The following is a 121896-nucleotide window of genomic DNA, read 5'->3' on the forward strand; positions in this document are numbered from 1 at the left end:
AAAAGCTGAAATAAATCATTCTCTCTACTATTATTCTGACATATCACATTCTTTAAATAAAGTTGTGATCCTAACTGGCCTAATACTTGAAGGCCTAAGACCTAGGAATTGTTACGAGGATTAAATGTCAGGAATTGTGAAAAACTGAGTTTAAGTGTATTTGGCTAAGGTGCATGTAAACTTCCCGACTTCAACTGTATCTGCTAATCAAATCTGAAATCAGAACATAAATATCTTCTGCCATTAAAATGTTTGCATTTGGGGAGCACATAGACTGATTATGCCACACAGCTCAACCCAACCAACTTAACTAACCCACTATAACAACCCCAACACTCACTAAGAAAACTACAAGAGCAACCCAACTTAATATAACTAACCCATGTCCTACCTACAATATCTAAAACATTCACTATTACTATGCAATGTACTGCTACTAGTACTTCTGGGCTACGTATTACTAATGCCTAGTCTCCCACTGAAGGTTACTATCAACTATTTATAAAACAGTCACTCCCTCTACTACACCAGAATACATTTTCAGACACTAACAAACATCTAAACTTCTTCCACAAAATGCATCATCATATTTCTCTCTCCAAATAATTGCCTAAAACACTTAGAATTTCTTATGAGTAAAATGTACTAGTCTGAGTGTAGTTATTAGTGATGAAATATGTGATCTAGCTGCCCCACACTCCAAAGTAATAAGGTTGATATAGTAGTCTATCAAAGTAATCATAATATATATTTAACTTTTACTATTTTTCACTTCTACACATAGGTAAAACGTTTTGAACTTCTTCAACTACCACAAACATACTTTTAAAGAGACGAAGCACGTCACACAACTTAACGTCATGTAAAATCTCCTTTCTAGTTGCCATCGCAGTTGATATAACGGGCTCAAATATGGATTGTGTTTGTGTGCGTTTGTGTGTGTACATGCACGCACACACGTGTGTAGTCCCATCGAGTCCAGAGGGGTTAGTGTGTTACAGTAACCCATTAAGGACGGGTACTGGAGGGTACCCTCCATCACTGTGGCCTACATTGGTCTGCCACACAAACTCTGTTAAGATATGGAACTCCCTCCATTACACCAAGGAGCTGAGAAAGCGGCCCATCCTGACACAGGGCTTCTTCTGTTTTAATCAAGGCTCAGGCAAGGGAGGAAGGTATACAGCTGGCAGATAGACTATGTTGAAGTGCCTGCTTTCCTGTCTTTATGTCTCTGTGTGTGTCCATCTGTATTTCTGCCTCATAAAAACCCGGCAGTATGTTGTTTCTGACTGTCTGTTCGGTTCTATACACCACGGGCAATAGCTCACTAAGATAAATAAATCACTACTTTTTTTCTCCCGCTGTCTATCTCTCATTAATTTCTCTCACTCGTCTCTCTTTTCTCTCCCTCTGTCCATCTCTAATTTCTCTCCCTCTGTCTCTCTCGTCTCTCTTTTCTCTCCCTCTGTCCTTCTCTCCATCTCTCTTTTCTCTCCCTCGGTCCATCTCTCCATCTCTCTTTACATCTCTATCTGATGTCTCTCCTTCCTTCACTTTAGTCTGTCCCTCTCTCTCTCTCTCTCTCTCTCTCTCTCTCTCTCTCTCTCTCTCTCTCTCTCTTCTCTCTCTTCCCTCCATCTCTCATTCCAATTAATGATTCTCCCCCCTTTAGGCATCCGGTGTTTCCATAGTAACTTCGCTCTGCAGTCGATAAAGGGATGCTGGTCGTCTAGGCAACGGCGAGCCGGGCTGGATGTTCTGTATGTGTTTGATTTGGGATTGCACGTGCACTAGCAGCAATGTTTTGTCTGAGTGAGAGTGAGAGAGAGTGTGTGTGTGTGTGTGTGTGTGTGTGTGTGTGTGTGTGTGTGTGTGTGTGTGTGTGTGTGTGTGTGTGTGTGTGTGTGTGTGTGTGTGTGTGTGTGTGTGTGTGTGTGTGTGTGTGTGTGTGTGTGAGCTAGTGAGTTTGCTTTGCACCTGCACTGGCACATGTTTTGTGAATAGACTGCGTACTAATTGTACGAGTGTGTGTACAACGTTCTGTCAGTGTTTCGATTGGGCACTGAACGGGATGCTTATCTCTCTGTTTCAGTAAAGTACGTGTTTGTGTGTGTGTTTGTACGTGTGTGTCGGATTTGGACCCTCGGGCTGCATTGAAGCTTAGCCATTCTTAATCAAAGATTGTGAGGCTCGTTAAGAGAGAGAGCGACTGTAACGAACCTAACAGCCTGGACACTGATTAAAGCACAGTTGCCTACAGTCAACCTGATACACACACACACACACACACACGCGCACTTGCACAAATACACACACATCAGAAACCTCCTCGCGTCTCTCTTTTCCTTCCCTCTTTTTTTTGTCCTCTCTCTCTTTCGCTCTCTCCGTCTCTCTCAGCGACCCTCTCATGTGAACTTTTAATCTCTTTAGTATAAAACTTCATCACATAATCAGGACAGGCAGTTTGATGATAAGGCTCACAAAATGTCCTCTTCCATACCAAATGGAAGGGTACACAGAGGATTCTTTCCGTCGACGAGTCCAAGTACATTTTCATTACAAATACTTTAACCTTGACTATTTAAATGTGGGTATTACTATACTACCACCTATAAATCGGACACGAAAAATCAAATTCAAAAATGCCAATAATGTTTTCAATTCAACTTTTCCTTTCAAAAGCAGCTCAAACATAGAACATGTAAGAATTAACTTAATAGCCATTGAATTATATCATGCATTATAGGGAAATAATGCACACTTGTAGCCGATCAGAATCTAGTATCCAATGCCATGGTATAAATATACAGTCGTGGCCAAAAGTTTTGAAAATGACACAAATATACATTTTCACAAAGTCTGCTGCCTCAGTTTGTATGATGGCAATTTGCATAAACTCCAGAATGTTATGAAGAGTGATCAGATGAATTGCAATTAATTACAAAGTCCCTATTTGACATGCAAATGAACTGAATCCCAAGAAAACATTTCCACTGCATTTCAGCCCTGCCACAAAAGGACCAGCTGACATCATGTCAGTGATTCTCTCGTTGACACAGGTGTGAGTGTTGATGAGGACAAGGCTGGAGATCACTCTGTCATGCTGATTGAGTTCGAATAACAGACTGGACGCTTCAAAAGGAGGGTGGTGCTTGGAATCATAGTTCTTCTTCTGTCAATCATGGTTACCTGCAAGGAAACACGTGCCGTCACCATTGCTTTGCACAAAAAGGGCTTCACAGGCAAGGATATTGCTGCCAGTAAGATTGCACCTAAATCAACCATTTATCGGATCATCAAGAACTTAAATTGTTCAATTGTTGTGAAGAAGGCTTCAGGGCACCCAAGAAACTCCAGCAAGCGCCAGGACCGTCTCCTAAAGTTGATTCAGCTGCGGGATCGGGGCACCACCAGTACAGAGCGTGCTCAGAAATGGCAATAGGCAGGTGTGAGTGGATCTGCATGCACAGTGAGGCGAAGACTTTTGGAGGATGGCCTGGTGTCAAGAAGGGCAGCAAAGAAGCCTGGCACCTACTACCATACCCCGTTCAAAGGCACTTCAATATTTTGTCTTGCCCATTCACCCTCTAAATGGTACAAATACAAAATCGATGTCTCAATTGTCTCAAGGCTTAAAAATCCTTCTTGAACCTGTCTCCTCCACGAAATCTACACTGATTGAAGTGGTTTTAACAAGTGACATCAATAAGGGATAATAGCTTTCACCTTGATTCACCTGGTCAGAGCAGGTAAATAATTGTGTTCACAATAGTTCCCCTCACAAACAGTAAACTAAATGCCCATGTATCGTTATACACAGGTGTAACCGATGTGAAAATGGCTAGCTAGTTAGCGGTGGTGCGCGCTAATAGCTTTTCAATCGGTGACGTCACTCACTCTGAGACCTTGAAGTAGTTGTTCCACTTGCTCTGCTTTTGTGGCGCGATGGGTAACGATGCTTCGTGGGTGTCAGTTGTTGATGCGTGCAGAGGGTCCCTGGGTCGGAGCGAGGGGGACGGACGAAAGTTATACTGTTACACCGGGAATGTCATTTTATATGTTCTCATATTTTAGGTCAGGATTGAAAGAAACAAAAAACATTTAAAAAAGGATCCAACAAAGTAACTGACCATGCACCATGGCTATGGGGCATAAACAGTTTTTCACTAGAGTTGGTCCCTGTAGATTATAATCCCAATCCTGGCCCCAGATTGAAGGGTTATGCCGTGAGACGAGGAGGAAAATCTGGCAGCAGTATAATTTCAGACGCCCCCCCCCCCCCGCACACACACACAGTAATCAGGTACACAGATGAGATGACAGGGAGCTAAGGGATTGACTTGGTGTGTGTCGCAGTATAGTACATGCCCGCATGAAATGTGTGTGTTCCCTTAAATTTGTGCGAGTGCGCATGCGTACATGTCTATGTGTGTCGGTGTGCATGTGACCACGTCAGCCTGTATGTCCATGTACTCATGTCTCTTTGTGTGTGTGTGTGTGTGTGTGTGTGTGTGTGTGTGTGTGTGTGTGTGTGTGTGTGTGTGTGTGTGTGTGTGTGTGTGTGTGTGTGTGTGTGTGTGTGTGTGCTTGTGTTTGTTTGAGATGGGGAAAATAAGGATTTTGTCTGGAAACAGGGAATATTTATGCACTGTGCTCTCCAACTAGGACAAACACTAATGCTAGATTAAACAATAAGAACAGAGTGAGCGAGTGAGAGAGAGACAGAGAGAGAGAGAGGGGGGGGGAGCGAGACAGAGAGAGAGGGAGATGGAGAGAGGGGGAGTGAGAGAGAGAGAGGGGGGGGCGAGAGAGAGAGAGATGGAGAGAGGGGGAGTGTGAGAGAGAGAGAGAGAGAGAGAGAGAGGGGGAGCGAGAGAGAGAGAGAGAGGGAGAGAGGGGGAGTGAGAGAGAGAGAGAGAGGGGGGGGAGCGAGAGAGAGAGAGAGAGAGAGATGGAGAGAGGGGGAGCGAGAGAGAGAGAGAGGGGGGGAGCGAGAGAGAGAGAGATGGAGAGAGGGGGAGTGAGAGAGAGAGAGATGGAGAGAGGGGGAGCGAGAGAGAGAGAGAGAGAGGCGGAGAGAGGGGGAGCGAGAGAGAGAGACAGAGAGAGGGGGAGTGAGAGAGAGTGAGAGAAAGAGAGCGTAGAGGGAGGGGAGAAAGGCAGTGTGTGTGTGTGTGGATTAGGGGATGTAGGAAGCTCTGCATGCAACTTGATGGCAGGCTGTAGATATTCAGACACACACACACACACACACACACACACACACACACACACACACACACACACACACATATGGAGAGATGCATACAGACGCTAGTGAAAATCTACACACCCCTTGCGCTGTCTTGTTTGAAGCACCTTCGGCAGCCATTACAGTTGTGAATCATCTTGTATAAGATTCTACCAACTTTGCACAATTCTTAGGGCAACATGTATCCATTGTTGTTGTCCAAATTGCTCAAGCTCAGTAAAATGGCTTGGGAGTCATTGATACAAACCATTGTTACAACCTTGTCTCTGATTTTCAAGCAGATTTAAGTCAGGACTGAGGCTGGATCACTCAGGAACACTCGACACCTTTTGGAAAAGCCCTTCTATGTCTTTGGCATTGAAAAGTGTGTAATTGTCCAGATGAAAAATCAAAACTCTATGCCACGGTTCGGTGTTCAGAAGACTGAGCAGGGTTTTCCTCTACTTTGTACCTGGGCTTTGCTCTTTTAATTGTTCTTTTGATCCTGACCAACTCCCCAGTCCCTGCCGACAGCAAGCAAAACCCAGAGCATGATTCTGCCACCAAAATACTTGGAAAGAATAGGATACACAAAGTGCAATCTCTAAATTTGTTTGCGCATCAGCAGTCACTCAACTAGCCCTTGTCAGCAAACATTTGGATTGGTAAGTTAGTCTAGCGGCCAGCTATCTCAATGTGTAGTAAGCATGGTCGAATTACAGCAGGGTTGGACCAGTGGAGGGGACTGAGGGGAGAACAGCTCATAATAATGGTCGGAACGGAGCAAACGGAATGGCATCAAACGCCTGGAAACCATGTTTGATGTATTTGATACCAATCCACTGATTCCGCTCCAGTCATTACCGTGAGCCCCTTATCCCCAATTAAGGTGCCACCAACCTCCTGTGGGTGGGACCCGTTGATCATCAGTTATCATATTAAAAACTGCAAACATTTGCCTCCACCCACCCTATGGCAAAATGTGTAGAATTGCAGTAAATTAGCTGTAAAACCGAAAAAAATTCTCTCTGCCCCATGGCAAAATGAGTTGAATTGCATGAAATGAGTCTTGAATGTGGGCTATGGTTACGGGTGCGAAGTCCCACGAGCCACTGCGGTCCATCATGATGAGTTCTGTTTTTTTTGTGTGGCCCCCACCCCCATCAAAGTTGCCCATCCCTGATTTAGGGTATGGAGGGATCTATTATCTCCCTCTCTCACACACACACACATTCATTATCCCCAGGCAGCCCACTTGACCTTGGGCTATACGAGTGCCCCTGATCACCTAGCGATGCCTGTTGCCTTGGCAACCCTCAGGCCAGATGAGCTGAGTGCAGACAGTGGCTCTGAGTAACAACAGGGGGGGGTTGTGTGTGTGTGTGTGTGTGTGTGTGTGTGTGTGTGTGTGTGTGTGTGTGTGTGTGTGTGTGTGTGTGTGTGTGTGTAGTCTTACTGTTGTTTACAAATATCTTCTCTGATCTGTATGAAATGCATTTCAGCACGCTAGGGACCCGTACAAGAAAAAACAAGGACTGCCTCAAAAACTCCTGGACTCTGTCCCGTGGTAATGTCAAAACGTGTTGCAATAGGAGCTTCTTTACTTGTCAGAACATGACACAAAACAGCTAATACACTAATACAGAACATGGTACAACACAGCTATTACACTAATACAGCTATAGTTACCATCCCACAAGCTATGTCAAAATGACATATGCTTGTTATGACTGCTTATAGCATCGATCATGTGATAAAATCATACCGAGGGCAGGACTCCAAGATAGAAACTGTATTGCCTCAAAACGACATACAATAATACACAATTATATTTTATTGACTACACAAACTATTGTAGCTTATAGAGTTTAGTTCAGGTGTTCAGGTGAAGTAATGTACATCCCATTAGTGGTAGAGTCTCCCTCAGAATGGTGAATATTTGATGAAGGTCTGTACTCTCATATGAAGTGTGCGTGTGTGAGTGTGAGTGTGTGTGTGTGTGTGTGTGTGTGTGTATACAGCATACATGTTACGTAATACATAGGGCGAGAGAGGATGTATCCTGTTCTTTCTCTAAGTGATTCCTACTGTGAGTCCAGATCTCTATGGTCCATTACCTGGAAGGCAGAGCTCCTACTGTGATGATGGGAGACTCGCCATTCACACAGAAAACACATGCACACAGGCGGAGGAAGATACTGTAGAGAGAACAACACAGAAGCAGAGGAACATACTGTAGAGAGAACAACACAGAGGCAGAGGAACTTACTGTAGAGAGAACAACACAGAGGCAGAGGAACATACTGTAGAGAGAACAACACAGAGGCAGAGGAACATACTGTAGAGAGAACAACACAGAGGCAGAGGAACATACTGTAGAGACACACACACAGAGGCAGAGCAACATACTGTAGAGAGAACAACACAGAGGCAGAGGAACATACTGTAGAGAGGACAACACAGAGGCAGAGGAACATACTGTAGAGACACACACACAGAAGCAGAGGAACATACTGTAGAGAGAACAACACAGAGGCAGAGGAACATACTGTAGAGAGGACAACACAGAGGCAGAGGAACATACTGTAGAGACACACACACACACGGAGGCAGAGGAACATACTGTAGAGAGAACAACACAGAGGCAGAGGAACATACTGTAGAGAGAATAACTCAGAGGCAGAGGAACATACTGTAGAGAGAACAACACAGAGGCAGAGGAACATACTGTAGAGAGAACAACACAGAGGCCGAGGAACATATTGTAGAGACACACACACAGAAGTAGAGGAACATATTGTAGAGACACACACACGGAGGCAGAGGAACATACTGTAGAGAGAACAACACAGAGGCGGAAGAACATACTGTAGAGAGAACAACACAGAGGCAGAGGAACATACTGTAGAGAGAACAACACAGAGGCAGAGGAACATACTGTAGAGACACACACACAGAGGAAGAGGAACATAGAAACACACACACATGAAAGCAATACAAGCCCACATACCATATGTTTTATTATCATTGTGGGGACATAACGTTTATTTCCATTCAAAATCCGATTTTCCCTAACCCTAACCCTAACCCTAACCCTAAACCTAACCTTAACCCTAACCTTAACCCTAACCCTAAACCTAACCTTAACCCTAACCCCTAATCCTAAACCTAACCTTAATCCTAACCACTAACCCTAAACCTAATCTTAATCTTAACCCTAACCCCTAACCCTAAACCTAACCTTAACCCTAACCCCTACCCTAACCTTAACCCTAATCCCTAACCCTAAACCTAACCTTAACCCCTAACCCTAAACCTAACCTTAACCCCTAACCCTAACATAATTGTAACCCTAACCCTATCCCCTAACCCTAATTGTAACACTAACCTAATTGTAACCCTAATCCTAACCCCTAACCCTAATTTTAACCCTAACCTAATTGTAACCCTAACCTAATTGTAACCCTAATCCTAACCCCTAACCCTAATTGTAACCCTAACCTAATTGTAACCCTAAGCCTAACCCCTAACCCTAATTGTAACCCTAACCTAATTGTAACCCTAAGCCTAACCCCTAACCCTAATTGTAACCCTAACCTAATTGTAACCCTAAGCCTAACCCATAACCCTAATTGTAACCCTAACCTAATTGTACCCTAAGCCTAACCCCTAACCCTAAACCTAACCTTAACCTTAACCCTAACCCCTAACCCTAATTGTAACCCTAACCTAATTGTAACCCTAACCTAATTGTAACCCTAACCCTAATTGTAACCCTAACCTAATTGTAACCCTAACCTAATTGTAACCCTAACCCTAATTGTAGCCCCAAGCCTAACCCCTAACCTAATTGTAACCCTAACCTAATTGTAACCCTAAGCCTAATTGTAACCCTAACCTAATTGTTACCCTAAGCCTAATTGTAACCCTAGCCTAATTGTAACCCTAACCTAATTGTAACCCTAAGCCTAATTGTAACCCTAACCTAATTGTAACCCCAACCTAATTGTAACCCTAACCTAATTGTTACCCTAACCCTAATTGTAGCCCTAAGCCTAACCACTAACCTAATTGTAGCCCTACGCCTAGCCCCTAACCTAATTGTAACCCTAACCTAATTGTAGCCCTAAGCCTAACCCCTAACCTAATTGTAACCCTAACCTAATTGTAACCCTAAGCCTAACCCCTAAGCTTAAAAAAGTATTAGTCCTTATGGGGAGCGGGAAATGCACAAACGCACACAGCATAGCCAGGTCACACTTGATACAAGTCAGTATTGGACGTCCATCCATGTCTGAGGATATCAGGAGATGATGTAGAAACCGGCCACTAGGGACAACAGTGAGCGCTGTTTCCTTCAAGTAAGTTTCTACTAGGCTTTTGTGGACAGGGATGGCGGATGTGCGTAAGCATCTGCCTCTGGTGCCAAAACAAATTTCTATCGCTGGATTCGAACATGCAAGCTTTGGCACTGGAGGCAGATGCTTACGCGCATCCAAGCGATGACGTTGAACACCGGCCGGCCACCAGGGGCAACAGTCAGACCTGTTACCTTCATAAGCACCTGCCTCCGGTGCCAACGGTTGCATGTTCAAATCCAGCAATAGAAAGTTATTTTTGAGATTTTTTGTTTTAAAACTATCCCAAACCTTAACCCCAAACATTAACTCAGAATGGTTAAGGTAAGGGTTAAGGTTTGAGATAGGCTTAAAACCAAAATATAAAAAACAACTTCCTATCACTGAATTTGAACATGCAACCTTTGGCACCGGAGGCAGGTGCTTATGAAGGTAACAGGTCTGTCTGTTGCCCCTGGTGGCCGGCCGGTGTTCAACGTTATCGCTTGGATGCTTTGGCACCAGAAAGTTGCTTTGGCACCAGAACCAGACGCTTACACCTGTCCACCATCCTCATCCACAACACCCTAGCAAAACGGAAACCTACTCGAAGGTGACAGCGCTGACTTTTTCCATTAGCGGCCGGTTTCCACGGCATCTCCTGACGTCCTTAGACGTGGATGGATGTCGGATACTGACTTGTATCACGGGTGACCTGCCTGGGTACTCTGTAAATCAGTCCCTTGATGGTTCACTGGTTCAGTATGACATCATCACACCAGACACTCCAAGCGGGGTAGGTCATGTAACACTATTGTGTAATAACGTCTATCTATAGAGTCAGTGTTCCTCATCTCCTTCTCTTCCTCCCAGCATCCAATTTCTCTGATTACCTATTCTCTCTTTCATTCTGCCTATGACCTCCCTCTCCCCTTTCGTTGATCAACAGCGGCAGAGAGAGAGCCAGAGAGAGAGAGGGGGAGCGGTGGGGGAGGTGACAGTGTTAGTGGTAGTGAAGGTGCTGGTGGTTCTGTCTAGAGGTCGGAGTGTTGCATTAGTGACAGTGTTACGTAAGGGGTCCATCAGGACCCTGTAGCTCTGATCTGTTCATTAACTAGCACAATGATTGGCTTAGGTACCAACACAAGACGTACACATAAGCCACATTAACACACACATACGTACACACACATACCCTCAACCCATAAGCCGCAGATAGAGACATACTGTACATACGCACAGACAACATGAAAGCACATACACTCACACACACACACACACACACACACACACACACACACACACACACACACACACACACACACACACACACACACACACACACACACACACACACACACACACACACACACACACACACACACACACACACACACACACCACAAGCACAGAGCCAATGGCGTATGCAGTCGACCCAGACATACAGTATACAAAAAGACAGTGGATGGCTAGTCTGAATTTCACATCCTTCTTTTTCTCAGTTTTTCCTTCTGCTTGCCGAGGAGGAAAAAGGTGATACATGCTTGAAATGGTCTGGTCTGCAGACATCATTCCCAAAAGAACAACTTCCGACTGTATGATACCAAGTTTCAGGTTGCAATACTGAGTTAAAACTAAAGACAGTCTGTCTTCCTTATTTTAGGGCACTTTCACGTGGACTTAAGACAACGTCCCTGCCGTGGAGCACTTCAAAGCGGACTAAAGGTTAGCGATTAAAAGTGTTACTCGGAGCCGATGTCCCATAAATGGTTGCTATAGCAACGGCGGGAGTGATTCATGGAGCGTGTCAGGCTGTGAAATACATTTCACACCTCAGCACGCCGTGGCCTCTCTCTGCTGTGTGTGTGTGTGTGTGTGTGTGTCTGTGTGTGTAAGAGAGAATGAGACAGAGAGAGAAAAAGAGTGAGTGAGAAGGATAAGAGAGTAAAATGTTTGAATGATACATCTGTGGGTAAGTGTATGTATACAGTATGTGTGAGTGTGTAACACTGAGTCTGTAGGCATTGTGTACTCAACCAACTTAACCAATGTTCAAGTTTAGATGAATTCCATGTCTTACTACCCCCAACCGTCTCTCTTTCTGTGCATTTAGTTCTGGCAGACGGTAAGCTGACTTACACAAAGACTGTAGAGGACTCAATACCATACCTATACACTGGGGCACGACTTTTGTTTTTACAAGTTTGGGGGACATAACTTGGCGGGGGGTATGAGGGTCTTCCCAGTTCTGGGGGCATCTAAAACTAATTTCCTGAATTTCTACACAATCCAATATGACCCATGGCCCTTCTCTCCGCCTCTATTCAGAACAACAAAAAGTAAGCAAGAATCCCCACAGTCATCAAGCTAGGCAAGAGACCCTTGTTGAACATGTGATTGATAAGACTGAACGACAGTAGATCAATGATAATTCATTAATCAATATTGTGTTGCACCTTTAACCAATAGCCTAACAAATGAACAAATTCCTTTTTGATTGTCATTGAGATCTTCTATGTCCAATTTCACCCAGACCACCCACCCAGCCAGTCTTCTGCATGCCCGACCCCCACCAGTTGAGTCAATAACTCAACTCTCTCCCTGAACACAACTTATTTCCCTATGTCTCAAGGGAATAAAAAAACACATTCACCTCCTACACATTAACACGCAAGAACAGTACATCCTCCATATCATTCATATCATAGGCCGAATAGTACTGCAAAGCTCTTTTAACTTGCACAATATACAGTGCGTTCGGAAAGTATTCAGACCCCTTCCCTTTTCCCACATTTTGTTACTTTACAGCCTTATTCTGAAATTGATAAAACAAAAAAGTTTTCCTCATCAATCTACAAACAATACCCCATAATGACGAAGTGAAAAAAGTTTTTTATATTTTTTTGCAAATGTATAAAAAAAAATAAAAAAATGAAATACCTTATTTAGATAAGTATTCAGACTTTGCTATGATACTCGAAATTGAGCTCAGGTGCATCCTGTTTCCATTGATCATCCTTGAGGTGTTTCTACAACTTGATCGGAGTCCACCTGTGGTAAAATCAATTAATTGCACATGATTTGGAAATGCACACACCTGTCTATATAAGGTCCCACAGATAACAGTAGCCTAGTGGTTAGAGCGTTGGGTCAGTAACCGAAAGGTTGCTGGATCGAATCCTCTCGCTGACAAGGTAAAAATGTGTCGTTCTGCACATGAACAAGGCAGTTTCCCGGTAGGAAGTCACTGTAAATAAGATGTTGTTCTTAGCTGACTTGCCTAGTTAAATGAAGGTTACATTTTTCTTTTTAAGATATAAAAAATACAGATCAAAAACCAAGCTATGAGGTTTAAGGAATTGTCCGTAGAGCACCAAGACAGGATTGTGTCAAGGCACAAATCTGTGGAAGGATTCCCCAAAAAATGTCTGCAGCATTGAAGGTCCCCAAGAAAACAGTGGCCTCCATCATTCTTAAATAGAAGAAGTTTGGAACCAGCGAGAAGGAATCAGAGGAATCAAAGGAATCAGAGGAGGAATCAGAGGAGAAGGTCCTTGGTCAAGGAGGTGACCAAGAACCTGATGGTCACTCTGACAGAGCTCCAGAGTTCCTCTGTGGAGATGGGAGAACCTTCCAGAAGGACAACTCTCTCTGCAGCACTCCACTATTCAGGCCTTTATGGTAGACTGGCCAGACAGAAGCCACTCCTCAGGAGAAAGGACATGACAGCCCCGTTGGAGTTTTCCAAAAGGCTCCTAAAGGACTCTTGGAACATGAGCAACAAGATTCTCTGGTCTGATAAAAACCAAGGTTGAACTCTTTGACCTGAATGCCAAGCGTCACATCTGGAGGAAACCTGGCACCATCCCTACGTTGTAGCATGGAGGTAGCACCATCATGCTGTGGGAATGTTTTTCAGCGGCAGGTACTGGGAGACCAGTCAGGATCAAGGGAAAGATGAACGGAGTAAAGTACGAAGAGGTCCTTGATGTTAACCTGCTCCAGAGCACTCAGGTCCTCAGACTGGGGCAAAAGTTCACCTTCCAACAGGACAATAACTCTAAGCACACAGCGCAGGAGTGACTTTGGGACAAGTCTCTGAATGTCCTTGAGTGGCCCAGCCAGAGCCCGGACTTGAACCTGATCGAACATCTCTGGAGAGACCTAAAAATAGCTGTGCAGCGACGCTTCCCATCCAACATGACAGAGCTTAAGAGGATCTGCAGAGAAGAAACTTCCTAAATATAGGTGCGCCAAGTAATGTCATCCACAAGAAGACTTGAGGTTGTAATCGCTGCCAAAGGTGCTTCAACAAAATACTGAGTAAAGGGTCTGAATACTAAAGTAAATGTGATATGTCTTTTCTAGTAACCTATTTCTGTGTTCATGCAAGTGACTGATTGAACCAATCCTTACTATCAGTATCTGCAATTTGGCAGTATGCCCAGAGTGTTGTTTTGAAAACAAAGGAACATCTCCATTTCAAGGTCTCAGCTTGGAGAGAAGTAGCCTTGTGAGGTATTGGTCGTCACATGCATGAAACAAAATGTTAATTATGAATTAATTATGAATAATAAATAAGCTAAATCATGCAAACATAACTTGTCTGTGTAAGTATATAAGAGAACTAACGGGACTACCCCACGGGAGCTCCTGACAGACGTGCACTATGGTGCATCAAGTTTGTTGGAACCTCTCCAATTAACTGTTAATAAAACATTGATTCATTTAAGATTGACTTTGAGTGTCCCTGTGTAGAATTTCCACAACACTCTCATCGAGGCAAGCGCGCATAGAAGTAATTTAGCTCGTCTGGTAGGCTCGTGTCACTGGGCAGCTTGCGGCATGGCTTCCCTTTGTAGTCCATAATAGTTTGCGAGCGTCGGAGCCGGTGTAGTAGGATTCAATCTTTGTCCTGTATCAACGCTCTGCCTGTTTGATGGTTCGTTGGAGGGCATAGCGGGATTCATTATAAGAGTCCTTTAAAGTCGCAGCTCTACCCTTTATCTCAGCGCGGATCTTTCCTGTAATCCATGGCTTCTGGTTGGGGTACGGTCACTGTGGGAACGACGTCGTCAATGCGCTTATTGATAAAGCCGGTGACTGAGGTGGTATACTCCTCAATGCCATTGGATGAATCCCAGAACATATTCCAGTCTGTGCTAGCAAAAGAGTACTGTAGCATAGCATCTGCATCATCTGACCAATTCCGTATTGAGTGAGTCACTGGTACTTCCTGCTTTAGTTTTTGCTTGTAATCAGGAATCAGGAGGATAGAGTTATGGTCAGATTTGCCAAATGGTGGGCGAGGAAGAGCTTTGTACGCATCTCTGTGTGTGGAGTAAAGGTGGTCTGGAGTTGTTTTTCCCTCTGGTTGCACATGTAAAATGCTGGAAGAAATGAGGGAAAACGGATTTAAGTTTCCTTGCATTAACCTGTTGAGGCTGGGGGCGCTGTTGTCACTATTTATGCTAATCGTGTAATTTTTGAAACGGCTTCCCACAAAATTCTTGATCGTACAATATGCATATTATTATTATTATTGGATAGAAAACAGTCTATAGTTTATATAGGAGTTTAAATTTTGTCTCTAAGTGGAACAGAACCCATTCTACAGCAATTTCCCTGACATGGAGTCAGATTTCAGAAATGTTGGCCCCTGATCTGGAGTCAGTTAAAAGGGCACTGTTATTGCTATGAGTATACTGACACTGCTTACGTCTTCCCCTGGATGCCTTTACGTGATGACGATTTGAATGGGGTCGATTGCGCGTTCACAGGCACTATAAATTAAAAAACCCTGTAGCTAGCAAGTCTTTTCTTGGTGCGTCATGCGCGTGGAGGACACCGACCCGCACCTGTTCCAAGCATTAGTGTTGGGAGTAATCTTTCTCCGGTCATGTTTCTACTCGATATAGGAGTTAAAAACATCATAAGGTAGTTAATTTAAAGCGTTTTATAGCAATTTATATCCGTTTAGTGCGATTTTGGGACATTTATTTCTGAAACGCTGTGAATAGCTGTGCACGCTTCCAGTTCATCCCGAACGCAGTTGGCATTTCCACATGGCAAGAGGACAGCTTTCCACCAAAAGACGATTAGACCCAAGAAAGGATCCTTTGCCCAAGATACTGATGGAAGAACAGCTCAAAGTAGGAACAATTTATTATGATAAATCGTGTTTCTGTCGAAAAATGTTAGTGGCTTAGGACGCCATGTTTTTTGACGTAGCTTCGCTTGGCGCAAACTGTATTGAAAAGTAAGGATAATTTAAAAAATGTAATTCCGCGATTGTATTAAGAATTAAATTGTCTATCAATCCCTGTCCACCCTATATTTTTTAGTCACGTTTATGAGTATTTATGTATAAGAGTAGATCACTGTCTAATATGGCGCACGGACATTTTCTCACCAGCTGGGCTACATTTCACATTGTCTAACCATGATTTTGGTGGCTAAATATGCACCTTTTTGAACAAACTGTATATGCATGTTGTAATGTGATGTTACAGGGGTGTCATCTGAAGAATTCTGAGAAGGTTAGTGAAAAAAATAATATATTTTGGCGATGTTGACGTTATCGCTCACTTTGGCTAGAATCAATGCTGGGCTGCTATGTGCTATGTGCTATGCTAATATAACGATTTATTGTGTTTTCGCTGTAAGACACTTAGAAAATCTGAAATATTGTCTGTATTCACAGGATCTGTGTCTTTCGATTAGTGTATGCTGTGTATTTTTACGAAATGTTTGATGATTAGTAAGTAGGTAAACACGTTGCTCTATGTAGTTATTCTAGTCCATTTGTGACGGTGGGTGCAATTGTAACCTATGCCATCTACCTGAAATATGCACATTGTTCTAACAAAACCTATCCCATACCATAAATATGTTATCAGACTGTCATCTGATGAGTTTTTTTCTTGGTTAGGGGCTATAAATATCTTAGTTTAGCCGAATTGGTGATAGCTACTGGTGTTGGTGGACAAATAAAAGATGGTGGATTATGCTAATGTGTTTTTAGGTAATAGATGTACATCTTTACATATTGTGTCTTCCCTGTAAAACATTTTAAAAATCGGACATGTTGGCTGGATTCACAAGATCTGTGTCTTTCATTAGCTGTATTGGACTTTAATGTGTGAAAGTTAAATATTTAAAAAAAATATTTTTTTTGAATTTCGCGGCTCTGCCTTTTCAGTGGGGGTGGGGGGGGGAGTGCCGCTAGCGGCACCCTCATCCTAGACAGGTTAAAGTCTCCGGCCACTAGGGCCGCCTCTAGATTTGCATTTTCTTGTTTGCTCAGACCTTATACAGCTCGTTGAATGTGGTCTTAGTACCAGCATCGGTTTGTGGTGGTAAATAGGCAGCTATGATAAATATAGATAAAAACTATTTAGGTAAATAGTGTGGTTTACAGCTTATCATGAGATACTCTACCTCGGAGATTTCACGCACCAGTTGTTGTTGACAAATCGACACAGACCGCCACCACTTGTCTTACCGGAGGCAGCTGTTCTGTCTTGCCGATGGACCGATGGACCCAGCCAGCTTTATGCTATCCATGTCGTCGTTTAGCCACGACTCGGTGAAACATAAGATAATACAGTTTTTAATGTCCCGTTAGTAGGATAGTCTTGAACGGAGCTCATCCAGTTTATTCACCACTGATTGCACATTGGCCAATAGGACAGATGGTAGAAGCGTGTTACCCACTCGCCAACAAATTCTTACAAGGCACCTTGACCTGCGTCCCAGGTATTCCTCATGCGAATGACGGGGATTTGGGCCTGGTCCGGTTGCTGCAGTAAATCCTTCGCGTCCTATGACGGTGCCACGTCGAAAGTCACTGAGCTTTTCAGTAAGGCCATTCTATTGCCACTGTTTGTCTATGGAGTTTGCATAGCTGTGTGCTCGATTGTATACACGTCTCAGCAACGGGTGTGGCTGAAATAGCCGAATCCATTCTTTCGAAGGGGTGTCCACATACTTTTGTATATACAGTGTATATTTTAACCATGTTGTTCGACCAGTAGTCATGAAGAGAGGGAGATGAGGAGCTGAAGCTTGTTAAGACTATTGGGACAGCATAGCTTTTTCTATATCCCCATCTTTTTCTCCCATTTAATTTCTCTGGATCCCTCCGTCTTTTTTTCCTTTGCTGGTATAGTCTATTCTGTTTTCCCCGCTCTCTTGCTGACGCCATTTTGTGAATTTCCAAGAGAGTTTCCCCTTTTTTTCCTTTTAAGATTATTTTTGCTTTTATGATGAAACATTCTCAAAGCAGACTCTAGATGAAAGTGTGCTGTGCTCCCTCTCTCCCTCCCTCTCTCCCTTGCTACCTTCCTCCCCTCCATATCACACTGGCTCACTGCTCATTAGCTTTCTGTCAGTCTTGGTTTCTATCTCCCCCTCACTCTCTCTCTCTCTTTCGTTCTCTCGTTCTCTCTCTCTCTCCGTCTCTCTCTTTTTCTCTGTCTGCAGCCTCCTCTTTGTCACACAGTATCACTCTTTGCCCTCCAACTCTCTCTCTCTCTCTCCCCTTCCATCTCTCTGTCTCTCCCTCCATCCATACTGAGTGAGTGTCAGCATGGTATGAGAGTCTTCTTTGGGGGTCTCTCACTGAGTCCCTGTGATGTGCATAATCACGTGTCTTTCAGGAATAGGTATCTTTACCTATTGCACATATACTCTTCCATCTATCCTTCCCGTCTCTTCTCATCTCCATCTTAGGCTTTGCTCTTCTCTCTATCATCCTTTACATGTTCTCCTCGACCGCTCTTGACAGCCCCCCTCTCCGTCTCTTGACATCTCTTCTCCCTTTCTCTCTTTACCAATTCTGGTGATTCTCTCCCTTCTTTGACAATGTCCACCTCTCTCTCTCCATCTTTCACTCCCTCGCTTTCTCTCTCACCCCCTCCGCTCTTAATGAGGGGTGTTTGCTTCACCATGATCAAAGCACATTCTATACACCCACACACACTCCCACCCCCATGTATACACACAATAACACACACAGCGTACACACACAGGAGTATACACACTCATTAGCCAGCTCTCACAAGTACACACACACTCACATTTGGGTTGAATTGTGACAGCTGTGGTGCTGCAGAGGGATGGTAGAGCTAGAGGCGAGAGAGAAAACAAAAAGAAAGAGACAGACAGGGAGGCATGATGTGGAGAGGAGCAGAGAAAGTGCATTGCACCTTCACTAACCCTGCTCAAATGACACACCACATACACAAGTACACCGATGAAGAAACAAATACACACAGACACACACACGACTCAGAGGGATGTAAGAAGAGTAGGGGGGGGGGGGGGTGAGAGAGGAAGTAAGTGAATGTGAAGAAGGAGAGAAGCTGAGAGAGGAGGTGAGGGAAGGAATGAAAAAGTGGAACGTGGGAAGGTGAGCGAGTAGGGAGAGCCGAGGCAGGTCAGAGGGAGCGAGAGAGAGGAGGTGAGTGAGGAAGCGAGAGAGGAAGCGATCAAATACAGGTTTATTATTCTGACTGGAGCATTCTAATCTGGGCAGGTGGAAACAGGCCCTGTGAGTGACTGAGTTCAGAGGAAGGTTGTCCGAAAGAGGAGAGAGTGACAATCCTCCCATCTGTCCTTCCAGTCCTTTCATACTCCCTTAATTTGCATGCTGTCTGAATAGACAGGCCAATGACTCAGGTCTCTGATTAAAAACAGTGTGTGTGTGTGTGTGTATGTGTGTCTGTGTGTGTACGTATGCATGCGTGTTCTAGACTTCTCTGGAAACAGCCCCCTGCTGACAACTCAGGCAGGACGGACGTCCATCAGCTGATAAGTGATGAACCTGATCCTGTGTTTCATATTCAACTATATACTACAATAGATGTCAGCTTCCTGTACACCATGAGGGTATCATTTACTCAGGACGGCCCAAGACAATTATATGCCAATAAACGTTCCACACGGTCAGGTGGTGGTGGTGGAGTGGTGCGTGTGTGTTTAGGGGGGTGGGGGGAACGGAGCAGGGGGAGGATGTGGTATCACCTGCTGTTAGACTCTGTTGTGAGATGCTGTAATGTGCGTAATCCTACACCCCTCTGGGCTGTGGACTGAGTGTACTGACGTGTGGCTACTGGCGTGTCCAAATTGTGGAACAAACTTCCCCCTAAAGTCACAACAACAAAAAAGAACACTCGCTCTTGTCTTTTCCTACTAGGAATGTACTGAGTACTGAGTTTCATCACTGTAGTTTCTAAAATTTTATTAGGGGAGGGGCCTCCCTCTTCTTTTACAGCGTTTTCTTTTGTTGTTACATCTATATTCCACAAGCATTTTACAAACTGTACATGTCACTATTATTATACATATTATTTTACAGTAGTTACGTAACAAGGATAAAGTAAATTCATATTTTGATATACATTACATCTAGATAGATAGATGTTACTTATACATTATAAATTGTGTTTTCAGTCATTACTCTTATAGAACCTGAACTTGTATACCCGCCCCTCAGCTACTCTCAGTCCATCCTACCTTGTCTAGCTTTCTCCTGTTTGGAGAAGTTCAGGGTGTTAACACTGGATACAATTTCCCCGATCTCCCCTATCTGTATTCAACATGAACAATAATACTTTTTGTTGTTGCTGTGACAGTTGTGACATTCAATGTCATGCTACTGTTGTCCACACGCTACGGACCCATGATGTGATCTGTGACCCGGTCCAAAGACGGTATCGCGTTAGCGTTATACTTGGCACATTACAGTTTTTTTACGATTGCTTACACACTAAAATGTAACTTTTCCCACAATTAGCAAAACCTTACACTCAAGGAGCAAAACACAAGGCTAGCTTTGCACAACTGTAAGTACATTGTCAGCTTCACACTATTTGCAAAACACTAAACACACTTGTATACACCAGACACAGAAGTATATCATGATGTCACTTCCTTGCAATTCCAAAGCACTGTTAAACACAGCCATCAGGTGCACAAACACATGATTGCTAAATTGTAGACACACCAATCAGGTTTAAGCACTATAAAAATGCAGCAGGTAGGTTCACCTGCCTTCAACCACAATGGAAGGAGTCAGAAGAAGAGTGAGGGTGAGAGGAGGAGTACACAGAGAAGGAGGTAGAGGAAGAGGCAGAGGCCGAGCCAGAGGTCAAGGAAGACCTGAAGCAGGAGGAGAACGTGCACAAAGAAGAAGAGGACCAAACTTATCAAATGACATTCGTGAAACACTAGTAGACCATGTTGTGAACCACGGATTGACGCTGAGGGAGGCTGGACTGAGAGTTCAGCCAAATCTTAGCAGATATACAGTGGCATCTGTCATAAGGACTTTTCGACAGGAAAACAGGTAAAAGAAGATCTGTCTACAGTTACAGTAATCAGCCGCTTATTGTATGCACCATATCAGCACTTGTGATACCCCTTCCTGTGACATTGTACAGTAAGTTACATGTATTATTCTCTACATAGGATTGAGGGTCGGGACGACAAGGAGGAAGGGGGCCCATATTCACACAAGAACAAGAGAGAAAGATAATGAACATGGTTTTGGCCAATAATGCTATCAGGCTCAGAACTACAAGCCAACATTATCGGTGACCATGCCATTTTCAATAATGTCCATCAGGTCTCTCAGTCAACACTGGCACGCATCCTGAAAAGACATCAGGTTCAAATGAAATAACTTTATTGAGTGCCTTTTGAGCGGAATTCAGAGAGGGTCAAACGGCTGCGGCATGAGTATGTGGAGGTTTGTATTGTTCACTTTAGCACTGTGATGTTGCATACTGCACACATGACTTCTTTATGCATGAATTCATATATATTGATGAGGCAGGGTTCAACCTCACAAAAGCAAGAAGGAGAGTCAGAAATATCATTGGCCACAGGGCTATAATCAATGTCCCAGGGCCACGTGGCGGTAACATCACCCTTTGCGCTGCCATTTCACAGCATGGGGTTGTCCTCCGTCATGCCAAAATGGGCCCTTACAACACACCTCACATTCTCGCATTTTTGGACCGATTGCACCACATCGTCACAGCGTCACAGCAGGTAATGAAATGCACCAGATGCAATACACGGTCATCTGGGGACAACGTGTCATTCCACCGCTCTGCTTTGGTCCAGAACTGGTTTCAACACCATCCACAGTTGACAGTACTATACCTTCCACCATACTCTCCGTTTCTAAACCCTATCAAAGAGTTTTTCTCTGCATGGCGGTGGTAGGTTTACGATCTCCAGCCCCAGGCTCAGGGACCCCTCATTCAGGCCATGGAGGACGCCTGTGACCAAGTCGACGCCGCAGCTGTGCAAGGATGGATTCGACATTCAAGACGGTTCTTCCCGCGTTGTCTTGATAATGACGATATTGCTTGTGATGTTGATAAAATTCTCTGGCCAGATCCAGCTAGGCGAAGAGATAATGTATAGTGTGTTTACTGTAGTATTTTCTGTACAATAATGTCAATTTATTTCAGATAATTTTTTCTGTTTGTTGTTGTTATTTACTGTAATTGTTACCTGTACTGGATACAGTATTTTATGTTTGTCTGTTTGCTGAGCTAACAGTGTTCTGACTACTGTAGTAGCATGAAAACTGGGACATGTTTTGTTGTGATTCTCCATGTTGACTGATTTGTGTATATGGAGAGAAATAAATGATATTTTCCTCAGTCTGCAGCATTGGTCTTGTGTAGTGTTTGTCTAGTTGCACTTTCTCTGTGTACTTCATTTACACTACTCTAATCACTGACAATTAGACTTGCTAAAAGTGTTTTAGGTTAGCAACAGCAGTGTGTAACTGGTTCAAAAAGATTGAAGTCAAATGAAATGTGTGTGTTTCGTTTGGTAACGAAATATCATTTTTATGAAGTCGTGTATAGTTTTGACAAAAGTGTTCCGTTTTGCAAATGATCTGAAGTTTTTTTTTATTTTTTTTTATTTAACCTTTATTTAACCAGGTAGGCAAATTGAGAACACGTTCTCATTTACAATTGCGACCTGGCCAAGATAAAGCAAAGCAGTTCGACACATACAACAACACATAGTTACACATGGAGTAAAAACAAACATATAGTCAATAATACAGTGAAAAAAATAAAAAAATAAGTCTACAGTATATACAATGTGAGCAAGTGAGGTGAGATAAGGGGGGTGAAGGCAAACAGATATATGTATAAATAAATAAAAATATAAAAAGGCCATGGAGGCGAAGTGAGTACAACACAGCAAGTAAAATAAAAACTAAAAAAAAAAAAAAAAAACACTGGAATGGTTGGTTTGCATTGGAAGAAAGTGCAAAGTAGAGACAGAAATAATGGGGTGCAAAGGAGCAAAATAAATTAATAAATAAATACAGTAGGTAAAGAGGTAGTTGTTTGGGCTAAATTGTAGATGGGTTATGTACAGGTGCAGTAATCTATGAGCTGCTCTGACAGCTGGTGCTTAAAGCTAGTGAGGGAGATAGGTGTTTCCAGTTTCAGAGATTTTTGTAGTTCGTTCCAGTCATTGGCAGCAGAGAACTGGAAGGAGAGGCGTCCAAAGGAAGAATTGGTTTTGGGGGTGACTAGAGAGATATACCTGCTGGAGCGCGTGCTACGGGTAGGTGCTGCTATGGTGACCAGCGAGCTGAGATAAGGGGGGACTTTACCTAGCAGGGTCTTGTAGATGACCTGGAACCAATGGGTTTGGCGACGAGTATGAAGCGAGGGCCAGCCAACGAGAGTGTACAGGTCGCAGTGGTGGGTAGTATATGGGGCTTTGGTGACAAAACGGATGGCACTGTGATAGACTGCATCCAATTTATTGAGTAGGGTTTTGGAGGCTATTTTGTAAATGACATCACCGAAGTCGAGGATTGGTAGGATGGTCAGTTTTACAAGGGTATGTTTGGCAGCATGAGTAAAGGATGCTTTGTTGCGGAATAGGAAGCCAATTCTAGATTTGACTTTGGATTGGAGATGTTTGATGTGGGTCTGGAAGGAGAGTTTACAGTCTAACCAGACACCTAGGTATTTGTAGTTGTCCACATATTCTAAGTCAGAGCCGTCCAAAGTAGTGATGTTGGACAGGCGGGCCGGAGCAGGCAGCGATCGGTTGAAGAGCATGCATTTGGTTTTACTTGTATTTAAGAGCAGTTGGAGGCCACGGAAGGAGAGTTGTATGGCATTGAAGCTCGCCTGGAGGGTTGTTAACACAGTGTCAAAAGAAGGGCCAGAAGTATACAGAATAGTGTCGTCTGCGTAGAGGTGGATCAGAGAATCACCAGCAGCAAGAGCGACATCATTGATGTAAACAGAGAAGAGAGTCGGTCCAAGAATTGAACCCTGTGGCACCCCCATAGAGACTGCCAGAGGCCCGGACAACAGACCCTCCGATTTGACACACTGAACTCTATCAGAGAAGTAGTTGGTGAACCAGGCGAGGCAATCATTAGAGAAACCAAGGCTGTCGAGTCTGCCAATGAGGATGTGGTGATTGACAGAGTCAAAAGCCTTGGCCAGGTCAATGAATACGGCTGCACAGTATTGTTTCCTATCGATGGCGGTTACGATATCGTTTATGACCTTGAGCGTGGCTGAGGTGCACCCATGACCAGCTCTGAAACCAGATTGCATAGCGGAGAAGGTGTGGTGTGATTCGAAATGGTCGATAATCTGTTTGTTGACTTGGCTTTCGAAGACCTTAGAAAGGCAGGGTAGGATAGATATAGGTCTGTAGCAGTTAGGGTCAAGGGTGTCCCCCCCTTTGAAGAGGGGGATAACCGCAGCTGCTTTCCAATCTTTGGGTATCTCAGACGACACGAAAGAGAGGTTGAAGAGGCTAGTAATAGGGGTGGCAACAATTTCAGCAGATAGTTTTAGAAAGAAAGGGTCCAGATTATCTAGCCCGGCTGATTTGTAAGGGTCCAGATTTTGCAGCTCATTAAGAACATCAGCTGACTGTATTTGGGAGAAAGAGAAATGGGGAAGGCTTGGGCGAGTAGCAGAGGGGAGGGCAGTGCTGTTGTCCCGGGTAGGGGTAGCCAGGTGGAAAGCATGGCCAGCCGTAGAAAAATGCTTATTGAAATTCTCAATTATAGTGGATTTGTCGGTGGTGACAGTGTTTCCTATCTTCAGGGCGGTTGGAAGCTGGGAGGAGGTGTTCTTATTCTCCATGGACTTTACGGTGTCCCAGAACTTTTTTGAATTTGTGTTGCAGGAAGCAAATTTCTGCTTGAAAAAGCTAGCCTTGGCTGTTCTAACTGCCTGTGTATATTGGTTTCTGGCTTCCCTGAAAAGTTGCATATCACGGGGGCTGTTCGATGCTAATGCAGAACGCCATAGGATGTTTTTCTGTTGGTTAAGGGCAGTCAGGTCAGGAGAGAACCAAGGGCTATATCTGTTCCTGGTTCTAAATTTCTTGAATGGGGCATGCTTATTCAAGATGGTGAGGAAGGCATTTTAAAAAAATGACCAGGCATCCTCTACTGACGGGATGAGATCAATATCCTTCCAGGATACCCCGGCCAGGTCAATTAGGAAGGCCTGCTCGCTGAAGTGTTTCAGGGAGCGTTTGACAGTGATGAGTGGAGGTCGTTTGACCGCTGACCCATTACGGATGCAGGCAATGAGGCAGTGATCGCTGAGATCTTGGTTAAAAACAGCAGAGGTGTATTTGAAGGGCAAGTTTGTTAGGATGATATCTATGAGGGTACCCGTGTTTACGGAATTAGGGTGGTACCTGGTAGGTTCATTAATAATTTGTGTGAGATTGAGGGCATCAAGCTTAGATTGTAGGGTGGCTGGGGTGTTGAGCATGTTCAAATTTAGGTCACCTAGCAGCACGAGCTCTGAAGATAGATGGGGGGCAATCAGTTCACATATAGTGTCCAGAGCACAGCTGGGGGCAGAGGGTGGTCTATAGCAGGCGGCAACGGTGAGAGACTTGTTTTTAGAGAGGTGGATTTTTAAAAGTAGAAGTTCAAATTGTTTGGGAACAGACCTGGATAGTATAACAGAACTCTGCAGGCAGTCTTTGCAGTAGATTGCAACACCGCCCCCTTTGGCCGTTCTATCTTGTCTGAAAATATTGTAATTGGGGATAAAAATGTCTGAATTTTTGGTGGTCTTTCTAAGCCAGGATTCAGACACGGCTAAAACATCCGGGTTGGTAGAGTGTGCTAAAGCAGTGAACAGAACAAACTTAGGGAGGAGGCTCCTAATGTTAACATGCATGAAGCCAAGGCTATTACGGTTACAGAAGTCATCAAAAGAGAGCGCCTGGGGAATAGGAGTGGAGCCAGGTACTGCAGGGCCTGGATTCACCTCTACATCACCAGAGGAACAGAGGAGAAGTAGGGTAATGGTACGGCTAAAAGCTATGAGAATTGGTCGCCTAGAGCTACCAGAGCAGAGAGTAAAAGGAAGTTTCTGGGGGCGATAAAATAGTTTAAAGGAATAATGTACAGACAAAGGTATGGTAGGATGTGAATACAGTGGAGGTAAACCTAGGTATTGAGTGATGATGAGAGAGATCTTGTCTCTAGAAACATCATTGAAACCAGGTGATGTCATCGCATATGTGGGTGGTGGAACTGCAGGGTTGGATATGGTATAGAGAGCAGGGCTAGAATCTCTACAGTGAAATAAGCCAATAAACACTAACCAGAACAGCAATGGACAAGGCATATTTACATTAAGGAGAGGCAAGCTTAATCGAGTGATAAATAAGGGTCCAGTGAGTAGAGGTTGGTTGGGGTCGTGGCGATCCAGACAGCTGGCCGGGTATATGGCTATCGGTAGCAGCATAGGATGGAGGTCTGTTTGTAGATACCTCGTGCGTTTCCGTCGGTAGGTTCCGTGTAGTGGGGTTTTGTTCAGATAGCAGCCGATAAGACAGCTAACGATTAGCGGGCCTCAGATGAGCGTTCAGGTAACGCCGGGACGGAGGTGCCGGTTGGATAAATCCCTCGGGCAGATAACGTCGGCAGTCAGTCGTGAAGGCCCGGTGGGGTTCCGTATCTGCAGCAGCAACAAAGAAGCGGGTCCGGATGGTGATGGAACTCCTCAGCTGGCTAGCTCCAGCATGATTTGAGTTAGCTCCGGGGTCGACGTAAGCCAATAGTCACACGGTATGCAGCTAGCTAGCTGCGAAATCAAGGTGCAAGTGTCCAGAGGCTGCGGTTGGAATCCGGGGAAACTGAGAGAAAAAAAGTCCCGGAATGCTCCGGTCCGAGTCGCGTTGCACAAAAGTGCCGGTAGATTATCGAGCTAGAGGAATAGCTGATGACCGCAAAAACGTGGGCAGCTGAAACACCAACGCTAGCCAGCAAACCGGCTAATTTCGGGGCAGCTACAGATTAGCTTCTGGCTAGCTATCGGAGTAGCTTCTGGATTAGCTTTCAGGCTAGCTTCTGAATTAGCCCCTGGCTATCTTCCACGATGGATTTTCAGATTGAGGTAAATAGTACTTATTGTAATTGGTGAAGCGGGTTGCAGGAAAGCTTTTGCAGGAAAGCTTTTGTAGTTGAGTTCTTGGATAATAAAATAAATAAAAGATATGTGAAGAAAAGGTGTAAATATATATATATACAGGACACGACACGACAACACGGAAAAATACGTCTGAACTGCTAAGCCACCTTGGTATGAAAAAAAAAAAAAAAAAAAAAAAAAAGTGAAGTGTCGTGCTAATTGTGTGTAGTGTTTTGACAGACCATTCCCTGTTTTCAAAAGTGTCCTTAAACAATTTTTTTAAAACTGTAAAGAGCTGATCATTCAGTCGTCACGGCGCAAAACATTATTGGACAAGTTTAGGTGCCACCTTCTCCATTTCAAAATGCTTGTCTCACATCCTCTAGTAAGTCAGGATCAAGTGTGTGTGTGTGTGAAGGGCTGGGATTGTCATAACGTCCCAGTGTAAAATACCTGCTGAATGGTGCTTCACATTGACTGGTTAGAGGGAAGTGCTTTGGTGACACTATGTGAATACAGGAGCCCACGATCTCTGACGTCCTCACCGGCAGAGGAGGAACACGGTCCTCTGTTTTAGTGCAATCACATTCCTAGGGTTGGTTGTCTGATTGCAATGTGTGTGTGTCTGCAACCTTGTAGTTGTGTGGTCTTGTGACCGAATGACCGATGGCTAGCCTTTAGCTCAGTGAGCTAACAATGTCCTTTAAAGCTAGCGTCCTTAATTGAAACAATAACAAAGCGGGCACCCCGCTTCTGTTTCAGTAAAACGCTGAGGGATGGGCCTGGAGAAATGTACACTCTCAAATACATAGACAGGACTATGGATGCAAGGACTAACCATCCATGATATCAACATTAACCATGTATTGAGGCTAAAAAGTGTTTGTTTACATTTACCTTGTCCACAAACATTGAAGTAAAACAAGCGTATATTTCAGGTGCTGATGGTGTGCGACAGTTGAACAAAGCTCATGAGGCATTTATAAGTTATATTCTTCAAGAATCAACAGGTATATGCAGTATAATTTATTTATTCGTCCCAAAATAGATGTCGCAACTAAGGATTCTAGCCTTAAGGTGTGTACCGATACTATAACGAGACGACCTGGGTTTGAGTCCAGGAATTCTATTCCATATCAAGTAACTCATGCAAGCAGTAAAGTTTGATTTAAAAAAAAAACAGATTAAAAAACACCTTATGGAACAGCGGGGACTGTGAAGCAACACAAAAATAGGCACAGGCACATGCATACACACGATAGCATACGCACTATACACACACATACACGTGGATTTTGTACTGTAGATATGTGGTAGTGGTGGAGGAGGGGCCTGAGTCTGTGAATGTATTGTAATGTTTTTAAAATTGTATAAACTGCCTTGGCCGCAGCTAATGGGGATCCATAATGAATACAATTTCAAAAACACAGACAGGAGATGAAGATATGAGGCTTTTAAATCTGTTAAACCTGTGTGTGTGTGTGTGTGTGTGTGTGTGTGTGTGTGTGTGTGTGTGTGTGTGTGTGTGTGTGTGTGTGTGTGTGTGTACAGTTCCTCGTAACTCCTTCAGCACCTGGGCAATAAGGACACATCCGAGGACACTATCCAGGGGTCCTTCTGCTCTACCAGCATGGCGTCCAAGGTGCCCTTCTCCAGGACCACGTTGTACGAGGCGTCTGGGAAGGAGAGTTGGCGCTTGTCTATCTGGTGTCAGGTCATGCCCGGGCATATGGCATCGTGCCTGGCACACATGGTGTCGACGCACACAGAGGGGTAGTCTGTTGGTTATGAAGTGGTAGCCAGCGCATGTCATTGCTCATAGAGCTGTTACCAGAACCTGGGAGAGGAGAGAGGGGAGGGGAGGAGAGCAGAGGGGAGAGGCAATTATCCGTTTCCTGATCAGTTAAGCCTAATCAATAAAACACCATGGAAACGTGAGCAGGAAGTCATGAAACACACCATCACATTGGTCTGAAGACCAGAGGAATCAATGGCATACTGTAGGTTGATTAAAAACATGCATTCAGTTAATCCATCACTTGTGATGGTAGGGATATAATCCATCTAACCATCACATGGTTTATGGTAGGAGGAAGGGATGGGAGGCAGGGAGGTGTGTGTATGTGCGTGCATGGTTTTGTGCGGCTAGTGGAAAGGGATGGGAGGCAGGAAGGATTGGGAGTAGTCTCCATCACTAGCTCTATGTTCGACAACACAACACTACTGTATTATAGAAGAGCCTAGAGGCGGCCAATGTAAGGCAGCACATGTAAGGCTATGGGGACACAGAGGAAATTCAAGGGCGTCACAGTTGAGCCAATGTAAGAGAGTGAGAGATCTCTCTAATGGTCTTTCTACTACAGCCTCTGCCAAAAACACATTACCTTAATCGAACACACACACACACACACACACACACACACACACACACACACACACACACACACACACACACACACACACACACACACACACACACACACACACACACACACACACACACCTAATGTGCTTTAAACAATTACTGGCACACACTTTACCCAAAAGATCACACGCACACTGCCCCAAAACACACACACACGCTTCCTCGAGGTCCCTTGAAGTCCCAAACTTTAAAAGAATCCCTGACGCACTGTTTCTGCACTTTTGCCGTGTCACCCTGTGTACTTAAAGAAGACGTGACATGCATGCATGCGCGTGCGCACACACACACACACACACACACAAACAAACTTTGACTGCACCATGCTGGACACACACACATCCACACACACCCAGGGGCGGTGTGGTGTGTGTGACCCTGACTGTCAGCCTTGCTGACGCAGAATCATCGACGGCTTCAATCATTACAGGCAGGCCAGGCTTCCCCGTGACGGATCATCTAAAGATCTATTCATTAACTAGGGTTAAGCCCTCCCCTCCTGGAGGTATGGAAGGGAGAGGAGGTCATCTGATCTGGTAGGTTGGTGGGTCAGACAGGGAGAGAGAGAGAGATAGAGTCTTTAAGAGAGGTAAATAGAGGGTAAAAACTGAATCTGTGTTACAGGAAGGGGAGTGGAGGTGTACTCTAACGTTAGGCCATCCTTGCTGTTCTGTTCGGACTGCAGTGAACTGAACTGCACAAAGTCTACTCTCAGTGATTAATAAACACCAGGGGGTTTGTCTGGTCTGGTGCTTAGCTGGCTCTGTAGTCTGTACAGCTACAGTACATCCTCTCCACTCCTCTCCTCTGACTCTGCTCTGGGGGAACTACCAGGCGTAGCTCAGTTTGGTTGGTGTGGCGGGAAAGAAAAGGCAAGGGCAAAGCTGAGAGCTGTTAGGAGGGGCAGGGGGTTGGGTGTGTGTGCGTGTGCTGGAGGAAGTATTGTGTGTGTGTGTGTGTGTGTGTGTGTGTGTGTGTGTGTGTGTGTGTGTGTGTGTGTGTGTGTGTGTGTGTGTGTGTGTGCCAGAGAAGGGTTTATTGCACCACTAGTTCAGGTAGCACATTGGAATCTGCAGCACCTCCATTTTAAACCTGTGGCTGATGATGCTCGTTATCACCTTACTTCTACAACCAATTCAACACTGCCTTCCAGATGGGTGTGTGTGTATGTGTGTGGTGTATGTGCAAGGTGCATGTGTCTGTGTGCGTGTGTCTGTGTGCCTGTGTGTGCATGTGTGTGCACGCGTATATGTGCGCGTGTGCGTGTAAAAGAGATATGGTGTGCGAATTTAAATTGCTGATCTCGTTATCACCCTCACACTTCAAACAACACCTATAGTATGTCACCTCATCCAGCCTAAGGTATTTATACCAGGCCCTCTTTGACTCAACCTCTGGTGTGTGGTGGTAAACATCAGGAATGCCTTCTCTCTTCTGAACACAGTTCTATCTCATTTAAGAGCAGCATACAAAGCAGGGATTGGGGTCAATTCCAGTCGATTCAGAAAGTAAACCAAAATCCAATTCTAAATGTCCCTAATTGAAAATCATTGAAGAGATTGGTAATTGAAATTACTGCCTACTTCCTGACTTGAATGGAATGGAAATGGAATTGCCACCAGCCCTTACAACCTTAAAAGTGGACAGGGTCATTAGAGAGGAAGGAAGAGGATGGGACTGGTCATGATTATTATAATGGCATTTAGTCATACTTTTGAGTGACGGATGGGGAGATGCACTAGAAAATCAAATAATGGGCGAGAGGAAAATCAGACTGAGAGAGTGAGGAAAAGTGTTTGTGTGTGTTTTGGGGCACTCTAGTGTAAGAAAGCTAAATGAACCAGGGGTTAAAGGTTAAGGGGAAAGGGGGATACCTAGTCAGTTGTACAACTGAATGCATTCAACTGAAATGTGTCTTCCTCATTTAACCCATCCCCTCTGAATCAGAGGTTAGGTTTAGGGTTAGGAGTTAGGGTTAGGTTTAGGATTAATGTTAGGTTTTTGGGTTAGGGTTAAGGTTAAGGTTAAGGTTAGTGTTAGCGTTAGGGGTTAAAGAAAATAGGATTTTGAATTGGAATCAATTGTGTGTCCCCACAAGGTTAGTTAAACACGACTGTGTGCTGTGTGTGTGTCTGTGTTCTGGAGATCAGCGTGACAAACACAGTCTAAACCCCTGATGACTCTCTCTGTGACATTTGCAACAGTGAGAGGACCAGCACATATGTTGTTCTGTCACCTTCATCCATAGTTACTGTACAGTTTGTTCATCTCAGCAGAAATGGGGGGAAAAATGACTTTCAGGCATCTGTTTGTTGATGCTTAAAATCTGTGTTATTGGTAACACTTTATTCATGATTTTTCCTAGCCACTGTGCTTCTGCCTCGGCATTGGGGTTTTAGGCTGGGTATCTGTTAAGCATTGCTGATGTAAAAAGGGCTTTATAAAAATACATTTGATTGATTGATAGCGTCGTTTAAAGTCTGAATGGTGTCTCTATAGAGCCCAGCGTGACTACGTGTGAGTGTTGATTTTTGGCAGCTATTTTAGATTTAGTTTAAAGTCTTAGTCTTTTGAATAAAAACATATTTTAGTCTTAGTCACGCTTGAGTTATTCCATCCTTCTTAGTTGTTGTTGTTGTTCTCAGTCGACTAAAACGCCGGACAAGTTTAGTTCTAACTTTAGTCACAGTCATTTTTGTTATTTTAGTCATATAGTCAATGCATTTTCTATTAAATGATTCCCATCTAACTCTAACTTCCATCGTGTGCACATTCAGTCTTGTCCAACTATACCTACTAGTATACATACCCTCCTATATCTTAGCTGGCAACATTGCTATTGTGGCATATAGTCATGACTAAGTATATACTACAACCTCTGACTACAGGTTAAACAATTTACAGTGCAGATTTTCTCCCCATCATCTGTCAGAGTGGGGTAAACAACAGTAATTCAATTTGAAAAGGGGGATATTCTGAGCTTTCCAAAAATCCCATAAATATTGCTGTACTCCTTAAATTCAGCAATAGCATTAGTAATTCCAACCCGGGAAAAAAGTTACTGCAACTCATATTTGCGGCCCGCGAGTGTGCGAGATGAAAAACGGTGCACATGCCAAAATAAAGCTTCGGATGTGATCAAAGTAAAAATGGCCAATATGAACATTATTGTTTCTACATCGAATTTAGGTTAGAGACTTTCATTCTGCCATTGAGATGATTCCAATACATCTTCTGCAAAGGCTTGAGAGCTCTATTTTTGGCTGGCGTTAAGGAGGCGCAAGGATCAAACGCACGTTAGTTGGCAATTTTGTCATGTAAAAACGGGCGCAGTGGCATTTTCCAACCCTAATGCCTATTCTGCAGTTTACCTGTCTAATATCAGTTCGCTTACGTTGAATGGAGAGGAGTGGCAAAATTTGAATGGTGTGTCCTTCAAAAAAAGGGACAATGTGACAAATTCATGCAGTGCTAATGGTAAATGGTAAGAACCCCAAAAAAGCAGGTCTTAATGGTAACACAGTTGATAATGGCATGGCTTTTGAGAGGCTATTGTGCCAGTGAATCTCATATTTAGAAACATATTGATTCATTTGATTAAAAAAACAAGCATAGCCTACCCTCCCGTTAATCAAGGACGGTTCAGCAGTCGCTCTTTTTATCCTGGCCATTAGCCAAGTAGCCTATGAATAAAGGGGTTTATAAGGTCTACTGAGAATGCTTTGAAGATTTTGCCCTCATGCTTTTTTATTATTCACAATTAACATACCTGCATGCCTCTTTTAGCTTCTTCAAGTAGGCTATCCATTTCCACGTATCTCTTGTCTGATTACCAAAGACAGCTCCAAACTATTCGATCCTCCGATAATGCCATACCAACGCCATATTTCTGTGAGGATCTGCTTCGCACATACTGTAGACAACGATACAAGAGCCTAGTATTTTGCATAGACGTGCAAATGTTATGTGTAAAGACATGCAGGCCTGCATGTGCAGTGCACACAGCGCCATGGAACGAGAGAAGAGGTTTATGAGGTCATGCTTCTGACCCCATCCTATTTAGAAATATACAGATTGTTTTTTACTAATCTGAAATGGAAAACAAGCAAACACTCCATAGGCTACCCTTACCTTAGGGCCTAGGCTACTATGATGAAGATTGATTCAACAGCAATGGGTCGTGTTTATTATAAGTAGCCTATCCATAAAAGGTGTTTAATGGTCTGTTCAGATTGCCTTGAACTGAAAATATACTGCACACATACGTGTACCTGCATACTTAATTTCGCTTGATCAAGTATCTATCCCCATCTCTAAAGAGCGCCACTCCTCCGGGTAAGAAAATATGGGCTCCTTCAATTCTATTGAAATGATTAAGTCCTATAATGCAGTATCAACAGTAAGCCTAGACTACATTCCGCTTATTGTGAACATGCCTCACACATACAATACAATTTACGGGAGTGTAACGGCTGTCCTCCTCCTCTTCAGACGAAGAGGAGGAGTAGGGATTGGACCAAAGTGCAGCGTGATATTTGGACTTAACGAAGTTTATTAAAGTACAGACGAAAACCGAACACACTTCAACAAACTACAAAATAAGAAAACGAACGATGTAGACAGACCTGAACATGGAACTTACATAAAGACACGAAGAACTCACGAACAGGAACAGACTACATCAAACGAACGAACAAACCGAAACAGTCCCGTGTGGTGCAACATACACAGACACAGAAGACAACCACCCACAAACAAACAGTGTGAACAGCCTACCTTTATATGGTTCTCAATCAGAGGAAAACGTCAAACACCTGTCCCTGATTGAGAACCATATAAGGCTAATTACAAACAACCTAAACATAGAAACACAAAACATAGAATGCCCACCCCAACTCACGTCCTGACCAACTAAACACATACAAAAATAACAGAAAACAGGTCAGGAACGTGACAGGGAGCCTGTATTTTTTATTTTCTGAGTAGTGCGATGCGTAAAGACATGTAGGATAGGCTAGGCTCATTGAAGCCAATTACAACAATGTTAACTGCCAATACTCCAAACATAGGCTATTGAGCAAACACTGGATGTTATTTTTTTTTACTGTTGCTATTACTCGTAACTGTAGCCTATGCTGTCAATAGTCTACAGAACTTGAGAGAAACACATGCAGTACTAAGCCATGGAACACATTGATTGGCCATTGAGTGACCTTGTCACACCTACAACTTGTTTATTCAGTAAAACCAGCCCTGGGTACATTGTGTACCCAAAATGCTTCCACAGCACTGCACTGTGGAATGACTCCAGATAACCTGAGTTTTACAAAGAGAAGAGGGGTAGACTAAATTGATTACATGGTCTGGGAAGTACTCTGTGGTCCTCAGGCTACCTCTAACCACCTGTAACCCCATAACACAAACCATACAAACACTACCCAATTCATGTTTATGCCATGCTTACTGTAAATTGATCTAGCTTAGGTGTTAGCTTGTAAATATTTTTGCCAATTTACCGTCACCTTGTGCAGAGCTAGGGGTTGGAAGCACGTGTTGGTGGAATCAGATTGTGTACCATCTACAACCAAATACACATGTTTACTCTGCTGAAGGTAGCTACCAGTTTAGCACTGACTACCATAGCATAGATACAATTGATTGACAGTGTGTACACCAACAAAATATAGCTATATGATTTAGCTGATTGCTTTCAGAGTTTAATATAGGACTGTAACTTTAGCTAGCTAACTTACCTAGGTAGTCCAGCTAGGCTAGCAAGCTAGCTAACGTTAGGTTACATCTAATCAAGAATCTTCTCTTTGTTGTGAAGGAAAACAATTGATGGTGTCACATAACTTCTCAGCTGTTTTTTAAATGGATTCCCCATCAGTTCAGTATGATAACCCCGCTGGCAGCATCAGGGTACATCTCTGGTATGTAGAATAGTGAAAGAGAATTCACTTTTGCACTTGTTTGTAAGTAGCACAGCCAGGCACAGAACAGAACACCACACATGCATGATGAAAAAACGGTAGTGAAAATATAATATTGTAAAAAGAAAAATCATGCCTACAGAAGTTCTGAGATTGCTGTATGTTGTTCTTTCGAAGTACACAATGCCATCATCCAAGTTTGTAGGCACGCCCCATCTACCTTAGGGGGAGGTAGCTGCAATCACTATGAATGCCGGACCTTGTGGTTCACTAAGAGCAGAAAATACACAAGAAGTCGAAACTTCCCGATTCTACCAGTGAAATGAAAATGTGCTAGTTCTAGCTTGTGGTTTGGATAAAGGTGATGTTTATGACAAAAACGTAATAGTATTTAATATAGTAAGGACTATATGCCGTGGCAGAGCCAGGATGAAATTCCCTTTTAAGATATTAAACTAGAAAAGTACTTCTTGTATTTGAAGTATATTATATACATTTGTATTATATTTAAGTATACTTCAGTATACTTGTACTATATTAAAATATAATTTGGTTACCATTGCGTTGGGATTGTTAAAATAGTGCCGTTAATGTCCGTTAGTTTCAAGTGAGTTTCAAGTGAAATTCTCGTCTCGTTACATTTTCATCAACGAAAACGAAAAAAAAATTGTAATGGTTATCGTTTGTTTTTTTCTTCAGGATATCTGGTCTCCTTATCTTCATTAGTTTTTGTCAGGAAGAATAGGTCGTTGACAAATATTTTTCGTCATAGCTATTGTTGACCAAATGAACACTGGTACAGTCAGTTGGTAGAGCATGCCGCAAGCAACGGCAGAATAGTGGGTTCCCGGGACCACCCGTACATCAAATGTATGCACGCGTGACTGTAAGTCGCTTTGGATAAAAGCATCTGCTAAATGTCAAATTTAAGTTTTGTTAAGTTCAGTTTGATAGGACTGACCTGTTATGGAAATGGCAAGAAGACTAATAAAAAAAGGCATTTTTGTACTGTTAAGTTGTTTCGATCTGAAAGGACAGGACTGCTAATAGCTACAGTTTGCCCTCTGATTTTGACATATTGCTTTACCCCTTTCTAATTCTGATTGGTCGATGTGATGGATGTGACATGTCTGTCTGTCCTAAGGGCTCTGTGGTCTCTCTTCATGCCCAGGTTTGGTGCTCCTTAGGACTCATCTAGGCCCCCCTCCTCAGGTCCCACATCTCCACGTCACAGACCACGCATCGTTTCCAAAGGGTTCTCCCTGCTGACTCTGCATACGTGTGTGTGTGAGCGTGCACTTGTGCGTGTTTCCATGGACGGGAAGAGGAGCGGAGGAAGGGGTATCACATGACAGCTCATTCCTGCGGGTTCACAACTATTATAGTCGCCGGGCTGTCGTCAAGGACATCGCTCCTGTTCCGTCTCTGACATCAGCTGCACCGGTCGGGACCCCTGACCTTAACACACACACTGCTGCCATGGCAACAAGTGCACATTTTCTGGCATCCTGGACATGTAAGTAGAGCGGACCAGCAGGGATGTGTGTGGGTGGTGAGCAAAGGTGTGTGCGTGTGTGTCTGTGTGTGTACGCGCACACACGTGTGTTTGTGTCTGTCTGTCCATCCAGTCTGGACGGAGCCTGTCCAATTGATTTTCCTCCAGCTGGAAGCATCTGTGTGTGAATCTCCTGATCTCCTGCACGTCCTAACGGGATTAACCAGGGAACCAGAGCACAGCACTAAAGATAGACGTGTCACATAGCCTCTGCCTGCGAGCAGTGTGTGTGTGTGTGTGTGTGTGTGTGTGTGTGTGTGTGTGTGTGTGTGTGTGTGTGTGTGTGTGTGTGTGTGTGTGTGTGTGTGTACTAGGGGAGGGGGCTGCCATTGTTGAAGGGGTACTGCTCTGTGCTCGCTAGGTTGCCAAAAATGGTGGTGGTTCCCTCTGTGTTGGTTGGCACTACGATGGAATCCCGTCTCGTCTCGTGACCCGCAGTGTGAAACACCTGTCTACCGGAGAACCCTTTCATCTGACTCGTGACTACACTTTGTATAAGGGTATTATCTCTGGCAATCTCAGAGTTCATTTACTGTAACTAGCCTAAACCAGTGGTACAGATTGCATATCCCCATGTGACCAGGGTGTGAATACCAGAGAAGGCCCATTCGATTTTGAATCCATTCAATTCGGTAACTTGAAACACCTTGAATGAAAATAAAGGGATCTCTTTCTATTCTTCAAATGTTCATCTCAAGACTTATTGCCATGTACATTGCTAGCGAATGACCAGTTCCACTCTAACAAATCCCATCTAAATAAAGAAGTGGGATACAATGTCACGTGTAAATATCTCTGAACATGGGTCTATTTGAACCACTGGAAAATGTGATGTGACCGTAGAAATAGAATCTAGATGAAGGATTTGATTCTATTTCCATGGGCACGACAATGACGCAGGCCACTCACACTTACAGTTCCTTAGGATGTATTCGAGCTGGTGTCTTGGGGCAAAGCCCAGGTAAAGGTCGCCGAGACCAAAACAACAAGAAACAAACGTGCACGTGGCGAAACGCCTGAGAAGGGAGTTATTTTCGTCACTGATGATCCTCGTGTTGCTTTTCTTTCTTGAGGTGTTTGACAGTTAAACCCAACTGGAATGTCAAGAGCTATTTTCACTACGGGTGTTCATGATTGACTCAGCAGACATTTTGACACCAATTAGTCTGATTAGAAATAGATCAATCCGCTGTGACACCAATGCCTCTCAGTGGAATCGGTAGCACAGGGTGATGGACCACTACAGTATGTTAATTCGGTTGATAGGCTGCTGCACTGTGGCTGCCCTGTGTTCCAACCTCTCCAACCTAATGTGAGTTTGTGTAAACGTGTGTGTGTGTATCTGAGGGGTTGGGGAAAAAGCACAAGGTATATTTCCATCCTGTATGGACTAATAACGTATATCTGATCTTATCCTCAAGATCAAACACAGGTTACAGAACTGTTGGTCCCCATGTAAAGAGCTAGGCTCCATCTCACCTTGTCTTGTATACCTTCCTAACAGCTATGTCCATTCTGATCTCATGTCCACTAACAGAAAGCACAACTCACTATGGGAGTATAGAAAGCGTCACCTTGTCTTGAGTATGTTTCCCCACATTAAAGTATCACTATGAAAAAGTACAACACATTGTGGGAGTAAAGCAGTTGAAACAAATCCAATTCAAGGGGATAGAAATGTACAATAAGTATGATCAGGAATACGGTTAAACATTCTATGGGATAGAAAGGTACAGTAAGTATGATCAGGAATACGGTTAAACATTCTATGGGATAGAAAGGTACAGTAAGTATGATCAGGAATACGGTTAAATATTCTATGGGATAGAAAGGTACAATAAGTATGATCAGGAATACGGTTAAATATTCTATGGGATAGAAAGGTACAATAAGTATGATCAGGAATACGGTTAAATATTCTATGGGATAGAAAGGTACAGTAAGTATGATCAGGAATACGGTTAAATATTCTATGGGATAGAAAGGTACAATAAGTATGATCAGGAATACGGTTAAATATTCTATGGGATAGAAAGGTACAATAAGTATGAGCAGCTATAGGGTTACAATTTGTTTATCACTTTGGTGCTATTTTCACAAGTATGTGGTGAATTTTCTTAGTACAAAACTCCAAACAAAACTCCAAACTGGTAACACACGTAACGTAGTCAGTCTTACCTTCAAAACATTTCATTGTGCATTCATTTTGTTTGTAGACATCTTTCACCACACAACCATTCATCCAAATATAAGTTAACTATGAAATATAATGAGTACATTGGTTTAATCACCAAAACACAACATGATCTTATCAATTCAGATATTTTAACAACCCGTGAATCCAACAGCAAAAAATTGAAGATCCATATTTAAAAATCGCGTTTAGTGTGTAGCATGCTACAATACTGTTTTCACATTTGGCAATACACTTGAACTACCCATTAAAAAGGACAGAACATCCCATTTCCATAATTTCAATCCCATGTGTGATCAAAGGTGTGATCATTGAAGACATCTTTCACAATGTCATCAAAATAAATGAATAAAAGAAACAATGTCTAGCAGCCACTAGTTTGCATCAAGTCCGTCTTAAGCATTTGGCAAAAGGTTCTCATTGAAATCATTGTTCATGCACCAGGGGAAAACCCTTTTGGCATGCAGTACGAATCAAAAGTTTGGACACACTTACTCGTTCAAGGGTTTTTCTTTAATTGATATGCATTTCAGGTGACTATCTCATGAAGCTGGATGAGATATTACCAAAAGTGTGCAAAGCTGTCATCAAGGCGAAGGGTGGCTATTTGAAAAATCTCTAATATAAAATATATTTTGAATTGTTTAACACTTTTTTGGTTACTACATAATTCCATGTGTTATTTCATAGTTTTGATGTTTTCACTATTATGCTACAATGTAGAAAATAGTAAAAACAACATATTAAAAAATATATATTTTCCTTTATTACTCCCCAATTGGAGTAAACTAGTGAACAACAAAGCTTAGGCTTCTACTTCCAGCTTACACATACTATATACATTTTACGGGCACAGTCTATTTTACAACCTCAACCTCCCTTTATTTAAAAAAAGTTCTGAACCTCTATACGTTTTACGGACACAGTATGTTTTACATCTTGTTGTTATTATTGTTATTATTCCGAACATTCAGCTCCATTCAACCCCTCCCATCTATCGCTTTACACCATCCATATTGGATTTCTATTTGCCATATATTTTTCAACTGTGCTGTGATGTTTCGCCCACTTCAATTTGCGTACCCCCACAATTTATCCACAGACAATGCAATCGCCAACGCACGAACAAATGTTTAACCTGCCCTATCCCATCTGGACAAGAGGAACACCTATGTAAGAATGCTCTTCATTGACTATAGCTCAGCATTCAACACTAAAGTACCCATCCAAGCTCATCATTAAACTTGGGGCCCTGGGTCTGATCCCTGCCCTGTGCAACTGGGTCCTGGACTTCCTGACGGGCCGCCCCCAGGTGCTGAAGGTAGAAAACAACACCTCCACCTCCACTTCGCTGATACTCAACATAGGGGCCCCATAAGGGTGTGTGCTCAGCCCCCTCCTGTACTCCCTGTTCACCCATGACAGCGTGGCCACGCACGCCTACAACTCAATCATCAAGTTTGCAGACGACACACCAGCAGTAGGCCTGATTACCAACAATGACAAGACTGCCTACAGTTGAGGGCCCTGGGAGAGTGGTGCCAGAGAGTGGTGGCAGGAAAATAACCTCTCGCTCAACGTCAACAAAACAAAGGGGCTGATCTTGGACTTCAGGAAACAGCAGAGGGAGCATGCCCCTAAACCACATTGACGGAACCGCAATGGAGAAGGTGGAATGGTCCACCCACACAGACAGTGTGGTGAAGAAAGCGCAACAGCGCCTCTTCAACCTCAGGAGGCTGAAGAAATTTGGCTTGGCCCTTAAAACCCTCACAAACTTTTACACATACACAATTGAGAGCATCCTGTCGGGCTGTATCACCGCAGGGCTCTCCAGAGAGTGGTGCGGTCGGCCCAACGCATCAACGGGGGCAAACTACCTGCCCTCCAGGACACCTACAGCACCCGATGTCACAGGAAGGCCAAAAAGTACATCAATGACATCAACCACCCGAGCCATGGCCTGTTCACCCTGCTATCATCCAAAATGCGAGGTCAGTAAAGGTGCATCAAAGCTTGGACCGGGAGACTGAAAAACAGCTTCCATCTCAAGGCCATCAGACTGTTAAATAGCCATCACCAGCCGGGTTTCACCCGGTTACTTAACCCTGCTGCCCAATATACATAGACTTGGAATCACTTGAAAAATGGAACACTACATTTTACAGACGCTCTTATCCAGAGCAACTTACAAATTTTACCTTTATATTCAACTAGGCAAGTCAGTTAAGCACAAATTCTTATTTTTCAATGAGAGCCTAGGAACAGAGGGTTAACTGCCTGTTCAGGGGCAGAACGACAAATTTGTACCTTGTCAGCTCGGGGATTTGAACTTGCAACCTTTCGGTTACTAGTCCAACGCTCTAACCACTAGGCTACCCTGCCGCCCCACTAGACACTTGAATAATGTTTACATACTGCTTTACTCATATCATATGTATATACTGTATTATATTCTACTGTATTTTAGTCAATGCCACTCCGACATTGCTCAATCTAATATTTATATATTTCTTAATTCCATTTTTTTACATTTTTAGATAGTACTGCACTGTTGGAGCTAGGAACACAAGCATTTCGCTACACCCGCAATAATATCTGCCAAATATGTGTATGTGACCAAGAACATTTGATAACTAACCTTGTGGGGACACACAATTCAGTCCAGTTCAAAATCAGATTTTCCCCAAACCCTAACCTTAACCGTAACCGTAACCGTAACCTAACCGTAACCGTAAACCTAACTCCTAACCCTAACTCTAGCTCCTAACCCTATTTCTAACCTTAACCCCCTAGAAATAGCATTTGACCTTGTGAGAACTAACAAAATGTCACCAGTTGGTCAGTTTTTTGTTTGTTTTCTATTCTTTGGGGACTTCTGGTCCCCACAAGTATAGTTAAACACACACACACACACACACACACACACGAAACACACACACACACACACAGTATGAGCTCCCAATGATAGGATAAATGAACCATCAGGGGGATTGACCATTAGTAAGTTGTGTGACTGATTCTGTCTGACTGCACATTATCAATCCAGCTCTGGGGGAGCCCATGGCTGTCCACCCAATGACAGGGGAGGGATGACAGGGGCCGGGGCTGGGGAGGGATGACAGGGGCTGTGGAGGCATGAGATTTTTGTGTGGTGTGGTTGGCTGCTGAGGAAGAGCACAACGCTTCTTCATCGTCTCCTGTGAGTGAATTAACATGTCCCATGTAATGTAAACGGCAACGATAAGTTGAAATCCACGTAATTATTGTTTTGTGGCACATTCATTTATTTTCAGCCACAGAGATGGGGCGCATAGGCCATTTAGGTTACTGTGCTTTGATGGATGACTGAAAAGCAAGTGTTGACTAGTTGATGAAAAGTATTGAACTGACTGAATAAAGTCAATCTCCTATTTATAAATCATACAACGTAGTTAAATGTTTATGGTATCGCATCGGGACAAGTAAACCAAATACAAGTAAACCAAATGTTTGTATTTTGATCTAAAGCCCATGTCGGACTTGCCAGTGACCACTAAAGTGTATCCCAGTGATGAGTTGTTCGTGAACCAACGGCTCTTTTCCAAAGCATCTTTTAGTTGAACGGAATCGAATCAGCGAGAAGGACATTCTTTTGGCTCTCTAATTTGCACACTGCTAGGCTACGGCAGATTTTTTGGCAATTACGGGCAGACATATCACGAAAACGTTAGATAAAGATGTTGAATCTTCACTGCAGGAACAAAAGGTAGCGGAGAGAGAGGCTCGTGCTGGTTGAAAAATTTGCTAAAAGAAAACCGATTGATATAGGCCTACTGATTTGATTAAAGTGTCAACAATGGAGTAGTCAACTTTTGCTTTCTGTGTAGCAAAGCCCATGTTCAACACCTGCTTCATTCTTCAATCATTGTGTACCTGTAGGCCTATTCATGGCACCGCCTGGGCGTCCTCCCATTTTCCTGCAATTCTATATTGCTTACTTGGGAATCAATGCTTCATTGACAGAACAGAACCTTTTTTCTTAGGCTTTTGCCACAATAAACTATACTGAACAAAAAATGTAAATGCAACATGTAAAGTGTTCATGAGCTGAAATTAAAGATCCCAGAAATGCCTTCCGAGTGGCGCAGCTGTCTAAGGCACCGCATTGCAGTGCTTGAGGCTTCACTACAGACCCGGGTTCGATCCCAGGCTTTATCGCAGCAGGCCGCGACCGGGAAACCCATGAGGTGGCGCACAATTGGCCCAGTGTCGTCTGGGTTCGGGGAGGGTTTGGCCGGCTGGGATATCCTTGTCCCGTTATGCTCTACTGACTCCTTGTGGCAGGCCGGACGCATGGACGCTGAGGTTGCCAGCTGTACGGTGTTTTCTCTGTCTTCCGGGTTACACGGAATCCAAACCGGCTGCTATCGTGCATACACTTCTTTTGTCCCCCTACACCAAACGCGATCACGACACGCAGGTTAAAATATCAAAACAAATGTACAGCAATTTAGCTAGTTAGCTTGCATTTGCTAGCTAATTTGTTCTATTTAGCTAGCTTGCTGTTGCTAGCTAATTTGTCCTGGGATATAAACATTAAGTTGTTATTTTACCTGAAATGCACAAGGTCTTCTACTCCGATAATTAATCCACACATAAAACGGCCAACCGAATAATTTCTAGTCATCTCTCCTCCTTCCAGGCGTTTTCATCTTTGAAATTATATGGTGATTGGCATCTACACTTTTACCACGACAACCGGCAAAACATTTCGTCTTTCAATCACCCACGTAGGTATAACCAATGAGAAGATGGCACGTGGGTACCTGCTTCTACACTGCTCAAAAAAATAAAGGGAACACTTAAACAACACAATGTTACTCCAAGTCAATCACACTTCTGTGAAATCAAACTGTCCACTTAGGAAGCAACACTGATTGACAATAAATTTCACATGCTGTTGTGCAAATGGAATAGACAAAAGGTGGAAATTATAGGCAATTGGCAAGACACCCCCAAAAAAGGAGTGATTCTGCAGGTGGTGACCACAGACCACTTCTCAGTTCCTATGCTTCCTGGCTGATGTTTTGGTCACTTTTGAATGCTGGCGGCGCTCTCACTCTAGTGGTGGCATGAGACGGAGTCTACAACCCACACAAGTGGCTCAGGTAGTGCAGTTCATCCAGGATGGCACATCAATGCGAGCTGTGGCAAAAAGGTTTGCTGTGTCTGTCAGCGTAGGGTCCAGAGCATGGAGGCGCTACCAGGAGACAGGCCAGTACATCAGGAGACGTGGAGGAGGCCGTAGGAGGGCAACAACCCAGCAGCAGGACCGCTACCTCCGCCTTTGTGCAAGGAGGTGCACTGCCAGCGCCCTGCAAAATGACCTCCAGCAGGCCACAAATGTGCATGTGTCTGCTCAAACGGTCAGAAACAGACTCCATGAGGGTGGTATGAGGGCCCGACGTCCACAGGTGGGGGTTGTGCTTACAGCCCAACACCGTGCAGGACGTTTGGCATTTGCCAGAGAACACCAAGATTGGCAAATTCGCCACTGGCGCCCTGTGCTCTTCACAGATGAAAGCAGGTTCACACTGAGCACATGAGCACATGTGACAGACGTGACAGAGTTTGGAGACGCCGTGGAGAACGTTCTGCTGCCTGCAACATCCTCCAGCATGACCGGTTTGGCGATGGGTCAGTCATGGTGTGGGGTGGCATTTCTTTGTGGGGCCGCACAGCCCTCCATGTGCTCGCCAGAGGTAGCCTGACTGCCATTAGGTACCGAGATGAGATCCTCAGACCCCTTGTGAGACCATATGCTGACACATGCACCTTTGTGGCCTGCTGGAGGTCATTTTGCAGGGCTCTGGCAGTGCACCTCCTTGCACAAAGGCGGAGGTAGCGGTCCTGCTGCTGGGTTGTTGCCCTCCTACGGCCTCCTCCACGTCTCCTGATGTACTGGCCTGTCTCCTGGTAGCGCCTCCATGCTCTGGACACTACGCTGACAGACACAGCAAACCTTTTTGCCACAGCTCGCATTGATGTGCCATCCTGGATGAACTGCACTACCTGAGCCACTTGTGTGGGTTGTAGACTCCGTCTCATGCCACCACTAGAGTGAGAGCACCGCCAGCATTCAAAAGTGACCAAAACATCAGCCAGGAAGCATAGGAACTGAGAAGTGGTCTGTGGTCACCACCTGCAGAATCACTCCTTTTTTGGGGGTGTCTTGCTAATTGCCTATAATTTCCACCTTTTGTCTATTCCATTTGCACAACAGCATGTGAAATTTATTGTCAATCAGTGTGCTTCCTAAGTGGACAGTTTGATTTCACAGAAGTGTGATTGACTTGGAGTTACATTGTGTTGTTTAAGTGTTCCCTTTATTTTTTGAGCAGTGTATAAACCAATGAGAAGATGGGAGAGGCAGGACTTTCAGCGCGATCTGGGTCGGAAATAGAAAGGAGTTCTATTTTAGCCCTTGGCATCGCAGACGCTCGTTGGCGCGCGCGAGCATTATGGGTGCAATAATTGAATGACCTGGTTTTCTAAATTTAAATTGTGACGCTCGCGCATGTGACGTGTCTGGTCAGCATGTTAATCGAGCAGTGTGTCAAGAAGCGGCTTGGCAGGGTCGTGCTTTGGAGGATACATGGCTCTCGACTTTCACCTCTCCGAGTCTGTACGGGAGTTGCAGAGATGGGACAAGACTACTAATTGACTAAATAACTACCAATTGGGGAGAAAAAGGGGTGAAAAGTACAGCAACAAAATATATATGTATACAGTAGATCCCAGAAATGTTCCATACACACAAGAAGCTTATTTCTCTCAAATTGTGTGCACAACTTTGTTTACAACCCAGTTAGTGAGCATTTTTCCTTCGCTAAGACAACGCATCCACCTGACCGGTGTGGCATATCAAAAAGCTGAATAAACAGCATGATCATTACACAGGTGCACCTTGTGCTGGGGACAATAAAAGGCCACTCTAAAATGTGCAGTTTTGTCACACAACACAATGTCACAGATGTCTCAAGTTTTGAGGGAGCATGCAAATGGCATGCTGACTGCAGGAATGTCCATCAGAGCTGTTGCCAGATAATTTAATGTACATTTTTTTACCATCACATCTCTACCAAAACGTTGTTTTAGAGAATTTGGCCGTACGTCCAACCAGCCTCACAGATGCTGACCACGTGTAACCACACCAGCCCAGGACATGCACATCCGACTTCTTCGCGGGATCGTCTGAGACCAGCCACCCGGACAGCTAAATGAAACTGAGGAGTATTTCTGTCTGTAATAAAGCCCTTTGTGGGGAAAAACGAATTCCGATTGGCTGGGCCTGGATCCCCCATGGCTGCGCCCCTGCCCAGTCATATGAAATCCATAGATTAGGGACTAATTTATTTATGTCAATTTACTGATTTCCTTATACGAACTGTAACTCAGTAAAATCATTGAAATTGTGTTGCGTTTATATTTTAGTTCAGTGTAAATTGAAAGAGTAGACTAGATGTAGTTTCTGACAATAAATTAAATTGAAGGAGTACACACGTACCCTCCTCTGAAAATCCCACCCACCATGATTGACTGACAGGCCACACTGTTAAAGGGATCGTTCACCCCAATTCCAAAATGATACATTGGTTTCCGTACCCTAAGTGTCCACAGCAGCAGAGCCAATTAAATGCATCATTTGAAGAACAAACACCATTGTGGCAATTCATATCTTGGAGTAAAACTAAATATGACTTTAATCTCAAGAGTAGACATGTTTAATGTTAAAAAAGGTAATCTTAGAAAATAGTCCTTATCATATAAGCCTAGACGATATCCAAAACAACTAACACACTGAATTCATACATTTCCGTTCGTTTTAATTGTAAAAGGCATCTTTGTACTCAATACCGCAACACATTTTATCTATCTGGGAGGTGAAGTGGTTTTAATGTATTCAATAATTTAGCTGCACATTTCGGATGGAATCAAAGCTTTAGAATGTACCAGAGGCCATCAAAATAGCGCTTGTTCCAAAATTCCTTGGCTGGCTACTTCTTCCCTGTTTCTTTGTGCTGACGGAAAACATTGCGTAGAGGAGGACGGAGGCTTTCATCTCTTCCCCCAGCAGCACGCTCCAATGTGCTGCAATCAATGAGACACAGGGCTAATGAGGGACAACTCAAAATACCGTGATGAGAAGCCGTGCCGTGGTGAGTGGTGCACGTGACTCCCTACATCCATATGCACTATAGATTCATAGTTAGCCTTCCATCTATCCAATCACCTATGTATTTCTCTCTTGAACATACAGGTCACAGAACTAGTACAGGGTAACATTCGGTTGGTTCCGTTCTAGCATCTTGTCAGCACCTCCACTTATACCCCTCTCTCTTTTCCACCCATCTCTCTGCTCAACCCCTGCCTGAAAGAAAAGGAGAGAAGGAGAGAATCCTTTGAACAAAGTTTGGAGCTGGAGCTGGTACTGAGGCAGGGTGAGATATTAAGGCCCGTCTCCATGGAGACCCATTCTCTCCAACTCTCTCCCGCTCTCTGTCTCTCTTACACTCTCATTCTTTAACTGTCTTTCTAATTATCCCTGCCACCTTCTCTTCATCTCCCTCAGTTCCTCTCCCACAATTTTTTTCTCTTCATTTCCCTCTCTCACAGTTCTTCGTCTCTTCCCAGTCTATCAAGCACACTGGCCTACCTATACATTTATACACACTCCTAACGTCATAGTCAACATAGCTACTAGAACTAACTAGTTAGTTACAATTATGCAGTACAGTGTACAGTCAGCAAGCAGTTTAGCATATACACTGGCGGGCCCCGGTGGCAATAAATTCATAAAATCAATGTTGGATAGCCGTAGCCAGCTAGGTAACATAGTATTCCTCTCTGTTTTAGCCGGGTGTTTAATAAGCAGGCTCAACTAGCTAGCTGCATTCACTAGCTAAGTGAAAGTGAAACAAAAATGCAACAAAATATAGCTCTCTCTCGCTCTCTCTCGCTCTCTCTCTTGCTTCTCCTTAATTTAAAAAATGAATATGTTCAAAACTGTTCAACTATTGTCTCTCTCTCTTTGAGTTAACTACTCACCAATTGTTTTGAAATTAAATGTATTTATTTAACTAGGCAATTCAGTTAAGAACAAATTCTTATATACAATGACGGCCTAGGAACAGTGGGTTAACTGCCTTGTTCAACGGCAGAACAACAGTTTTTTACCTTGTCAGCTCGGGAATTCAATCCAGCAACATTTCAGTTACTGGCACAATGCTCTAACCACTAGGCTACCTGCCACCCCTGCCACAATGCTAGCTAGCTGTTGCTTATGCTTTTAGTAGTAGATTCATTCTCTGATCCTTTGATTGAGTGGACAACATGTCAGTTCATGACATAAGAGCTCTGATAGGTTGGAGGACATCCTCCGGAAGTTGTCATAATTACTGTGTAACTCTATGGAAGGGGGTGAGAACCATGAGCCTCCTAGGTTTTGTATTGAAGTTAATGTACCCTGAGGACAGAAGCCAGCTGTCGTCCGGCTACACCATGGTGCTACCCTACAGAGGGCTGTTGAGGCTACTTGTCACGTTCCTGACCTATTTATGTTAGTTGTTATGTGTGTTAGTTGGTCAGGACGTGAGGTTGGGTGGGCATTCTATGTTTTCTGTTTCTGTGTTGGTTTTGGGTTACCTGGTATGGCTCTTAATTAGAGGCAGGTGTTTGGCGTTCCTCTAATTAAGAGTCATATTTAGGTAGGCGTTGTCACAGTGTTCGTGGTGGGTGATTGTCTCCTGTGTTAGTATGTATGTTCGTGCCTCACGGGACTGTAGCGTTTGTTTGTTTCGTTTCGTTTCGATGTCGTCTGTTTCCTGTACGTAAGTTTATGTTTAGTTATGTAAGTTTATGTTCAGGTTTCGTCAACGTCGTTTTCTTGTTTTGTAAGTTTGAAAGTGTTTTGTTTTGTTTCGGTTGGCCGTCGTATTTATAATAAAGATGGCTTATTTCCCTGAAGCTGCGTATTGGTCTGAAGATCCTTCTCTCCTCACCTCTTCCGAGGATGAGGAGAGCACCAGCCGTTACAGAATCACCCACCACTCCAGAGCCAAGCAGCGGAGGCAAGGGAAAGCTCGACAGGGCAACAAGGATTTCTGGACTTGGGAGGAAATATTGGACGGGAGAGGTCCATGGGCACAGCAGGGAGAATATCGCCGTCCCAAAGCTGAGCTGGAGGCACGGAGGAGAGCAGAGGCTACCGGAGAGAGGAACCGGAGCTATGAGGGAACGCGTCTGGCACGGAAGCCCGAAAAGCCCGTAAGTAATTCCCAAAAATTTCTTGGGGGGGGGCTAGGAGGTAGTGGGCCAAGGGCAGGTAGGAGACCTGTGCCCACTTCCCAGGCTTACCGTGGAGAGCGGGAGTACGGTCAGGCGCCGTGTTACGCAGTAGAGCGCACGGTGTCTCCTGTACGAGTGCATAGCCCAGTGCGGGTTATTACACCTCCCCGCACTGGTAGGGCTAGATTGAGTATTGAGCCAGGTGTCATGAGGCCGGCTCAACGCGTCTGGTCTCCAGTCCGTCTCCTCGGGCCGGCATACATGGCACCGGCCTTACGCATGGTTTCCCCGGTTCGCCTACATAGGCCGGTGCGGGTTATTCCACCTCCCCGCACTGGTCGGGCGACCGGGAGCATTCAACCAGGTAAGGTTGGGCGGGTTCAATGCTCAAGAGTGCCAGTACGCCTCCACGGTCCGGTATTTCCGGCACCACCTCCCCGCCCCAGCCTAGTACCTACAGTGTCTACACTACGCACTAGGCTACCAGTGCGTATCCTGAGCCCTGTTCCTCCTCCACGCACTCTCCCTGTAGTGCGTGTATCTAGCCCGGTGCCTCCAGTTCCGGCACCACGCACTAAGCCACCTGTGCGTCTCCAGAGCCCTGAACACACTGTATCTTCTCCCCCTACTAATCCTGATGTGCTTGTCCTCAGCCCGGTGTCACCAGTGCCGGTACCTCGCATCAGGGATAGAGTAGGCTTTGAGAGTACAGTGTGCCCTGTCCCTGCTCCCCGCACTAGTAGGAAGGTGCTTGTCATTAGCACGGTGCCTCCAGTTCCGGCACCACGCACCAGGTCTACAGTGCACCGTATCCGGCCAGAGCCATCCGTCTCCCCAGCGCCATCTGAGCCATCCGTCTGCCCAGCGCCATCTGAGCCATCCGTCTCCCCAGCGCCATCTGAGCCATCCGTCTCCCCAGCGCCATCTGAGCCATCCGTCTCCCCAGCGCCATCTGAGCCATCCGTCTCCCCAGCGCCGTCTGAGCCATCCGTCTGCCATGAGCCTGCAAAGCCGCCCGTCTGCCATGAGCCTGCAAAGCCGCCCGTCTGCCATGAGCCTACAGAGCCGTCAGCCAGACAGGAGCCGCTAGTGCCGTCAGCCAGACAGGAGCCGCTAGAGCCGTCAGCCAGACAGGATCTGCCAGAGCCGCCAACCAGACAGGATCTGCCAGAGCCGCCAACCAGACAGGATCTGCCAGAGCCGCCAACCAGACAGGATCTGCCAGAGCCGCCAACCAGACAGGATCTGCCAGAGCCGCCAACCAGACAGGATCTGCCAGAGCCGCCAACCAGACAGGATCTGCCAGAGCCGCCAGAGAGCCATGAGCAGCCAGAGCCGTCAGAGAGCCATGAGCAGCCAGAGCCGTCAGAGAGCCATGAGCAGCCCGAGCCGCCAGAGAGCCATGAGCAGCCAGAGCCGTCAGAGAGCCATGAGCAGCCAGAGCCGTCAGAGAGCCATGAGCAGCCCGAGCCGTCAGAGAGCCATGAGCAGCCAGAGCCGTCAGAGCGCCATGAGCAGCCAGAGCCGTCAGAGCGCCATGAGCGTCGAGAGCCGTCAGCCTGCCATGAGCGTCGAGAGCCGTCAGCCTGCCATGAGCGTCGAGAGCCGTCAGCCTGCCATGAGCGTCGAGAGCCGTCAGCCTGCCATGAGCGTCGAGAGCCGTCAGCCAGCCATGAGCGTCGAGATTCGTCAGTCAGCCATGAGCTGCCCTTCAGCCTGAAAAGGCTAGATACCCAGAACTGCCCATCAGTCCAGAGCTGTCTCTCTGTCCGGAGCTGCCTTTCAGTCCGGAGTTGCCCCTCTATCCTGATCTCCCTCTCTATCTTCATCTACCTCTATATTCTTATCTATCCCTCTGTCTTGATTTATCTCTCTGTCCCGGTGTTGTTCTTATTAGGTAGATTATTAAGAGGATTTTGTGGGGGGAAAAAGAGGGTGGACATTCTTGGAGGGAGGAAGCTAGGATGGATTATGGTGGGGTGGGAACCGCGCCCGGAGCCTGAGCCACCACCGTGGTTAGATGCCCACCCAGACCCTCCCCTAGACTTTGTGCTGGTGCGTCCGGAGTTCGCACCTTGTGGGGGGGGTAATGTCACGTTCCTGACCTATTTATGTTAGTTGTTATGTGTGTTAGTTGGTCAGGACGTGAGGTTGGGTGGGCATTCTATGTTTTCTGTTTCTGTGTTGGTTTTGGGTTACCTGGTATGGCTCTTAATTAGAGGCAGGTGTTTGGCGTTCCTCTAATTAAGAGTCATATTTAGGTAGGCGTTGTCACAGTGTTCGTTGTGGGTGATTGTCTCCTGTGTCAGTATGTATGTTCGTGCCACACGGGACTGTAGCGTTTGTTTGTTTCGTTTCGTTTCGATGTCGTCTGTTTCCTGTACGTGAGTTTATGTTTAGTTATGTACGTTTATGTTCAGGTTTCGTTCTACGTCGTTTTCTTATTTTGTAAGTTTGTTATAGTGTTTGTTTTCGTATTGCCATCTTCATCAGTTTTTCGTTTATAAATAAAAAGATGGCTTATTTCCCACAAGCTGCATTTTGGTCTGAAGATCCTTCTCTCCTCACCTCGTCCGAGGATGAGGAGAGTGACAGCCGTTACACTACTGTAGATCTTCATTGCAAAACAGTGTGTTTTAACCAATTATTTGGTGACGTGAATATATGTAGTATAGTTTTATCCAAAAAGGATAACTTTAATGTTTCACAATTTTTATTTTCATGAAACTCGTTGAGGAGGATAACCCTCTGAGGAGCCTCCGCTGAAAGTCACATCAGCCTTACACACAGAATCAAAGACACGTTCACAATACAAACAACAAACTACACATTTTCTTCTCCTGGAGTAGCTCTGTAAACACAGAGCGTATGACCAAATGACGAAATACAGCAAAACAGACAGGCGGAGAGTCAGAGAAAGCAACAACAGGGGGAACGTGTGTGTGTGTGTTTATATCTGAGAGGGTGAGTGATACTGCAGTGTGAAACGACAGTGTGATACTACAGTGCCACTGCTGCCACACCATTTAAACACACTTCCACTTTTTTTTTTTTTTTTTTTAAACGTTCCCTTCATCTTAGCCTAGTTTTTTGTTTTCAAACCAGTTTCAGGTGTTCTACAGAAGTTGCGTCAGTGTCGAAGAGAAAACAATAGACTCTCTACTCAAATACTGCACTCTTCTGGCAAGTTCTCTTGGCGAGCTTTAAAAAAAAATGTATTCCACACAAAGAGCGGCCTCTTATGTAATCGGGCATGCTAATTAGCGGTGGCACATAATTAAGGATGTGCCAGTGAAAGTGCACTGTGGTGGAATGTGTTCTGGATGTGTGTGTGTGCGTGCGGTGGAGGAGTTTGGAAGGACTCCATCTTGTGAAGTCAGTTCCGTTGATCTGGCGCTGAGCTGAGCTTCTCTCTGATCCAGTTAAACAACAGGAACAAGGAATGGAGGGATGGGGCTCGGTGAATGACAAGGACAGGCTAAAAGAGATACGGGGTGATTTCATGCCAGCATAGCCCAAAAATACTTTTGGTACGGTACAGTATCTCAGATTGTTCTGACAATTCTCACATAGAAACTTCATTGGAAAGAAGAAAGAAGCATGTATAGGTCTAAAAAGGCCCTAAAATGGACACTTTCATCATGATTTTGATTGTGATACAATGTCATGCTTTTTATGTTTGTATCACAATCAAAATCATGATGAAAGTGTCCATTTTAGGGCCTTTTTAGACCTATACATGCCTCCTGTAAGACCTTATGATCCGTGAAGTACATAATACAGACAACATCTACTCCTTATAGCAGGGGTTGCCAAAAGCCCCTCCCCGACCATTCATTCCAACAAAAAACGGCCCGTGGCTGAATCTAGTTGGCCCCCCCCTGCCTTATAGTGTGCTCTAACATATGAAGTATGTCTAGATTCGGAAATACGCATTTTTTATGTTGAACAAAATAATATGAAAAATATTATTTTGTTCAACATAAAAAATATTTATATGAATATCTCAAAAGTGTCCTTTTTTATTTTGTTAATTTTAAGACATTGTTTGGAACAATATACTCTCTTACAGAAAATAGCTGTCTAGAACCTCAAAGGGTTCTTTGGCTGTCTCCATAGGAGAACCCTTTTTGGTTCCATGTAGAACTGTTTTCACAGAGGGTAAACCCAAAGACGGTCAGGAGGCGAGAAGAGGAGAGAGCTCCGTCTCTCTCCCTGAGACTGCATGATTACGGACATGCTGAGAGCCTCACTGCTGTGTGTGTGTGTGTTCCCCCTCCATTGTCACAGTGGAACAATGAGAATGTGTGAGAGAAAGACAGACAGCTAGGGTGTATAAGATTGACGAGAGGGAGAAGAGAGAGGGAGAGAGCAAGATCTAGACTGCATCTGTCAGCGAAGGTAACAAAGGCTGGTCTTCCTGTATTCTGACAGAAGTGCTAGTTAGGGATGTGAAGGAAACTTCACATCTTAACTGCAATTATTTATCGGTTTTCAGTTAAAACGGTAAGAAAAATTCATAAAATTGCACGTGCACAATGCCGAATATAGTCCTATTGCATATAGTTGTCCTATTGCGTATGATCGCTAGGGGACAATGATGTTCTATCTACCGCAGTCATTGGCTGAATCTCAAACCAATTTCCAAGCATAGCTGTCTTGTGCATGACTCACTCGCTATGAAACACGAGCCCTGGGGCAGACACGGACGCATACTCTGATAGACACTGAGAAAGTTGTAAAAACAAAACAACATTTCTTTACTCCTGCACAAAATATGTACAAGTCTAACAGTCGCCAGTGATTTCATCAGCTGATGTAGCTTGTGGTATCCTGCTTGCTGTTAGCTAGCTTCACTACAAAACACAGGGATTGAATTTTAGCTAGCTAGCTAAGGATGTTGGGCACTGCACTGATAAACAGCGTCTAGATTGTCACTTATTTATGAAATATTGACAGCTTGCTGAGGAAGTTTTAGACATGTTCGCAGCAGTCAATCCCTACTTTAGCATGTTTCCAAAGAACCAATCGCTACATTGTAACGTTGGGTCAGCTAAAATCACACTTATTTTCCTGTCTAGCCTACAAGAGTGAAATGTTGTTTCGGTGCAGAATCATCGTAACACTCATAAGCTAGAAACTCTGTTTTGGTTCATTCTGTGAATGCTTTGCTTTGTTCATACTTCCCATGTTGTGTCGGCGCTCCGTGTGACCTGACATCATTCAAACAGTTTTAGAAACTTCAGAGTGTTTTCTATCCAAATGTACTAATAATATGCATATATTAGCAACTGGGACTGAGGAGCAGGCAGTTTACTCTGGGCACCTCTGGGCACCTTATTCATCCAAGCTACTCAATACTGCCCCCAGCCATAAGAAGTTATTAACTTCTCTGGGTTAGTGGGCAGCATTGGGAATTTTGGATGAAAAGCGTGCCCAAATTAAACTGCCTGCTACTCAGCCATAAAATGTCACGTTCGTCATAGTGAGGAGACCAAAGCGCAGCGTGATGTGAATACATCTTCTTTAATGAAGCGAAGAACACTTAACAAACTAATACAAAACAACAAAGACGCTAAGTATAACGATGGCAGACATCCAACATCACATAGACAATCACCCACAAACCAAACTGGCAAATGGCAACCTAAATAGGATCCCCAATCAGAGACAACGATAAACAGCTGCTTCTGATTGGGAACCAATCCAGGCCACCATAGACCTACATAATGCCTAGACTACACACACACACACCTAGACATACCCAAAACCCTAGACAAGACAAACTCACACATACCACCCTCGTCACACCCTGACCTAACCAAAATAACAAAGAAAACAAAGATAACTAAGGTCAGGGCGTGACATAAAAGCTAGGACATTTCTATGTGACCCCAAACTTTTGAAAGGTAGTGAATATATATTGTTTTAATTGTCCCCAGAGATACAAGTTTCAGTCAATACCAGAATTCCCGGATTCATCTGCATAGCCCTGATCTTGATATTATCCAGTTTTCAACAAGTCTTTTTAAAACTTTTTTTAAAGTCACATGGACACTCCAACTCAAACAAGCTATGTTCAATAGGTGGTTGCAGGCCCTGTCTGATGGTTGATATTGATATCGTTGGTATGTCTATAAGATTGAATAAAACTGCACCATTTGGTCTATCCCTATTAGTAATAATGATAGGGCCCGCGACCACAGCCAATGTCAATATGATGAAATCTCAGAGTAACCAATGACGGAATGTTATAAACTGACTTACATGGCCTTGGTTGCTATCGTGCAACAGCCCAAGCCCTCTACGTGATTTGAAAACTAAGGGGGTATTCAAGTTTATGGAATTCACATTTGAACTAAATGCACTTGGTGAGCAGACAACCGTGGGTTCCTCTTTTGACCTAACAATAGCAGATCTAAGAGTGGAATTCAAATGAATGGGTAGAAGATTACAACTCACAACACCCCTGGCAGTATAGACAACAGAACGACGATAACTCTTAGAGATGAGTGGAGGTATTACCTGAGTGGGGCTTGGTCTGTCACTGAGTCAATATCTTAACGTGGCCTTGAAATGTGAAGAGAGGGCCCAGGCTTCTAGATAGTTTGGATGGAGTCCATCCTCCCTGTAGAGCATCTTTTCTTTCCAAAAACGTTTGGAATTGTAATAAAAAATGATGCCAACAGAGTGGCAGCAGTCCTTAAGCCAGATATGAAGTGATAAGGCCTGTTGAACTTTTCGCAGCCGCAACCCAGTGACGGCACGGGACCAGAGATAATAGTCTGCTTTTCAGAGCCTTTTAGGGTGTTGATCAGCTCAATAAAAATATGTTTCATTAGCTCTGACTTACCCTTTTTGATATAACCTGTCTAGGATCAGCGTGGCGCTAGCGGCACACCCCCCCCCCCCCCCCACTGAAAAACCAGTGCCGCGAAATTCAAAAAAAATATTTTTTTTAAATATTTAACTTTCACACATTAAAGTCCAATACAGCTAATGAAAGACACAGATCTTGTGAATCCAGTCAACATTTCCGATTTTTAAAATGTTTTACAGGGAAGACACAATATGTAAAGATGTACATCTATTACCTAAAAACACATTAGCATAATCCACCATCTTTTATTTGTCCACCAACACCAGTAGCCATCACCAATTCGGCTAAACTAAGATATTTATAGCCCCTAACCAACAAAAAAACTCATTAGATGACAGTCTGATAACATATTTATGGTATGGGATAGGTTTTGTTAGAAAAAAGTGCATATTTCAGGTAGATGGCATAGTTTACAATTGCACCCACCATCACAAATGGACTAGAATAATTACAATGAGCAACGTGTTTACCTAACTACTAATCATCAAACATTTCGTAAAAATACACAGCATACACGAATCGAAAGACACAGATCCTGTGAATACAGACAATATTTCAGATTTTCTAAGTGTCTTACAGCGAAAACACAATAAATCGTTATATTAGCTTAGCACATAGCAATTAGCAGCCCAGCATTGATTCTAGCCAAAGTGAGCGATAAAAGTCAACATCGCCAAAAGATATAAATTTTTTCACTAACCTTCTCAGAATTCTTCCGATGACACTCCTGTAACATCACATTACAACATGCATATACAGTTTGATCGAAAATGTTTATATTTAGCCACCAAAATCATGGTTAGACAATGTGAAATGTAGACAAGCTGGTAAAGAAAAAGTCCTTGCGCCACTTAGACAGTGATCTACTCTTATACATAAATACTCATAAACGTGACTAAAAAATATAGGGTGGACAGGGATTGATAGACAATTTAATTCTTAATACAATTGCGTTATTACATTTTTTAATTTATCCTTACTTTTCAATACAGTTTGCGCCAAGCGAAGCTACGTCAAAAAACATGGCGTCCTAAGCCACTAAAATGTTTCGACAGAAACACGATTTATCATAATAAAAATGTCCTACCTTGAGCTGTTCTTCCATCAGTATCTTGGGCAAAGGATCCTTTCTTGGGAGAAATCGTCTTTTGGTGGAAAGCTGTCCTCTTGCCATGTGGAAATGTCAACTGCGTTCGGGATGAACTGAAAAGCGTGCCCAACTTTTCACATCGTTGCAAAAATAAATGTCCCGAAATCGCACTAAACGGATATAAATTGCTATAAAACGCTTTAAATTAACTACTTTATGATGTTTTTAACTCCTATAACGAGTGAAAAGATGACCGGAGAAATATAACAGGCTAAACTAACGCTTGGAACAGGTGCGCGCCGGTGTCCTCTAGGCTCATGACGCAGCTCCCAAAGAATGACTAGCTTCAGGGTTTTTTCATTTGTAGGGCCTGTGAACGCGCAATCGACCCCGTTGGAATCGTCATCACGTAAAGGCATCCAGGGGAAGACGTAAGAAGTGTCCGTATAGTCATAGCAACGACAGTGCCCTTTTAACTGACTTCAGAAAAGTGGCCAACATTTCTCAAATCTGACTCCATGTCAGGGAAATTGCTGTAGAATGGGCTCTGTTCCACTTAGAGACAAAATTTCAACTCCTATAGAAACTATAGACTGTTTTCTATCCAATAATAATAATAATATGCATATTGTACGATCAAGGATTTTGTGGGAAGCCGTTTAAAAAATTAGCCAAATTAGCATAAATAGTCTAAACAGCGCCCCCATCCCCAACAGGATAATTTGATCCCACATGCACTGTGAGAGCAGCAGCCCTTGGCAGATGGAAGAAATCCTGTTATGTCCTTCACTGTAGCTCCCAGGTAGCACAGGGTTTTTGCTCCAGGAACCGAGATGTGCCTCACCATGGAACTACCAATGGCTGGAGGAAGGTGAAGGCCATGGACGTCCAGCCTTTTCTGAGCCTCCTTGAGGACCGACGGGAGATGGGGGACAGGGGCCTCACATCATCAATAGAAGCCCTCCAAGCAGGGAAGGGTGGGGGCGGCTGGAGCCTCAGACACCCTCAAGTCCTGATGTGAGAGGGAGACCAGGAGGTACGGACCTGTGGTAGACATCGCCTGAGCTGGACCTTCGGGAGACGGGGTAGAGGACGAAGGAGCAGAAATATCTGGAAACAGGTGGGTGAACCTGTTGGTAAGGATGGGATCCCCCAGAGCCATTTCAGCCCCATTCACCAAAGAATGCTGCCTTGCACTGGGTTTATGGTGTGTGACGTGCCTCCACTGAGAAGCAGGATCAATAACCGTGGCATCTGCCAGTTCCTCATAAAGCCTCCTTGCTCCGTTATTCTCCAAGGAGGGTGGGGAGTGGGGGCCAGGATGGGAGGGGGGGGGGGGGGTAGGATGAGAAGGGCGGGTGAGATGGGAGAGGAGGAGTCTGCCCTGGCCAGTCAGTCAGAGAGTGGCAACACAGTGGCGAGACAGTAGCACAACGACTCGGCTGAGGAGTAGAGAAGGAAAATGAGTGGGACCTATCCAGGATATGCTGCAATGTCTCCATTTGCTTCTGGACGTCCAGTTCAGACATATGTTCCTCAACAAGCAATATTATCCCGGAACTGTGAAAGGTAGGTGCAGCTCCTACATGGAATGAAACGTTCACCGTAGTCTCTGAAGGTGGTAGCTGCCAATCAGTAAAAAGTCAGTTTCCCTGAATGGCAGAAAATGGTAGACGCCTTTTTTAAAATTCTGTGAAAATCGATGCAAAGAAAATAGGTTGACGAGGAATTAGCTAAAAGTAAATCAATCCACACAGTGTGATAGTTAGTTAGATTTAATCACACAGTTTGTAGGATCATATAAGAAGCAATCCAAAAAAAACAACCACAGACTAATAACCAGCCAGCACTAGGACCCACAAACACATTCAAGGCACAAAACTCGCCAGCATAACAACAGCAAATAGAGAGCGGTGACTTATTCAATGCGATTAAATGCTGAGGCACTTCAAAACTACAACACAACGGAGGCCTTGGTACCAGTATGATAGCCAGGAGAGAAGTACCTTGGAGGGGATGTAGTTTCTGGTACAGGCCAGTAGAAAGCCAGAAGTGTGGCAAGCGCTACACCTGACCACCAGAAGAGTAAAAAATAATAAATCCAAGTGAAGTTCAAGTATGGCAGTAGTCCATAAACATCTAAGGCACAATGTCAAGTGGAAGGATGAAAGCAACAATAGGCAGGTGTCTGCTCAGATAATGCCCCAGTGCAGAGTAGGGTGCCCAAATACAGTATATCCAAGTAGGCCTCAAGTGTTTCATCAGACCTGTTTTGTATATCTCCTTAGAAACTCTGTATGCAATAGTGCACTATTGTCCAATGTGTTCAAAGCCAGATGAAACAAATGTAAATGGAGACACAAAAAAATGCACGAAATGCTTGCCACCATCTTGAAAAGTGGAGCTGGTTGACGAACAAACATGGCAAGAATCATCGCAGACACCCTTGTAAAGTATTGTGTGATATGTTTCTTATTGAACATGTAATATAATGAAAACAAAAAGTTTAATATACACTGAGTATACAAAACATTAAGAGAAAGACTGACCAGGTGAATCCAGGCAAAAGCTCCCTTATTGATGTCACCTGTTCAATCAAATCAGTGTAGATGAAATAGAGGAGACAGGTTGAAAAATGATTTATACGCCTTGAGACATGGATTGTGTATGTGTGCCATTCAGAAGGTGAATGGGCAAGACAAACGATTTAAGTGCCATTGAACAGGCAATGGTAGTAGGTGCAAGGCGCATGGCTATGTGTCAAGAACTGCAACGCTGCTGGGTTTTTCAAGCTCAACAGTTTCCTGTGTGTATCAAGAATGGACCACTACCCAAAGGACATCAAGCCAACTTGACACACCTGTGGGAAGCATTGGAGTCAACATGGGCCAGCATCCCTAAGGGATGCTTTCTACACCTTGTAGAGTCATTTCCCCGAAGAATTGAGGCTGTTCTGAGAACAAAAAAGGGGAGAGGTGCGGGAGTTCCTAATGTTTGTATACTCTGTGTATATCACAAGTGACACAGACTCTTACTAAACTAGAGACGGGTAGTGTTTCTATATTAGCAGGTGTTATTTTCTATCATGCATATTTGAGTGCCTTTTAATCACGTGTGCTGTGTTTACGATTGCTTTTTTACTTAATATCTGACATTCTCATGAGTGAAATTGAATTGCATGAAATACTGTATTTCTTTGCTTGGTGTGCTGTGATCCCCAGATTGGAATGGATTACATTGTTTTGAGACAGCTGTTGCCAATTCCCCATCACCTCCTCCCCCCCCAAACAAATTGCTAAACACTTCCCAGAACTAAGTTAAAAGGAACTGGAACTTACCTTCAGGGCGATTGGGACCAGGGACTTCTCAACCGATGGGTGTCCACCTCGTGCTGCTGCTTCTCTTCGCCTGCTGACACGCTTGACACAATTGAGAGGTTACACCCAACACTACAACCCAGGAGGCCTTGCACAAAGAGCGACCACCCAGCAAGCAGCCACCGACAACCTAGCCCGGCTACCATGAGCTCAACTCATACAACGCTTTCTATAGTACTATTAAAGGAAAGTACCTATTTCCAGTGTGTGTGTGACTCCAATTGTGGGCCAGTACATGCTTTAATTGTTTGTTTTCTGTATTCCGTGACTACAGACACGGGGGACACGCCCGACGCAACCGTGAAAGGATACACCCAATGCCACCACATAGCGGGTGTGGAGCAAGGGACAGCCAGTGCCCTGCCATTGACAACCAAACCAGCCATATACTAACGACCCCTGTTCGGGTAAAGCCGAATGAACGAACCATGCTCAGGTAGAGCCAAACTAACATTGCTCGGAAAGAGCCGAGCGAATGAACATTGGCCACCGCTCGGTGAGTGAATCAACTGCTGTCTTAGTTTGCCCGAGTGCTCATAGTTAGCCTATAGCCCTAAATCCTAGCCCTTTTGCGTTTCTTATCGGGCCATAGTGATACTGTATTGTCATTGCTATAAAAGTTGAATTTATATTAAACAACTTTTGATTGTACTTTGGCCTGTCTCTGTGGTTGTTTGCCGTGGGATATGAGAACTCTGCTTTTGGCGTACACCCACTGGCCAGTTTATTAGGTACACCAAAGCAAGCAGACAGGCATCGAGGCATTCAGTTACTGTTCAATTTAATGTTAGACTGTGCAAAACTAGTGACCACTCTGAGTGTGGTATGATTGTCAGTGCCAGACCATCCAGTATCTCAAAAACGTCCACCATCCTGGGCTTTTCACGCAAGACAATGTCTGGAGTTTACCGAGAATGGTGCAACAAACAAAACATCCAGTCAGCTGCAGTCATGTGGGTGAAAAAGAGATGTTTGTTGATAAGAGATGTCGACGGAGAATGGCAAGAATCGTGCAAACGGACTAAATGGCCCAGTAGAACAGCGTGTAGAACGAGATTTCGGAAATGCACAACTTGTCGATCCTTGTCACAGATAGGCTATTGCAGCAGATGACCACACCGGGTTCCACGCCAATCAGCTAAAAAAATAACAGGAGGCTCCAGCGGGCACTCGATCACCAACACTGGACTTTGAGGAGTGTAAAAACATTGCCTGTTGCAATCCCACTTGCTGATGCGTGGCTCGCTATTAGAGCACCACCAATTTCAATTTATTAAAGACGAATACAATGCCTATACTGAATGGTGGAAACAGATGAGTCTGCCAAAAACTCCAGAATTTTGTATGTAAAAATCAGGAGAAACTCTATTTGTTTGAGCTCCTCTTGAAAAACATTTTACAGAGTCTCGCTTTGCATAGTGTGGTGCTGTTGACTCCCTTGTAGAGTGGAAGAATATGAGCATATGATGATGGCCGCACAGCTATGCAGCTTGGAGAAGTAGCAAATGTCAAACAGGTAGACTGCCATGAAGAGACTGGTCAGTGAAGAGTGCCACCAGCAGTGAGTGAGTCCTATACACAACACACTCTTTAGGTTTGGCTCAATAAAAAAAATGGCCCACTGTAGTGAGGTCTAAGTGCTTGGATCGATGAGCAGTGATAAATTGAGTGAGATTTTAGTTTTTTTTTGGTACTTTTTACTCTTATTCGCCCCAATTTTGTGATATCCAATTAGTAACCTTGTCCCATCGCTGCAACTCTCGTACGGACTCGGGAGAGGCGAAAGATCAAGAGCCATGTGTCCTCCGAAACACGACCCCCGCCAAGCCACACTGCTTCTTGACACACAGCTCGCTTAACCCGGAAGCCAGCCGCACCAATGTGTCCGGAGACCGTATTCAGTGTTCATGCCCCCAGCTCACTGTTTGTTACCTATGCATATGTAACTTCGCCCCCGCCTACATTTACAGATTACCTCAACTAGCCGGTACCCCTGCACACTGACTCGGTACCGGTGCCCCCTGTATATAGCCTTGTTATTCTTATTGTGTTAGTTTTTATTACTTATTTTAGCCTACTTGGTAAATATTTTCTTCTTCTCTAACTGCACTGTTGGTTACGGGCTTGTAAGGTAAAGTCTACACTTGTTGTATTTGGCGCATTTGGCAAATAACGTTTGATTTGATTTTATCCGGACGACGCTGGGCCAATTGTGCACCGCCTCATGGGTCTCACGGTTGTGGCCTGGGATCGAACCAGGGTCTGCAGTGATGCCTCTAGAACTGCAATGCAGTGGCTTAGACCGCTGCGTCACTCGGGAGGCTCAAACCTAGATTAGTTGACAGACTTCACACTCGATAGTTAAACACACCGACACAGATAATCTGGCAAGCTGGAAACGTTGAACAAATATTACACAATGAATTTAGAAAAGGTGATGGCTAGTCAGTTGCGCAACAACGCATTCAACTGAAATGTGTCTTCTGCATTTAACCCAATCCCATCTGGATCAGAGAGGTGTGGGGGACCTGCCTTAATCAGCATCCACGTCATTGACGCCCGGGGAGCAGTTGTTGGGGGTTAACTGCCTTGCTCAAGGGTAGAACGGCAGATTTTCCCCCCATGCTGGGTTGGGGATTCGAACCAGCGACACTTCAGTTACTGGCCCAACACGCTTAACTGCTAGGATACCTACATACAAAGAGAGAGAGCACAGTATGCCATTACTGTGATAACCAGATCCACGTATGTATGGCTACACCCGCCTCTGCACACAAGTGGAAGTAGAAAAGCAGTAGAACAGGTGGCCTTGGAGCAGGTGATGAGGAAAAGGATGAACTCCAGGAACGGGAACCCAAACATGTAGTACATCTGGTGAGATAAAATGTTGAGAAAATGCTCAATAATGAATCCAATTCAATCTCCTTGCTTAGAGGCTGAGTTGACCTTGGTTCAAATGAATCATCAGGTGTTTACGTATCAGTTAGATTGTGAATGTTAATTACACGATCATTGACTCTGACATTTATTGGGAATCATTATACAAGCACCACTAGAGTAATTCAGGCTTATGGTTGAGAGGCAGACCTGACCCTTGTTCTCACCAAATGCTTTTGAGGATGAAGAAGAGCTGGATTAAGATGCAGCCGAAGGGCAGGACGCCCACCAATACGATGCTGGGCATGGGCTTGACGATGAATGAATTTTCATGGATCTGACGAACTTGGTTCGCTGCTCAATCGTATGGAGCACAGAGAGTAGAATAGAAACTCATCAAGACGCTGTTAGATCCTTGTTAGTGGGCAATGTTTTCTATGATTGTTATGCCAGCGTGAAAGAGATTGCAAACACAGGGGGGAAATGCACATGATGTAAAAGGACCGGAAAGAGTTATTCATACAGACAGTGTGATCGATAAACGGAACTCACAGGCCTCTTGAAGCCGAAGTCGGCTAGGCGCCCACGAAAGGAGAGGGGCACGGAGATGCCAAACCACAAAGCCAAGATGGCCATCAGCGTGCTGAAGATTCTGAGAGGGAGGGGGAGAAAATTAGTGGGGGAGGGGCAGGACAGTGAATATCTCACCGTGAAAACGTTGTTGTCCCATATACAATAAGGGGGTTAGTGGGCACAATACACCAGGGCCCATATTCACAAAGCATCCAATCCTACTTTTGTATCCACCTAGTGTATACACCCTGGTCAGGGCCAGCCCGGAAGAAGCTTACCCAACCACTCTGAGGCATTGGTTGTGTGGCTAGCAGAGGCAGAAAGGTGCTTAGCAGATCTGAAAGCATAACATGGTGGCGGAGGGGATGGCTGCCGTTTTACGGGCTCCTAACCAACCGTGCTATTTTGTGTGTCTTTTCACATTGTTTGTAACTTATGACCGAAAAGGGCTTCTGGACATCAGAACAGCGATTACTCACCTCGAACTGGATGTAGATTTTTTCTTTAATGAATCTGAAGCGAAGGCTATAATGCTGCTCCCAGACAAGGCCCAAATCAACATCATTCGTATTCGCATGATTAAAAATTGAACAAAAACTGAAATATCTTATGTGTCACCGAGTCGTGGCTGAACGACGACACAAATATTATAAAGTTGGCTGGGTTTTCCGTGCATCAGCAGGACAGAACAGCTACGTCCGGTAAGACGTGGGGTGGGGGCATGGATTTATTTGTCAATAACAGCTGATACGCAATGTCGAAAATTAAGGTAGTCTCGAGGTATTTACGCCCGAGGTAGAGTACCTCATGATAAGCTGTAAACAATACTATCTACCAAGAGAGTTTTTATCTATATTTTTCGTAGCCATCTATTTACCACCACAAACCGACACTGGCACTAAGACCGCACTCAACAAGCTGCATAAGGCCATGAGCAAACAAGAAAATGCTCATCCAGAAGCGGTGTTACTAGTGGACGGGGACTTTAATGCAGGAAAACTTAAATCCGTTTTACCTCATTTCTACCAGCATGTCACAATGTGCAACCAGAGGGGAAAAAAACTCTAGACCACCTTTACTCCACACACAGAAACACGTACAAAGCTCTCCCTTGCCCTCCAAGAGCACTTGCTGTTCCGGATGACTGTGTGATCATGCTCTCCGTACCAGATGTGACAAGACTTTTAAACAGGTGGGGCCAGATGGATTACAGGGAAGTGTACTCATGACATGCGTGGACCGACTGGAAAGTGTCTTCGCTGACATTTTTTAAAATCTCCCTGACCAAGCCTGTCATACCTATGTTTCAAGCAGACCACCATGGTCCCTGTGTCCATGAAAGTGAATGTAACCTGCATAAATGACTACCGCCCCGTAGTACTCACGTCAATGAAGTGCTTTGAAAGGCTGGTCATGGCTCACATCAACACCATCATCCCGGAAACCCTAGACCCACTCCAATTCGCCCCAACAGATCCACAGATGACATAATCTCAAGCACACTCCCACGTGAGAATGCTGTTTTACAAATTCTTACTTACAATGACGGCCTACCGGGGAACAGTGGGTTAACTGCCATGTTCAGGGGCAGAACAACATATTTGTACCTTGTCAGCGCGGGGATTCGATCCAGCAACCTATCGGTTACAGACCCAACGCTCTAACCACTAGGCTACCTTCCGTACTGTTCATTGACTACAGCTTAGTGTTCAATACAATAGTGCCCACAAAGCTCATTAATAAGCTAAAAACCATGGGATCAAACACATCCCTCTTCAACTGGATCCTGGACTACCCAGGTGGTAAGGGTAGGCGACAACACATCTGCCACGCTGATCCTCAACACGGGGGCACCTCAGGGGTGCATGCATAGTCCCCTTCTGTACTCCCTGTTCACCCACGACTGTGTGGTCAAGCACGACTCCAACACCATCTTTAAGCTTGTTGATGACACAACGGTGGTAGGCCTGATCACCGACAACAATGAAACAGCCTATAGTGAGGAAGTCAGATACCTGGCAGTGTGGTGCCAGGACAACAACCTTTCCCTCAACGTGAACAAGACAAAGGAGAAGATCGTCGACTACAGGAAAAGGACGTCCGAATACGCCCCCATTCACATCGATGGGGCTGTAGTGGAGCGGGTCGAGAGTTTGAAGTTCCTTGATGTCCATATCACCAAAAAGCTATCATGGACCAAACACACCAAGAAAGTTGTGAAGAGGGCATGACAACGTCTTTTCCCCCTCAGGAGACTGAAAAGATTTGGCAATGGTCCCCAGATCCTCCCCAAAAATTCTACAGCTGTACCATCGAGAGTATCCTGACTGGTTGCATCACCGCCTAGTATGGCAACTGCTCGGCATCCAACCGTAAGAAGCTACAGAGGGTAGTGCGTACAGCCCAGTACATCACTGGGGCCACGCTTCCTGCCATCCTGGACCTAATATACTAGTCGGTGTCAGAGGAAGGCCCAAAAAACTATCAAAGACTGCAGTCACCCAAGTCATAGACTGTTCTCTCTGCTACCACACGGCAAGCGCTACCGGAGCGCCAAGTCTTGGTCCAAAAGGCTCCTTGACAGCTTCTACCCCCAAGCCATAGGACTGCTGAACAATGAATCAAATGGCCACCCGGACAATTAGCATTGACACCTCCTCCCCTTTGTTTTTTACATTGCTGCTACTCGCTGATTATTATCTATGCATAGTCACTTTACCCCTACCTACATGTACAAATTACATCGACTAACCTGTACCCCCGCACATTTACCCCCTGCATATTTTATTTCATTTTATTTCCCCTTTATTTAACCAGGTAGGCAAGTTGAGAACAAGTTCTCATTTACAATTGCGACCTGGCCAAGATAAAGCAAAGCAGTTCGACACATACAACAACACAGAGTTACACATGGAGTAAAACAAACATACAGTCAATAATAAGAAATAAGAAATAAGAAAAATAAGTCTATATACAATGTGAGCAAGTGAGGTGAGATAAGGGAGGTGAAGGCAAAAAAAAAAGGCCATGGTGCCGAAGTAAATACAATATAGCAAGTAAAACACTGGAATGGTAGATTTGCAGTGGAAGAATGTAGACATAGAAATAATGGGGTGCAAAGGAGCAAAATAAATAAATAAATAAATACAGTAGGGAAAGTGTTAGTTGTTTGGGCTAAATTATAGATGGGCTATGTACAGGTGCACTAATCTGTGAGCTGCTCTGACAGCTGGTGCTTAAAGCTAGTGAGGGAGATAAGTGTTTCCAGTTTCAGAGATTTTTGTAGTTCGTTCCAGTCATTGGCAGCAGCGAACTGCAAGGAGAGGCGGCCAAAGGAAGAATTGGTTTTGGGGGTGACCAGAGAGATATACCTGCTGGAGCACGTGCTACAGGTGGGTGCTGCTATGGTCACCAGCGAGCTGGGATAAGGGGGGACTTTACCTAGCAGGGTCTTGTAGATGACCTGGAGCCAGTGGGTTTGGCGACGAGTATGAAGCGAGGGCCAGCCAACGAGAGCATACAGGTCGCAGTGGTGGGTAGTATATGGGGCTTTGGTGACAAAACGGATGGCACTGTGATAGACTGCATCCAATTTATTGAGTAAAGTATTGGAGGCTATTTTGTAAATTACATCACCGAAGTCGAGGATTGGTAGGATGGTCAGTTTTACAAGGGTATGTTTGGCAGCATGAGTGAAGGATGCTTTGTTGCGGAATAGGAAGCCAATTCTAGATTTAACTTTGGATTGGAGATGTTTGATGTGAGTCTGGAAGGAGAGTTTACAGTCTAACCAGACACCTAGGTATTTGTAGTTGACCACATATTCTAAGTCAGAGCCGTCCAGAGTAGTGATGTTGGACAGGCGGGCAGGTGCAGGCAGCAATCGGTTGAAGAGCATGCATTTAGTTTTACTTGTATTTAAGAGCAATTGGAGGCCACGGAAGGAGAGTTGTATGGCATTGAAGCTCGCCTGGAGGGTTGTTAACACAGTGTCCAAAGAAGGGCCAGAAGTATACAGAATGGTGTCGTCTACGTAGAGGTGGATCAGAGACTCGCCAGCAGCAAGAACGACATCATTAATGTATACAGAGAAGAGAGTCGGACCAAGAATTGAACCCTGTGGCACCCCCACAGAGACTGCCAGAGGCCCGGACAATATAGCCTCATTACTGTTGCTTTAGTTTATATTTTTTAGTATATATATTTTTTAAATATTTTCTTAATTCTATTTTCTTGAAACTGCATTGTTGGTTAATAAGGGCTTGAAAAGCAAGCATTTCACAGTAAGGTGAAATGTTGTATTCGGCTCATGTGCCAAATACGATTTGATTATTTCAATGAGAACTCAGTTCACTTGGCAATTCACCATAATTCAGTATTCTTCATTCTGATGATTTGGACATCTTGAGACAAATAGCAATCCAGTACAAATATTTTAAAACATAATATGGAATGTACTCCAGATCAAATTATATTGGTCACGTACATTTGTTTAGCAGATGTTATTGTGGGTGTAGCGAAATGCTTGTGTTTCTAGCTCCAACCATGCAGCAATATCTAAAGATATCTAAATATCTAAATATCTAAAGTAATATCTAAAGATTTAAAACAATACACACAGATTTAAAGTAAAAGAATGGAATTAAGAAAATATAAATATTTGGACGAGCAATGTCGGAGCGGCATAGACTAAAATACAGTAGAATAGAATAGAATACAGTATATGAGGTGAGTCGTGCAAAATAAGTGGCCAGTGATTTCAAGTCTATGTATATAGGCCATCAGCCTCTAAGGTGTTAGTGATGGCTAACAGTCTGATGGCCTTGAGATAGAAGTTGTTTTTCAGACTCTCGGTCCAAGCTTTGATGCACCTGTACTTACATTGCCTTCTGGATGATAGCGTGGTGAACAGGCAGTGGCTCGGGTGGTTGTTGTCCTTGACAATCTTTTTGGCCTTCCTGTGACATCGGGTGTTGTTGGTGTCCTGAAGGGTAGGCAGTTTGTTCCCTGGTGATGCGTTGGGCAGACTGCACCACCCTATGGAGAGCACTGTGGTTGTGGGTGGTGCAGTTGCCGTACCAGGCGGTGATACATCCCGACAGGATGCTGTCAATTGTGCATCTGTAAAAGAGGCTTTTAGTTGCCAAGCCACATTTCTTCAGCCTCCTGAGGTTGAAGAGGCGCTGTTGTGCCTTCTTCACCACACTGTCTGTATGGGTGGACCATTTCAGTTTGTCAGTGATGTTTACACCGAGGAACTTAAAGCTTTCCACCTTCTCCACTGCGGTCCCGTCGATGTGGATAGGGTGATGCTCCCTCTGCTGTTTCCTGAAGTCCACGATCAGCTCTTTTGTTTTGTTGACGTTGGGTGAGAGATTATTTTCCTGGCACCACTCTCGCAGGGCCCTCACCTCCTCCATGTAGGCTGTCTTGTCATTGTTGGAAATCAGGCCTACTACTGTTGTGTCATCTGAAAACTTGATGATTGAGTTGGTGTGCGTGGCCACACAGTCATGGGTGAACAGGGAGTACAGGAGGGGGCTGAGCACGCACCCTTGTGGGGCCCCTGTGTTGAGGATCAGCGAAGTGGAGGTGTTGTTTCCTACCTTCACCACCTGTGGGGCGGCCCGTCAGGAAGTCGAGGACCCTGTTGCACAGGGCAGGGTTCAGACCCAGGGCCCCAAGTTTAATGATGAGCTTGGAGGGTACTTTATTGTTGAATGCTGAGCTATAGTCAATGAAGAGCATTCTTACATAGGTATTCCTCTTGTCCAGATGGGATAGGGCAGTGCGATGGTGATTGCATCATCTGTGGATGTATTGGGGCAGGAAGCAAATTGAAATGGGTCTAGTGTGTCAGGTAAGGTAGCGCTGATATGATCCTTGACTAGTTTCTCAAAGCACTTCATGATGACAGGAGTGCAACAGGGCGATAGTCATTTAGTTTAGTTACCTTTGCTTTCTTGGGTACATGAAGAGTGGTGGACATTTTGAAGCATGTGGGGGCAGCAGACTGGGAAAGGGAGAGATAGAATATGTCTGTAAACAGACGGAAGCCACTCCTCAGTAAAAGGCACAAGGCTTGGAGTTTGCCAAAAGGCACCTAAAGACTCCAGACCATGAGAAACAAGATTCTCTGGTCTGATGAAACCAAGATTGAACTCTTTGGCCTGAATGCCAGTTGTCACATCCGGAGAAAACCTGGCACCATCCCTACAGTGAAGCATAGTGGTGGCAGCATGAAACTGATGAACAGCTGATGAAACTGAGTTTGCACAACCTAAGAATTTCTACACAAACTGTCAGAAACCGTCTAAGGGAAGCTCATCTGCGTGCTCGTCATCCTCACCAGGGTCTTGACCTGACTGCATTTCAGTGTCGCAACCAACCTCAGTGGGCAAATGCTCACCTTCGATGGCCACTGGCATGCTGGAGATAGGGATGGCGGTGGGGTTATGGTATGGGCAGACATAAGCTAGCGACAATGAACACAATTGCATTTTATCAATGGCAATTTCTATGCAGCGATACCATGACGAGATCCTGAGGCCCATTGTCATGCAATTCATCCACCGCCATCTCCTCATCTCTTCACCATGATAATGCACAGCCCCATGTCGCAAGGATCTGTACTCAATTCCTGAAAGCTGAAAATGTCCCAGTTCTTCCAGGGCCTACATACTCACCAGACATATCACCCATTTTATGTTTGAGATGCTCTGGATCGACGTGTGCGACAGCCAGTTCCAGTTCCTGCCAATATCCAGCAACTTCACACAGCCATTGAAGAGGACAAAAATCCACAGACCACAATAAACAACCTGGTCAACTCTATGCGAAGGAGATGTGTGAGGCAAATTATGGTCACACAAGGTACTGACTGGTTTTCTGATCCACGCCCTACCTTTTTTTTAAGGTATCTGTGACCAACAGATGCTTTTCTGTATTTCTAGTCATGTGAAATCCATAGGTTAAGGAATTTATTTCAATCGGCTGATTTCCTTATATGAGCCAAAATTGTTGCAAATTGGGTTTATATTTTTGCTCATTATATATTTCTGCCAAGACACGCTTTTTAAAAGGATAGAGCAAGATGAACAAACACATGGATACCATTTTTATGTCTCAGTTTGGAGGAAGTTGCTAACTAGCATGAGCACAATAACTGGAAGTCTATGGGAACAGTCATAGCGCTAACGCTAGTTAAAAATGGCTCGCGGAACTACCTTCCAATTCCCTCAAACTGCGCGCAGAGCCATACAAATTGTATCCATGAGTTCACCTGACTCTGGGTGAATTGAAAAAGTGCATCACTGACAAAATCTCACACTAATATCCCTTTAAGATTAGTGAGAACAGAGCGAGCAGGGCAGCGAATGAGAGACACGCTTGCTCATCGTTATCTCTGAACAGTACAGTGGTGCACGTCAGTAATATTTCAGATGCTGTCAACACAATACCATTTTCAGTAGAATGAGTAGCATAGAAGTAGAATGAGTAGCATAGAAGTAGAATGAGTAGAATGTTTTTTTTTAAAGTCACAAAAAAAAGTGACCCTCTGACAGTCGTTCTACAAAAACACCTCCCAGGAGGCATGCCGCCGGATCCCCGCAGCAAAGAGAAGTGTGTTCCCCCCCGCTACCTTTGTCACCGCTGCTGAAAGAAAATCCTAGGGGGAAACACCGTCTACATACTGTACATGTAATATAATCTCTGATTAATCTGGCTCACCTTCCAGGACATACGTGTGAGCACGACACAGAGAGTCAAACATGCACGCACACAGTGCAATAGGCCTTACAGTATTTCCCATTGTGCTGCAGTACTCCCCAGGCAGTCAGCCAGACGTAGAGCCGGATGATCTAGAGTTACCCTCCTCATTATGTTCCAACTTTTGGCCTGTCATTATTGTTGCATGCTGGGAAAATTAAGTGACAATACATTGCCTCAGCGGGAAGGGGGTACACAGTCTAACGAAGACACACACACACACTGTCTGGCCCAAAAAACAACACAAACAGTTACATCACAACAATACTGCAACACTGAAGGGACATTTCAAGTTGATACTGAACATATAGGCCAGGAGGATCTGTCTGCTATGTCAGTGTGTGGTTTGATACATACACACACACACACTCTAGGTAGGGAAAAGGACAGACGCATTGAGTAAATTTCAATTAGCCTCCCACAAGGAGCACGTCTGTGACAAAGCACAGGCATGCTGAAGACACGTGCGCACGCACGCACGCAACCCCTACACCGTCACAAACTCAAGCCTAACTGCTGAGTGTTCTGCATCAATAGAATCAAAGTCGATCCTCAAGGGCCTCTATTGTCTGTATGTGCACACACACACACACACACACACACACACACACACACACACACACACACACACACACACACACACACACACACACACACACACGCACACCACCTGCTTAAACACTATGGATCCCTGAAGTGGGTAGTGAGGCTTGGTGCAGGATGATCTGTGTTGGATATCAAACCTATTGATCACGACAGGGAGGAAGGCATGGCTGAACACTGTGACATGGCGTCACGGTAACGGTCACAACACATTTCATTTACATTTTTTTGTCATTTAGCGGACGTTCTTATCCAGTAACTCTGACAGTCGGTGCATTCATCTTAAGGTAGCTAGATGGGACAACCACATATCACAGTCATAGTAGTTGCATTTTTTACTCAGAAGTCAGCGCTAGTAGGACGAGACAAGTGTGAGTGTCATTGCAAGAAAGGCAAGGGTCAATGTCATTCACCCATGGGCTTTTAACATAGTGAGAATTCAAACCTTCATACATACAACTATTGTATAGCGTTTTAGGCCTATTTTTTCCGGCTTATATTAAATCTAAGAAATCTAGGCCCTTTGTACAGCACCATAGTTTGGCAGAGTTTCGACCATAGAGAAGCTCTGAGGATGAGTCAGTGGTAGTTAGCCAGTCACAGACAGTGTGAAGAATTAGACTGTGATTCATGTCTCACCCTGTTGTCTGCTGCTGCATTTTTTAAATTGATTTTAGTTAACCTTTTATTTAACTAGGCAAGTCAGTTAAGAACAAATTATTATTTATAATGACTACCTACACCGGCCAAACCAGGACGACGCTGGGCCAATTGTGCGCCGTCCTATGGGACTCGGCCGGTTGTGATACAGCCTGAATGGTAAAACACACTTCCTCCATACGCATTTAGGTTTCTCTCTCCCTCTCCGACTCCCTCCGTCTCTCTCTCTTTCTCAAATAGATGTTTTATCTCAACAATACTAACCTGTTTAAAGAAAGGTTAAATAAGTGAATCGGTGAGTCGCGTCAGCCTTGGAATTCAAGGATGGGGTTGAGAAGAGAAAAGAGGCAGATGAGGTTGAGAAGGGAAAAGAGGCAGATGGTGTTGAGAAGGGAAAAGAGGCAGATGGGTGTTGAGAAGGGAAAAGAGGCAGATGGTGCTGAGAAGGGAAAAGATGCAGATGATGCTGAGAAGGGAAAAGATGCAGATGGGGTTGAGAAGGGAAAAGATGCAGATGATGCTGAGAAGGGAAAAGAGGCAGATGGTGTTGAGAAGGGAAAAGAGGCAGATGATGCTGAGAAGGGAAAAGATGCAGATGGGGTTGAGAAGGGAAAAGATGCAGATGATGCTGAGAAGGGAAAAGAGGCAGATGGTGTTGAGAAGGGAAAAGAGGCAGATGATGCTGAGAAGGGAAAAGAGGCAGATGGTGTTGAGAAGGGAAAAGAGGCAGATGATGCTGAGAAGGGAAAAGATGCAGATGGGGTTGAGAAGGGAAAAGAGGCAGATGGCGTTGAGAAGGGAAAAGAGGCAGATGATGCTGAGAAGGGAAAAGAGGCAGATGGGGTTGAGAAGGGAAAAGAGGCAGATGATGCTGAGAAGGGAAAAGAGGCAGATGGTGCTGAGAAGGGAAAAGAGGCAGATGGTGTTGAGAAGGGAAAAGAGGCAGATGATGCTGAGAAGGGAAAAGATGCAGATGATGCTGAGAAGGGAAAAGAGGCAGATGGCGTTGAGAAGGGAAAAGAGGCAGATGGCGTTGAGAAGGGAAAAGAGGCAGATGGCGTTGAGAAGGGAAAAGAGGCAGATGGGGTTGAGATTGGAGGAGAGGAATGAGGAGAAGTGGAAGGATGAATGTAGTGATGAAGGGTGATATTTGTAGGAGTGAAGGAGAGGTGTGGTGTGGGATGTTATGAAAAGGATAGGCTGGATAGGGTGATGAAAAAGGAAAAAGAGGAGACCTGGCATTGATAGCATGATGTAGTTTTGGGACTCTCTCCTTTCCTCCTCACTCTCTCCCTCTTCCTCCTCGCCCTCTCTGTCTTTTAAAATCTCTCTCTCTCTTCCTCCTTGCTCTCTCTCTCTTACCTCACTCCCTCTCCTCTCTCTATTGGGCATCTTTGCTGGAGCGCTGACTCTGGCTCTATACCTGATAAGAGAGAGCCAGCAGAGTGCTGAGTCTCTTTCTAACACACACACACATGTTTGTTTTACTATCTTTGTGGGTACAAAACAATTGAGTCTCATTCTAAATCCAATTTTCCTGAACTCGTAACCTAAACCCTAACATTAACCCCAAACCCTAACCCTAATTCCTAACCCTAACTGCTATCCCCTAACCCTAAAACGAATCCCTATGCAAAATGTCCCCACCTCAGAATCTTCCTTGTCTTACTATCGTTGTGAGGATTTCTGGTTCCCAGAATGATAGAGACACCGGATAAGTAAGACAAAGCCAGTCAGAGTGCAGAGTCTGGCACAGCTCACTCATCTAGTGGCACAGAGCTGAATCACACTGAGTCATCAACACATACACACAAACATACACACACACACACAGAGGGACACTCACACGTACACAAACACACACCATGCACACACATATGATGCACATGCAGTGTACATTGTGAAGGTAGAGTTGCTGTTGACCTCCGTCAGTTATAACCTTGTGAGAGTAGATATAAAGGCTGAATTTAATAACCTCCCCCCAACAAACAAACAAACAAACAAACAAACAGACACAGACAGACAGACAGACAGACAGACAGACAGACAGACAGACAGACAGACAGACAGACAGACAGACAGACAGACAGACAGACAGACAGACAGACAGACAGACAGACAGAGTACTGGTTGTCCTGCCAGAGTGGAGGCTGTGATATCAGAGGGAATCTTTGGGTGTTCTCTTCCCAAGATACAGTAGCAGGGAATAAAGACAGAGCCTGAAGATTAAAGAGCTTATTTATAACAATCTGTACACAGAGACACACAAAGGACCAGCTGGAGAGAGGAGCGTGTAGAGAGCCTGCTGTATTGTGACCTTTAAAAATCTGCTTTTTCAATGTTAGTCTTAAAAGCTGGGAGGGAACTGTAGACACACACACACAAACAAAACCAGACGCACACTCACATACAGCTAATTTTCATAGAGCCAGTATTTTAATCAAATCAAATCAAATGTATTTATATAGCCCTTCGTACATCAGCTGATATCTCAAAGTGCTGTACAGAAACCCAGTCTAAAACCCCAAACAGCAAGCAATGCAGGTGTAGAAGCACGGTGGCTAGGAAACACTCCCTAGAAAGGCCAAAACCTAGGAAGAAACTTAGAGAGGAACTAGGCTATGAGGGGTGGCCAGTCCTCTTCTGGCTGTGCCGGGTGTAGATTATAACAGAACATGGCCAAGATGTTCAAATGTTCATAAATGACCAGCATGGTCAAATAATAATAATCACAGTAGTTATCGAGGATGCAGCAAGTCAGCACCTCAGGAGTAAATGTCAGTTGGCTTTTTTAGCACGTCCGGTGAACAGGTCAGGACAGAACAGTTGAAACTGGAGCAACAGCAAGGCCAGGTGGACTGGGGACAGCAAGGAGTCATCATGCCAGGTAGTCCTGACGCATGGTCCTAGGGCTCAGGTCCTCCAAGAGAGAGAAAGAAAGAGAGAGAGAAGGAGAGAATTAGAGAGAGAATACTTAAATTCACACAGGACACCAGATAAGACAGGAGAAGTCCTCCAGATATAACAAACTGACACTAGCCCCCCGACACATTAACTACTGCAGCATAAATACTGGAGGCTGAGACAGGAGGGGTCAGGAGACACTGTGGCCCCATCCGATGATACCCCCGGACAGGGCCAAACAGGAAGGATATAACCCCACCCACTTTGCCAAAGCACAGCCCCCACACCACTAGAGGGAAATCTTCAACCACCAACTTACCATCCTGAGACAAGTCCGAGTATAGCTCACAAAGATCTCCGCCACGGCACAAAATAAGGCGGGGCGCCAACCCAGACAGGAAGATCACGTCAGTGACTCAACCCACTCAAGTGACGCACCCCTCCTAGGGATGGCATGAAAGAGCACCAGTAAGCCAGTGACTCAGCCCCTGTAATAGGGTTAGAGGCAGAGAATCCCAGTGGACAGAGGGGAACCGGCCAGGCAGAGACATCAAGGGCGGTTCGTTGCTCCTGAGCCTTTCCGTTCTCCTTCACACTCCTGGGCCAGACTACACTCAATCATATGACATACTGAAGAGATGAGTCTTCAGTAAAGACTTAAAGGTTGAGACCGAGTCTGCGTCTCTCACATGGGTAGGCAGACCATTCCATAACAATGGAGATCTATAGGAGAAAGCCCTGCCTCCAGCTGTTTGCTTAGAAATTCTAGGGACAATTAGGATGCCTGCGTCTTGTGACCGTAGCGTACGTGTAGGTATGTACGGCAGGACCAACTCGGAAAGATAGGTAGGAGCAAGCCCATGTAACACTTTGTAGGTTAACAGTAAAACCTTGAAATCAGCCCTTGCCTTAACAGGAAGCCAGTGTAGGGAAGCTAGCACTGGAGTAATATGATCAAATTTTTTGGTTCTAGTCAGGATTCTAGCAGCTGTATTTAGCACTAACTGAAGTTTATTTAGTGCTTTATCCGGGTAGCCGGAAAGTAGAGCATTGCAGTAGTCTAACCTAGAAGTAACAAAAGCATGTATTAATTTTTCTGCATAATTTTTGGACAGAACATTTCTGATTTTTGCATTGTTACGTAGATGGAAAAAAGCTGTCCTTGAAACAGTCTTGATATGTTCGTCAAAAGAGAGATCAGGGTCCAGAGTAACGCCGAGGTCCTCCACAGTTTTATTTGAGACGACTTTACAACCATCAATATTAATTGTCAGATTCAACAGAAGATCTCTTTGTTTCTTGGGACCTAGAACAAGCATCCCTGTTTTGTCCGGGTTTAAAAGTAGAAAGTTTTCAGCCATCCACTTCCTTATGTCTGAAACACAGGCTTCTAGCGAGGGCAATTTTGGGGCTTCACCATGTTTCATTGAAATGTATAGCTGTGTGTCATCCGCATAGCAGTGAAAGTTAACATTATGTTTTCGAATGACATCCCCAAGAGGTAAAATATATAGTGAAAACAATAGTGGTCCTAAAACGGAACCTTGAGGAACAACCGAAATGTACAGTTAATTTTTCAGAGGACAAACCATTCACAAAGACAAACTGATATCTTTCCAACAGGTAAGATCTAAACCAGGCCAGAACTTGTCCGTGTAGACCAATTTGGGTTTAAAATCTCTCCAAAAGAATTTGGTGATCGATGGTATCAAAGGCAGCACTAGCACCACTTTTAGTGAGTTTGGTACACATCCGGTGGATAGAGAGCCGTTTATTATGTTCAACATAGGAGGGCCAAGCACAGGAAGCAGCTCTTTCAGTAGTTTAGTTGGAATCGGGTCCAGTAAGCAGCTTGAAGTTTTAGAGCCCATGATTATTTTCATCCATGTGTCAAGAGATATAGTACTAAAACACTTAAGTGTCTCTCTTGATCCTAGGTCCTGGCAGAGTTGTGCAGACTCAGGACAGCTGATCTTTGGAGGAATACGCAGATTTAAAGAGGAGTCCGTAATTTGCTTTCCAATGATCATGATCTTTTCTTCAAAGAAGTTCATGAATTTATTACTGCTGAAGTGAAAGCCATCCTCACTTGGGGAATGCTGATTTTTAGTTAGCTTTGCGACAGTATCAAAACTACATTTTGGATTGTTCTTATTTTCCTCAATTAAGTTGGAAAAATAGGATGATCAAGCAGCAGTGAGGGCTCTTCGATACTGCACGGTACTGTCTTTCCAAGCTAGTCGGAAGACTTCCAGTTTGGTGTGGCGCCATTTCCGTTCCAATTTTCTGGAAGCTTGCTTCAGACCTCGGGTATTTTCTGTATATCAGGGAGCTAGTTTCTTATGACAAACATTTTTTGTTTTTATGGGTGCGACTGCATCTAGGGTATCGCGCAAGGTTAAATTGAGTTCCTCAGTTAGGTGGTTAACTGATTTTTGTCCTCTGACGTCCTTGGGTAGACAGAAGGAGTCTGGAAGGGCATCAAGGAATCTTTGTGTTGTCTGAGAATTTATAGCACGACTTTTGATGCTCCTTGGTTGGGGTCTGAGCAGATTATTTGTTGCGATTGCAAACGTAATAAAATGGTGGTCCGATAGTCCAGGATTATGAGGAAAAACATTAAGATCTACAACATTTATTCCATGGGACAAAACTAGGTCCAGAGTATGACTGTGGCAGTGAGTAGGTCCAGAGACATGTTGGACAAAACCCACTGAGTCGATGATGGCTCCGAAAGCCTTTTGGAGTGGGTCTGTGGACTTTTCCATGTGAATATTAAAATCACCAAAAATTTGAATATTATCTGCTATGACTACAAGGTCCGATAAGAATTCAGGGAACTCAGTGAGGAACGCTGTATATGGCCCAGGAGGCCTGTAAACAGTAGCTATAAAAAGTGATTGAGTAGGCTGCATAGATTTCAGTACTAGAAGCTCAAAAGACGAACACGCCATTTTCTTTTTGTAAATTGAAATTTGCTATCGGAAATGTCAGCAACACCTCGGCCTTTGCAGGATGCGCGGGGGATATGGTCACTAGTGTAACCAGGAGGTGAGGCCTCATTTAACACAGTAAATTCATCAGGCTTAAGCCAGGTTTCAGTCAGGCCAATCACATCAAGATTATGATCAGTGATTAGTTCATTGACTATAACTGCCTTTGAAGTGAGGGATCTAACATTAAGTAGCCCTATTTTGAGACGATCTCTTTCAATAATGGCAGGAATGGAGGAGGTCTTTATCCTAGTGAGATTGCTAAGGCGAACACCGCCATGTTTAGTTTTGCCCAACCTAGGTCGAGGCACAGACACAGTCTCAATGGGGATAGCTGAGCTGACTACACTGACTATGCTAGTGGCAGACTCCACAAAGCTGGCAGGCTGGCTAACAGCCCTGTCTATGTTGGTAGATAAGATGAGAGCACCCCTCCAGCTAGGATGGAGTCCGAAATCCAGTATTTCTGTGACTGGGCAGTAGCATATGGGCAATTCCATGGTGACAGAATTACGCTAGGACTAAAATGTTTCACTTTAAATGTATACCAAACAAAAAACACTGATTTCAAAGTTTCACAAAACATACACAACTCTTTTAACAATTCCCACAGAACATTTTACAAAATCACATTTACAGGAAGAGAGGTGCAGATACAACATTTGGTAACAGAATAAAACTAAGGGAGATTTTACCGTAATTCTGTGTGCGTGCATGCCATGCGTGTGTATGATCCAGCCTCCCAAAGGGCGGATGTGAGAGGGACAATGATGTCATGATCTGTGGTCAGTATTTCTTTGTTTACTCCAGATGGTTCAGACTAGGATCTGGGGAGAGTAAACTGACCCTAGGTCTGTGGTTAGGGAAAACTTTCACCCAGAATGCACTGCATAGTCAAAGAGCGGGCAGGGACAATATGGTATCATCTGGCTGTCTCAAATACTACTGTTGAACACTACCCTGGTTTGTAGTATGTTCCTTTACCACTGATTATTTTTGTGTGTATTTTTACTGTACTGCTATGTGGGCTACACACTATTTTGTTAATGAGTAATGGAAGTCAAATTATCATTTTACCTTTAATGGACAATACAGTTTCTAATCTAGAAAATCTTTTAATTTCTAACTCCGGTCCTACTCTACTCTCTACTCATACAGTAAGGCCCAGCATGGTGCTCTCATGTGCTCCCATGTGACAGTCGCAGTCAGATAAACCCCCCCCCCCCCCATCCTCATGACTTAATGTGGCGACGCTCCAGAGGGCTCCTCCAACTGCAAGTCATTAAAGTCTGGAAAGCCGTAACACCAAACTCTCCCGCCACATTTCCCGCCTGCATTAGGGACGAGATTAAAACCTTCAAAAAAGAGAGGGAGTCAGGGATGGAGGGAAGTTCTCAGAAAGATGAGAAGGGGGGGGAACTAAAATGCTTGGCGAGGGAGATTTCGCGGCCCAAAACTGGTTACATCATAAGTCAGAGGATGAATTTGTAATCATGGAAGAGAGGAGGGGGGGTGGAAGGAAGGAAGAAGGGAAGAGATGAGATAAGGGAAGAGGAGGATACACCAAAAAGAGAAATTAGAAAAATCTTACAAATACACCGATAATACACAAAATACCCGCCCGAGATGGAGAAAAACAACAACACGAAAGATGCACATACTGTAGGCCTCCACACTATACACACCTACACACACACACACACACCCACACACATGCATAGCCCCGAGGTGGCATGGTAAGTGAAAAGAACATAGAGCCGATTCTGTCATTTTGAACATCGGAATGAGAACATCCGTCTTTCTCAGTAGAGCACTGGAACAGTCCCCTAGTCTCTCTAACACCCTCTATATCCCTCGCTCTTGTTTCCTCTCCCCCTCTCACTCACTGTCTCACTGTCTCCATATCGCTCTCTACCTCTCTCCCTCATGCATTATATTATGTAACTTGATTCTGAGCTAGTGACTCCGAGAGAGAGGGGGAAGCGAGGGACAGAGAGACAATTTGAGAAATGGAGAGAGAGAACGAGACTGTGACAGGGGGAGAACAGGAGCCAAGAGTCGTGAGGAGCCCCTAGGGCAGAGAAAATGTACAGGAAGAGAGGGGGGGAAAGCACAAGAGAGGAAGGCAGGGGAGGTAAGTCAGACAAAAAATGAGTGACTGAGAACGGGAGAAAGCAAAGAGAGAACGCGACACATAGACCTTGTTAATGCTAGGAGCTGCCCCGAGGCAGAGAGAGGAGATGTAGAGACAGAGAGAGATTGATGAAGAGAATGAGTGACGGGGATAGGGAAAGAGACAGAGAGAGAGAGAGAGAGACGGAGGGAGGGAAAGCAGGGAGAAAGATCTAAGTCTAACTAAAACTGACATCATAGTTCAGAAATGCCAGCCATATCCACTAGCTCATTACATAGGGGGTAATCTTGACTTAGAAGTAAAGTCTTGTGTAATTGGTAAGATGCTTGATTAAGTTCTGGGTTCATATGTGTTGAGAGAACAGACCAGAACCGGAATAAAGAGCTCCACCCCCTCTCTTTGCAAGTTAAGGGCAAGTGTCCCCTCCCTTCCGAAATTTGAAAGAGCTGCCAGAATGACCAGGGACCGGAATGAAGAGCTCCACCCCCTCTCTTTGCAAGTGTTCCCTTCCGAAATTTGAAAGACCACTCGAAATCGTGATTTGTCCAAAGGACCGGAACTAATGCTGCTAGTTCTCACACATCCCGCTGGATCATGACATCATGACATATACCATTATGTTTACATAGTCTGTCCACGAGATATTACATGGGGGGTAAAAACGTTCAACCTAACATAGAAACTCTGCGCCCTAACCACCTGTCATCAAATAGTCATCAACCTAGCTAGCACATCACAATAGCACAAACTCCAATTGAAGGTAGACTCAGAGAAGTGACGTTGCCACGAGCAGCACCGCAGATATTGAAATGAGCAAGTGCAGACTTCGCTCTCATAGAGTCACACACAGTGTCTGCGCATGTGCACGGTTTGCTCCATGATTTTCACAGTGTGGTAGCCAGGGCAACAAAACAGAGGAGAAGTGTAGCATCGTGTTTCAAAGCTCTTTGTTGTTGCGGAAATTGACCCACTATGCAGTTTACTTTCTGCATGTACGTCATAGTCATTTTCCCCTCTGACATCATTGCACGTGCGATAGAACTGCAGTATATGTAGTGGATTGTTTTTTTACCATGATGCGTGACGTGCTGCTTGTCAACATTGGCCCTGGAGCGGACAGACTGCGGAGTCCATCTTTAAGCTAAACGTTCTCCCTCGTCTCAAGGACTCTTATTTCAGGGGATGCTGAGAGAGAGAGAGAGAGAGAGAGAGAGAGAGAGAGAGAGAGAGAGAGAGAGAGAGAGAGAGAGAGAGAGAGAGAGAGAGAGAGAGAGAGAGAGAGAGAGAGAGAGAGAGAGAGAGAGAGAGAGAGAGAGAGAGAGAGGAGAGAGAGAGAGAGAGAGAGAGAGAGAGAGAGAGAGAGAGACAGAGACAGAGAGAGAGAGAGAGAGAGAGAGAGAGGAGAGAGAGAGAGAGAGAGAGAGAGAGAGAGAGAGAGAGAGAGAGAGAGAGAGAGAGAGAGACAGAGAGAGAGAGAGAGAGAGAGAGAGAGAGAGAGAGAGAGAGAGATTCTGTTTGATCTAAATGCTGTACTGTTATGAAATTATGACATGTTTATGTATTCAGGGCAAGGATGTGTATGTTTGTGTGTGGGTGTCTTGCATGTTTTTGTGTTGCGTAACATGTGTGAGTTGCATACTGTGAGCGTGTACACATGTTATATGCTGTGTGTGTTGCATGTACTGAATGTTGCTTGGTGTGTGAGTTGCATGGTGTGAATGTCTCTCTCTCTCATATGTGTCTCTCTCTCTCATATGTGCTTTATGTGTGTTTGTGTGTGCATGCTATGTTTGGGTGTACAGTGTGTGTTTGTACGTGTGTGTGTGTGTGGGGAGGCTCAGATACTGTATGTGATGTGTTTAGTCTGCACTGGGGGGACACAGGCTCTGGCAACTCTACCAGTGGCACTCTCTTTCCCTCTCATTCTCTATTAATCCTCCCACTCTCTCCCTCCCTCTCTCTCTCTCCCCTTATCAGTCTCTGTCACTTCCCTCTCTCTTCCCGAATGTATTCCTCTCTCTATTTCTCTCCCCCCTTTCTTTCCCTCTCTCTCTGATCTCTCTGTTCCGAGGTCAGAGGTGAGGTCAGAGGTGACAGAGTGTGAGTTGGGGTGCCGGGTGAGGAAGGGTTTAGAAGAAGACACATTGCACAGAGACAGACACACACAGACACACACAATCATATTAATGTGCTGACAGACATCAGTTCACACAGAGCTTCTCTGTCTTCCATGGTACTGTATGTTAATTATGATGTATCACTGCTACACTGCAAAATGAATAGATAAAAATGTGTATGAAACAAATATCACAGTGGGAAAACAAAACCCAAAATGGAAACTGTTGCCAAGGCAACAACAGCCTAAGGACATTTAGGCCAGTGTTTGAGTTTTTTGGTCGGTGCTCTCACACTCAATGTGAATGTCTCCAATACCCAATACAAACTTGAAGTGTGATGTACTGAGAAGTGCATATCGGGTAAGTTTCAGGGAAGCTAGAAACCAATATACACAGGCAGTTAGAAAAGCCAAGGCTAGCTTTTTCAAGCAGAAATTTGCTTCCTGCAACACAAATTCAAAAAAGTTCTGGGACACTGTAAAGTCCATGGAGAATAAGAACACCTCCTCCCAGCTTCCAACTGCACTGAAGATAGGAAACACTGTCACCACCGACAAATCCACTATAATTGAGAATTTCAATAAGCATTTTTCTACGGCTGGTCATGCTTTCCACCTGGCTACCCCTACCCCGGTCAACAGCACTGCCCTCCCCTCTGCTACTCGCCCAAGCCTTCCCCATTTCTCTTTCTCCCAAATACAGTCAGCTGATGTTCTGAAAGAGCTGCAAAATCTGGACCCTTACAAATCAGCCGGGCTAGATAATCTGGACCCTTTCTTTCTAAAACTATCTGCTGAAATTGTTGCCACCCCTATTACTAGCCTTTTCAACCTCTCTTTCGTGTCGTCTGAGATTCCCAAAGATTGGAAAGCAGCTGCGGTTATCCCCCTCTTCAAAGGGGGGGACACTCTTGACCCTAACAGCTACAGACCTATATCTATCCTACCCTGCCTTTCTAAGGTCTTCGAAAGCCAAGTCAACAAACAGATTACCGACCATTTCGAATCCCACTATACCTTCTCCACTATGCAATCTGGTTTCAGAGCTGGTCATGGGTGCACCTCAGCCACGCTCAAGGTCATAAACGATATCTTAACCGCCATCGATAGGAAACAATACTGTGCAGCCGTATTCATTGACCTGGCCAAGGCTTTTGACTCTGTCAATCACCACATCCTCATCGGCAGACTCGACAGCCTTGGTTTCTCTAATGATTGCCTCGCCTGGTTCACCAACTACTTCTCTGATCGAGTTCAGTGTGTCAAATCGGAGGGTCTGTTGTCCGGGCCTCTGGCAGTCTCTATGGGGGTGCCACAGGGTTCAATTCTTGGACCGACTCTCTTCTCTGTATACATCAATGATGTCGCTCTTGCTGCTGGTGATTCTCTGATCCATCTCTACGCAGACGACACTATTCTGTATACTTCTGGCCCTTCTTTGGACACTGTGTTAACAACCCTCCAGGCGAGCTTCAATGCCATACAACTCTCCTTCCGTGGCCTCCATTTGCTCTTAAATACAAGTAAAACTAAATGCATGCTCTTCAACCGATCGCTGCCTGCACCTGCCCGCCTGTCCAACATCACTACTCTTTACGGCTCTGACTTAGAATATGTGGACAACTACAAATACCTAGGTGTCTGGTTAGACTGTAAACTCTCCTTCCAGACCCACATCAAACATCTCCAATCCAAAGTTAAATCTAGAATTGGCTTCCTATTCCGCAACAAAGCATCCTTCACTCATGCTGCCAAACATACCCTTGTAAAACTGACCATCCTACCAATCCTCGACTTCGGTGATGTCATTTACAAAATAGCCTCCAAAACCTTACTCAATAAATTGGATGCAGTCTATCACAGTGCCATCCGTTTTGTCACCAAAGCCCCATATACTACCCACCACTGCGACCTGTACACTCTCGTTGGCTGGCCCTCGCTTCATACTCGTCGTCAAACCCACTGGCTCCAGGTCATCTACAAGACCCTGCTAGGTAAAGTCCCCCCTTATCTCAGCTCGCTGGTCACCATAGCAGTACCTACCTGTAGCACGCGCTCCAGCAGGTATATCTCTCTGGTCACCCCCAAAACCAATTCTTCCTTTGGCCGCCTCTCCTTCCAGTTCTCTGCTGCCAATGACTGGAACGAACTACAAAAATCTCTGAAACTGGAAACACTTATCTCCCTCACTAGCTTTAAGCACCAGCTGTCAGAGCAGCTCATTGTCACGTTCCTGACCTGTTTTCTCTTGTTTTATATGTCTTTATTGGTCAGGGCGTGAGTGTTGGCTGGGCAGTCTATGTTTTCTATTTCTATGTGGGGTTTTGTGTTCGGCCTGGTATGATTCTCAATTAGAGACAGGTGTGTATCGTTTGTCTCTGATTGAGAGTCATACTAAGGCAGCCAGGGTTTCACTGGTGTTTTGTGGGTGTTTGTTTCCTGTGTTAGCGTTTGGGCCACACAGGACTGTTACAGGTTAGTCACGTTTGTTGTTTTTGTTAATTTGTAGTGTTTGTTGGTTTGCCATTAAAATCATGAATACCTCCTACTCCGCATCTTGGTCCGATCCATGCTCCTCCTCGTCTGAGGAGGAGAACGACTACGACAACCTTTACACTCATAGATTACTGCACCTGTACATAGCCCATCTATAATTTAGCCCAAACAACTACCTCTTTACCTACTGTATTTATTTATTTATTTATTTTGCTCCTTTGCACCCCATTATTTCTATCTCTACTATCTCTACTTGTTTTCTTTTTTTATACTTGCTATATTGTATTTACTTCGCCAGCATGGCCTTTTTATATTTTTATTTATTTATATATATATTTTGTTTGCCTTCACCTCCCTTATCTCACCTCACTTGCTCATATTGTATATAGACTTATTTTTCACTGTATTATTGACTGTATGTTTGTTTTACTCCATGTGTAACTATGTGTTGTTGTATGTGTCGAACTGCTTTGCTTTATCTTGGCCAGGTCGCAATTGTAAATGAGAACGTGTTCTCAATTTGCCTACCTGGTTAAATAAAGGTGAAATAAAAAAAATAAAAAGTGTAATCTCGTGCCCCTGAGGTCCTAGTCATGGTCCTGGGGCAAGTACAGCAACACTCAGTGCAACTGTTTCCTCCTTTTGTCTGTGGGTGTTTTGTATCAAGTTGTTAAATGGAGCGCAATATATTTCCTCCAGTATGATTCAGGTCGTGTATTGTGAGCTTAGCCTACTCTGTTTCTCACATGTTATTTGTGATTCAAGATGGAAAGACTGTCGCCCATTCTTCTAGCTCCTACCCAACTTTGCAGTATTATATATTTTTTGCGTTATTTCTTACGTTATTTGCTTAGAACGTTTTTTTGTACCTACAGCCGAAAATTATTTTTGGCTATTAGATCGGCGGTCACTCACCAGAAATTACAGCAGAAATGTCACTTCCTTGGCATGGATCCTTTGTTTAAACTTCCCGAGGCACCTCTGTTCATCCCAGGGGCTGCACCAAAATGCAGACGCCGGAGAAGGGGAAGAAGAAGTTGGGCCCTAGTCAGACTCAGGCGGCGTGCTTACCATCCATCGCTTCCCGAGTACATTACTCGCTAAAGTTCAGTCCCTCCTTCCAGAGAGACATCAGGAACTGTGACAAACTCTGTTTTATGGAAATATGGCTCTCTCCGGATATATTCTCCCTGTCCATTCAGCCAGTGGGGTTCTTCGTCAATCACACGGAGAGGAAGAAAGAACTCCCCGGGAAAAGGCAGAGGGGTTTGTGTCATGATTAACAACTCATGGTGTGATTGTGGTAATGTACAGGAATTCAAGTCCCTTTTGTGTTCCCGGTCTGGAATACCAAACCATCAAATGCCAACCGCATTACCTCCCAAGATAATTTAAATCAGTCATCACTGCCGTGATCACTGCCGTATACCCCCCCCCCCCCCCCCCTCCTTAGGCGACATTTTTTTGCAGCCGGGGACGTCAAAAATGACAATCTGAGGAAAACGCTACGCTATCGACACATCTCCTGTGCAACACACGCACCACAGACTCTGGATCAGTGCTACTCTCCCGCCACCTATGACCTCTATGACGCAATCAGAGAGGCAAAACGGCAATACAGGGACAAAGTGGAGTCGCAATTCAACGGATCAGACACGAGCCGCATATGGCAGGGACTCCAGAGAATCAGAGATTATAAAGTGAAGGCCAGCCACGTCGCGGACACTGACGCCTCGCTCCCGAGGACTGTCTGCTCTCGTTCTCCGTAGCCTACGTAAGTCATTGAAATGTGGTAACCCTCGCAAGCATGCCGGCCCAGACAAAATCCCAAGTTTACGGAAATATTACATTTCTCCATATCCCAGTCTGTAGTCCCTACTTTCATCAAATGTTCATCTACCCAAGAAAGCGAAGGTAACTAAACGAAATGACTATCGCCCCGTAACACTCACTTCTGTCATCGTAATTGCTTTGAGAGTCTAGTTACGGACCATATCACCTTCACCTTACCCGACACCCTAGACCCACTACAATTCTCGTACCACCCCAACAGATCCACGGATGACACAATCGCCATTGCACTGCACACTGCCATATACCACCTGTGCAAGACAAATACCTATGTAAGAATGCTGTTCATTGAGTACAGCCCAGCTTCAACACCATTATACCCTCCAAGATCATCACTAAGCTCAGGGCCCTGGGTCTGAACCCCTCCCTTTGCAGCTGGGTCCTGGATTCCTGTGGTGAAGGTAGGCAACAACACCTCCGCCATGCTGATCCTCAACACGAGGGGTGTGTGCACAGCCCCCTCCTGTACTTCCTGTTTAGGCACATCTCCAACTCATTCATCAAGTTTGCTGACAACACAACAGTGTTAGACCTGATTGCCAACAGTGACGAGATGGCCTACAGGGAGGTTGTGAGAGCCCTGGCGGAGTGGTGCCAGGTAAATAACCTCTCCCTCAATGTCAATAAAATGAAGGAGCCGATCGTGGGCTACAGGAGACAGCACACCCCATCCACATCGACGGGGCTGCAGTGGAGTGGGTGAATCTTCAAGTTCCTCTGCGTGCACATCACTGATTGACCTGAAATGGTCTCTTCACACAGACAGTGTGGTGAAGAAGGTGCAACGTCACCTCTTCATCTTCAGGAGACAAAATACATTTAGATTGGCCCCTAAGACCTTCACAAATTTGTACAGATGCACCATTGAGAGCATCCTGTCGGGCTGTATCACCGCCTGCTATGGCAATTTCACCATCCGCATCCACAGGGCTCTACAGAGGGTGGTACTGGGGCAAGTACAGCAACACTCAGCCCAACGCATCCCCGGGGGCACACTGCCTACCCATCAGATTGTCTACAGCACCCGTTGTCACAGGACCATACCCTGCCCTGAACCTTAGCCGGTTAGTGACAGTGACTACCACCCAGTACTCTACCCTGTACCTTTGAGACTGCTGCCCTATAGAGCCATTGAACACTGGTCACTTTAGTAATAATATGTATATGCTGTAATTGTAGTCATGGCTCATCCTACATAAGTACTTTTGTATACACCTTCTCTAGTCATTTACTGACCAAACTGTCTATACACACACCATTATTATACACACCATTTATATATAGGGATTACTGCACTGTTTGAGCTTGAAACACAAGGATTTTACTGCACCTGCAATAACATCTGCAAGTCTCTGTACACGACCAATACAATTTGATTTGATTCAGTGCTAATGATGTCATTGTTTTTCTCTCGCTCTGTTATTCCCATGTGTGTGTGTGTGTGTTGTTTGTGTCTGTCTTCCTGGGGCATACATCAATAAATATTTTAATAGGGTTGGCTACACTTCCAGGATTCCAGGCTAGCTAGCTAGTTACGTTGATACAAAAACAATCAAAGAAATTCAATCAAAGAGAACCCCCCCCCCGTTGTTTGCTCTGTAACCTGTTAGTTCATATGCCTTGCCACTGTGATGCACAGTGCATTCGGAAAGTATTCAGACCCCTTGGCTTTTATCACATTTTGATACCTTACAGCCTTATTCTAAAAATGATTCAATTAAATGTTCTCCTTATCACTCTACACACAATACGCCATAATGACAAAAAAAAAACTGTTTTTTAGAAATTTTTGCACATTTACATAAGTATTCAGACCCTTTGCTTTGAGAGTCATGTGCATCCTGTTTTCAGTGATCATCCTTGAAATGTTTCTGCAACTTGATTGGAGTACACCTGTGGAAAATTCAATTGATTGGACAAGATTTGGAGAGGCACACACCTGTCTATATAAGGTCCCACCGTTGACAGTGCATGTCAGATGCGAAAACCAAGCCATCAAGTCGACGGAATTGTCGGTAGAGCCCAGGATTGTATCGAGGCACAGATCTGGGGAAGGGTACCAAAACATTTCTGCAGCATTGAAGGTCCCCAAGAACACAGTGGCCTCCATCATTCTTAAATGGAAGATGTTTGGAACCACCAAGACTCTTCCTAGAGTTGGCCACCCGGCCAAATTGAGCAATCAGGGGAGAAGGGCCTTGGTCAGATCTCCAGAGTTCATCTGTGGAGATGGGAGAAACTTCCAGAAGGACAACCATCTCTGCAGCACTCTACCAATCAGGCTGTTATGGTGAAGTGGCCAGACAAAGCCACTCATCAGCAAAAGGCACATGACAGCCCGCTTGGAGTTTGCCAAAAGGCACCTAAAGGACTCTCAGAGAAACAAGAAACAGCATTCTCTGGTTTGATGAAACCAAGATTGAACTCTTTGGTCTGAATGCCAAGCATCATATCTGGAGGATACCTTGCACCATCCCTACAGTGAAGCATGGTGGTGGCAGCATCATGCTGTGGGGATGTTTTTCAGCGGCAGGGACTGGGAGACTAATCAGGATCGAGGGAAAGATGAAAGGAGCAAAGTACAGAGATTCTTGATGAAATCCTGCTCCAGAGTACCTAAGACCTCAGACTGGGGCGAAGTTTCACCCTCCAACAGAACAACGACCCGAAGCACACAGCCAAGACAGCGCAGGACTGGCTTCGAGACAAGTCTCTGAATGTCTTTGAGTTGCCCAGCCGGAGCCCGGACTTGAACCCGATCGAACATCTCTGGAGAGAACTGAATATAGTTGTGCAGCGATGCTCCCCATCCAACCTGAGAGAGCTTGAGAGGATCTACAGAAAAGAATGGGAAAATCTCCCCACATACAGGTGTGCCAAGCTTGTAGCGCCATACCCAAGAAGACTCAAGGCTGTAATTGCTGCAAAAGGTGCTTCAACAAAGTACTGAGTAAAGGATCTGAATACTTATGTAAATGTGATATGTTTTCAATATAATAAAAATGTTCAAAAATGTTTAAAAAAAACAGTTTTTCCTTAGTCATTATGGAGTATTGTGTGTAGATTGATGAGAGGAATTTCCAAAAAATACAACATTTAGAATAAGGCGGTAAAAAAAATTGTAAAATGTCCAGGCCTAAGGCTAAGACACAGTGGCAGAATACATTCAACCACATCTGTGTTTTGTCACAAAACTGAAGAGCAACATCTGTCCTGTGAAGTCCACAAAACATATTGCATGTAATAGTCAGTTACATGAGCTTCAGCATGGTCAAGAAAATTAATGTTTCCGACATTTTCGGACTACTAGACAAATGAGCTGCCTCCACTATTCCAGCGCTATTTCAGCTTTAACATTTCAACATCGTCAAATCACCTATGCTTAGACTAATACAAAGACAACTAAAACATACCAAAAACGATTTAGTCCAATCAACGTAAGCTAAATATAATGCAGCCATCCATGGCACTGATGTGTGTATGTGTGTGTGCGTGTAAGTAGAAAAAACATGTTGACACCAATGCCATCCTCCTCTCTTTCATGTTGTCGAAACGGTCTATGACTCTGTCATACAGTACACACTTTATGTTTTTGTTATCCTAGGCTACCTGGCTAAAATGCTTCCTCGATAGCCTAAATTTCTTTCATGGGCAACGATGAGCCAGCTAGTTAATATTAGCCTATTACATATTGAACATCCATCCTCTCAGGCAAGGAGCACAATGTATTAATTTATGGTTGGATCAGAATTGCCATTATAATCATGGATCAGTATGGAGAATAAAGTAAAACCACAAATCCAAATCCCTATCTCCATCCATGGCTAATTTAGAAAAGGGATGATTTTAGCTGGCTAGCTAACCACCGTAGGACAACAACACAACAAGATGCAAAAATTTAAGTTTTTTCTGTAAATGACGTTTGGTTTTCGATGTGATGCGATTGGTGTAAAGACAAATCCAAACTGGCTTCACTTGACACTTTTTTTGGTGCGCCAGGACCATTCACAGCTCATTGCTGATTGGCTTTTATTTTATACTTTTTCGCCTCCAGCGACGGTCCCCGCACCGGAGCCGCCACCGAGGCTAGATGCCCACCCGGACCCTCCCCATAGAGTCAGGTTTTGCGGCCGGAGTCCGCACCTTTGGGGGGGGGTACTGTCACGCCCTGACCTGAGAGAGCCTTTCTTTTTCTCTATTTGGTTAGGTCGGGGTGTGATTTGGGTGGGTTTTCTAGTTTGTCTATTTCTATGTTGGCCTAGTATGGTTCCCAATCAGAGGCAGCTGTTTATCGTTGTCTCTGATTGGGGATCATACTTAGGCAGCCCTTTTTCCCACCTTTGATTGTTGGATCTTGTCTTTGTATAGTTGCTGTTTAGCGCTACAGAGCTTTACTTTCGTTTCGTGTTTTTGTTGTTTTTTGGTGTCATTTAAAATCAAATAAAATGTACGCCTCCCACGCTGCACCTTGGTCTCCTTCCAGCAACGGACGTAACACAATGGTTTTATCCAAAGAAGGAAATATATCTACTCCCAAATGTTTCAAATGAGAAATGATTGGGATTCCATAAGTAGAGATGGAGTCATCCATTGGGGTCTTGAGAGAGGCAGTAGGGCTGATTTGATTAGATTCATTTTATCTATGATTTTCAATGCGTTTTGGAGTGATTCAAATACATTGTCTAGATATAGTAAGATATCATTTATGTATAATGACATGAAGATATCAGTAGATTTGAGGGAAATTGGTATTTTCTTCGATTGACGAATTGCCTGGGTCAGGCGTTCCATGGATAATAAGAATAGCAAAGGCGAAACTGGATCGCATTGTCAGTGTAATGAATACTCAGGGAGAAAAAGGTGAGTCACGCGCAGAGCGCGGCAGGTGTTTATTTCGCCTTCGCAGGCAGGCAATGGTCATACACAGGTAGGCAAACAGGCCGGTGGTGGCTGGCCCGCTCCAGGAGTCTGAGGTGCGGGAGGTTCCGCCGCCATCTCTGGACATCGAGGGGGCCCCGGCGTATTCCGTTCGCTCCATACTGGATTCGAGGCGTCGGGTGAGGGGCCTTCAGTACCTCGTTGAGTGGGAGGGGTACGGTCCGTTGGAGAGATGCTGGGTTCCGGTGGAGGACGTGTTGGACCCCTCAATGCTGCGGGAGTTCCACAGTGTCCGTCCGGATCGTCCTGAAACTCGCCCTCCGGGTCGTCTCCGAGGCCGGTGTTGGCGCGCTGCTGGAGCCGCACGTGAAGGGGGGGGGGGGGGGGGGGGGGTACTGTCAGTCGGTTCCTCTCCTTGTTCGGGCGGTGTTCGGCGGTCGACCGGTCTTCTAGCCATCGCCAATCCACCTTTCATTTTCCATTTGTTTTGTCTTGTTTTCCCACACACCTGGTTTACATTTCCCTCATTACCTGTCGTGTATTTAACCCTCTGTTCCCCCCATGTCTGTGTGTGAAATTGTTTATTGTCAAGGTTGGCACGCTTCTGGCTGATTTGCACCGGGTTTTGTTTTATACCCGTGCTTTGTGGCAGCCGGTACTTTGTGCTTGGGTTTTTGTACTTTGTGCTGCCTCACTTGTTCGTTGGACATTTGTTTTGTGACACGGTTGCGTTTTGTGCAAATGACTGCCTTAGTAAAGTGCTTTGTCATCTCTGCTCTCCTGCGCCTGACTTCTATGCACCAGCTACACTCACCCCTTGACCTTGACATATAGAAATGTAATCATATTAATGAAATTGGAGCTAATTCCCATATGTTCCAAGACAGACCAGAGATATGACCATTCCGGTCTATAAAAAGCTTGTTCTGCATTGAGAGATAATACAGCCCAATTAGCTGTTGTTTTTGATGAAGCATCTAAAATATGTAATATTCGACGGAGGTTATCCAAGGATAAACGTGAACCACCCACCAGAAAAGGACCAAGCAGCGTGGTAACCAGGAGCAGAGGGTTCTGGACTCCTGGACATGGGAGGACATTTTGGATGGCAAAGGACCCTGGGCACAGCTGGTTGAGTATCGCCGTCCGAAAGAGGAGCTAGAGGCAGCTAGAGCGAAGCGGCGCCACTACGAGGAATTGGCGCGAGGTAACGGGCACGAGAGGCAGCCCCAGAATTTTTTGGGGGGAGCACACGGGTAGATTGGCGGACTCAGGTAGGAGACCTGAGCCAACTCCCCGTGCTTACCGTGGCGAGAGAGTGACTGGGCAGGCACCATGTTATGCGGGGGAGCGCACGATGTCCCCAGTGCGCACACATAGCCCGGTGCGTTACATCACAGCTCCTCGAATCGGCCGGACTAGAGTGGGCATCGAGCCAGGAGGGATGATGCCGGCTCAGCGCATCTGGTCTCCAGTGCGTCTCCTCGGCCCGGGGTATATTGCACCAGCCCTACGCACGTTGTCTCCAGTTTGCCAGCACAGCCCAGTGCGGCCTGTTCCCACTCCCCGCACTTGCCGGGCTACAGGGGGAATCCAGCAAGGACGAGTGGTGCTAACTCTGGCTCGAGACCGCCAGTGCGCCTCCACGGTCCAGTGCATCCGGTGCCTCGGCCAAGGACAAGGCCTCCTGCATGTCTCCCCAGCCTGGTGAGTTCTGTGTCTGTGCTAAGCACTAACCCTCCTGCATGTCTCCCCAGCCTGGTGAGTCCTGTGCCTTCTCCCAGAGCCAGGCCTTCTGTGTGTCTCTCCAATCCAGTGATAATCCATGGCAAGAAGCCTCCAGTGATAATCCATGGCAAGAAGCCTCCAGTGATAATCCAGCCAGAGTCTCCCTCCTGTCCGGAGCAGCCAGAGTCTCCCTCCTGTCCGGAGCAGCCAGAGTCTCCCTCCTGTCCGGAGCAGCCAGAGTCTCCCTCCTGTCCGGAGCAGCCAGAGTCTCCCTCCTGTCCGGAGCAGCCAGAGTCTCCCTCCTGTCCGGAGCAGCCAGAGTCTCCCTCCTGTCCGGAGCAGCCAGAGTCTCCCTCCTGTCCGGAGCAGCCAGAGTCTCCCTCCTGTCCGGAGCAGCCAGAGTCTCCCTCCTGTCCGGAGCAGCCAGAGTCTCCCTCCTGTCCGGAGCAGCCAGTCTCCCTCCTGTCCGGAGCTGCCGGAGCCGCCCGTCAGTCAGGAGCCGCCGGAGCCGCCCGTCAGTCAGGAGCGGCCGGAGCCGCCCGTCAGTCAGGAGCCGCCGGAGCCGCCCGTCAGTCAGGAGCCGCCGGAGCCGCCCGTCAGTCAGGAGCCGCCGGAGCCGCCCGTCAGTCAGGAGCCGACCCAGACCCTCCCCTATAGATTCAGGTTTTGCGGCCGGAGTCCACACCTTTGGGGGGGGGGGGGGGGGTACTGTCACGTCCTGACCTTAGAGATTCTATTTATGTCTCTGTTTTGGTTGGTCAGGGCGTGAGTTTGGGAGGGCGTTCTATGTCTGGTGTTCTATGTTGTCCTTGTGTTGTATTTCTGTGTGTCTGGCCTGATATGGTTCTCAATCAGAGGCAGCTGTCTATCATTGTCTCTGTTTGAGAATCATATTTAGGTAGCCTGTTCCCACCTGTGTTTGTGGGTGGTTGTTTCCGGTTTAGTGTTTGTGTCACCTTTCAGGACTGTGCGTTTGTCGTGTTTGTTGTTTTGTTTAGTGTTGCATATTTTATTAAATGATATGAACACTTCCCACGCTGCACCTTGGTCCTCTTCTTCTCCTCCAGACGACAAGCGTTACAATGTGTTTTAACAAACCCGCTTTGGTCAGTGTGGACCAATTTGGGTAAGTAAGTCTTGAGACGGGACGACAACATTTTGGAAAATAGTTTAATATCTGTGTTCATCCAAGATAGAGGGTGATAGTAAAAGCACTGGGTGGTATCCTTCCCTTTTTTTAATAAAAGCAAAATGACTGCTGTATTTCGAGCACTAGCGGACCTAATTGATTCCAACATTTTTAATAGACCTTTGCGTCGCTGCTAAATGAATATAGGGGAAACACTGTGTGTGTCTGCTGTATGTGTGTGTGTGGCATGCTGTGCATAGGACATCCAGAAAGAGATGGATGTCCCTCAGGTTATAGACAGGAGAGCACTAACCATCTGCTCTCTCATCCCCTGACCTGGCTAATATAGGCTCTGTGAATCTCTCAGACACACACACGCACGCACACAAGCGCAAACACAGGCTCACAGGCAGGCACACAGGCAGGCGCAAACACACACACACACGTGTACACACTCGCACACACACAAACGCACAAACTGATTGCTTTTTATAAGAATTTGAAGCTTTGCCGGTGTGCTGTCCTGTACTAAACCATGCTCCTGCAGCACTATTTAATCCTGAGAGGACAGAACAAAAGCTACAGTAGCATGAAGAGATAATCCCCAAACGTGAGTCTCTTCTAATCAAAGTAACCCTCTCTTCACTCCCTCCCTCCATCCTCTCGTACCCTCCCCACCTCTAACTTTCCCCAGCTTCCATCCTTCCCTCCCCTTCTACCTCCCTTTTTAACTCCCTCCCCTCACCTCCTATCCACCCCACCTCTACCTTTTCCCTTCCATCCTTCTCTCTATCCCTCTCACCGACACCTCTAGCAATTAATTTATTCCTTCACTTCCATCCACTGTATCCCTCCCTATCATCTCTCGCCCCCTTCCATCTGTATGTCTGTCTGAGCATGTCTGAATGACATCACAGTCATTCAAATCTAGCAGCCAGAGATGAAAGATTACGTCACAAACAGGAGCATCTTCTCTCATTGTTATTTTGGGGGGATACTGGCCATTAAAGCCCCAAAGAGAAGAGGCAGGGACAGATGCAGGGCCAGCAGTGGGGTACAACTCGAGTTCTAGCTATAGGCTAGGCTATAACTCAGTGATCTGTAGTGATGCTATCAGAGAGAGGGCTGAGGCTGGACTGTAGGCAGGCCAGGGACGCCGAGTGGTTTTCACTGTTAATCACCGCTATCTCTGCTCCAAATCACTGCCTCACTCACATCACATCTGATCCCAATACACACAGGACACACTCATGCACACACAGGACGCACTCGTGCACATACACACACAAGACACACGCATGCACATACACACGCATGCACATACACACACAGGACGCACTCATGCACATACAAACACAAGACACACTCATGCACATACACACACAGGACACACTCATGCACACACAGGACGCACTCATGCACATACACACACGGGACACACTCATGCACACACACACACAAGACACACTCATGCACATACACTCACAAGACACACTCGTGCACATACACACACAAGACACAGGCATGCACATACACACGCATGCACATACACACACAGGACGCACTCATGCACATACAAACACAAGACACACTCATGCACATACACACACAGGACACACTCATGCACACACAGGACGCACTCATGCACATACACACACGGGACACACTCATGCACACACACACGCATGACACACTCATGCACATACACTCACAAGACACACTCGTGCACATACACTCACAAGACACACTCATGCACATACACACACGCATGCACATACACACACAAGACACACTCATGCACATGCACACACACGAAACACTCATGCACATACACACACAGGACGCACAGGGGAGCACAGCAGCAGCACACACACACACTCACACACAGCCCTGGTTAGACTGTACTGCTGCCCTTCTCTCATCACAGTTGTTTAGCGCTAAAGAGACAATCAATTGTTAACATCATTTTGTTTCCATTAACACAACCTCCGGAAGAAAGAATGCTGGTTAGCTCAGCTATCATCTCAATGTCAACGCAGAGCATCTGTCAGACTTAAGGGAACACACACACCGTGGACTCTTGGTTCTCACAGCCCTGTCGTTATGGAAATGGAGTTGACGTGCGTCTGGCCCGGGGTCCACAGTGTCGACACCACGGGAACTGGGTCTGTCTGTGTTGCTATGGTGACCGCGGAACGAGTGTACAAGGTGTGTGTGTATGTACAAATGTGTGTGTAGGCGAAATGTACACTTATGTAAGAGCATCATGACCAAACAAACTCAATCATGCATGAATTATAACAGAAGAGAGAGATAGAGGGAGAGAGAAGACTGAGAAGAGGAATATCGTGTATAGGAAGGTAGAGGCAGGAATAACGAAACAGAAATAGGTAGAAGAACAAATACAGGGGGGAGAGAGAGAGAGATGTGTAGAGTAGATGCAGCGTATCAGTCAGTGTTAAAGAACACAGGGGATAGCCTCTAAGAGAGCCTGCTGTCTCTCTCTGTCTGTCTCTTTCTCTCTCTCTCTCTCTCTCTCTCCATCCTCCCTATCCAATTGGTCACACCCAAACAACCACTGCATTGGGACAAGGTAGAAAGAGGTATTGGAAGAGAATGAGGGTGAAAGAGCTGCTACAGTAGATTCATTCCACCTGGTGGAAGATACGAAAGTGCGGAGAGTGGAGAGAGAGAGAGATAGACAGAGAGAAGAGGGCAGATTAAGGTCAAAACTAAAGATAGAGGTAAGAGGTCAATGATTACTACACGTGTGTGCGCTATCATCACGATGGGATAGAATAGAAGAGACGTGGAACGCCTGTTTCCTTCAACGCTCTGTAGCGAGTTCAGAGTGAACTGTGCATTAAGAGACTGGGATTCTCTTTCATCCCAAAACAAGCAAGAACTCAGGTGACCCCTGTCATCCCTGATTTACAGTTATACAGCTTTACTGGGTTGCCTCATTCCTTCCTTCCTTCAATCCTTCCTTCCATGAGATAATCACTGATCTAACATGATTAGAGATGAATTTTTAAAAAAGGTCGACAATCCATCCTATTCATTTCATCCAATCATCTCATGTCAGGCCAGTGATCAAGGAGGATGAAACAAAGTACATTGACATCTTTCTAATAGTGCTTTTAAAGGCATGTGGTATGTATGTCCTCAGAAGGCCTCGGGTTTAAAAGCAGTCTGACAGTGTGAGTGTGCTGTGTGTTTGTGTGAATGTGTGTGTGTGTCTGTCTGTGTCAACGTAAAACAAGGACCACGTAACCTGGCTCTACTCAGATGTGAGTTGCCCTTGTTTATAACTGAACCATACACCAGCGGTTCCTAACTTTTTCAATTGCCGGGGACCACCAAATCACAGTCAAAAGTTCTTCAGGACCCCCGTGCGTGGAATCAAAGAGTTAAGTTGTGTACATTTAAGCAGTGACTGTGACACATTAAAGGCCTATGATTATAAACAATTTGCATTTTGAAAAGTAATGTAACATTGCTCATGATATCATTAATACTCCAAGCTGCTATTGTTTTTGGAAGAAAATTGAGGACCACCTGCAGCACCCCCGGACCACAGGTAGAAAACCACTGCCCTAGACACACACACACACACACACAAAAGTGTACACACGCACAAAAGTGGACAAGGGTTGTCAGTGGCAGTGATGCAGTAGTTAGAGTACGTCACTGCAGGGAAGCTACAAAGAGAGGGAACAATACTGACACACACACACACACACACACACACACACACACACACAAACCTGGAGTACATGAACCAGGAATACAGGGACAACCTTAAGAGATCTGTCATAACTGGTAAATGATCGCTTCCATACACGGAATACAATGAACACATGAACAGTAGAGTGCACAGTACAAACACACACACACACTTACTATCTCTCTCACACACATACACAAAATGACATAATACCACAGTAGCGTACCGTCCTAACTAGCTACATTAGTCTACATTATTATTGGATACGAGGTTGTTAGAGGTGAGAGGGGAATTACAGCTTCCTTAGTAAAAGCATTGTGATGACGCATCATTGATGCAACACAACCACACAAAACACCAGTAGATGACAGGTGGGAATAGTGGTGTGTGAATTGTACTGTCCTGTCCTGCCCGGATTACAGATGACAGCATGAGGCTTTAAATGCGTGGACAAAAAGCAATTCGGAAAGAGTACTCAAGGTAGAAAACAGGGAAAGCACACACAGGTCATGTCATCATCACCAATCAACTGCATTACACTTAAAAGAGGCTTCAAGTACCACCACCAATTTCTAGATGCTAGCTGTGCTACCAGCTTATACTAACGGGAATTAGCATGTAGCTGACATTTTTATAACCCTGAAAATAACTATTTCCAAATATTATGCTGCGAAAACATTTTCCATGCTCAATGCGCATAAGGTAGAAAACACAAGCAAAAATTTGCAACAATACATCAAACCATTACCAACTAATACAAAATATAGACTTAAAGAAGATTAAGCAATCCAACATTTATTTATTTATTTATTTACCAGGTAAGTTGACTGAGAACACGTTCTCATTTGCAGCAACGACCTGGAGAATAGTTACAGGGGAGAGGAGGGAGATGAATGAGCCAATTGTAAACTGGGGATTATTAGGTGACCATGATGGTTTGAGGGCCAGATTGGGAATTTAGCCAGGACACCGGGGTTAACACCCCTACTCTTACAATAAGTGCCATGGGATCTTTAATGACCTCAGAGAGTCAGGACACCCGTTTAACGTCCCATTCCGAAAGACGGCACCCTACACAGGGCAGTGTCCCCAATCACTGCCCTGGGGCATTGGGATATTTTTTAGACCAGAGGAAAGAGTGCCTCCTACTGGCCCTCCAACACCACTTCCAGCAGCATCTGGTCTCCCATCCAGGGACTGACCAGGACCAACCCTGCTTAGCTTCAGAAGCAAGCCAGTAGTGGTATGCAGGGTGGTATGCTGCTGTCATTAAAAGCTAGCTTGAAAAAGGTAGGTCTTTAGTTGTGTTTTTTTTATTTATTATTTATTTTTTTATTTTTTTATCCCCTTTTCTCCCCAATTTTTCGTGGTATCCAATCGCTAGTAATTACTATCTTGTCTCATCGCTACAACTCCCGTACGGGCTCGGGAGAGACGAAGGTCGAAAGTCATGCGTCCTCCGAAGCACAACCCAACCAAGCCGCACTGCTTCTTTAACACAGCGCGCCTCCAACCCGGAAGCCAGCCGCACCAATGTGTCGGAGGAAACACCGTGCACCTGGCCCCCTTGGTTAGCACGCACTGCGCCCAGCCCGCCACAGGAGTCGCTGGAGCGCGATGAGACAAGGAAATCCCTACCGGCCAAACCCTCCCTAACCCGGACGACGCTAGCCCAATTGGGCGTCGCCCCACGGACCTCCCGGTCGCGGCCGGCTGCGACAGAGCCTGGGGGCGAACCCAGAGACTCTGGTGGCGCAGTTAGCACTGCGATGCAGTGCTCTAGACCACTGCGTCACCCGGGAGGCCTTTAGTTGTGTTTTAAACAAGGAAACTGGTGTGACCAACAAGGCTGGTGTGACCAGGCTGTTTGAGCCTGATGATCGTAGTGTGCATGCTGGGGAATAGTTCTCTAGAAGTTGGCATATGTATTGACGTGCATCACCCTTGAGGGCCTTAAAGGTGAACAGCAGAATCTTCAATGTTATCCTGTATTGAACAGCAAGCCAATGGCGGTTGAATGAAACAGGGGTGATGTGAGTGTTTGTGTAGTTTGTGGCAGCATCCAGGCAGCTGCGTTCTGGTTCATCTGGCTGGAGTTGAGACAGTAGCCTTACTGGGATACACACACACACACACACACACACACAAGTTGGCAATGGTTGGCAGTGGCAATGATGCAGTAATTATAATACGTCACTGCAGGAAAGATGAGCAGAGAGGGAACAACACTGACATGTGCAGGCAAACACACATTTTAACTACATTATTTAAATCCACCACAAAAAAATGATCCAAACGTTTCAAAGGTCCCGGTATGCATGGCACTCAAGGTTACAGAAAGCACCTCCTTCTCTAAACAGCTTGGCTGCCCACGACAGCTGAAACAGCAGTACCTAGACAATTGTTTTGCCCTAGCTTTAGTCAGGCCGGCAATCTGGAGGCCACGCACTGCAAGCCCGTGTACGTGACCGAGACTGCCAAATATCAGCATCACCAGCTTGCACCTACATCCGAGGCTGTCCAAGCATACCACGAGGGGCTGGTACTTAAACAGCTTCTTGGCAAAGTTCTGCTGCATGTCGCCGTCAAATGAGCAGCCCACTTCTAAAAGGAGCACCTCCCCCTGGTCTCCCCCCACAACAACAATACTTGGCGTAGTTGGCACACAGGAAACACATCAACATCAAACCAGCTTCCCCTTACACAACAATGTTTATGACTGTGTGCTGTTGGTGAGACCACGCTGGCTATCAGGTCAACAAGGCGGTCATGTCTAGCAATGTACAAATCATTATATGAACACACACACACACACCATCATGAACCTGGAATACAGGGGAAACCTTTCAAGATCTCTGACATGACTACATAATGATGTGATAAACAGAATACAACGAGGACATGAACAGTAGAGCGCACAGTTCAAACACACACACTCACTAGTTCTCTCTCACACACACACAAAATTACATAATACCACAGTAGCGTACTGTCCTAACTAGCTACATTAGTCTACAATGTTATTGGATACGAGGTTGTTAGAGGTGAGAGGTGAACTACAGCGTCTGTTGTAAAAGCATTGTGATGACGCATCATTGATGCAACACAACACAACTAGACAAAACACAGTAGATGACAGGTGGGAATAGTGGTGTACGAATTGTACTGTCCTGTCATGCCCGGATTACAGATAACGATATGAAGATTTAAATGTCTGGACAGAGAGCATTCCTTAAAGTGCACTCAAGGTAGGTGTGAAGGAAAAATGACGTACTTATCTGATGTATTTGATATTAATGCTTAACAATTCATATGTAACTAATAGTAAGGTGTTTCTATCCTACTAGTGTCTGTGTTTTCATGGTCTCCACTCTAATTCCCTGCAGCTATTCTGGGCGTATGGTCACCAGAGATGGCTTGAGCTGACAAAATGTGGAAAGATTCCGAATCTTTAGTGTTATTAATGTAATTTTAGTTGTTAGGCTATATGTTTTGATGTTTAATACATTGTAAGGCAGCCTGATGAGACTCTAATGAAGATATGAAAAAAGTCGCTTGAAAGGCATGAGCTCTGCTTTGTTTTTTTTGCGCAGGCTGCGCACACTTCAATAGTCTCTCATGAACAATTTGATATGCACTTGATAATTCCTCGAATTCCACAGCGGCAAAATCCATGCCTTTTGAGGCCCGGAGTGCTGTGTTGTGCCCTTCTTCCTGAGTGCTGCGCAATCTGAAGCGCCTCTCACTCACATGGGCTACAAGTGAAGACAGACACATCGGGACACAACTTATCCAATTCCGAGGTGTGTATTGAAGATATTGGAAGAACATTTACTTTTCATCAGCCAACAAGATGAGTAGGCTTAACGAACAGCAAAAGCACTAGTCTATGTCAATCTACTATCACCATAGTACAAAAGTCAACCTATTCTGTTCTGTGCAACAAATAGATATTCCCAACATAGTCTGGGACAATTGTGGGGTGCAATAGATCTCAATTAATACAACCACTAGCATCAAAAAAACTTTTGTTATGGAATGTGACTGACGCAACAGTGTGGAAAGCATTTAGAGACATACAGAGAAAGACTCACAGCTGTAATCTCTGCGTCTACAAAGTATTGCCTCAGGGGTGTGAATACTTATGTAAATTAGATATTTCTGTATTTCATTTTCCATAAATTGTGACTCGTTTCAGGAAACTAGGCATATGTAGTGCATCACTACTTCACAGGAGAGTCATTTGAACGTAAACATTTATTATGTTATCAAAATTCGTTTTTTGGCAGAAACGCCTTTTGGAACATGTTCAAATTTATGTGCCTTAATAACAAACATTATGTCATCTGTAAATACAATTAAAATTGTTAAATTACAAGCCTAGTTGTTTTAGGCATGGAAAAGGAAGGGACGATGATTGGCTGAGATAATGGATGGGCTGGTCATGCCGAGAGTTCGGATTGGTCTACCAAGCATCACACTATTGTCTACAACATATGCTGCTCAGTATGTGTAGGTAATCCTTTTTTGAAAGATATCACGAAGAACTGCAAAAGTGTTGATAATGCTCCCCACTTTCTGGAGGACCAAGTTTTAAAATCAGTGGAATGCCCAGTAGAAGCAGAGTATGATAGCTAAAGAGATGGAGAAAATTATAGCGTTTGATAGCAAACATGTGGTGTCGAAAGTAAAAACACCTCTGATTACATCTTCAGACTAAGAGCAACCATGGCATCCGTGACAGAGAGGGAGAAGTATTCATCCCTGTATACGGGCAAGACAGTCTAGCTTGCTACATTTTCAGATATTCTACGTTTCTAATTTTGTCAGAAAGTTGTTTTCATTGCAAGTTAAAGCATACTGTTAGCTAGCTAGCTAATGTTAGCCCGCTGGCTTGCTAGCTAACATTACATGTATGATCTGTGTAGGGATATTATTTGAATCTCAGAGACATTTGCAATACTAGTTATAGCCTACTGTTAGCTAGCTAGCTAACATTGAACCTAAGTTAGTTGGTTAGCTTTAGCTACCTGCAGATTCATGCAGGGTAGTAATATTATGAGTTGGGATTATGGTTCATTGTTTAGCTAGCTAGCTACATGCAAGTAACCATTTCACTGTACCGTTTACAGCTTCTTTATCCTGTGCATGTGACAAATAAACATATATTTTTTTGTTATATAGTGTGTGTTTACCAGAGACGGTAATGTGAAGAACAGCATGACCTGCACCAAAGGCAAATTAGGATATAATGGTTGGCCAATGAGACACTGTCCAAGTTCTAAAAATGTCTGGTAGAATGCCCTGCTTTTATTTTGTCACAATCACAACCGTAAGCTATTTTCTGTAATTATCTTGCCATTGACTTGAAAATAATGATCTTGTTGTGAGTTTATTTTCATGTAATAATGAATACAAATTAGCTAAAGTTAAGACGTTGTCAGCTATATGATATGGTCAATATTTGAACTGGCTAGCCAGCTAACTTAACGTTAGCTAGCTAGCTAACAAGCTAGAAACAAACCAAAACATTGTTCAGAAAGTTGCTTTTAGTTGCCTGGTTTGCTAGAGTGACATTTACTAAATCTATTTTTAAACGGATGAGTTTACTGGTGTTAAAATATACCAGTTATGCTATTTTGGACCACCAGGCTGCTGAAGTCATGCAGCCTGTAGTTTTTGTGTTTATACTTTTTCATAACGACAACGACAAGTTTCATGTCGGACGACAATATAATAATCAAGTACCTGCCTGACTCTGACCTGATTACAAACCTCTGCCTGCCGTGACCCCAAGCCTGCCTGTCATCCTGTATCCGCCTGACTATGACCTGTTCACAAACCTGTCCTCGCCCTGCCTGTCCTCGCCCTGCCCTTTGCCTGCCCCTGCCCTTTGCCTGCCCCGTGTTTATAATAAATTATCTGAGAACTAGAAGGGGGTGGAGACAAGCACAAAGACAGGTGAAACAGATGAAGGTGTGACACTTATTTTTAATAAATTAGCAAAAATGTCTAAAAACCTGTTTTTGCTTTGTCATTATGGGTTATTGTGTGTAGATTGACAGAAAAAAGGGGAAAAAACTACTTAAATATTTTTTGAATAAGGCTGTAACCTAACAAGATGTGGAAAAAGTCTAGGCGTCTGAATATTTTCCGAAAGGCACTGTATTTAATCCATTTTAACACAACAAAAATGTGGAACAAATCAAGTTGTAACGGGCTTCCTCCTTCTCCTCATCCGAAGAGGAGTAGCAAGGATTTGACCAACGTGCAGCGGGTTGTGAATACATAATGATTTATTAGACAAACGACGAAACACGAAAACAAACACTTGGAAAGATTTACAAAATAACAAAACAACGTAGACTGACCTGAACGTAAGAACTTACATGTAACACGAAGAACGCACGAACAGGGAAAAACAGACTACACAAAAACCAAACGAACAAACATACCGAAACAGTCCCGTGTGGCGCAACATACACAGACACGGAAGACAACCACCCACAACAAACAATGTGAAACAACCTACCTTAATATGACTCAATTAGAGGAAACGCCAAACACCTGCCGCTAATTGAGAGCCATACCAGGCAACCCATTAACCCAACATAGAAAACACATAACATACACATAACAGACTACCCACCCAAATTCACGCCCTGACCAATTAAACACATACCAAAACAACAGAAAACAGGTCAGGAACGTGACAGAACCCCCCCCCTCAAGGTGCGAACTCCGGGCGCACCCCTAAAACTCAAGGGGAGGGTCTGGGTGGGCATCTGTCCGCGGTGGCGGCTCCGGCGGTGGGCGAGGACACCACTCCACCACTGTCTTTGTCCCCCTCCTTAGCGTCCTTTGAGTGGCGACCCTCGCCCCCGACCATGGTCCAGGAACCCTCACTAAGGCCCCTCCACAATAGAGAAGACAACTCGGGACAGAGAGGTAGCTAAGGACAAAGAGGTAGCTCAGGACAGAGGGACAACTCTGGACTAGTGGCAGCTCCGGACTGAGTGGCAGCTCCGGACTGAGTGGCAGCTCCGGACTGAGTGGCAGCTCCGGACTGAGTGGCAGCTCATGACTGAGTGGCAGCTCATGACTGTAGGGCAGCTCATGACTGTAGGGCAGCTCATGACTGTAGGGCAGCTCATGACTGTAGGGCAGCTCATGACTGTAGGGCAGCTCATGACTGTAGGGCAGCTCATGACTGGAGGGCAGCTCATGACTGGAGGGCAGCTCATGACTGGCTGGCGGTTCTGGCAGCTCCTGACTGGCTGGCGGCTCTGGCAGCTCCAGACTCGCTGGCGGCTCTGGCTGCTCCAGACTGGCTGGCGGCTCTGGCAGCTCCAGACTGGCTGGCGGCTCTGGCAGCTCCTGACTGGCTGGCGGCTCTGGCAGCTCCTGACTGGCTGGCGGCTCTGGCAGCTCCTGACTGGCTGGCGGCTCTGGCAGCTCCTGACTGGCTGGCGGCTCTGGCAGCTCCTGACTGGCTGGCGGCTCTGGCAGCTCCTGACTGGCTGGCGGCTCTGGCAGCTCCTGACTGGCTGGCGGCTCTGGCAGCTCCTGACTGACGGACGGCTCTAGCGGCTCCTGACTGAAGGACGGCTCTAACGGCTCGGGACAGACGGGCGGCTCTATTGGCTCGTGGCAGACGGATGGCTCAGAAGGCGCTGGGCAGACGGATGGCTCAGACGGCGCTGGGCAGACGGATGGCTCAGACGGCGCTGGGCAGACGGATGGCTCAGACGGCGCTGGGCAGACGGATGGCTCAGACGGCGCTGGGCAGACGGATGGCTCAGACGGCGCTGGGCAGACGGATGGCTCAGACGGCGCTGGGCAGACGGATGGCTCAGACGGCGCTGGGCAGACGAATGGCTCAGACGGCGCTGGGCAGACGGATGGCTCAGACGGCGCTGGGCAGACAGATGGCTCAGACGGCGCTGGGCAGACAGATGGCTCAGATGGTGCTGGGCAGACGAGCAGTGCAGGCGGCGTTGGGCAGACAGCCGACTCTGACCTGCTGAGGCGCACAGTAGGCCTGGTGCGTGGTGCCGGAACTGGTGGTACCGGACTGGAGACACGCACCTCAAAGCTAGTACGGGGAGCAGGAACAGGGCACACTGCACTCTCGATGCGCACTATAGGCCTGGTGCGTGGTACCGGAACTGGAGGTACCGGGCTGAGGGAACGCACATTAGGGCGAGTGCGGGGAGAAGGAACAGTGTGTACAGGGCTCTGGAGACGCACAGGAGGCTTGATGCGTGGTGCCGAAACTGGAGGCACTGAGCTTGAGACACGCACCACAGGGAGAGTGCGTGGAGGAGGAACAGGGCTCTGGAGACGCACTGGAAGCCTGGTGCGTGGTGTAGGCACTGGTGGTACTGAGCTGGGGCGGGAAGGTGGCGCCGGATATACCGGACCATGCAGGCGTAATGGCTCCCTTGAGCATTGAGCCTGCCCAACCTTACCTGGTTGAATGCTCCCCGTCGCCCGACCAGTGCGGGGAGGTGGAATAACCCGCACCGGGCTATGTAGGCGAACCGGGGACACCATGCATAAGGCTGGTGCCATGTAAGCCGGCCCGAGGAGACGTACTGGTGGCCAGATATGTAGGGCCGGCTTCATGACATTTGGCTCAATGCCCAATCTAGCCCTACCAGTGCGGGGAGGTGGAATAAGCTATGAACACGTACAGGAGACACCGTGCGCTCTACTGCGTAACACGGTGTCTGCCGTACTCCCGCTCTCCACGGTTAGCCTGGGAAGTGGGCACAGGTCTCCTACCTGCCCTCGGCCCACTACCTCTTAGCCCCCCCCCCCAATAAATGTTTGGGTAGTACTCACGGGCTTTTCGGGCTTCCGTGCTAGACACGTCCCCTCATAACGCCGGTTCCTCTCTCCGGTTTCCTCCACTCTCTGAGCTGCCTCCAGTTGTTCCCATGGGAGGCGATCCTTTCCAGCCAGGATCTCCTCCCATGTGTAGCAACCCTTACCTTCCAAAACATCCTCCTATGTCCATTCCTCCTTCTTGCGCTGTCGTTGCTGTCCGTTAACCCGCTGCTTGATCTGGGTGTGGTGGGTGGTTCTGTAACTGGCTTCCTCCTTCTCCTCATCCGAAGAGGAGTAGCAAGGATTTGACCAACGTGCAGCGGGTTGTGAATACATAATGATTTATTAGACAAACGACGAAACACGAAAACAAACACTTGGAAAGATTTACAAAATAACAAAACAAAGTAGACTGACCTGAACGTAAGAACTTACATGTAACACGAAGAACGCATGAACAGGGAAAAACAGACTACACAAAAACCGAACGAACAAACATACCTAAACAGTCCAGTGTGGCGCAACATACACAGACACGGAAGACAACCACCCACAACAAACAATGTGAAACAACCTACCTTAATGACTCTCAATTAGAGGAAACGCCAAACACCTGCCTCTAATTGAGAGCCATACCAGGCAACCCATTAACCCAACATAGAAAACACATAACATAGACTACCCACCCAAATTCACGCCCTGACCAATTAAACACATACCAAAACAACAGAAAACAGGTCAGGAACGTGACACAAGTGGTATGAATCCTTCCAAATACATTGTATCTACAGTATCTGTCTATTTGCTGTTTTGGGTAAGTTCCTCAAAAACATGTGAAATGGCAAAACAAAAGGAGTCACTTCTATAACATGCCATTTAATGTACATCCAAAATGTAGAACTGGTTGTAAAGAAATACATATTCTCCTTTAAGTATGATATTCCACATATGGTGGTACACATCGCCAAAATAAATGTGTATATTGACTTGATCGGATTTAAATGGATTTAACACGGTTGTCATGGTTACATTGCACAACGTCACATGTTTGTCTGGACAAGAAGTGACATCACCAGGTGCCATGGTTATTATTGCTAAGAGATGTTTACAAGTAAATTGTATTTACCTCTCTGGGTTGACATGGTCACATGATGTGTGGTTATTGGCATAACACTGACATCACACTAGCTAGACATGGAAGGCTGACATGACCCCAAACTAAGAGATTAATTTGGAGTCCATATTAGAAGAGATCATGGCAAGGATCTAATTGACCAAATAACATATCAGATGGATTGTGGAAGTGGCTCAGGTAAATGTAAGTTTGAGATTGGATTCAAATCGGCAATATAAAGCATAATTTCCTACAGTAGAGTGGGAAATGACAACTAGAGGTTGCACATAATTACTCCCCGTACCATCCTCCATTGCAGTAGTACAGATGTTCATCATTATATTTGTAGCCCATACAGATGTTTAGAAAGACTATGACAAATAGCATGTAATAGTGTGAAGTCAATCTGCTCTGTTCACTCTATTCTGTGAATGAACAATATACTACCTGGTAGCAGTGACTGTTTAGATTGAGTTATCGCCTACCTCTTGCCCTTCAATTACCATAGTATTATCAACATAGTATTAGTGTGGGTGGCTTGTCATATTTGCCTGCTCTGCTCCAGTCCTCTCAGAGCCAAGGGCTTTCAGAGTCACTGCCACTTACACAGAGGAGAGTCCTTCACTGGAACTCCATGCAAGCGCGCGCACACACACACACACACACACACACACACACACACACACACACACACACACACACACACACACACACACACACAGTCTTGTTTAACTAACCTTGTGGGGACACACAACTTATAACCATTCAAAATCCTATTTTTCCTAACCCCTAAACCGAACACTAACCCTAACCCCAAAACCTAACCCTAGAACTAACCATAACTCCTAACCCTAAAGCTGATTCTAACCTATTCCCACAATTCTGGTCCCCACAAGTATACATCCACAAATACAGAAACATAGACACTCCCCCTCTTTCTGCACTCTGTTTATCAGTGCCAAGCCCATCGATCATCCGAACCCGTTGTTAGGGCTTCATGATATAGGCAAAAATATATATATAAAATAAATGAATAATAATATTGCCATTATGAATTTACTTGCGATTATAGATCATAATACTTGTGTAAACTGTTGGAATCATAGAAATATAATCACCATTCTAATTTTATATTTGGAATACACTGGGTACTTGGAATGCAGTTTTGTTTAGCATGACAACGAATGTAAAAGTAAGATAGAAGATGGTTGTGACGGAGTAGGAACCAAAGTGTTGGTCAGTGTTTCCCATGGGACCATAATTAGATTTAAGTTGATAGGTACATTGAGTCAACGGTTTTAGAATACTCTTCGCCTTTTCCTCTCTGATTAAGAACAAATTGTTGCGAAACAATCCTGATATGATGCCTTTATTAGAGCAAAAGTTTAGTAGTAAGATCTGCTTTCTTTCAGTCAATTTAGTTAGCCAGCTAGCTAGATAGAAATTAGCATTAGGGGCTAACACACATTTTTTAAGGCACATTTGCAGCATGCTAAGATCAACTAACTAGCATTTTGCAGAGAGTAAGTTACACAAACGAATAGTATAATACAGAAAACATGTGGATTTATATTAAGAAGCAAATTAGAAAGCTGTGTCGTTCTTGTTTGGAAAAGTCTGTTGACTGTATGCGGTTGTTTGGTCAATCGCTCATTGCATACAGAGTGAATCAGAGATATAAGAGGAAGTGATTCATCCCACTCACTCATTTCTTCTGTTTCAATGGAAGTCAATGAACTAAGTAGACCAGACCCAGCTGCTATCGCATTGGTGTCTATGGGAGAGAAATCAACTTAAGTAGACAGGAACTGGCCATTTTGTTCAATGGTAAACAGTCTGAGTGAACTGTTTTCATTTATCCACCATCTTTGAGTGAATCTAGAGCAGGAGGAACTGCATGCCTGAGTGACAGGGAGCGGGGCTTGGTGTGTTTGGGATTGGGAAGCGGCTAAAAGAGGAGAGGCAGAAAGAGATCTCTGTCAACTCGAGCAATAAATCCAAATAGTACAAAAAATGCATGTTAAAGACGGCTAAGTGGCGTTTCAAAACATTGCAGCCTCTTGAGATATGAATATTGCGAATGTAAATACTGAAACTTTGATAAAAAATTATATTAATTGTGCATCCCTAGCTCACATCAAGGGTGCATCAGAGGGTACCCTATTCAACTCCTGGTACTTTGTGGTTGACCTGAACCTCAGCGAATCAAGACCCATATGTGACACTTCCACCGTACAGCAGGACCTCAACAAACTAGCCGACTGGTCAGAATAAAACAGGATGAAGCTCAACCCACCAATGAGCAAAGCCATGTAAAAACCTCCTATGACTCTGCACGTAATGACCTGGGTCGTAGTCCTTTGAGTCCAGTCGCACCCACCTCTGCAGATCCTTTGCCCCCAGAAGCTTGCAAATTCACAGGACTACAACAAATGTGTGTCTCAGACAAGAGGCCATGTCAGGGGCAGATCTACCCGATCCAGTCACAAACGGAACCTTCTCCCTACTCGGAAAGGGTGCCTCCAACGAGAGGCCCTGTCAGTGGCAGATCTAGCTGATCTAGTCACAAACTGAACCTTCACCCACTCGGACTGACAGATACAGCCCTATGCCTTACTGTGTGAGACTGCTTAATGCTGCTTCACTGTAATATTGTATATTACATCTCATATACAATGAGTACACAAAACATTAAGGACACCTTCCTAATATGGAGTTGCGCACCCCCCCCCCCCCCCTCCCCCCATTCCGCCCTCAGAATAGCCTCAATTAATCGGGGCATGGACTCTACAAGGTGTCGAAGCAGTCCAGAGGGATGTTGGTCCGTGTTGACTCTATTGCTTCCCTTGAAAGTAAAAGAGAGCCGCACACTCTAAGGAGCTCAGATGCAAAAATGTCATATCCAACGTTTCGACAGCCAAGCTGTCTTCATCAGACTCTACTGCTTCCCACAGCTGTGTCAAGTGGCTCCATGTCCTTTGGTTGGTGGGCCATTCTTGATACACACAGGAAACTGTTGCAACATTGCAGTTCTTGACTCACACCTGGTGTCAAGAACTGCAATGTTGCAACAGTTTCTCTTGGCACCTACTACCATAACCCGTTCAAAGGCACTTAAATATTTTGTCTTTTCCATTCACCCTCTGACCAGCACACAATACACAATCTGTCATTTTTAACTTACTTACTTAGCCTATGTATGCTGCAATTCAGCTTTTATTTGCAAATGTGGACAATTCAAAATTAAATATACCTCCATAATCCCGCTCTCCTCTTCCTCTCCTCCTCCTCTTCCCCCTTCGCCTCCTCTGTAGTTATCATTCCTCCCCTCCACCCTTCACTCGCTCCCTCTCTCTCTGATTTCCATTCACCCTCCACTCCCCCCCCCCTCGCTTTTTCAGATGTTCATTCACATTCTGCGGCCCTGAGCTCATTCATAAGCAGCACCAGTCCTTACAGCGGCAAAGGAACGGGGGAGGGAGGCAGGCAGGGAGGGTAACCCCACTGACTGACTGCTGCATCCTTAAGGCTTCCTGTAACAAACCAATCAAAAGGCAGCATTGAGGGGGGCGAGTTTCCATGAAAGTGCTGGTGTTTGGATGCCCATCCACACCACCTCTCCTCAACCTCATTCCTTTTCATTCATTCCTTAATTTATCCATCCATTCATTTATTCATAATTTCCTTCCTTCAGATGATGCACCTTGTTCTTATTCCCTCCTTTGCAGGTGTTTCTGGTGCTAGAGCAGCAGCATTACATAACATTACCCGCACACGATACATAACTGGATGCTGTTTTTTTGCTGGTGTGTGTGTCTCCTGTTCAGAGCAAAGGACACTGCAGATAAAACAACCTCCAGCCTCCCATATTACTGCACGTGCACACTAAAGACACTGTCTATAGCTGGACTACTGCACTGCTGTTCAGTAGTGTGGTCAGGTGCCACAAAGAGGGACTTAGGAATATTACGATTGGCTCAGAACAGGGCAGCACAGTTGGCCCTTAAATGTATGCGAAGAGATAACATTAATAATATGCACGTCAATCTGTCATGGCTCAAAGTGGAGGAGAGAATGACTTCATCACTACTTGTTTTTGCAAGAAGTGTTTGACAAGCTGAATGCACCAAGCTTTCTGTTTAAACTACTAGCACAATGCTCAGACACCCATGCATACCCCACAAGACATGCCATCAGAGGTCTCTTCACAATCCCCAAGGCGCACAGTAGTACATAGAGCCATGAATACATGGAACATAAAAAACAGATACAAATACACCTCATGGAACAGCGGGTACTGTGAAGAGACACACACAGGTACAGACACACGCACACGAACACACACGCTAGCACACACACTCTACACACACATACATTGTAATATTGTTATATGGTGGTGTTATACATTTTGTTTTGTAGATATGTAGTGGTGTAATAATGTTATATGATGAACTGTTTTATCTTTTGTTTTATGTGCCTTTTATGTGCCTTAATGTGTTTAGACCCCAGGAACAGTGGAAGCAGCTAATGGGGATCCCTAATAAATACCAATACAAAATACAAATATAGCATGTACTGCAGGGTTCCTCAATTGGAGGCCCGCATGCCAAATTCGGCCTGCGGGTGATTTATTTGGCCCCTCAAGTTTTCAAATCACTTTGAGCTCATAATTTTTTAGATATATAATTTTCATTGTTGGACATAAAAGACTTAAAATCACAAAAACAATTCCTCAAAGTGATTTTAATTTTGGAAATCTGTTCCTAGGTATTTCCTTGCATAAATAGATATGTGATCGTATTCCAATGTAATCAAGGTTATGAATTATTCTGTTTTTGTCAAATACCATATCTGTTTGGGATTCTTGCGGTAAATTTGCCATGTACAAATTATTTATAACTATATTCCGGTCCCCCGACCATCCGCTCAAGGAAAAATGGGCCTATGGCTGAATGTAATTGGAGACCCCTGATATACAGTATACAGTATATACCACATATCAGAATAGCTCTCTTGTCTTAGCTCATCCCTAACCTACAAACTACAGACAGGCCTAGACCATCTATCGGACTCATTATAGACTATGTCAATCCTTAGTGGTCAATGGTATGTAAATGTAATGTCATTTTTTTTATATGGTCATTAATTAAATTTATTGTCATTGTCATGCCTGCTTTCTGAGGTGTGGTCATGAAACTAAAGCAGTGATAGTTCCTGATCCTCCATCTTGGATCAGTTTGAACTTTTGGATCAATCAATCAGATTTTATTAATCAAGTGCTTCGTAAAACAACAGGTGTGGACTGTTAGTGAAATGTGTACTTAATGGATCATAATGAACAAGATCACATGGACAGGGGGACCTGATCCTAGATTAACACTCCTACTCTGAGAAGCTTTGTGGATACGGGCTCAGATCGTAGGTGATCTACTGGAGCACCATCTATCCTACCCAGGAGAAAAGGACTGAACGTGTCAAAATGGCTGCCATCGCTACTATCCCTCCTCATTTTATTATTCTCCTGAAAGGTTCCCATCCTCCCTCAGTTTTATCAGTCTGAACTCTGCTCCCTGTTTCCACAAGGGAGAGTGGGAGAGAGGGAAGAAAGCTAGAGAGGGGGAGGAGGGGGGGCAGCTAGAGCAACAAGACACGCAGGGGTCTGAATGACTGGGGGTTAACACACACAAACACACACTGGCCCGAAGCTCTTAACCGCTAGGCTACCTGCCGCTAGGCTACACACACCTGCGTCCTTTTAATCAATGCTGTACATTGATAAATTAAGAGATGGTGAAGAAAAGAGGACATGGATGAGAAATAGAGAGAGGGAGGAGGAACGGAGGGAAAACGAAGAAATAACCCAAAAAAGTGTGTGGGTGTGGACAAGTGGAGGCTGGAGAGGGAAAAAGCAGGAAAATGGAAAAGGAAGAGGAGGAGGGGGAGGAGGAGGTGGGAAGTAGAAGGGAGAGAGAGTGAGGGTGAGGAGGAGGACACAAGGGGGACATGCATGTGTTAGGAAAGGGAGGAGGAATGAGGACTAGGAGGAAGAAGAGCGAAGCTTTCTAGTTTACGTGGGGTGGGTGACAGTGGCTCTGATACCAGCTCGGCAGCTCTTGACAGTTGTTCAGACATGACTTCTGACTTCTCCATCCCTCTCTCTCTTCTTACCCCCTAACATGTACTCTCCCCCTATAACCCACTACCTTTCCATCCTGTCAGTATTTAGCAGAGTGTGTGAGTGTGTGAGTGGGTGAATTGAACTTCTGCACGAGTCGTTCCATGTCATTTCAACCCACTATCTCAGATTGTTCTGAAATTGTTTCTGTAGTTAGAAACAGATAACAATAGCATTCCTGCAGCATTATTTTGTTGACATGTATGTTGATCTCTGACAAATGAAGCTAAATGACTGCACCCAAATTGGCCCTTTTAATTTTTAGGATTCACATAATATTCTTTAAATATATTAACCAGCATCGATATACAGTATGAGTTCTCCATGTCTGAAATGTAGTATGGGGTTGCAGCTTGGAGTACGGATTTTTTTACATTTCACAAAACAATTTTACCTTTATTTAACTAGGCAAGTCAGTTAAGAACAAATTCTTATTTTCAATGACAGCCTAGGAACAGTGGGTTAACTGCCTGTTCAGGGGCAGAACAACAGATTTGTACCTTGTCAGCTCGGGGATTTGAACTTGCAAACTTTCGGTTACTAGTCCAACACTCTTACCACTAGGCTACCCTGCCGCCCCAATTGTGAACCATTCTATATTTTGGGGTTGTTTTGATCTCACATGGGAGCTTTAAAGAATTGAATAACTGTCAAACTATAGTTTATCATTCATACATTTAAAAAGAAAATCTGTTTCTCTTCATGAAATCATCTTTCAGTGATATAACTCGTTTGCTTCTTGACAGACAACAGTGCAGTTCATTTTAGTGAGCAAGTCAAACAGGCCTAAATCAACACCAGTCTGTGGAAACTGCTGCTCTAGAATCTAGATGGAGTCATAAACACTTCCACTACCTCTCTATATAGGCTAACGACCATCTAGCGACGGAGGTCTTTGATATCCAATACTGATGGACGTTGTGGAGAATCAATGGCGGTGAGTGGGGTGACTGGCGTGAGAACAGTGGTGTAATGTGAGTGGCTAGATGACTGATCAGCGGGTTGGACTACAGAGCCATAAACAGTTACACAACGAACCATAGAAACCCTGAGTCACTAACTGCTAATGCGAATGGTGCAACAGTCAATAATTGCTGTGTACATCACCACTGGGAAGAATCTCCCCTGGGAGTATGGGGTCATTATTGAGTTCGTTACTGTTACTAGGAGGGGGTGGGAGAGATGAAGAGAGAGAGAGGTATTGGAGTGGGACTATTAATCCATTAATTAGTTAGTTAGTTAAGTTAGACACACATACAGTACGTACACCATACAGTACAAGTCAAAAGTTTGGACATACCGACTCATTCCAGGGTTTTTCTTTATTTTTACTATTTTCTACATTGTAGAATAATAGTGAAGACATCAAAACAATGAAAAAGCGTGTGCGAGCAAGGAGGCCTACAAACCTGACTCAGTTACACCAGCTCTGTCAGGAGGAATGGGCCAAAATGTACCCAACTTATTGTGGGAAGCTTGTGGAAGGCTACCCAACATGTTTGACCCAAGATAAACAATGTAAAGGCAATGCTACCAAATACTAATTGAGTGTATGTAAACTTTTGTCCCACTGGGAATGTGACAAAATAAATAAAAGCTATAAAAGCATTCTCTCAAATATTATGCTGACATTTCACATTCTTAAAATAAAGTGGGGATCCTAACTAACCTAAAACAGGGATATTTTGCCAGTACAACAACTTCTCCCTCAGACAAAGGAGATGATTGTGGACTAATGGAAAAAGAGGACCGATCACGCCCCCATTCTCATCGGGGCTGCAGTGGAGCGGGGCTGCAGTGGAGCAGGTTGAGCTTCAAGTTCCTTGGTGTCCATATCACCAACAAACTAACATGGTCCAAGCACACCAAGACAGTTGTGAAGAGGGCACGACAAAACCTATTCACCCTCAGGAGACTGAAAAGATTTGGCATGGGTCCTCAGATCCTCAAAAGGTTTTACAGCTGCACCATCGAGGGCATCCTGACTGGTTGCATCACTGCCTGACAGGGCAACTGCTCGGCCTCCGACCGCAAGTCACTACAGAAGGTTGTGTGAACAGCCCAGTACATCACTGGGGTTAAGCTTCCTACCATCCAGGACCTCTATACCAGGCAGTGTCAGAGGAAGACCCTAAAAATTGTGAAAGACTCCAGCCACCCTAGTCATAGACTGTTCTCTCTGCTACCGCACGGCAAGCGGTACCGGAGCTCCAAGTCTAGGTCCAAGAGGCTTCTCAACAGCTTCTACCCCCAAGTATAAGACTCCTGAACACCTATTCAAATGGCTACCCAGACTATTTGCAATGCCCCCCCCCCCCCCCTTTTACACCGCTGCTGCTCTGTTGATATCATCTATGCATAGTCACTTTAATAACTTTACCTACATGTACATATTACCTCAACTAACCGGTGTCCCCCGCACGTTGACTCTGTACCGGTACCCCCCCTGTATACAGTCTGGCTATTGTTATTTTACTGCTGCTCTTTAATTACTTGTTACTTTTATTTCTTATTCTTATCCAGGTTTTTTTTATTGCATTTTTGGTTAGGAACTCGTAAGTAAGCATTTCACTGTAAGGTATTCGGTTATTTGGTAAATTTATACATTTTCAAGTACAGTACATAACTGTGCACTCTCCTCAAACAATAGCATGGTATGTTTTCACTGTAATAGATACTGTAAATTGAATTTAAGCGTTCTGCCTATAAAAGACATGTCTATGTCCTGGGAATTGTTCTTGTTACTTTCAACCTCACGCTAATCACATTAGCTCAACCGTCCCACGGGGGGACAGCGATCCTGTAGAGGTTTTAAAAAAAATAACACAAACACAGTTGTATTTTTTCCATTTCTTTATTGAGAAAGTTATCCAATATTACATTTCTTTGTCGGAAAAAGTATGTGGACCTCTAGATTAATCAGCTCAATTAAGTGTATTAAAGTAGTCAAAAGTTTAGTATTTGGTCCCATAATGCTTGCACGAAATGACTTCATCAAGCCTGTGACTCTACAAACTCATTGGATGCAGTTCCATTTTTTTTGGTTGTGTTTTGGGTTATGTTTTGACCAATAGTAACTTAATGGTGAAAAATGACTGGAGTAATTACATTTTTTAAGTAAGTAGATGAGATGTTTTTGAACACTTCTAAATGAATCCTGATAATGGCATGATTAAGAAAAAATATGAATGAATCATGAATAATGATGAGTGAGAGTTACAGTGGCTACAACAAAACTTGCTAACTTTTCACCATTACTAATAACAGGGGTGGTTGGCATTTTTTGGGGGGGGGGTTGATCTTTTTGCCTCTGTAACCTTCTAACTGATCATTATTCAAGATGTATTCATGATTATCCTTGATCATGGTAGCACCCACATGAAATGTTCAGAAACATAGTCTATTCTTACTCACAATAAAAGTGACTCCAAAATGGGCACAAGTCATTATTCACCATTCGGTTATTGTTGTGCAAAACATGACCATAAACATGACGAAAACAATCTACAAATGCATCCAACAAGTTTGCAGAGCCACAAGCTTGGTGGAGTCATTGCATGCAAGGAACATGGAATCAAATACCACATGTTTTACTGCTCTTAATACATAGACTCCCTAGTCATAGACCGTTCTTTCTGCTACCGCATGGCAAGCGATACCTGAGCACCAAGTCTAGGTCCAAGAGGCTTCTAAACAGCTTCTACCCCCAAGCCATAAGACTCCTGACCATCTAATCAAATGGCTACCCAGACTATTTGCATTGCCTACGCTGCTGCTACTCTCTGTTATAATCTATTTATAGCCACTTTAATAACTCTACCTACATGTACATAATCACTTAAATTACCTCGACACCGGTGCCCCCGCACATTGACACATTGACTCTGTATCGGTATCCACTGTATATAGCCTCGCTATTGTTATTTACTGCTGCTCTTTAATCATTTGTTATTCTTATCACTTACTTTTTGGGATTTTTTGGGGGGGATTTTCTTAAAACTGCATTGTTGGCTAAGAGCTTGTAAGTAAGCATTTCACTGTAAGGTGTTGTATTCGGCGCATGTGACAAATAACATTTTATTTTATTTTATTTTATTTCTACCTACATGTACATAATTTTATATAAATTGATCAAGCTATAGGTTTGCATACTTTTTCTGACAAAGAATTTGAATGTTGGATCAATTTGCTCAATAAATAACTTGTTTTTGTCTTAATTGTTCAATCAGGTTCACTTGATCTATTATAAGGACTTAGATGAAAATCTGATGCATTTTAGGTCCAATTTATGCAGGAATACAGAAATTCCTAAAGGGTTCGCAAACGTTTTCTCGGCACTGTAGTCAACACCATACCACTGTATGAGCAGAGGGGCGATTTGATATCAGATCTAAGTGAACTTGTTTGATCTGAGGGAAATTTCTCTCCCAGTGTTGCGTGAAAGACGACAGTTTTCCATGGAGGACTGCGTGCCAGGTGCCTAGCTCTTGACGACACTGGTCTTACCCTACCCTAGTCCCTTGACGACACTGGTCTTACCCTATCATAGTCCCTTGACGACACTGGTCTTACCCCCATCATAGTCCAGAAAGCCCCTGTCGTTTCCTGATGCTCATTTTCAACATCACACCCTCCCAACCAAGAGTGCTGCTGCGCATACAAGGAACGTACAGTAGCGCAGTGACAACAGACCACTGAAGCAACAGTGCCCCCTAGGCCCATGCATGGTCACTGTAACTACAGTGCAACACTTGAAGCCAGAGAAAAACAAATATCAGCAAGGTTGAAATTGGAATCCTCTGCACTGGGATAGTATTATTCAGGGCTCTATAAAACCGTTTTCTGAGTGATATTCCATCAAAAAAATGCAACCATGTTGAACACCTTTGTCAGCATAAACGTTCCGTAATATTCCACAAGGAAATGTTTTCACTACTGGGATAGATAGCCACATGGGCTTGGGCCGGGTGTCTGTAGGATAGCAAAGAATAATATTACTTTATTTTTAAAAATCAATCCATGATGTTAACACTTGCATTCAAATAATAGGCAGCGTAGGCTACCACAGCTATCAGTCTGCTCCCAGTATCAGTGAGAGATGTGTGCTGAACGGAAAATGTTTGTAGCTCAAATTGATGCATAGCACTAAAAAGCTGCAAAACCTGCTCATACATCTCCACAACTTACTTTCAACCACTTGTGTAGAATTCCCTAATCAGGCACAGAACTTGCATGGTTGGGATAATTATATTATGAGCAACCTGAACATGGACATTTTCAAAAGTTGTCTTACAGTGACATCTTGTGCTCTGTCATGTTAGCTATAGAGCCAAAACTCAAACAGTCCCTAGCCACTCCTTTCATCAACATTACCAAATGATGACACAAATATTCAATTTGTGCAATATGTTTAAGGCCCAATATTTCTTCAGAAATGATGTCAAGTAGCTATAGCTGAGCAAGTAAGGACAAAACACATACCAAGCACAAGGATGGCATTCTCATACTTGACGTGTTGCTCAAGCAGATTCTGGACCTTGGAGACTGAAACTAAAGCTCTGTCTTGTATCTCTCATCCCAGTAGTCCACGTCTTTATGCCTGGAGTTATGGTCGGGTGGATACTCCATTTCAACACTGTCACTCACTACAAGGGAAGATGTACGCAATGTATAGTAATTAAAACATCTTTCCTGTATAAAAAGGAACGTGACATGTACTGCCAGTCACTAGTATGTTGTGACTGTGAGTGACATTGCTGAGTTGATAACAGATAGGCTAGCGGCAAGGCCCCCACATTTTTGAGATACTCCTACTCGAGGTAGAGCAAAACACAACCATGTTTCTTCACATCATTAATGTCTCCCATTTATGCAATGTGTGTGCAATGGTTGTGTAAAATATTTCACTGCAAAAGTGGTTCAATTGATAGATTTTGTCACACACCCCCTAAACTCAAAAAGCTAATGTAACCCGATAAGCTCATTTAACCCAATATTGCAAGCTCTGCATTTGCTAAAATGTGGACTACAGGAAGTTAGTTGTCTGTCTGGCAGACTAAACTCCACTCCATGTTGAAGGAAGTTTCGGAAGAACTTCACCAACGTAGTGGAGCCGAGACCAGGCTTTGTGGAATCTAGCTCAATAGTTAAAAAAATAAATAATTATGAAACGCTTACCTATGTTTGTCCTCTGGAGTTGTGTGCCCATCTTTGTTTGCTGAAAGTAATACTTTTTCAATAAAAGTTCATACATTTCAGACATCGGAAGGATTTGTTTCATGATTTTGTTACTTTAGCCCATACTCATGTATGGAAGTCAGTAACCACCAAATAAAATAAAATGTCATTTGTCACATGCTTCGAAAAACAACAGGTGTAGACTAACAGTGAAATGCTTCCTTACGGGCCCTTCCCAACAATACTGAGAGGAAAAAAGAGAAATAATAACACATTGAGTTTAACTAGACAAGTCAGTTAAGAACAAATTCTTATTTACAATGACAACCTACACCGGCCAAATTCAG

At 44.7% G+C, this 121896-nt stretch overlaps 1 long non-coding RNA gene and 1 pseudogene across 1 annotated transcript; both read right to left on the bottom strand.

The window, feature by feature from the left end:
* Positions 1-28047: 28047 nt before the first annotated feature.
* Positions 28048-121000, bottom strand: LOC129824430 (EEF1A lysine methyltransferase 4-like; annotated as a pseudogene).
* On the bottom strand, positions 75704-112557 carry LOC129824431 (uncharacterized). Its single transcript, XR_008754752.1, has 2 exons — positions 112451-112557; positions 75704-76215 (listed from the first exon to the last, which is right to left on the bottom strand). It is a non-coding gene; the product is annotated as an uncharacterized LOC129824431 (long non-coding RNA).
* Positions 121001-121896: the final 896 nt, after the last annotated feature.

Source organism: Salvelinus fontinalis, chromosome 26 (genome assembly GCF_029448725.1).
Source record: "Salvelinus fontinalis isolate EN_2023a chromosome 26, ASM2944872v1, whole genome shotgun sequence".
NCBI classification, from domain to species: Eukaryota; Metazoa; Chordata; class Actinopteri; order Salmoniformes; family Salmonidae; genus Salvelinus; species Salvelinus fontinalis.